Below are 101721 nucleotides of genomic sequence, written 5' to 3' on the forward strand. Positions count from 1 at the left end.
CAATTTATATGTACAAGGTGCCAGGCATTGTTCTTGTAATTTAGACCACAAATCAAATAAATATGACACACAAAAAACTCAAGACAATGATAATATATTCACAACAGAGACATTAATAAGTTGTATTTTTAATGTGAATGTTGTGCCAGGCATGGTCATACATACCTGTAATCCCAGCACTCAGGAAACTGAAGCAAGAGGGCATATCAAGACTCTGTCTCAGAAAAACAGAGAGAAAGAAAAAAATGTAAGTACTATGCATAAGAGAAGAACAGAGTTTTGTATCTTATATTCCTCAAAATCTTCAACATCGTAATACCAGGCACCACTAAAAGACTAAGTGGTATTTCCAGAAAACAGTAAAGAAAGCGATAGAGAAGAAAGGAATGAGGGACATGTCCATCCGTGGCTTCTCTACAGCAGCTTTCCTTAAATACTTTGCTATCAAGGACCAAAATCACAGTGGCTCCGAACCACCAAACTCATCTCTTCCCCTGCCATTAATTTAAGCAATTCTATCATTCTTTCACCTCTTGGCTTAGAAATCCTGGGTTTATCCTTGACTTGTCCTTCTCCTGTGATCTTTCAATAAAGTTATGAAATCTCAGTCTGTTCATTCATATTTCAGTTACTGTCTAGTCTGTGTTCTGAGTAGGGTTCCAGAAATGGAAAAGATCATCTATAACTGAAGTGCTCACAGAATTTGTTATGGGAGTCAGAAAATCATTGGTATGTGTTTAGATACAGTCTGGGTTTTGGCCTAACCACCTACTACCTGTGACCTTGGGAAAATCTCTGGCTGTCTCTGCCACTGTGCAAAAAAGTTATCAACAAAAGATATTCACCTGCAATCCTAGCTACTCACAGGATTGTGATCCAGAGTAATGTAGTTTGAAGCCAGACTAGGCAGAAAACTGTGACACTCTATCTCCAAAATCACTATACATAAAGCAGAGCTGGGGTCATAGAGCAAGTGGTAGAGAACCAGCCAAGCAACAAGCTGAGCAAGCATGACAACCTGAGTTCAAACCGTATACTACAAAGAAGGAAGGGAGGGAGGGAGGGAGAGAAAGAAAGAAAGAAAAGAGATAAAGAAAGATAATGATATAATTTCATCAACTTATACAAGTAGTAAATGAAACACAAACAAATGGTTTTGAACTCACCATGGAATAGTGTGGGATATGAACATATAGTGAAAGAGCATGGTTTAACCAAAATAGAGAAGCCTCTTGATGGAGAGTTGAATCATGCCCTTGGGTCAAGGTCCAGGATTGGTGAGAAGCAATGGGAAAGAAGGCTAGAAAAAACAGGTTGGTTTGGGTCCCTTCTTAAAGAACTAAAATATCATTTTCAGGGATGTTGGGATGAATTTGATGGGAACAACTGAACTTTCAAGGTTTCTACAGTAGGGAGAAAAATTATATTTTCTCTGCTATGTTAGATTAGAGTGACAAAGGAGAGGGAGGACACAAGGTTGACTGGTTTCCAGACTCAGAAAACACTTAAGCCATCAGCTGAGAGGAGATGGGAGATGGTGGGATGATCATACATACAAAAGGGAAAGTATTCAGCAACCACATGGGGCTAGTGGCTTCCAGTAGGGGAAACATGCTGGGCTGTCAGAGAACCTTAGAAGAAAGACTTGCACGGAAAAAAAATTAATAGTTAAAAAGCAATAGTTTGGGGGCCAGGAGTTTGGCCTAGTGGTAAGAGTGTTTGCCTACCTTGCAAAAAGATCCAGGTTCGATTCCTGGGTACCACACATGTAGAAAAAAAGCTGGAAATGGTGCTGTGGCTCCAGTGGTACAGCTCTAGCCTTGAGAAAGCCCAAGGACAGTGCTCGGGCCCCATGTTCAAGGTCCAGGACTGGCCAAAAGAAATCAATACTTTGATAAGTGCCACGAAGGGATATAGGCAGGAGAGGGGAGACCCTTAGTAAATGCTACTTTACAGTATAGAGAAAGCAGGAGTCACCTAAAAAGCTATGATGAGAATAAGAGTGTGAAGCTTCATAGGATTAAGGAGAAGAAAGAGTATCTAATACTACAGACAGAATTTGAATGAGGCAGAGGCAGGTACAGGATAGCTGAGGAAACAAGGCATTCTTTAATATAGCACCCAGAGCTTACCATAATACAACCTAGTAAATGTTAGCTATTTGAAGCAGCTATCCATCTTGGGTCCTGAGTCTACTGGACTAGCCTAGTCTATGCTGAGTTTTGCCTATTCTGGAAGATAAATTAGTTACTCCCTGAATTGGTGGTCATCAGAGTTCCCAACCAAAAAGAACTGCATCTAATCTGACAGTACAAGAGCGAGGACTCAGTATTTGCATACCCAATACTATAGACATGATATTGGAAATATAAACACAATTACATAGACATAAGAATCTATGACTCTATAGACATAATGTTTTGTTACATATATATATATATGACATACAAGCCCTCAGCCTAATTTTAATTATGTTCTAAAATCTAAGTGCCAGTGATTGTATATAGAGATTCCCTTCTTGAATACTTTTTAATACATCATTTGAAATATGATGTAAAAATCAATGTTAATAAATTCTTTAATAAAAAAGAACTGCATCCTTCATTTTACATTCTTGGAACTTGAGGATTCATTTAACCTCTTGCCTACATGTAGGCCATCTGTGTTAAGAGAGAAATGCCTCTGTATTTTTAATGATGTCAGAGGGAATTCCTCAACTTTTGGTAGTTTGTTCTGAAGTTTCTGACAATCTTTGCCAAGGTCAACAAGAAAATAGGCCCTTCTGACCCAGACATTCTAAAAGGCACACTTGACAAATCGAGTAATGAGTCAATTGGAAAAATAAAGTCAGAGATGACCCTCTTCTGAAAGGACAGAGTGCAGGGTCATGGCAGCTGAGGGAACAGATTGAAATGGAGGCACAGAGGCCAATATCCTAGTGAGTGTGCTGGAGGGCCGACGCTTGGAGAACTGAGGAGCTCTGTCCTGCTCAAGAACATCAAAATCATAAAGTACAAAGAAGCATTTGTGCTGTGCCCCAGCAATGAAGTTATTATAACTCCAGTGAAGTTAGTCTGAAGGAATGACTATCGTCAAGGTCTTGCCATTGGAGGTTTTCCAGTTCTTGGTGATGAACTGATGATCCTCAAGGCTGTACTGAGTGCTCCAAGACACAGGACACTCCATACCATCAGGGAGGCACGCTGAGAAAACAAAGCAATAGGTACAGTGAAGAGTGGGTAAGACAACTTGGAAGGCTCATGGGAAAGGCATGGGAAATAAGGTTTTAACCAATTTTCAAGAATACTTTTAATCAAAAAATTCACTGAACAGTAACTTGATGCCAAGTACTAGAGTGGGCAACAGGACATGATGGCATGTCCCACGGAGGGGACAGCCTACTGGGGGAGATAAGTATGACTGAACAACTGTGAATAGTTGAAGAGAAACTTAGAAGGCCTTTGGGTATAACTCAAGTGCTTGCTTACTATGTTTGACATCCTGGTTTTGATCTCTGATACTAAAAGGCAAGGAAGGGGAGAGAAGAAGGAAAGGATAGGGAGGGAAGGAGAAGTGAAAGGGAGAAGCAGGGTGGCATTTGTAGACTAAAGATTCAGGAATGGGAATGATCTCCAATGAATGACCTGAAAGGCTCGTGGCAGGAGGTAATCTGCTGACACACAAATCTGAATTGACTAATAGAAGGCCAGGGACTAATCAGCCACATAATTAGTGTGTGGGCCTCACTCAACACCTAGTATTTGTGTCCCAGTACAGCTTGTTTCTTCTCATGGACAGCAGTAAGTTATTGTTTTTTGCTATAAGTTAATTTTTTTCTTTGCAGTCAGTGGAAAATGAAATAACAAGATAGATGAAGCAAGTTTATTTTAATGGTAAAATTTATTTAAATACTTTTATAAATTATCTTGGTCCCGTACTTATAGAATGATTAAAAGTGTAATTTTCCAATTACACTTCATTGAATTTTATGGGGGAACTTATATGTCATGGTGACATTTATGATTTTAGAGATTCACCAAGGTCATGGATAAACTCTTCGACAAAGTCAAGAGTCCAAACCTGTGGAGAATGTATGAATTATGTTTTATTGATACCCTACTGCATATAAGAAGGCCTATTTTAAGTCTGAAAAAATAAGATTTATTGTCCTTTATATAATTTTCCTATAACTTGGGGAAAATATCATTCCCTTTCCATACAGGAAGGCTCACCATGGGCTACCAGAAGACAAAGGAGGTATTTATCCACAAACTACCTCCTGAAAAGTAACTCAAATTAGAGAGATCACCTAATTATCCAGCTGAATGATTTCCTTTTGGTCTCTTTCCTGAAATCTAACAGCCACTGCAACCCAAACACTGACCCTTGTTCAAAATACCCTCAAACTTAATATGATTTGCCCAAACCTTGTTTCTTTTATATCCTTTTGACCACAAATATTTCATCAGTGAAAACTGGACCAGATCTTCCTCAGAGTTACTAAGTAAATCAAATTTACCTCCTAAAAGCTCACAAATACAGCTAGGCACATGCAATTCCACAGCATGACCCTCACTTAAGACCAAGTCATCTGAAATCACGACAATCTGAAATCTTGCCTTTCCCATTGTCCACATTGCTTCCATTGTGACACGTATTATGCAGCGTTGTTTCTGTTGGCATTCTGTGAAGTGCAGGCTCTGTTCTTATCAATAACTGGTTCTTGATATCAATAACTGGCTCTTGGACAGTGATATGATGCCTCTGGTCTACACATAGCATTGCAGGGCAAGGAGGGGTCTGAATGAAGGTGTGTGCAGGTTGCAGGTATTAGGACTTGAACTCTAACCCTTGAGTCCTTCTTAGATTTTTTTGGCTCAAAGCTTGCTCTCTACCACTTAAGCCCCATCTCCACTTCTGGTTTTTTGCTAGTTCATCAGAGATAAAGTTGTTTCACAGATTTTTCTGCCCAGGAGAGCACTGAACGGCAATTCTCGGTTCTCAACCGACTGAGCATGTAGGATTACAGAGGTGAGTCACAAGTGCCCTACTCCACAGATAATAATGTGAGAAGTGTTCTGACTATGAGCTGTTCTGCCTCTGAGCATCCTGGATTCTTGGGTACCTCAATACATTTTGTATTTGCCAGACTCTCATATTATCTCACACTTCCACCATCATGATCTTGGCAAGCCTCTATCTGTCCTCCTGACCCATGTATAAGTCCCAGTGGCTCTCCTGTCTAGTCTTCCATGTCACTGGATTGAATACCCAGTCCTATTAAAGCCTGTGTCACCGATGACTGTAGCAACTTGTTAACAGATTTATCTTCTCAGGTGGTCCATGGGCTTTTGTTCAACTTTGAAACCTTACTACTTTGCAGTCAGGAACCTGGTCTGTGGCTACATGATAAAATGAAAGGCACACCATCAAAGAGGAAAATTGTCTTTTTTGCTAACTATAAAGTGAACTAAGGTGTCAGAAAAGTTAAAACAAAGATAAAGAGTGCTTTTAGATCTCAACCAATTTTTAAATTACTCATCACATCTCTTCTAGCTAAAGACTAACTCTGGTAGCCTCCTGCAGCCTGATAGGAGTATTTCACACTTGGGTAGCAGGCAGGTCCACCAAATACTCAATGCTCACGGAAGACATAACTAAAAAGCAGCTACCGACTTTGAACTATACATGCAAGAAAATGCCCAGTAGAAGCATCTGCTAGATGTTCTTTCTATTTGGCATAGTAAGCCAGAATTACAGACACATGAATAACAGTAGCCTTACTGTAAACACAGCATCCAATCAATATATGTGGCAGCATTTCCCACCGGTCAATAGCACCAGCCTGCTCTTCCTTCCATCATTCATTCATTCATTCAGTCAGTCAGTCAGTCAGTGACAACTGCTGGGCAGTCTCTACATACCAGTCATTCTGCAACCGTCTGCGAGATAAGATACAAATGGATAAAAAGTCCCTGCGAGCGCAGGCTTTCTAGATGAGTTACTACAGATGGGTCTGGCAACGTGGTCTGATGAAGCAGTTACTATCTAATCCTGCTGGGTTCCAAAACGTTCTCGAGTTCCCTCTCGTATCTAGCAGGCCTTGGATAACCTCCAGAAAGCCGCTCAACATTCTAATCCAGCTGAATGGCTACAGGAGGCCCGTGTCAAGATGCAAAGATATTCAGACCGCAGGATTTTTCCAAGAAGGGCAAATTCAATACTGCCCCAACTCTCCAATGTGTGTTTTTCTTATAGGCGCTCCTCCCAAAGATCTAAAAAGACAACTGAGAGCCGGTAATGAGGAAACGCTGGGCTGGTGCCTCACCCAGCACCCAGGCATTTCCGTGGAGTTAGGGTACAGAGGGATTCCTTGGGTGTTCTCGCTCTACACAGTGTGGGGAAAAGAAAAGCTTCCAGTGCAGAGCCAGTCATGGAGCCTGGCTGGAGTCCACACTTGAGCCTTGTGGAACGCAGGTCCCACCGAACTCTACCCTAACGAGCTGGGTTATGTGCATTATGTACATAGCGACCCATCGAAGGCAAACTGCTCCCGACCCCTCAAACATACACTATTATTGTAGCATACCACCCGCCCCCGCCCGCTCCACCGCAGCTCTACCCACGGAACTCTGGACAGCGCCGCGCCCTCCCGGCCCCTCCCCACTCCCCCCCACCCGCCCCGGCCACCCCCGCACCCCCCGCCCGGACCCGGCGTGCGGGGGCCCACCGGGGCGCTGGCGGCCCTTTAAACACCCCCACCCTTACACACCAACCCCCCCCACCCCGCCCGGAAGGCAGCCGGAGAGGGACAAAACTCATGGCGTACAACCAGTGTCTTCCGCGGAACACGTCCGGGGCAGCCCCAACCCCGTGGGGTTCTCCACCCTGGGGGGGGGGTGACAGCCCCCGCCCCCCCCCGGGCGCCCCCCGCCAGGCCCGGGAGGCCGGGCCGTGGAGTGTCCGCGCGGCCAGGCTCCGGGGCGGGGCCGGCGGGAGCGCGGTCTCCGCCGCCGCCGCTGCCTCCGCCTGCCGCTCGGGCCGCCCGCTCGCCCGCCGCTGGGTGCGCTGCGCGCGGGGAGCAGCCGCGGTGCAGAGGTTCATGCAGCGGCGGCGGCGGCGGCGGCTGCTACTGCTGCCGCCGCGGAGGCAGACCGACCGGGCGCTGCCGCCGCCGCCCTCCCCCGGCTCCATGCCGCCGCCGCCGCCGCCGCCTCCTCCTCCTCCTCCTCCTCCACCTCCTCCTCTCCGGCGAGGGGCGGGGGGCTCCGGCCCGGGCTGGGCAACGCTCCTCGCAGCGCCGCTCCCCTCCCTGCCCTCCGCCCGGGCACCGGAGCCGGCGAGGGCACCCGCGGCTTCCTAGGAGCGCACGCTCCTCCGCGCGCCCCGCCGGACGGAGCGAGGGGGCGGGCGTGGGCGGGCGGCGGGGCAGCGGCGCCCGGCGCGGCTACAAGAGGAGGGGTCTTCCCTGGAGGATGCCCGGCGGCGGCGGCGGCGGCGGCGGCTCCTCACTCCTCAGCGTGAGCTGAAGCGGACCGGGAGCGAGCAGCGCGTCGCCATGCCAGCGTGACGGGCGCCCCCCGGCTGCCCGCGCGGGCCCCCGCGCTGCCCCACGCCGCGCCGCGCCGGCGCCGGGGTGCACGATGGGCTGTATCCAAAGCATCACCTGCAAGGCGCGGATCCGGCGCGAGAACATCGTGGTGTACGATGTGTGCGCCACCATCGACCAGTGCCCCACGCGCATCGAGGAGACCTCGCCCATCGTCCTGCGCTACAAGACCCCCTACTTCAAAGCGTCTGCCCGCGTGGTCATGCCCCCCATCCCCCGCCACGAGACCTGGGTGGTGGGCTGGATCCAGGCGTGCAACCAGATGGAGTTCTTCAACACCTACAGCGACCTGGGCATGTAAGCGACCCGGCGCGCGGCGCCAGAGAGGGGTCCCGGCCCCCGGCTCTACTCTCCACCCCGGACCCCCTCCCCTGCCCCCGCTGGCCGCGGCCCCTCGCTCCCCTCTAAACCTTCCTCCCGCCTCCCCAGCCACCTCCCTCCTCCCTGCGCTTTTGTTTCAGTGACAGGGCGGGTGACGGGAGGCTCCTCGCGAAGGCATTTTCTCGTGGTTTGCTTCTGACTCCCCGGAGAGGCGAGGAGAATCGTGTGGGGCTGGCAGAACGCGATCGGGAGGGTGTGAGGGGTAAAAGCCATGCGGGGGAGGCGGGGGGTGTGCTAGCGAGTGGTTTTGAAGTTGCTGGGCGTCTGTGTTTGTGGGGTTCCCCCAGGGAAGAGTTTGGAGGAAACCGTGGAGAGAGAGAATGGATGGAGTCCCGGGGGCGCATGGGCTGTGCCGCGCGCGTCCTTTGGAGACAATCAGGCTTAGAAGAGAAGGTCCGGGGTGGTTAAGCGAGGAGTTAGTGGAGCTGCCCTGGCCCCTTTGCGATTGTGGACTTTGAGCCTTTGTGCCCCGGGCTGGAAAGGCCGGGGGCATTTCCTTCTGGAACAGCAATTGCTACAGAGCCAACTCTGGCTGCGCGCGCCCAGAGCCTGATTTCTGGGGCGGTGGGGATCTGGGAAGGCACTGGGCGCGTCCTGACCAAGCGGGGCCGGGTGGCCTTGTGTCTGCAGCGGGGCTAGTGAAGCGCGGGGTGTTTCTTATGCTGGAAGGAAACGGGGAGTCTCTTGATCTGACTTGTAGGGTCTTTTCAAAACTTTTCCTAATTGCTGGAAGGGATCCCCCAGCGCCCACCGGCGGATCCTGGCGTCAGGCTGGGAGCTCTCCAACTTCTTTCAGCAGCGCTGGTTGGTGCGCACTGGGTTTGGCGGCTGGGGTGGAGATCCCGGATCGCGGAGGCTCCGCCGCCGCCGCCGCCAGGGGCCGCCAGCCTGCCCGGGGAGCAGCCAGCAGCAATGGTCAGGTCCAAGGCTTTATTTACTAAATTTTTATAACTCCTCGCTTTCTTGCAAAACTAGAGTCAGAGCGTCTGGCATCTCAGATAGCTAGAAGCTTTGGGGCCTGGATTGTGCTTGCTGTGACAATGTAGGGCTACAACATCCTAATTAGCCTCTAGCCTACTGGGAAAGGCTTTTTCTGGAAACACAACCTCATTTCATTCCTTCGTCTGAAACTCCAGAGCTCCCAATTTTTTACCTATTTAATATGGAAATGGGGTGGGGGAGTTCTCATTTTTCAAAGGTCAAACCATCTTTAGCAGCAGTTTGCAGGCTTTTTCTTTGCACTCTGGGTGCATGTAAGTTAACACTACTCATAGGCGCTAAAAGAAATTTTGACAGATCATTTTGTTTTCTCCAGACTTTGCACTTTTCTCTTTTAAGCATGAAAGCTCAGCGATAGGGAAAGCTCATTCCTGGTGAAGAACTGTAGATCTCAGTTTGCAATATGCCTCTGCACACTATGTTCTTGTCTTTCTGGAAGACAATCCGTTGTGAGAAATGGGGCGCATAACTATTCGGGGTGAATCATACAATTTGAAAAGACACACCCTCAAAAGAATGCGTCTATCTTAACACATGTGTCTGGAAACCACTTGTTTTTGTTTCTCTTTCTTGAAACTCATTCTTTCCAGCCCAGTTAGAGAAAACCACAGACAGGACAAGGGCCTGCATCATCTCATTCCCTTGCTAGCAGTGGGTAACCATGGCTGGGAAGAGTAACCACTTTCCCTGGCAGCCAAAAGCCCTGGGGTAGAGAAGCCAGGAAGGACTGACCGGAAGCAGCCTCATTTTCCAAAGACTGCACAAGTGAGGCTCTGTTGGCTTCACAGCTCTTAAACTGTCCTTTTCATGAACTAGAAAAGATGTTCTGCTCCCAGGGAAGTCAAGTGGAGATAGAAACAGTCATGAACAGTAGAACTTCTTAACTCTAGAAGAGGAGGCGTTATCCATATTGGAACCATGTTTCAACCACATGAATCAGCTACAACATATTCCCTGACCTCCCCTATTGAATTCTTGCATTGGGAGTCTGGAAAGAGGATTTCTGTTTCTTTTTAATTGCCACTCCTGATATTTCAAGATGTTAGATGCTTGTGGTTTTAGTTCAGGAGAGCAAAAAATAGACCCTAGAAAATTATAAAAAGGTATTATTATAGATCTGTGTCCAGAATCTACCTGTCTCTTCATGGCTGTAATAATTACTGTGTTTTTAAGACCACTTTGAAGCCCAGATTTTATTGTACCAATTTCCACAAGATGTTTACACTCTGAAAACTTTGCCAACATCAACTTTTTAATGAGTACTCCTCCTGCATGCAAGTCACTGCCGTCTATTCGTCAAGTCCATCTCAGCCAGTACTTGAGTGGAAAAAACACTGCAGGCTGAATTTTCACCCTGTCCAAGCTTCTGTTATGTGAAGTGTGATATGATGAAGGGGTTTGGGATAGAAAGGTGACTTTTCAACATATTGAAAAAGCATTGCGCCAGAGGAAATCCACAGCTTAAGATGGCAAGAAACCTCTATTTACAGTGTTAAAAGAAAACATGAGGTTTTTGTGGTGGAAATGTTGCACATTTCCAAGAAGACCTAAAAGAACAGTTGAAATAGCTGATGGCATGATGGCTTCATTTGAACTGGAGCTCCAGTGACTTGGCATTTCCTCAAAGGACTCTATAGAAGCCAGGCTGGTGAATACTTGTAGCACTTACTTACTTATTTGGGCCTAGCGGATCCTGTTAATTCAGCCATCAAACAGCCATCCACAAGATTTCACCCTTCAGTGAAGAAGGGGCCTTGCTTTTTCTTAGTCAACCTGCAATAAACAAATGTTTACCAAGTACCTCTGATGTCCAAGCCCTGCAAAGAAAGCAATGAAATATGCAGGTAGCCTCACTGAGGTGCGCGTGCTTGCGCTCTCTCCCCCCCCCTCTCTCTCTCTCCCTCTCTCTCTCTCTCTCTCTCTCTCTCTCTCTCTCTCTCTCTCTCTCTCTCTCTCTCTCCCTCTCCCTCTCCCTCTCCCTCTCCCTCTCCCTCTCCCTCTCCCTCTCCCTCTCCCTCTCCCTCTCTCTCCCTCTCTTCCTCTCTCCCTCTCTCCCTCCCTCTTTCCCTCTCTCTCCCTCTCTCTTTCTCTCTCTCTCTTTCCCTCTCTCCCTGTCTTCCCCACTCCCCCTCCCTCTCTCTCCCCCACTTCCTGTCTCCCTTTCTCCCTCCCCAACCCCATGCAGAGAAAACCAGCCTCTACAATGACGTGGGAGAAAGGGCTGAGAGAGGCAGGGGACTCACCAGGGTTTTGTCAAAAGGAAAAGACTGAAGCTGGACTCAAGGGAGAGAAAACATGCAGCTAGGCAAAGAAGAGGGATTAAGTTCAAAGGAGAAAAAAAAAATGGAAGATGTTAGGAAAATAGGCTGCTGTAGAATGTTTAAGGAGAATAATAGGTGAAGTTTGAAGAGTACAGCTTGTTGTTGAAGAGGGCCTAGATGATCTTGACCAGACAGTGGGTATCAGGGAGGCTCTGTGTACCTTCTTTACGCTTCCCACCAGAGGCAGAAGAATTTTATGTTGAGCACTTCCAAATACTGGAGGACAACATTCAAGAAGTTTCCTGAATGCTGTTCTAGGCAAGGAATGGGGCTCTCTAAATGACGTGAAGCTGAAGTCTAGGGAAACCTGTAAAAGACCTTCTATTTGCATTGTCTTCTTCAGCTAAAAGGGAATCTTCAAGATCTGCTGAGGGCAGGTGGTCCTCAAATTCTCTCAGATGCTCATTTGAATAACCCATCTTTTAGCTTCTATGCTATTTTGCTAGGTGTTCTTCTATCTTCCTTTAAAATCGAGGTGCTCTCTGCAGAATGCAGCCATTGCTAGTCCATCACCAAACCTACTGATTCCATCTCTGTAACATACAACTGTAACTCCACCACCACTCTTTATTGTCACTGCTACAATCATTAAGACTTGTCACTATTAGCTACCATCAACTAGTTCCTGTGAGCTTTTTTTTTTTTAACTGAACTTGCCACTTCTGTTCTTTTCCTCTCTTGGCCTGTCTTATTGTCCTGCTGTTTTCCTACAGCAGGGAGAGAGGTGGAGTAAAAACATAGATGTCATAGCTTTCCTGCTTCAAGTTTTTAGTAACTTTCCATCACAATGGAAATTGGAAAAACTCGTCTCACTCTGAATATCTGTTCTAAAGCTAGATCAACTTTCTCCAGTTCTTCAAAGGAATCAGCTTTGCGCCAATTCAGTTTTCCATGTGTTCTCAGGCTGAGATGCTTTTTTCCTACTTACCCTGACCTCACTAATTCTTGTCCCTCATTCCCATCTCTGCGACCCTTAGAAAGACCGCCCCTGATCTCACAGTTTCAGTCAAGGTCCTCTTGTTCTTCTACATCATAATGCCTTGTTACTGCTAGTGAGAATATAATGGGTTATTTAACTTCTGACTTGCTGCTAGAAAATAAGTGCCATAAAGTAGATAATGTATTCATTTTGTTTTCTGTGGACAGTGTCTAGACCATAGCATATGTTCAATAAACGTGTGACACGACTAAATAAATGGGACATTTTTATAACTCAAAGAGTCAGTATTCTTTCCAACAAATCATGCAAAATTAACTCATCCTGTCAACCTTAAGTCTTCCTCACAAAGCTCTTAAACATGTGACACTCCAGCACTGACATACAATACAGTTGAACTCTCTCCACTGGCCTTTCATGTCCATTTTGTTCTGTATCACCCTGTTGTAGGATCTGCTTCTCACCATGGAGTGTGTGTATCTGTCACATGTTCTGTCTCCTTGCTGTGTTCTGTATTCCAGGAATGGTAGTCAGCAAACACTGAAGCTCCTTTCATATCACTTACCTACTATACAGTGACATTTAGTATCTGCCTAAAGAAACACAATGTAGAAACTTCTGTTTCACCCATATTATTAATTGTGACTCCCAGAATTTGTGGGGATTTCTTAAAGGCCCTTCCTGGATGAATCATGCTCTCCTAAGCTAGAGCTTATGTGCTGTTACATGTCTGGCATGGCTTAGAGAGTAACCCTCATTGATCATAAAAATCATCCTTTGGGCATTTTGCTCTTGAAGTCCAAATCAGCCCATCTGTCCATGGAGCCTCATGAGCAATACCCATTCCCGTTACTTTCTAGTCAGGAAGCTCATGACCTACAACTCACCAGAAACATGGGGGACCCTGGTCCAGAAGAGCATCAAGTGGGAACACAGGATCTAATTCCTTGCTGCATGTCCTGAGTACCCTTGAGGGGAAGATGGACTAACCCTTTGCCTCTAATCTCCTCCATCTCCACAAAAGAGGAGCAGCAGAGGATTAACTGGTTTTATCAGTAAAGCATTAAGCTCACTGGAGATAAAGCTCAACTCCAGAATTTGGGGGAGGGTGGAGAAAGGCTGAAAGGATAAAGGAGTAGGGGAGGAGACAAATGGTTAGGGAAAAAGTAGAAGGAAAGGAAGTGTGGCTTGTGGAGCCTAGGATGCCAGTCTGCAGCTTCAGGGCCCCTGGATAGGTTAGGGAAAGCAAGATGCGAAGTCAAGCCTCAAAGGCACCAGTGACCTTCTTCAGGGAAGCAGGGGAAAATGCTGTCTTTGGGGATAGGTCTGCTGGGTCATCAGGTTCCAGGTTCATAATGAAGCTGGCAAAGGATTAGGAAATTAAACTTGTGGTATAGCATACAATGTCCCAAATACCTCCTTTACCTTTTTCTTGGGTGTACTCTGAGCCATCCCAGCCTCCTGGGTGCAGGAATTATCATCATCTTTGTTGATAAAGCCCAGTGTGTGAAGTAACTTGCCTGAGGCCAGATAGCTCGTCCTTGGCAGAGTTGGCATATTAAGCCATGTGTTCTGATCCAGTGTCCTGACATTCTGTACATAGCCATAGATGACCTGAAATGAGGTCACATTGTTCCTCCATTCATAGAAAACCTCGTACATGTTGAGAATCCTTTATCCAAAATGCTTGGCATCAGAAGTGCTTTAGATTGGGGATTTTTTAAAATTTTGGAATATGTGCATATACATAACAAGATATCTTGTAAATGAGACCCAAGTCTGAACACAAAATTAACTTATTCCTGATGGAAATGTTAGACAATATTTTTTCGTGTGCCTGTGTTTTGACTAGAACCCATAAGATGACATCAGGTGTAGAGTTTTTATTTGTGGCACCATGTCAGAGCTCAAAAAGTTTTAGATTTAGGAGCATTTCTAATTTTAGTTTTTCAGTGGGGGCTTCTCAACTGTAGCTGCTACTGCTGTATCAATTGCCATAGCCTATTAACACAGAGCTTCTTGTGGGAAAGTCAGCATTGCTTAAAGGCCTCAGGTAAATGCTTTTCCATTCCCCACACCAGTTTACAATACTGGAACTTGACAATACTGAGCCTCATGCTTACTCTCTCCTTTGAACTATGTTCTCTGTCCTATAGCTTTCTTCCTATCAAACTCCTTCCTTTGTCTATCATGGTCCCCTGAGAAGAAAAGTTATCATGGGTGACAGAGACCATTGTTCTTGTGAGGTTAATACTTATGGATTACCTTGAGAAGAGAAGTAACTGGAAATTAGCAGTAATGAAGCATTCTAGTAAGCACTTACAAAGAGGCAGGGCCTATGTGGTACTCACAGTCCCTAGCAAGGCCTGGAGCCTGCATTCCACCAATAGAAATACCCTTAGTGTGGGTTTGTTCCCCATGAAGACAGCCTGCAGAAAGTGGCCTCTTGTTCTCATCAGACCAAATCAATGAGGTATTTAAGGATTGTTCTGGAGTTGTTATTAATTTTAGTAAAAAGAGGGTAAGAGCGTGTGTGTGTGTGTGTGTGTGTGTGTGTGTGTGTGCGCGCGCGCGCGTGCATGTGTGTACTGGACAGTTGTCTACATCAAGGAATGCCTAGGAATCTAGGAAATGCTGCTTGAAAAGGAAAAGGAAGAGAAAGATAACACACAAATAAAGTTCTGTATGTCTGCCACTATGCTGATATCCTGCAAACATGGCTTTATGGAAAATTTGCCCTGTGAAGGAGGTTTTCCTGTTGCCAGGTTCAGGGAGTCTTGATAATACTCTAAGGCATCACAGCCAAAAAGCCCCCAGACCAGGAGACAAACCTACATCCTCTGACTACTCTATTTCTAGTGGACTGCCTTGCCTCACAGGAAAGAGGCTCTGTGAAGTTGTTCTGCAAGATAAAAATATTGAATTTAGCCTTATTGTTTTTATCTGACATGTGCCTTTCCTCACTCCTTTGAAACCGAGCTTTGAGGCCGTGAATGTAGACCTCTGAATTCCCGTAGAAGTGATGAATACTAAGTGATGAATGCTAAGAGTTTATGGAAGGATAGGAACAAAGACAGCAGGAGCTCTCATCTGTACTGAGGCGCTCACTGGAGCGCTCTGTCCTCTGTTCCCAGGTGCCCGGCACTGGCCCCTCTGAACTGTCCATTCTAGCTCTGTACCAGCATCTCCAGAGCTTCCCCGTGGTCACACATCAACCATGAAAGGCAGCACTGGGTCCCAGCAGACAGTAGCTCACACCACTCAGAGTCTGGATTTGGAGCTCAGTTCAGTACTCAAACTCTGGTGGGTGACTGTAAAGAAAAAGAGGATTCCATTCTGGTGGTAGAAGACACATTTGGCTCTACCATTGCCCTTTGGATGATCGGACTTCTTCTAACATCCTATGTATCAAGCTCTATGAAGGCCTCTCAGCCTACTATGTCAGCTGTGTGGACGCTGCTTCTGAACATAGATGGGCAATAGTAGTCAAGTGTGTCCTGTCTCTTAGTAGATTAAAAATCAAATGAGATAAAAAGTGAAAATGCAGGGCCGGGAGTTTGGCCTAGTGGTAGAGTGCTTGTCTAGCATGCACGAAGACCCAGGTTTGATTCCTCGGTACCACATACATAGCAAAAAGCCAGAAGTGGTGCTGAGGCTCAAGTGGCAGAGCTCTAGCCTTGAGAAAGTCCAAGGACAGTGCTCAGGCGCTGAGCCCAAGCCCAGGACTGGCAAAAAAACAAAAAACAAAAAACAAAAAACAACAACAACAAAAAAGTGAAAATGCTCTCCAAACCATAGCATACTATATGCATGTCTTTTAAAAATACTTTCGTCAGGGCCGGGAGTTTGGCCTAGTGGTAGAGTGCTTGCCTAGCATACACGAAGACCCGGCTTCGATTCCTTGGTACCACATACATAGAAAAAAAAAAGCCAGAAGTGGTGCTGAGGCTCAAATGGTAGAGTTCTAGCCTTGAGAAAAATCCAAGGACAGTGCTCAGGCCCTGAGCTAAGGCCCAGGATTAGAAAAAAAAAAATTTGTCTGTTATGGGACTTGAACTCAGGGCTTGGGCTGAGCTTCTTTGTACTCAAGGCTAGAACTCTACCACTTGAACCACGGCACCATTTCCAGTTCTTGAGTGAGATAAGAGTTTCATGGAGTTTTCTGCCTGGGCTGGCTTTGAACCACAGTCTTCAGATCTTGGCCTCCTAAGTAGCTAGGATTATAAGCGTGAGGCACCAGTGCCGTTTTACATATCTTTATTATTGCAAAGCTTAGCCTGGTGCTGTGGCGTACGCCTGTAATCCTAGCTACTTTCAGAGACCTTGGTTCAAAGCCAACCTAGGCACTAAAAAGTCTGTGAAATTCTTATTTCCAATTAACCAGCAGAAAACCAGAAGTGGCCTTGTGGGTAGGACGGTAGCCTTGAGCTGAAGAGCTCAGGCCCAGGGATCAGTCCCATGACCGACAGTCCCCCCAAAAAACTTGTTATTATAGAGGGTGACTCTGGATCAGCTTTAAAGAATAATAGAGTGATTTTGATCAAAGTACATTATATACATATATGGAAAATCACTGTGATGCTCCTATACAGTTACAATATACTAATTTTTAAAATTAAAAGAATGACAAGAAAACCTAAAAGAAAAAAATAGAATGTGATAGAAGTCTAAAAAAGTGACATTATGGGGTTCAGTATGGAAAACTCACCAAAATATTAAGTGAAATACAAAATGTGCAAGACAATACATTAAAGGGAAAAAAATGAACAGCAAGGTCCTGGTTGTATCCATAACCTCCAGGCAGACTAGGCTTTACTTTAGAGCTGTCATGTCAGCTTCCCTGAACCCCACTCAGAGCAGGGGGGGAAGTGAAAGACTTTCTGTGTAACTGTGGAGCCAGGGCTCTTGATCTCTACTAAACCAGGAACATAGTTTCTCTGAATGATATCTGTGGCCTAGGGGAATCTTCATGGGGACAGCCTGTCCCATCCCAGCCCTCCTTTGGTGATAGTATCAATTGAGCTTGAGTAAGGAGCTACAATGTACCCAAGGCCAGGACTTGGAGAGGGAGCCTTAACTACAGCCTGAAAGCCTCATTGTTTATGCCCAGGACAGTTGTGGATGAGACTAACACTTGAAAACATTTATGTCCAAAGCTAGTTTTTGTTGTTGCTGTTGGTTGTGGAGCTTGAACTTGAGGCTTATGTGCTGTCCCTGAGCTCTTTTGCTCAAAGTTAGCACTCTACCACTTCGAGCTACAGAGCCACTTCCAGTTTTCTGGTGGTTCATAGGAGATAAGACTCTCAAGGATTTTACTGATAGGCTGGCTTTGAACCACGATCCTCAGATCTCAGCCTCCTGAGTAGCTAGGATTACAGGCATGAGGCTACAAGTACCCACTCCAAAGCGATTTTTATTCTTCCTCTTTCATAATTTTGTCTCTTTGTTAGAGGACCTCATGATAATCGTGAGACATTTTTAAGGGCAATGAATATTCCCTGTGTTAGGCAAGTTGAGACCTAAAGAGATTAACTAATACGTTCAAGGTCATCCTGACAAGTGCTGGTAGAATTGGGCCTGGTGCTGAGCCTCTTGCGCCAATGTCCTTTCCCATGCCATAGTCGTCCGCCAGCCAGTGATGGAGGTTGGTGACAGGTCACTCTCAGAGATATGTTCAAACCCCTCAGTCAGCCCGCATGTAGGTATCTTTAAGGGTGTCATTTATGGCCTCTGCATACCAACAGGAAGACAGGAACTAAATACATTCCACAACACAAAAGGGAATTTTTTTCAGGCTGTCTGATTAATCCAGAATAATTAAGGCCATGTGCCCATGGATGGTCCATCAGCAGGGTGATTGTGTCAGTCCTGTCTGAGAAACCTCCTCTGGTTCATGCTCCCAGAATCTGACCTTTCCCCAGCTGGCTTGTGGGCCTGTGTCAGGCTGATGCACTCAGAGGCTGTCAGAGGTCTGGCTAATGGGAAGCACTAAATCGACATCCTCAGTAAGCAGCCTTTGTAACGTCCTGAAGGGGCAGATGGGCCAGGGCTGCCAGGGATAAGTGGTAGCAGGGACAGGCTTTGGCAACACTAAAAGCTGCCAGAAACAGGCAAATTAGATGTTACTTTGCCCTTCTCCTGGTGTGATAGGGTGTCAGGAGCTGGGAGGGAGCATCTGAATCTGAGAAGCTGCTTCTGGGAGAATAAGATCTTATCTGCTCATTCTTTTTTCCTGATAGCCATTTCAAAATGGCAGCCTCTTTCCACATCGAAGTTGAGGGAATCATCTCAGATACTCAACTATGAGTATCTGTTTCAAACTTCCTTAACCCATTTTTACACATTCTTTAGAGAGGGTGAGATGTTTGTACTACCAAGCTAAACCTCAGACTACAGTAGAAAATATTTTCTTGACCTTTAGAACTTTGTGTCAGGCATACCTGTATGCTCTGAGTAATGAGTGCATATTACTATGTCTTCCTCTGAAACGACAATCTACTTACTCAATGATAACAAAACTATTTTTGGACATTTTGCTAGTGCTAGATGCTTCATATGCTTTGCCTACAAGGTAGTTACCATCATTATTTCCTTTGGATTAAGATAATGAAACCGAGGCTGAGAGAGGTTGGATGGCATGCCCAGCAGTACCCAACTAATTAGTTACAGACAGATTTAGAAAGTAAATTAAACTAACTAATGATTGTGATGGTTTCTTGTCTTCTAAGAGTTGAATGGGGGGGAAAGTGAGCATTGAGTAAATGAATGTATAAATAGGGAGCTGAAGACATTGCTTTCATCCCTGCTGAGGAGATCTGGGAAACAGAATTTAAATCAAATCGGAAATGTCTAGCCCACTCACCTCTGTCTGGTTCGCTCACTAAGATCAAGGTCTTAGAATCAGAGCACCTGACTCAGTATTCTTTGCCCTTTCAGCCTGCTTTGCCAGCAACTGCTACCACCTTCATTCACACTTTCTATTCTTCAGACTGAAGAGTAGAAAAATATCTAGGAAAATGCAAATAGTGGGTCAGCAGAATCCTTCTGAACTCACAGGACATTAGCATAGGAGATCATCTTTTCAGCCCTCTACTTTTCAGATGTGGCAGCTAAAACACAGGGGGAGGCAACATGAGAATGTGGGGGCTCAAGACCAGCACTCGGACCAATAGCCAATGGTTTTTCATCTCTGGGCCTTTCCCACTGTCTCACTCCATGGGTTATGGCTAAAGTCACCCCTGGTCCCCCAATCTGAAACAGTCATCAGAAGTCAGCACCTCCTAATTCTTTTAATCACTCCTCCTTCCCTGTTTGCTGAGAGTTCAGGTCTTCAGGTACAGATGGCTACCTGCCCACAAGAGAAAACAGATGGAGTACAGGAAGAGCCATCCCTTGGCAGTACAAAGAGGAACTCAAATCAGCCCAAGGGATATCTCTGCAGTTGCCAGGAGCAGTGAGACCAGCCTATTCCCAGCGTCCATATGCAGTGATTAGCAAGTTAGAGAGGAGAGGGTCTCCCTAGAGACATGCTTCACAGATGGCAGGAAATTGGAGGGCCTGTCAATCAAGGGAGGAAGGGTGTATGGAGAAATTGTGATTCAGCTGGGATGCCCCCAACCCCTGACCCCTGTTCTCTACTCTTGTTACTCTCACTCCTACCATCCCAGTTGCCCATAGCAGGCAGGCATGGACCTTCTGGCTCCCTACCTACAGACGTAAGCAAGATATCCTCATGGCCCCTGGCAGCTCCAGAAGAAACAAGATCCAAGTAGTGTCAAAGATGACAGATTGTGAGGGGGCCAGAGGCCCACCCCTGACAGCAGGGCTCAGCTGGGGAGGGCCTGGAGAGAAGAAACAGATGGAGGGAACTCTGAGAGGGATATCCTAGCAGCCTGGGGACTGTCTCTGTTGTGGCTTTTTAGTTGGGTTTCAGTCAGTTTTCTCATTTCTTTTTTTTTTTGTGTGTGTGTGTGGGGGAAGATTGGTTGGTTTATTTTGTTAAAGAGGCATTTTAGCATAAGGTCATGATCTGATTGTGCTGTGTCTGTTTACTCTACAAGAGGTAGGATGGGGAAGAGAAAAAAAAAAAAGAACAAATTCAGCTGGCTACATTTTGCTTTGCTCTGGTGAGGATCTGAGGTGGATATAGAAGGCCTGCAGAGGGGGCAAGTGTAGACTTCCCAGCAGTGGGCTGGCTGCCTCCAAAGCTGTCCCTGGTACCAGTCCAGGCTGCCTCTTATGTAGAGGACTTTAAAAATCCAGGATGGTGTCAGGGATTCACTTCTCCATGCCTCATCCTGTTTCAGCCTTGTCGTGCTCCTCCTCTAGAGCCTAGTTCCTGCCCTTGGAGAACAACACATCCCAGGTCTTCTAGCCAATTCAGATCCACTATGGTGTGTCTACTACCTGGCACCGTCTCTGTAAGACCTGTTCACTTGCAGAGCTCTGGATGCCTGTTTAATCAGTCCTGCTGCCTTGATTCTCTGGTATTTGTAGTCAGGCTCACGATTGCCTTTGTCGAGATCAACTGCTTGTCCTGTCTTTATGCCCATTTGAACTTAACTTTCTGAAGAATTATTATTATTATTATTATTCTCATTATTTTGTCATGGAGTTTGAACTCTGAGCCTGAGTTCTTTCCCTGAGCTCTTCAGCTCAAAGCTGAGCCACAGCCCCACTTCTGGTTTTCTGGTGGTTAATTGGAGATAAGAGTATCAGAGACTTTTGTGCCTGGGCTGCCCAGCTCTCTGAATGTTTTCACACCATCCTTCAGGTGAAAAAGTCATTGAAAAATATTCTGTCAGAAATGCCTGTGGTGGAATAAGAGAGTAAATGGAGGGGATGAATTTGCCCAATGTACAGTATACATGTATGAGGATAGCACAATGAAATTCATTTGTATAATTTATCTATGCTAATACAAAAGGACAGGGAAAGTATGAAACATGCCTCTGATTAAGCTAAAGTAGAATAATCGAAGAGAGGAAAGGGTGTGGTTCAATCAGGGATATAGCCAAAGTTGAAAGGGCACAGACCAATTTACAGATATTCCTGAGCATTTCTACACACAATAATGCCCAGCTTCTCTGATGCTGTGTCACTGTCACACAATACTGAATGATCTCCCTGGCCTGCAGCCTCCAGCTTAGAACAAAATTCTCAATTCTGCATCCTTCCATCCAACTTCTATATGTTTCTGATTTGCATCTATCTATGCTTTTTTTTAAAAAAAAATCTGTATTATATGTAAAAGTTCAGGCTTATTGATTGTGTTGAGCAGATGCTCTTCATTATTCTAGTTATAATTTATTCTAAATTATCCTAGATAATTTTTTGACTTGATCTATTAGTTATTGAGGTTGGCTACAGTTTTTCTCTGTGCTCATGATTCTTCTTGAAGTTTTTGATTTTTGCTTTATACCTTTTGAGGCTGAGTCTGCTTACCTCGTAAGTTTTTGTTTTCTGATCTTGTATCCAAAGAAGAAATTTGTAATAAACATGTTTCCCAAGATATTTAGTTTATAATGATTTTCTTACAAGATCCTTCAGTCCCTCTATTATAGACAGAAATAAGCTTTTAGTGGCTACTTTTTCTAGTTTGAGTGAATGTCACTTTAGAAAAAAAGCTGTGTAGGCAAACGCTTTGATTAAATAGAACAGATTTTTGTAGCAACCCTATTAAGAATTGAGATAGGAGCCAAGGCTCCATGAGAGCTGTGGGTTTAAGGCTAAGGACAAGGGAGCTCAGCCAGTCACCTCACAGTGCATTGGGCATAACCAACTGGGGCAAATTGCTGCCTCAGCAGACCCAAGTTCTCCAAGGTGTTGTAAGGGACTCTGCTGAATGACTATGGCCTTTGTCACCCACATGTCCATGCTATTGGTAGTGCTGACTCTGTCCTGAGATACCTGAAGTTTCTTCCAGAATGAAAAGCGCACGTTCTGACGATGCTTCAGGGGTCTCCTGAGTTGAATTCTGCTGTTCATCCTCTGTGTCTCCCTACAACATCAGAGTCACAAATAGCTGGCTCCAGGTTCCCCTGCACCTGTTCCCTGGCCTTACACACACACACACACCACCCGCCCCACCCAGGGCTCATTTTGTACTGGAATTTGGCTTCTGGCTGAAAGGAGTTTGTCTGCTTCCTTTCCTTCCAGATGGTTCTGAGGAAGGCCAATAGAGGATAGGGAGGTATGGTGGGGGAGGGCACTGGGGCAGGGAGGTTAAATATCTGCCATTTGGAAGGTGTTTCCATGGGGAAAGGTGCACATGCCTAATCTCACCCTGACAATCGGCAGGCTGACTTTCTCTGTCTTTTCTTTCATCCAGCCCACTCCAGGCAGAATCAGCCAGTTCCTGAAAGTGTCCTTGTTAGGTTCTCACTTGGTCATTCACTTTGTACTCTGTTTTCAGAGACGATCTGGCTTGACCTGTTTGCAGTCAGGAGAAGAATTCATTCTTTCTCCTGCTCACTGATCCAACCTAGGAGTTACTATTACCCCAACCACACCCCTGCTTTTATCTTTTACACTATAGTATACCAATAAGAAAGGTCAGCTATTACTCTTTGACTGCCTTTAAGACTTTCTGGCCTTATTCAGGTACCAGGTAGCAGCCTTTCCTATTCTGGGGTTGAACAAATTTCCCTTCTCTGTGGCCCTGTTCGTCCCTTATACACTAGTTTCATTCCCACCACTCCTAGAGTGAAGTCCTTTCTGTCATCTCCTCCTAGACCTGAACTCCAGCCAGGCAAGGACCAGATCTAAAGCTCAAAGTCCCAGAATTAGGTTACAAGGAATCCTGATGTCTTTTATATGTATGAAGGATGTCATGGAATCATGCCAACAAAAAATCGCAGGTCATTATCAAAGTGGTAAACTGGGCCTGAGCACTGAGTACAGTGGGAGATGGAGCTGCCCAAAGGAGAAGCTTTGGATAACTCCAACCAACCAAATGAAGCAAACACTAATGCTTGAGAAGCAGTTTCTATCATCTGTTTAAAGCGTGACCAAGATGTCTTCCTAAGATTCATTTTCCATGTTGCTTGCTGGTTTCTGAATTTGAGCAGAAGTGTAATGCATACCCATGGCCCATTATGTGGCCTCATCCTCCGTTTTCTGGATTATCTAGGTCTGTTTATAGAGAGCCTCACACCACCTGGAAGAGTTCATAAATTTTATATCTTTGCCAATGGCACTGTAGACCTCTCACATTGGAGTGTTTGCAGCTCAGTTCCAGGTTACAGACTCTTCTCCTAACACTGGGAAATAAGGACAGTTTTTCCCCTTACCTTTGGGGACTGTATCATCCTAACGAGTCCATCAATGGGTCTCTAGTTATTATTTTACCAAGAATTGTTTTGTTTTTGGTGCCAGTCCTAGGGCTTTCTCAAGGCTACCACTTGAGCCACAGCACCACTTCCAGCTTTTCTATGTATGTGGTACCGAGGAATCGAACCTGGGTCTTCGTGCATGCTAGGCAAGCACTCTACCAGTAGGCCAAACTCCTAGCCCCTTTACCAAGAATTTTTTAAGCAACAACTTTATATCAACCACTGTTTTGGGCACTGGAAGGCCTGAAAAGCAGTACATTTAAGTTAGAGGTAAACATAATGCCTTGTATCCCAAGTACTAAAAAAAAAAACCCTGAATGAAAAATAAAAGTTTCTTGCATAGTCAAAAGCCTTTGTAAAAAATTGATGATGGCAGTCCACTGTGAGACATCAGTCCATCAAACTAAACATCTGAAAGCACCTTCCTGAATTGTCTTCAGGACAATTGGACCTGCTGGTAGCCAATGCTTACAGAGGGCTTTCATTCACAAAGTTTTTGTTCTGCAGTATTTGTGAAAAGAAGGCAGAAGTATGATCTCTCTTTTGCATATGAAGTAACTACAAAGACTCTAAAACATATAACTTGACCAAGGCCAAAAAGAAAAGAAAAATTTAAAAATCTCACTTGTGATTCACTGTGCACTGCTTTTCCAGGACCCAATCCTACTGCCCTTCGGGATCTGAACTGGAGCACCAGTTCAATATGCAGCCAACAACAAAAAAAGTATTAGCCACGTTTCATTTGGAAAGCTTGCATGAATGCGTGCCATTTGGTGCCAGAATTGTGTCTGAATTGAGCTTGTCTTTGATAAGGGACAAATCCAAGACCAGACATTTTGCTGACTTTTGCTAACATAATCTTTTGTGGCCTATCTTAGAGTCATAAAGCAGCTGGACAGGAATTTGGGGAAATGTGACTCATCTCTTCCTTTCTTCCACACAGCTCAGAGGCACATGAAAATCCTCCTCCTTGCAGGCTCTTCCCTGGCCTTGCTGCCCACTATGGAATTTTCTTTCCTGTTGGAAGCATGGACAAATTACCAATGCCTTATTGGTTTTGAAAATCAGTCTACAGGATGTCCAGGAAGGCAAAATGCCAGGTGTAACAATGGCAGGCTGGGGATGATGGGTGAGGTAGGCAATACATTCTCGATGTGGAATACCTTGATACCATATTTATAGGGACCCCTCCAACTTTCCAAGATAAATGTATTGGAAAAGGCACTGATGGAGGAGAGGGGAGTCTGAGAATGAGCTGTGGTTCCTACAGCTCTTGTCTTCCTAATTCTGTGTATATCAGAGGAAGGGTTCAGATGCAGTGTCTCAGGACCCTCCATGTGGTATCTTCACCATGCCATGATGAGAACAAATTCAGTCCAACTTGAGGCCATTATTTCCATGCTCTCAGTTATCTTCTTTGTCATAGCTCGAGATTCAAGGAACTTATGTAAGCCTTTAAAATAAAAGTGAAGTCTATTCTACCTCTGGGTTTCTTCAAAGAAAATAAGGGGCAAGAAGAAGAGATTGTCTTTTTTTTCCGCAAAGATGAATGCATTTGCAGAAAAGCCTCTGGATGAGGTCGGGAGATGAACACAGAGGGGTTTCTCCTGGGAAGCAATGGCAGATTTCTCCTTCCCTGTGGGCTCTGTAGCTTTGATGTACTTCTCCTCTCCTAGTCCACTGCAGCGGAGGAAAGTTAGTTTACACATTGTTACTGAAGAAAATAGCTGAGGTTTGAAAGATAAACGGCCACCCAGCCCGTGTCCGTCAGGAGCCAGCACTAGTGAAGATGAATGAGGACCTCTCTCTGCTCCCCTTTCCTCCCACCCCATTACTTCCTGATCCTTTGTGCTCCACGGAGAGGACAGCTAGTCTCCTCCTCCCTTTGACTCCCTCCCACCTGTGGAGGGAGACTGTATTGAGGTAATCCATTAAGATATGTTGAAAGTTCATATGCCTTCCTTGCATAAAATAGCTCCTATGATTCTGGATTTAACTCTGTCTCTTTCATTTCCTACAAATTTATTGCCATCTGTTGATTTCATTCCCGTGACACCCACATTAAGATCATTCATAAGGAAGATCCAACCCATTCCCAGACACCACCCCCTTCCTCACAGCTCTCTTATGTCCTAATGCCTGATCTTGGATCTGTGAAAATGTTTTCACGTACACACACACACACACACACACACACACACACATACACACACACACACACAGTATCAGGCAGGTAATTCTGTATTTTGGTGTGTAGTTCCTAAATAATTCCCTTGAGAAACCTGGTTCCTTGGAACTCGGGATTTTTTTAGTGCCTTTTGTCAGCAGTTTTGGCTGTCTCATTACTTGCTCCTTTTTCACTTTTATGAAAAGTGAGTTTTCATCTGCCCTTCAACAACTAATGATAGCCATTCCTTCCCACTCCTAGCCCTCCCCTGCCCAATACACTGAGTTTGGGTGAGAACTATACTTGATGTTCCACATACACTTTTATGTGGCACAAGGCACAGAATATGGTGAAGTAGCAATGTATTGTTGCTACTGGTGAAATTTTAGTATATATCATGCTGGTTGGTTAACCTGATCTTCTTCAGACCTGTAGTCTATACATGCAAATCTCACTGTTGCCGACATATATTACTACCTGCCTGCCTCCAACTCCCCTGTCTTCCTCTCCACCACCTGTCCCCCATATCATAGCACAGCAGAGCAGGCAGGTCCAAATATAAACTCACACACACACACTTAAGCAAGTAATGGCAAGCCTTCAGTAATCTGATGCTTTCTTGTGAAGAAACCAGGACATCGCTTGCCTGTCTTATCTTCTTGTTCTTCCATGGCACCGAGGCTAGCGCCATACCTTATGATATGTAGCTCCTACCCATGAGGTCTCTAGGTCTTTGCTTATATTGTTCCCCTGTGTGGTTTCTGACCCTTCCACTGAAGACACCTGTACTTCTCCCCAGAGAACCTTCATGGCACCTTTCCCTGGCCTGCATTTGATGCCCCATACCCCAGCTTTACAATATATTAACAGCTACCTCTGTCCTCCAAAGAGCTTATATATCCTGACTCATTCAGTCTTCACAACAATGCTAGGTGCTGGACCCAAATGGCTGGGTTCTAGAGTCTATCCATGGACTTACTCGGCGCTGTGGCACCTTATACTGTTGTTATACAGTCCACTAAAGCCCAGCTTTCTCCGGCCTGAGCTCCTGAGCTAGGAAACCATGTGTGCTATCTTAAGTCTGACTGGGTTCTGTTTCACTACTTTGCTCGGGAAAGAGGCATAGTTCCTTTTTCTTTTATAAGGTAGAATCAGTTAACTGGGAGACAGAGCAGGAAGGGATAACATTATTCAAAAAGAATTGTACCCTTTACCTGACTTACGTAACCATAACCCCTTTGTACATCCCCCTTGTAATAACAATAAAAATGTTTTTAAAAAGATAGAGTCAGCCTGGCCTTGAACTCACAGTCTTTTTGTCTCACCCTCTAAATTCAAGGATTTTGAATGTGAACCACCCTATCCAGCTTACAGTTTCTTTTTGATTGAACCCTTCCATGCTTGCATCTTCTCAGAACTTGGTACTCAGTAGCTATTAACACTAACCCACCATTTGAACAAGTTGTCCACATGTAGTTCCAAAAGCAGTGGTTTAGGGAACACCTCTGTCTGCTACGAGTGATCAGAAGTCAGTCTAGAAGAATAGACTCTACACTAAGAGAACTAATCGTTTGGTTAAGGAGATATAAAAAAATTACATAGACACCTAAAGTAATGATTTCCAAAATCACGAACAGAATGAGGGAGTTTTTTGTTGTGGTGGTTTTGTTTTCCCAGCTAAAAGGCCTGAAAAGGGAGGGAGTAGACATTAGACCTAACGGGTGCTCAGCATGCAGGAATGCCAGTATTTGTGCATCTTCCCCATAGGCTTAAGGCTCTTGCTGCTGCCCCAGGTGCCAGCACATGCTAGGCAATCTTCCCAGGCCTGACTGGTGAATAGCATCCAAAAGACCCAGGCATCTGTAAAATTCCAGGTTGCAAATAGATTTCTAAGAACAGAGTGCATGGCTGCAATAACCTGAGTATTCAAGACACTAAAACCTCCTTTAAGTATAGTGTCACCCCCCCACACACACACATACCCTAAAGATTCTCCATTGTATAATGTCACTTAGTAACCCATCCACTTATAACCCTCCACAAAGCCATTATCCTTGTCCATGCAGATGTGACCCAGGTAAGAGCGCCTCTATTCACAACTCTGCCACTCACTCTCACAACCAGTTTGATCTTTGAGGAACTTTGCTTAGAGCAAGGAAAGCCAGGACCTCTCATAGGTGGCATGCCCTGCAGACAGCACTCCAATGTTGCAGGACTAGTTAACACCTGCCAACTTGCCTTCTTCCCTTCCCAGAGTTGAATTCCTCCTCCAGGGGAAACCATGCCACACAGGGCCTGTGCAGTGCATTTTCAGCTCATGTAGGTGGAGAAAGCAATGTGAGTTGTTACAGACTAGGCATTGGGTAACCAGTAGTGGTTATAACCTGTCTTTTTCTACCATGTCCCACATGGATGCTCACCATGCATCTTCTTCATGCTGGAACACTTTCTGGTATAATGGGGATAAAACATCCGACTCTTGAAGCTCTTCTGTTTATTAGTTTGATGAATATGTGTTAAGTTTCTGCTACACACCCAGCTCCCAGCATGAAGGAAACAATTGCAATAGCTTTAAGAAAATCTGTTTTGCAGCTCCAAAATTATGAAAACACAGGAATTTCACTGTGAATATTCTGTTCTCTTCTTTCAGTTGTTTGATGAGCTGTGTGGCTAGATTGTATGCAGAGAAGAATATCTTACTCCATAACTGGAATAAAACTCACTGAGATTTTCATGTCCCCAAACCTCCAGCGTGCTTAACATCAGCACTTGTCCATGGACCATTTACTGAGATGTAATTACATGATGGTTTGTTTGTTTAGATCCCAATAGAGATCATAGAGGCAGAAATTAGATCTGTATACCTTGCACCCCAATGCCTCCAAGGTCTAGCAAAGACCTTTGTCCATTGTTGGCTTTTCATATGTTATGGCAGATGTGCCTTTTCTGAATGTTATATTTGGCCTTCAGTGGGTGGCAGGGAACAAGAAGGGGTATACCTGATGTATTAAAAGGGCTCATATTCTGTAAACCTTCAATACCTCTCTAGGTCTACTACTTTTGCTTACAGAAGCTTTATTGTCCAAAGATTGCGGTCAAAGTGTTCCGATGATCTGTTATGTGAAATCTAAGCAACTTGCCTGGTTTCTCCAAGTTACAGTCTCCACATCTAAGAAATGAATTCATTATTAAGATACCAGCCTTGAAGGGTTGTTTTTAAGAGTGAATGGAGTAACAGGAAGCCATAATTCTTTGAGGCACTTCCTTTCTATAGTACAGACAAGTGAGAAAGTAATGACCAAGCTGGATACAAAGCCCCCGAGACAGGCTTATTTGTTGTGTTTTATCATTAAGTATTTTCTTAGAAAATCTCAAACACGCCATATTGTGTTTCCTGTAATCAGCCACATCCCACCACTTCAAAGAAAGGAAACTGAGGCAAACGATGGCAACTTAATCAGCATCCATAAAGCAGAAAAGAGACCTCCTACAGAGATTAGTCTTATCCTCCCATGTAGCTGATGGCTCCTCTATCCTTTCTTTGGCTCAGTTAAGAAATGAAGTTTTAGATTTATTAGTGGCCCGCATTGCTGTTTCCGGGAGGCTTGAAACTCTGTAAGGCTGCTATCCAGTCTTCCAGAATTACAATCACCTAACCCAACCATGCAGGGAGTTTGATTTGCACATTCAACTTCCACTGTCCAATCCACATCTTCGCAGGTGTTGGCATGCTGGTGCTGATGCTCTGCTCACGCTTCCTACCAAGTCAGCCTCCTTTCTCCAAGACAATGCTACACATAGGATACGCCGGTTAGCAGTGGATCAGGCTGTAACATGTGACCTGCATATTAGAAGATGTTGCAGATGTAAGAGAAAGGCTACTGCTCCCAGAAAGTTCATGCCATGACTAGAAATCTTCTCTTTATCATTTAGATTTTAACCCTGCTAGGGGGCATCAGAAGCAAGTGTGCTCTAAACGTTCTTCCCTGCCTACTTAAAGCAGTCATCTTCGGGGATCTTCAGAAACCCACTCCATCTTCTCCCTCATCCTACATGTCCTTCCAAGGGGCCCCTAGACGTGACAACAATGGTACTTCCACCAAGCTTCACATCCAGGAGACTGCAGCCTCTTATCTCAACCCTCAAGCAGAACAACCCAACTTGACCTTCCCATGAGGAAGAGACAGAACAGGGTATCCAAGTAAAACTCTTCAACAATCTGCTTGAAGGGCTACAACAATGGTGGTAGTGTACACAGGAGGAAAAACCTTTGGGATTCATCCATTTGGCTAGAGCCAGCAGGCTAAATTCTGTGCCATTGTTCAAGTGCATGCTAGTAGCAAGACCAGCCCAAATCAGTATAATCTTTTGGGTGCCCAATTGCTGCTGAAGCTTCCTCCAGGAAGATTTATCTGTAGGATAAAACTGTAGGAACTTGGGATTCCTGGTCCTTCTCTGAAGGCTTTGACTAATGTGCTTATACCACTAGAATCATTTTCTTGTAAAATTGTACTTGTCTCTTTGGGTGTCATCACTAACTATGCTAAGTAGTGACTTTTATTTTTCAACTCTGTATTTTTTCCAAAACTAGTGCTTGACACTTATTCTCACTGCTTGTGTATGAATGAAGAATTTGACTGCAGGTTGCAGGTATAGATCCATGATAGAGCATTAGGTCCCTAGGTTCAGTCTGCAGCATTAAAAAAAATTGAAAAGGAAGAGGAGAGGAAGAGAAGGGATGGGATATAAAGGAAGGAGGAACAGAGAGATGGGGGAAAGGGAGAAGGAGAGGAAAAGAGAGAGGGGGGAGGGAGAGGGAGAGAGAGAATAAATATCTGATGGCATATAAAACTAGTTTGGTTTTGGCTATACCAGCTTTAAAATTCTAGCACTTATGTGGATAACATCAAGAAAATAGCAAATACATTGACCTGGATTTTTTTTTTTACTTAGAAAGTCTCTATATCATAGAGCTTATCTCGGCTCTTGTTGACATTGGCTTCTCTTCTAAATAACACCATCAGATGTCTCATTTTAACAAAGCTGCTATATTTTTATAGACTTCCATTTTCTTATCTGTAAAATGCGAATGCAGACTAACAAGAAAAAAGTCCCATGCTCTGTGATTCTGGAGAACATTCCAAGAATACCCCCAAGAAGGCAAAAAGTTTGGACAGTCTTCATATAACATTCATTAACTATAGATGTTTTGTCAGGGGAGGGACAAACTCAGGGAACATGACAGCTGTCTTGAATTATTTCAGGGGCTGTCATGTAAAGTACAAAAAAGATTAGATTCTTTTCAAAAGACCCCAAGGACTATAAACAAGGCAAATTATTAGCTCATTCAACAATTTTTGTTTGAGTGGCTGCCATAATTGTAGACACTATTCTAGGCAATAGAAAGTCAGTAATGATGGACAGTGCCTAAATCCTTACCCTTAAGGAGCTTATATTCTAGTGAACAGAAATCACCCAAGTTAGTAAGTCCCATGGATAGATGCTTCTGCGAATCTCTATATGAGCTAGCTGTGAGCTATTGAGTTCTCTGAGTTAGTGTCAGTCAACATTCTATTGCTGTGGTGAATTACCTGAGAAACATCAACTTAAAGGAAGATTCTTTTCGGCTTATACTTCAAACTTGGCTGGCTGCACTGCTTTGGGCCTGAGGCAGTAGCAGTGGAAGCTTGTGCTAGAGAAAGCTCTTCGTCTCACTGCAGCTGGGAAACAGAGAAAGGGAGATGAAGGAACCAGGAATAAAACAGGACCTTCAAAGGCACATGGCCAGTGACCTACTTTCTCCAACTAAGCTCCACCTCCTAGTGACCCATTCAACTAAATCCTTGATGAGGTTAGGACCCCACAATACATTCCCTCCACAACCAACCCCCAACTGAGCTGCCATGGAAATCAGGACTTCAATACATGAGACTTCAACACATGTGTCATTTCAAAACCAAAATGCATTTGCTTTGTCTCCAATAGTCCCCAAATTTTAACAGTTGCCCAAGACCAAATCTCTTCAAGCCATCTCTTAGCTGTGAGTCCTGTTAAAATAAGTAAAATAAAATAAAGTGAAATAAAATTAAAATGGCATTCTTCTAATATACAATACTGGGATAGACACAGAGGGAAACATTTCTACTCCAAAAGAAAGGAACAGGAAAATAGCAAAGAAGAAGTAGACCAAAGCAAGACCAAAACCCAGCAGAAGAGCAGAAAGAGGAGAGGAGTGGAGCAAAGAGCATAGAAAGAGAAGAGGAGAGAAGGGAAGAGTCAAGAGGACCAAAGTACTGCCCTGTTAGGAGTTTTCACCTCCACTCCCACACTCTGAAACCAGCCTGGGACGTGCTGCCTCCAGGGTACCGTGCTCTTCTTTTGCTGATAGCTTTGATTTCCTCCTAGCCTCCTGCACATAGAGATGCAGCATGGAAGCCTACAGGTATGAAGCAGATGCAACTGAAGCAGAATCCAGGGCCCCAGACTGCTGACAGCTAGTAATGCTCTGAACTTTGTAAAAACTGGGCTTTTCCATGTGTTTACATCTATTGACTACATCTTGGTCCAGGCCTGGGAGTCAAAGTTCTTGGATTCTGCTATTCCATGTGATGGTCAGCAATTCTGTAAGATATATAAAATGAGAAATAGTCCCTCTAGTCTCAAGTGAGGGAAACCAAGTCACAAAGAGTTCATGTCCCCATAACTAAGAGCTGGAACTAGTATTAGCACCAAGATAGTATGTCATAGTAAAGTTCTGGATTTGCCATCCAGAATGTGGATTCAAAGTTCAGCTCCACTGACCTCTAGCTGTGTTAATTACTATCCATCTATTTTCTGACATAGCATTATCTATAAAATAGATTTGGGCTAGAAAAAGAGTATCTATGGCGTATGTGACCATCCTTTCCATGCCTGTGGCAGCTGTGGGTCATCACATGCTGTCCCTTTGAGCCAGAAGCTCAGTACGGAGCTCCTTTAAGCCAGCAGTTCCTGCTGAAAGTCAGTTATCAAATGAACTGAAGATGCTAACTAGCTAGCTGGCTTTCCAACTTCTTTTCCAGTCTAATATTCTGGGCATCAAAAGTGATGTCCAGTTTCCCCTCTCCTTTTTAGCCACAATCTCTCCATCTACTTTTCTGTACATGATAAGAAAATAATAACCAGCTGAGAAAGAGAAGATCTGGGATCAGGCTCCACTTTTGCCATTAGCTTAGTTTCCTCGTGTTTAAGTAGAGATGGTGTTGAGAAGCAAAGGGATAAGGTAAGAAATCACTTTTCTTCTATCTGGCAAATATCATGTAACCCTTTTATTAATTACAATAAAAAATAAACATAAAAAAGAAGACAAAAAAAAGAAATCACTTTTCTAAGCTGTAATGTGCAGTCCAAAGGCACTCACCTGGCACAACTCACTGGGCCCACTCTGTGCCAGGCACTGTTAACACACAGGAACTTGAACTCTCCAGCAGGCATCTAGACCCACTTCCCTCTCAGGGACAGCAGAAACCTAGATTGTGAGCCATCAGAGAATCTGTGTTGCCAAAACTTCTTCATCAGATATACTGCCCAGCAGAGGCCAGTTCATCTGAGGCCTCAGATAGAAGTGGGAATTTTTTGTCACATGATGCTACCTTCCATGAGCTCACTGCTTTTTAATTTCAGCAGATCTTTCCATTCCCCTTTACTTGCTTATCTGTTCTGGGGCTTCTGTAATCTTTGCTGTGCTTATCAGTAAAATACTGAGAAAAGCAAAGGAGAGAGGGAGAATGTGTGTGTGCATCTGTGTCTGTGTCTGTGTGTCTTGTCCTGGTTCATAACAGAACTCGAATGAGAATTTTCAGGAATGATAGCAGCTGAGAGGGCAGAGGACCAAGGTGTCTGGAGATGGCTGTCTTGTTACACATGTCACTGAACAACTCATTGGAGCCAGAACACAGCTAGGAGTCAGCTTCCTCAACCCTTAGCTGTCCCTGTAGGCTCAGGATTTCCATTACCAGGTTCTGTGAAGATTAATGTGTCATCTTTAAAGCACTTGGTGCTTCTTAGGAAAGCCACGCTGTGAATTCAGGCATGACTAAAAGACTGAACTCTTATTAAGTCTCTGACACTCTGCATGCATCACAATTCGTACAGCCTTTCCTATTACCTCCTCAGTGTCCTATGCTAGCTCTCAGCTAGTCCTTAGACTAGCAAATTACTGGCAGCATCTGGTTAGGATACTATATTTAGCTCAATGAGAGTACTGGTGAATGATAAGTCTCCTTTAAAAAAGATTTGGAAAGAGCCTTCCCATGTGTCTGCACTTATTCTCCCCCTTCTCATTTCTTTAGGGTTTTGGAGAAGAAAAATATTAATTTTGCAAAATAAGGATTCCTGTCTGTAGAAAAAGCAGTCCTAGTTATGGTCTGAAATGAATTACTTTTTTAATTAGAAAATCCCAGCAGTATGGGTTTCCAGCTATATATATATATATATATATATATATATATATATATATATATATATATATATGCATAGCGTGTGTGTGTGTGTGTGTGTGTGTGTGTGTGTGTGTGTCTGTATCAGTACACACATTCAGGGCCTCATGATCTTGCTTGCCTTTTTCCCTTACAGCTAGCACTCTGTCACTTAAGCCATGGCTCCAATCCTGGTTTTTGGCTAGATACTTGAAGAGTCCCAGATTTATCTTACCTAGGCTGCCTTCAAACCTCAATCCTGAGATCTCAGTCTCCCAAGTAGCTGGGATTATAGGCAGAAGTGACAGGTACCCCTAGCTGTTTACTTCTTGAGAATGCTGAGAACCCCTAGGGAATTTCCTAGATCTTTCCTTACTATATCAAAAACCAACTTTGGAAATGTTTATCTATCCCAATTCTAAAACACCTCAGGTTGATAACCTTTACACTCTCTTTGCAGCATGCAATTCAGTATGACTGTTTAAGGGAGAATAAATTTACCTGGGCCTTAGCTTCTCCTCTTCACTTGACAAAGTCAGGATGTGGAATTCCAGCCACTGTTCCTGCCTATCTTGGGTAGGATAGGAAATCCAGAGACCTGTGATCATGGTGGACATTCTTCCATTGGGAATTCTCCCTAGCTTGATTTCTCCTCCAATCCTTTTCCTCCCCTGACAGCAAAAGGAGAGTTGAGAGGAGTATCATCAGTCATTTTGTAGCTCTAGAGAGATAGTCTTCACCAACATGTCCCACCCCTGCTTTTGTAGTAAACAACAACAACAAAAAAAAAAAACCATGAAATTTAAACTACTTAATGTTAGTTGAGTGAAGCACACAAGGAACAGTACATTAGAAATCCTTATCAAAAAGAATTTGGATAATGGAACATAACCCTCTCTCTTCATCTGCATAGCCATCAGCGCTACTCAGTCTGCCTACTTCGTTATTCACATTGGGTAGCCATGTGCAATGTACCTCTCGGCCAGAGAGAAATTGTTTTCAGAGTGTTGGGTATTTTTCAAGCTGCCACTGCTGTTGTATTTTATGTTTTATGTATTTCTGTCCTGGAGCTTCATATTCCTTTCATTTCTCTTATGGGTCAGATATAAACCATGTCCAGATAGGTGCCTAAAAAGCAAACCAAAAAATCCTTACTGAAATAAGTTCTGACTGGAAGTCAGCTGGAGAAGGCAAGCCCTTATAAATGTACAAAACTTTTTCAGGGAAATTGCTGGAACCTCAAAATTGGCCTAATTAATGTGTTTGCATAGTATTATGCCTGTTTTCATTGTAGACTTAATTAGCATCTTTAAAAATAATTCTTCAGATGAAAGATGTTAATGGCTCCTCATCCTAGCCTGCTGGGCAGAGCCAGAGGACTCAGTACCTTTAGACCAAATAGAAGGAAGTAGTGCTTTTCGCTGTAGGTAGTAAATATGTGAAAATGGTTACTCTCAGAAACAGTATGAGCTGAAATTATAAATAGATTCGAGGAATGAACTTTTAGAGAAAGCCATAGATGACAGGTGTAAACCAGGTTATTAAAGGGCAGTCAGGGGACATTTCCTAAATTTTTGAAGTTAACATTACGGGTCGTTCACCCATGTCCTCCATGCCCCTTGTGATGTGTTGCCAACCTCAGGGACAGAATATAAGGGAGTGACAGCTGGCCTGCTCAGTTGTGCTCTACTCTTTTGAAACCACTTTAGTCATTTTACTTTCCTTATTTTCCCTTCTGTCTTTTTTTTTAAATTTTCTGATCTCTCGAAAGGGTACTTCCACACAACTCTGAACTGATTCATAGATTCAACTTGATTCAACCATAAGATGGGAAACTTAGCTCCAGTCATGTCTCTTCCACTAACTAGCCACTTGTCTAGGACTCATTTGCCCACCGGGGCATTACTACAATCTTGTGCCTGCTTTTTTCCCTACTACAAATATAGGGGGTTCTGCTAGTGATTAAAGGCTATGAATTAATCAATCAATGTTATATGCACACTTATTCAGAAGACCCCTAGAATAAAAGAACAATGAAATGTGGAAAATATTTCTTTGTCTTCAAAATAATGACATTGCCACCTACCCCTTCTGACAAAAGAGAATGAACACTGTACAAACAGATTAAGGAGACCTGGATCAGCCTAGAGATTCTCCAGACACTTTTCTGAGAGCCTGGGGAAGGATATAGGAGAGTAAAGATATGGGAGCCAGGAAGATCTGGGTTTAGATGTGGCTTGGTCACCAGCTGAATCTATCTCCTACACATAACTTATTCTTTAAGATAAGTGTATGAGCCTAAGAGCACATTGCCAAATTTCTGGTGTGGAGCAAATGTTCAGTAAATAACAATGCTTAGAGCCAAGGGAAGTAAAAGTTAAAAGCAGGGTAATTACAATGGTAAGCTCCTGGTGATCAGGATAAGGTGAAACTAGTACAGGTGAAAGAGGTACCCAGGAAAGGTCCCGGCCTGCCAGTGAAAGCTGTGCAGACTGTTCTAGTTAAATTGGCCTTGGATTCGTGTTGAAGTACATTCTTAACCTCTAAAATCAATGTTATATCTAGGTCCATATTTTCTTAAGGTTGCTTAACACATTGACATTGTTTGAATGTTATAGTTGACTAAGTCACCATAAATGGACATTTGTGGGATTTACATGAAACAAAGGTTATCTTGAAATTCAGTTATGTATGATTGTCACCTACTAGTGGAGTGTTCAAATTGCATGTTTGTTTGAAGAAAGTGTACCTCAAAGGTGCACCTTTGGATAGTGTAACTCTAACATGGATCTCTACAGTGACAAGTGTTTCCTCTCCTAACACATCTGGAGGAAGAGCAGAAGAGGCCTTGCTAGGCCCTGAGCTGCAGAACCAGGGCCTGCAACCGGAAGGAGCTAAGCTCTTGTACCCACCCAGGAGGCTGAAAAAAGAAATAGATCCTACCTGTAGCAGAAATCTTGCTCTCAAGGAGAAAAGGAGAATAGCTGTCATCCCCAGAGTCAGCAGTCCCTTTAGTCCACCAACTTACTGCCATTCCTCCCCTCCTTAATAACTCCAGTTCCTCAATAAATTCTCCATGCTTCTCATGACTTAAGACTGGTCCCAAAAATCATTCCCACATCCCAGAAGACATGCACAGTCACAATCCTCCACACTACTCTTACCACTGCAATTGCTGTCTGTCTTGGGAGCCCACCAATATTGTGAAACCCACAGATAATGTGAAGCAATTCCTTCTTGATATTGAGCTGCTGTTGTATCTAGAGCCACATTTATCTAACAGTAATCTAGGGCAGGAAGCAGCAAAGCTGACCTTCCCGATCCACATAAGTTGATACAATCTAATTACAGTGTGGAGACCAGAACACACAGGACATGACTGATCATTGCTGTGATTCCATTACAGAAAACTAAAGACAAGTGGCTTTCAAACTTTGGGACTTCATGTAAACGTCAGAATCTTTGGATAAACAGGTAAAGGGATTTAACTAGAAAGAACAGCAGGAAGAGAGTTATCCATTGGAGGGACAGGGAAATCTTTTGGTGCACCACATGACAGCACAACGGGCAAATCTTTTGTCACTGTAGTGGACTTATTCTTGTTTTAGGCCCTTCACAAACCCCCAATTTAAGGATGATGAAACTGTAACATAAAAATTAAATGACCAGCTGGGCACCAGTGGCTCATGCTTGTAATCTTAGCTATTTGGGAGGCTGAGATCTGAGGAACAACATTCAAAACTTGCCAGGGCAGCAAAGTCCGTGAGATTTTTATCTCCAATAAACTACCCAGAAAAAACAAAAGTGGTGCTAGTAGTAGGGCACCAGCCGTGAGCACAAAGAAGCTCAGGAACAGTGCCCAGGCCTTGACTTCCAGCCCCAGAACTGCCAAGAAAGAAAGGAAAAAAAAAAGAAAAATGTAATCACCATGAACCAGGTGAACCAGGTGTAGTGTTTTACACATGTAGTCCTAATTAATTGGAAGACAAAAATCAGAAGGATTGTTGTTTGAGGCCAGCCAGGTACAAAGCATGAGACCCTATCTGAAAAATGACTACAGTGAAAAAGGGCTGAGGATATAGTATGACTCAGTGAGCACACGAAGCTTTGAGTTCAAACCTCAGTACTCTCATTAAGAAGTAAATACCGTTGGAGCCAGGAGTTTGGCCTAGCGGTAGAGTGCTTGCCTAGCTTGCACGAAGATTGGGTTCAATTCTTCACTACCACATATGTAGAAAAAAGCCGGAAATGGTGCTGTGGTTCAAAGGGTAGAGCTCAAACCTTGAGAAAGCCCAAGGACAGTGCTCAGGCCCTGAGTTCAATCCCCAAGACTGGCAAAAGCTATAAATAAATAAGTAAATAAATACCCTGTCCAAGATTACACTCTGTTCACTTTGAGCACCAGACTTTTAATTTGGGCAGTGTCAAGACTAGTTGTCCTGTTCTGCACACTGTTAAGTGTTGAGAAGTAAAGATTTGGAATCCACTCTGAGTAACAGAGAACAGAACATTCAAAATGCTTTTTCAGTTATTTATGGAATTGGCTTCATCCCCAGGTTATATGATGGTTATGATAAGGTGTCATCAAACAGGTCATATTCATCTTATAGTAGGTCTTTTTTCATGATGACAACTAATAAGTGTGCAGGCTTTGTTACTTGTCGCTCTTACTGTACAGCCATTTGCTGACAAATGGATAAATTGGAGAAAACTGCTTTAGTGAGCTGTTATGCCCTTCTTGGCTTTGGGCCTTAGATCAAAGCACAAGCCAGGCTCTGCTTGGTCCACAGCCATCACTAAGTGAAAGAAATGCCTGTATGACACTTCACTGCCGGTTAAACGTGGATCTTCATTCACCAGAATGCCTCCCACCTCAGTGGGGGGGGTACACAAGGCACACCAGACACCACAAAGAGGCTTACAGCTGGGGCCTTCAACTGCAACCTTGCACTTTGTGCATAACCTTACCTTTGCCTTCATAAAAGACACCAGAAACTTAGTAGTTCGTAATAAGGAACTTCCTCATTGCCCCAAAGAAATTGTTTAGCTTACCCAGAATTCCAATGACATGGAATTTTGTGCTATTTTAGGAATTCTTCCTCATATTGAACCCACATCTGTCATGAATCCCAGCCCTGTCCATCAAAGCCCCTGAACATAAATCTGCTACAGAACCCACGTGTACCTGTAGATACTTTGGAAAAGTATCTTCCAGCCTTCTGGTCTCTTCCTCTCCACTGCAATCCTCCCAGCTCTCCTCCAACCCCTCAGTCAAGCCCCTCCTCCTTGATGACAACAAGCTACACTCTGCTCCGCTGAGTCAATTCAATACCCAGGCTGGGTATATGATTTCTCAGGATGGCGCTCCCATCATGAGGAGATCTTCTGTCCTTGGGCAGCTTCCCAGACTCCATCACAATGCTCTGAGCAAGGAGAACTGACATTGCTGTTGTTTCATGTCAGCAAAGTCACCTCTGCCAAGGCTTAGTTACCCATTGTTAGGGGATATTTTCTTCCTCCTCAGTCAGTCTTGCTTGGACTACTGCAGAGGGTGAGGACAGTGGCTTTCGTTTTCTCTGGGCTCTGGCATTGCCAAGAACTTCTTGTTTAATTTGGAGAAGGAACTCCTCTATGAGAGGAACTCATAGACTCTGTTATTCTGCCTTGTGGCACTGTGACATCCACCAAGCTTAATAACGACAGCAGTCTTTGTCAGCTTTCTGCCATGATGTCTGACTACACAGCTGGACACCTGATCTAGGAAGAAAACACAGATCTGAGAATCAAGCTACTTGAGGTTCAGACCTATTTCTGTCACTCTGAAACTGTTCTCTTGAGAAAGAGAATGTAACTTCCTGTGTCTTTGCTTCTTCAACTTGATCATGATGTTAATAATGCCTTTTGTACATTAATTCAAGCTTTCTGAACAGCAGTTTTACTGACATTTTGGCCTGGATGAGTTCTTTGTTGTGGCAGCTGCCTTTTATGTTTTGGGATGTTTAGCAGCATCCATGGCCTCTCCCCAGTAGAGCCAAGTAGCATCTCTTGGCTGTGACTGTCAACAATATCTCTAGACTCAGCCTCGTGCCCCCTGTGGGGGGGGGTTGCCCTCAACCGACTGAATTAACTCAGGATTACCAAGATCCTTCCAGTGACTGCGTGGGGAGATGCAGGGTATGTGACTTCCTCCTTCTCCCCAGGATTTTAGTCTTTTCTGATGTATCTGTACTAATATTGAGCCAAAAGGAAGAAACAGCTTTTTTAAAATTCCATGCCCCACTACAGTCCAACAAATAACTTGATATTCGTGTAATTCAAAGAAACCTCTCCCCTTTAATGTATTTATGATCTGCTGTGTGTGAAGAGTCACAGAGGTGAGTAGCGCTGCCTATTTTCATGGATGACAAATGCTCACAGGAGGAATATTGAAGCACAAAAATGACAAGATTCAAAGTGAATGTAACCCAATGCCAGAGAGCAGTGCTCAGATCACCTAGAGAAAAGGATTCCATGGAGGAGGTACTATTTGGAATAGACCCTGAGGAGCTAAATAGGATTTCAGCAGGCAGAGGAGGCACAACATAGCCTTAATGCAGTCGAGACCGAGGGGACAGCATGCGCTATGTCAGAGAATACATAGGATTGAACAAGAAAGTAACAGGAGGTCAGACTTTATGGCTAGTACATGAAGCCTCTGAATGCTAGGTCTGAACACTGGGCAGTGGGAAGGAGAGAAAGCTGGTGGAGGGATAAGTACTGGAATAGCAGGATTTGTGGGGGTTGAAGGAAAAGGAGAAGGCAGAAAAGAATCAAATTTCAAATTTCAAATAGGGATCCCTGAGAAAATAGAGCAGAAGACAAGATGAGGAGCCAGGAGTCGGGAACTTTGAGCACTGGAGAAGGGCCAGGGAAAAGCATTAAAACGGATCATTTCCCAGATTTTTCCACAGCCATGCCTGGAAAGGTCTCGCCCACTTCCTGTGGGAAAGGCATATGAGTGTTTGCTCAGAGCTTCACTTTTTTTCCCTGTAGAGATGAGCTTCTCCACTCCATTTATAATTTTTAAGGACTACTTCCATGACCCTCAAAAAATAACGCTCAATGGCAAAGGCAGGGTCAGGGAAAAAGAAAGGAAAGAAAGGAAAGCAGCTCACTCAGGGCTTTAGTGTCTGTGAAAATTACCTTTTTATAAGCAGAAAGAATTAAGACTTTGAATTCAACTTAGTTAACAGCAGGAACAGAATTGCGTACAGAACATATGCCATATGCTGTTTTTTCCTAATATTCCACCATCAGGATGCTCTGAATCTGTATACACAGGAATGTGCCCCCAGTAGGGTTGCCATTCTGAATTGGTACAGCTGGGCTTCCTGCCCTGTTCATACAGCCATGATAGCAAGACACAGCCTAGACTTGGGAAAGGGAGCAGGATCTCATGTTTAGATTTTGGCAAAAGCTTCCCACCCTTTTCTAGGACTCCTCAGTTTCATTCCCATTTTTTTTTTCCTCCGCTGGTGACTTGACTTCAGTCCATTCTTCTCTTCTGCTCCTCCCCCAATCCTTTTTATTATTTCATTCCAACACTCTATACAATTATGATGTTGTAGTCCTTAAATGCATCTGAGAAGGGACCATCAAACTGATGGCTCCCATGACACCCATCCATCATCCACCCCACATGCGTATGTACTCATTAATGCTTATCTGCTAGGCAGCCATTGGGAAGCCCCATGCTTCAGGACATTGACTTGCAGGGAAGCAGGGCATCCTGCCTCTGCTGCTGTTGCTCATGGACCCACACCTCGTTTACCCAGTAAGGAAGTGGGAAGTGATGCCCTAGGATCTGTTTCTCCTTAGCTCTACTGATAGATATTGGCAATGTGATCCAGTTATGAAGACTTCCCTAGTTCCATGTGGTTTTTCACAGCTGGGTAGGCCGTTTCACCCCCATGCACAGTGTTGTCACAGTGGAAACTGGCACCGATATTAACTCCTTAACTTCATAGGGAATAGAGGTATGGAGAGAAAGTCAGGGACAGAGAAAGACCAAACTGCCATCTTCAGAGCTGCTCACTTGAATGCTACCTCCACCTGTGCTTCCTTCTATTTGCACAGATTCCCTCCTCCCTATTTCACTGCTCATTGTGGCCTAACGTGGGGTAAAGAATAAAGGGACAAATTGAGTGAATAAGACTAATGAATGATGAATGAGTAAAATTAATATGAGGAATACATAAAGGAATAAAGGAATAAAAGGAGGAATCATAGGAGGTGAAATGCAAAGATAGAAAGCTTAGTTTCTGTCAGTAGGTCTAATTATGTTATGAAAATTAAATTTGTGCCCTTAGCTTTCCTATTTCCACACTTCTCTCAGTTCCTGTGTCCTAGGCATTAATTTCTCCTGAGTTTTCCAGTACTCCTCAATAAAGTTCATACTACTGATGCCAGTTTCACAGGCAGTAGACCATGGTGTCTATTCCAGTGGCTCTGTGTCTTGTGCTAATTATTTCTAAAGTAATCATGGTTGTATGCCAAGCCAGTGTGTGTGAATCCATTTGCTGCCTAATGGCTAGAGTTGTTACAGGTGAGGTCTGATCTGAGAACAGTCATAGGCCTTCTGGCTGAATGCTCACTGACATCCTCATTCTCTCCCATGGTAGTCAGACAATGTTGTAACCTCCACCCCTCTTCCTCTTTCCGTCACCAAGGTTTCCTTTACTAGCAGCCATTCAAACCAGCTGTATACTTTTGGTGGTAACAAGTTCCATTTCTACTATTAGTATCAGTGACAATGTATTGAGTACCTAAATGCACCTAACACTTTAAACAGAGCTATGAGTGCATACAGACAGTAAGTCTTGACTGGTTTGAGGGGACAGGGGTGATTTGGACCTTTAATGCTAGGAGTGTCAGAACCTGAATCCATTGGGAGGGAATCAGACTGAGTACTGTGAAGACAGGAAGGGGGCGTGGTACACCCAGTCCCAGGTAAAGCCCTGTTCCCAGGGCCAAGCTTCCCGGTGGATTGGTGGTGATTTGGGATAGAGCCTCTGGGTACATTCCATCTCTGTCTGGAGCATGACTAAACTTGGATTGTCAGTGACTGCAGCTGCAAGAAGCTGGGGTAAGAGATAGGAAATGAAAGAGGAACTGTCATCAGTTTTCAGAGCCCTTGCACCTGCATCATCTTGTTTAATCTGCCCAATCCTGTAAGGTCAGTGTGATTGATTGTGTCTATTATACAGTGAGAACACTAGTATTCAGAAAGTTGATGCCATTGGTCATTCACTCACTAAAATAGGAAAACCCAAGCTCGAGCCTCAAAATCAGATCTGGACACCAGCACTCTGTTGAAGTTCAAATTTTTCTGAGTCTTGAGTAGTACCGGGGCTTGCTTGGTTGACACAGGAGAATTTCTTGGTTTCTATGTAGGGAGAGGGTATGTAGAATTAAGATGCATACATGAACTCCAGACTAGCACCACACAGATTTACTTCCAGCCCAATAAGCCACATCACCTTGGAAGGGACATTTAATCTTTCTGTGAAATTCAGTTAATTGTGATACTTCCATTATGGCCTGTGTAAGGTAAAAGTGTTAAATTTCATGACCTCACATGACATGCTCCACTCTCATTCTGTCCAGCCTCATCTGCCCCTCACCATTCTCTGAGCACCACAAACAGTGCTCCCATTTCCTTCTTTTACCAAGAATCCTCTGTCCCAAAATTTCCACGTGGCTACTGAGGCCAGTTATTAGAGTCAGCCTTATTCTGCAACTAGAGAAGCTGAGTCAGCATCTTTGAAAGCTCATTTGAGGAAAGGCAATGAGCCAGAGCCTTGCTTGCCTGCTTGTGGTCCAGCAACTGGAACATAGTAAAGCTAAATGGAGGGACTTCACAGCAGTAGGTAACTTCCAGGGGCCCAAGCGGCCTTTCCTCCTTCCTTCTTTTTTTTTTTTCTGCTCCTACCTAGTGTGAATTCTGTTCACTCCTATCAGAATGTTATGAGAGACTCAGTCGGCCCCCTAGCTATGACAGGGCTTTCTCTACTGCTCAGCTGATTAGACTGCAGCCTGTTAACTCACTCTACAGAACATAGACTCAGAACTGCAACCGCGATGCTGCTTATGAGCTGTGTGGTCCCAGGCAAAGTTACACAAGCCATCTGGCCTTATGCATATAGTGGGGCTAGTCATATAGCATCTACAGTTATGAGGAGCACCTGAGTTAAAGTATTTAAGTGCCAGCCAGGCACCTGTGGCTCTTGCCTATAATTCCAGCTACTCCAGAGCCTGAGATCTGAGGATAGTGGTTCAAAGCCACATCAGGCAGGGAAATTGGTAGCACTCTTAGCTCCAATAAACTCACAAAAAACCTGAAGTAACACCGTGGCTCAAGTAGTGCTTTGAAGCACCAAGAGGCTTGGGGACAGCACCTAAGCCCTAAGTTCAAGCCCCAGGAACAGAAAAAAATGTATCAGTGCCTAGAATTCCATCTGACATACTGAAAGTATTACATGGGTTGTATTAGTAATAGTATTCTGTGGTATTACAATAAAGGCATAAGTGTGCTATGAGCATAAAAAGACACACTCTAGGAACTCTGGGAAGGACTCCTTTTATTATTTCTTTGTTATTATGAAGGTAATGTGCAGGGGGATTACAGTTACATAAGTCTGGTGAAGAGTACATTTCTTTTAGACAGTGTTGCCCATTCCCTCACTCTTTCCCTTGAGAAGGAGATTCTTGGAAGAGATGATGGCGAGCTGAATCTCAGAAGATGGCTGGGCATTATCCTAGTAAAGAAGGTGCAGTGAGTTGTTCAGGAAATGTGTGTTGAAAACCATGAGATCCATGTGGAGACAATAGGCAGTCTAATGTGTGCTAGAAACTGGACAACACTAGCATAGCTGTGGTGTAGTACAGTTCAAAGTAGAATCACTTTGTGGCAGGCTTTTGTCTTTATCAGCTCAGCATTCATCTATTGACTGATTTGGCCAAGATCTCATTCCTCTCTCCACGTGAAGTAGGCCCAGTCATGAAGCACAGGCACTAATCCCACTCTCCCGTCTCATTGGCCACAATACTGAGCAATGGACGTCACTGTGACCCAAGCTGGAAACCTTGATGCTCCCCTGGGATTTCTGCAGGATCTAGGGCAGAAGAATGCAGCTTGCCCCAGAGACCTGAAGCTCAAGTGGGAGGTTCTGAGCCACAGAAGGTCTCTTCCTTGTCCGTGGAGAAATCTTAGCCTCTAAGTTCCCAGGAGCTGCCATGTGGTCTTCCTCTTCCAGGAAGGTCGTTGTGACCTTCTCTGCTGTGAACTTTTCCATTTTCTGCCTACAAACTCTTGTTTTGTTTTGTTTTTTATAAACTTAAGTGCCTTCACATCATATTCAAATAAAAAGACCTGACTAAGAGACTAAGGAATTTGGATTTCATCCTCTGAGGAGTGACAAACTACCAAAGGGAGTTAAATTGAGGTGAGCTGTGCTTTTTAGACAGACATATGGAAGGAAGAACCAGAGAAGTTAGGAGCCATTATCCATTATCCAGGAGAGAAGAGGTGATGCTTGCTCTGAGGTGACTGAAGTACATCAAGGCAGTCATCTGAGGACTGGAGCCAAGAGGCAGAACTGAGACCAAGTGTCAGCTGTGTCTCCATCCACAAAACCAAGAGCCAGGGTCCCCTGGGTGAGTTGCATATGGTCCAGTGTAGGGGGCCTAGCTTGGCTTGAGGATCAAGACCTAGCAGGCAGCTTCTTGAGGCAGTCAGAGATGCCTATTTTCCTCTTGCAGCTGAAGCTTGCACCTCATTATCACCTTGCCATATTGGGGTCCAGGCCCCATAATTCCACTGTCTGTGACACTGTACGATTTCTTTTAAATATGTCTTATCTAGTTCTACCTTCCTTAGTAAAGTCCTTGATCAAAGTAGCCACTCCCTCTGCATTTTGTCTACCTTCCTCCTAGGACTCTCAGCCTGATAGCAGTCTTTATACAAACAAGGGCTGCCTGCCAGTAGTTGTGAACAACCCACTCCAAGAGTTCCTGGAGATAACCTAGGGCAGAGGCTCCCAGGAAGGAGGAACTAAGAAGGGGGAAAATAACATTTTAAATGCACATTTATATGCCAGAGACTTTACATACATTATTTCATTTAATTCTTGCAATGATCCTGTTAGATACTCCTGTTTTCATTTTGCCAGTAAGCAAATGACACACACACACTACTACATAGTTGCTAGGAAAGATGGAGGGAGATCTGAGTTCAAATCCAATGTAACTAGCATATTTCTATTCTGAGGGCTACTAATGTCCTAGATATGTTGGGGGTAGCTTATACAGTATTGGATAGTGAACTTACAGATGTGCTAAATGTCAACAGAGAGTATTTTCCTTGGCATTTGCTACCTGAATCAGATAGATGGATCTGGCTTTCAGGAGGACTGAAATTAGATACAGTGGCTATTTGCTCATTGGTTTTACTTTTCCCCAGCTCAAGGGCTATTTTCATCACTGGTTGCTGCAAGTCCTGCTCAGCTGGAGTTCTCCTGCTTCAGGAAGATCAGAGCTCTAAACAAAACAGCCATCTCCAGTCAGCTATGGCATCCAAACATCCCAAACCATGGTCATCTCCTCTCCCTAAGGAGTCCATCTCTTGTCTTGGCTGAGGCAAGGGAAATAGTCCATCTCCTGACTTACCACCAACTCTCCAAATGGATGCATCCACAAATCCAATGCACAGGTCTGGAAATGAACCCGTGATTTAGTAAAGCAACCAAGATACAGAGATATAACAAAGGATTGTTCAAAAATTCATGAGCATCAGCTACAAGTATACAGTAGATACCTTTTCTTTCTTTTATTTATATTATTAAGTAAGTATAGGATGAAGTTGCAATTCCCTAAGTACAGTCAACTTTCAATAGTGCATGGCTAGGCACTATCTCTGGATGCTGCCAAAGAAACCATATATGTGTACTGGAGATGGGCTTTGCTTCGTGTCCAAGGAACATGGTATAGTCACTAGAAGTGAGGTCATGTATTCAGAAGACCTGACTCCTTCATGAGACCCCTGGGCAGTTGCATACCCACTGAATATCCTCTCCTCATCTGGAAAATGACACTAAAAATCGTTCCTACCTCACAGAGTTTATGACAAGTAGACAATTTAACACTTTAAAATTCTAACACCAGGAAACTAGTCATTGCCAGTAGTATTAGTATGTTTCTCAGTGAATATTAGCCAAGATCATTACCATTCTTTGGTCCTATCCTGAGCCCCATGCTTTAGAAGACCCTGCCCTGTCCCTTTTTTGTGATTTTGGATACAGAGCTCTGAAGAGCCAAGAAAACATGCATATAACCCCTCTTCTAAACTATTCTAACTATTAAGAGCAGTCAAGATTACAGATCCCATGGATCCCAGGATCCATGTGAACCTTCTTCCTAAGTCGCCTTTAAGGGCACACTCTTTTACCTAGTAAATTCTCTAGAGCCAAGGGGCATCTGACAGCAGGGGTTTGTGAGGAGCTTGCTCCTGGGCACTCCTTTGTTTCCACCATGAGAACATAGCCATCATAAACGATGGTGTCTACACGTTCATTCAGAGCCCCTTGTGGGTTCTGAGAATTCTGAATTTGAATCTGATCTTCCAGAGCTGGAGATATAAAGGCTGAAGAATATCACATTTTATTTAACAGTTTATAATTTTATACACAATTTTATATACATAATAAGTTGTATAAATTTTATAACTTTAGGCTAATTGTTGTAAATTGTATAAATTTTAATTTTTATAAACTTAAGCTAAGTTTTATAATTTTAAATACAGTCATATAGTAGGTGGGCATTTTTTATTCTTGCCTCAGACCCTATGAAAAGGAACATTTTTTATAATTTTTTATTGTAATTAATAAAAGGGTTACATGATATTTGCCAGATAGAAGGTGCATTAATTCACATACACTGATACCCTTTCACATGTAGAAAAGGAACATTTTTTAACTTAAAAAAAAAAAACAAGATTACTCTGAGCTGTCACTGTGAGAACTATTGCAAGGAAGTAACGAATTCACTCTATTGACTTGTGTTATCACTTTTTCCATGTGGATAGAAGAAAAGGGATTGGAACAGTTATAAAGAATAACCCAAAGGGTATTTGCCAATATTGCCAGGCTTCTGACGTCAAGAAGGCACACCTGCATAGAGCACCCACCCATTCACCCTGGTTCAGCCTGAGTCTACAGGGGAGAGCCTCACTCACTCCCCCTCCTGCTCTTGCAAGCAGCTCTTAACTCTTCTTTTCATCTATCTCATTGCAGATACTGCTGGATTTTTACGCCTGTTACCATTGGCTTTTATTGCAATGGTCCACGGGGCCACCTCTTTGGGATGCATAGTTTTCTGTATTTCTGGCATTGTTGCAAGCCATGATCAGTCACACAAATTCATACCACAAGTCTTCTACCTCCCCTCTGAAGATGATCTCCAGTTTCACCATGCTCTCTGTCCGACACAGTATGAAGGCATCTGTGCCTCCAAGCATGGCCCTGCAGCTGCCAGCCCCCTGCTGCATGCGCACAGTACAACCAGCCAGCAACCCCAGTGAAAGAAAACCTCCAGGGAGAAATAGCTTTTCCTTTCTGATAGCTGTCCCTTTCACCACTCATATTTCGCTGCAACTTCCAGTGCTACAAAATTCATGATACTTAATTTAGATAGAAATAGTCCACTAATTCTGGATTTCCAGCTTAGAAATATCAGTTAATTTTTTCTTGATTTTGTTTTGGTCAGTTGTGAGACTTAAACTATGGGCCTGGGCGCTGTCCCTGACTGAGCTCTTCAGCTCAAGGCTATCACCCTACCCCTTAAGCCACAGTGCCACTTCCAGTTTTCTGGTGATTAATTGGAGATAAGAATCTAGCTGACTTTTTACTGCCTGGGATGGCTTTGACCTGTGAGTCCCAGATCTCAGCCTCCTGAATAGCAAGGATTACAGGTATGAGCCACCATGCCTGGCTTCCTTGATTTTTATTTAATGTTTATAATATTCAAATGAAACTTAGCAAAAGGGGAAAAAAGTCTCCATACATGAGATGTGATTCATTGTGACAGAATGTCCTACCAATCACTCTTACTTCTTTGATTGTCATTGCTACGTGTATTAAACAAAAATAATATGAACCATGTGGCTGTGTAAGGAATTAAAGAAGCACTGTATGTAAAGTTTGTAGCACAGTACTAGGCACAGGTAGATTATCAATAATGTAAAAATGGAGACCTCATTTGTCTTTGATCCCCAATGCCACACACAATGCCTAAAACAATCCAGATTCATTTTCATTGCCTTTGAGCTGAGAGGAGCTGGCCATTGGGAAGGGTGAGCTGAACTCAGAGATACAAGTTACAGCAGGTCTACTGAATGAGCTTGCAGCAGAACTGCTTTTGTGGACTCTCTCTCTCTTTCTCTTTTTTCCCTCCCCTCTCCACCTCTAAGCCTTAACTTTCCTCTGTTAGCTAGAAAATGTCATCCTTGAAATGACATTGATCATCTTGTATCTGAGCTGGACATGAGCTCTGTGGTCCAGGGAGCCACTCACATGCCCAGGCTTCAGGGAGTCTCATGTGGCCACTTCTAACATGCATCCTTTCCTGACTTAGTCACATATGTTTGTAGTGCTGAGCTCTTGTATCTATCTGTCCTTGAGATATGGGTAAGAGACATAGAAATGCAGAAAATGTAAAGGCTTATAACTGGCAAAGGGAAAGTAAACAGCTCACTTGGGGGGGAGGCAGCTGGAAGAAGGGTTAAAGTGGGGGGTTGGTTTTCAATTTATGTTCTTCTGGACAAAGGTAGATCATTTTGAAGTTCTGATTGATTCTTGTCGCTCTGGGAAATCGCCCACTAATAAAACAGAGGCTCGACCAGGGCCTTAGATTGGCTGCTCGTTCCTTTCAAATATGATTGTGAGAAAATAGGGCTGCTTGGTTTTTTTCCCTTTTCATCGCCTCCTTTGGATTCTTCTTATTTCAAAAGAAGGTAAATATCGGGCACTCATATGTTTTGCTGTTTGTAGCAGATGCCACAGAAGGAATTGATGGAAGCTAGGTATGCTAAAATCACTTTAACCCATCAGGGCTGCTTGGAGTAATTTCCCTGGAAACCTATGAAAAGGGTTTTCAAGTTGAACTCAAGATAGTTGTAAATGCGTTCTTTTGTTGGACAACAGAAGGTGAATGCTAATGCTGAGAGGGAACTGGGGAGCCATGTTATTGTCTGCAAAGCTCTTAGAGGTGCCCTCTGCCTTTCAAGACCTCAGTTCCACACACTAGCAATTTGGAGCTGGATCTTGGGGGTCAGAACTTGCATGTATGAAGCATGTCCTGTGGTAGGCAGGCAGCTGAGATGAGCTTAGGTCAGCCTGTTCACATATATGTTGGGGGCCTGGTGTCTATGATATGATATGAAGAGGTATACTGATCAAGAGAGCAGCTGGGGGTTGGAAACGGTGAGAGAACATAGAGACACATAGGCCTGCCTGTTAGATTTCATGGTTCTTGTCCAAATGCAGTCACTTAAAGTGCATCAGCCTTGGCTTTCTTCATTATTTCCGAAAAATAATGAAGGTGGATAGCAGCTGGGAGCCAGTGGCTCCTACCCATAATTCTAGCCACTGGGGAGGTTGAGAGCAGAAGGATCACAGCCTAGATAAAAAAGTTCATGAGAGCCAGGCACGGTTGCTCACACCTGTAATCCTAGCTAGTCAGGGGGCTGAGATCTGAGGAACAAGGTTCAACGCTGGCCCAGGACCTGAGACTCTTATCTACAGTTAACCTCTAGAAAACGGGAAATGGGGCTGTGGCTCAAGGATAGGGAGGTAGCTTTGAGCTGAAGAGCTCAGGAACAACACCCAGGCCCGGGGGCAGGGAGGCAGCCTTGAGCTGAAGAGCTCAGGTGCCCAGGCCAAGTTCAAGCTCCATGACCCACCAAAAAAAAAAAAAAAGAAAAGTTCATGAGACTCATCTCAAAAAGCAGAGCTGAGGGGCTGGGAGTTTGGCCTAGTGGTAGAGTGCTTGCCTAGCATGAACGAAGACCCAGGTTTAATTCCTTGGTACCACATCCAAAGAAAAAAACCAGAAGTGGTGCTGTGGCTCAAGTGGTAGCATTCTTGCCTCAAGAAAGCCCACGGACAGTGCTCAGCCCTTGAGCCTAGGACTGGAAAAAAAAAAAAGCAGAGCTGAAGGTATGGCTCAAGTTATTGAGTGCTATACTAGCAAGAATGAGGCCCTATTTGGGCATAGAGGCTCACACCTGGAAATCCTAGCTACTAAGGAGGCTGAGATCTGAGGCTCTCAAGGTCAAAGCCAACATGGGCACTAAAGACCATGAGATTCTTATCTCAAATTAATCACTAGAAAAGGGGAAGTGGGGCTGTGGCTCAAGGGGTAGCAGTAGTCTTGGGCTAAACAGCTCAGAGACAGTGCCCAGGCCCAGAGTTCAAGCCCCATGACCCACAAAAAAAAAAAAAGAAAAGAGAAAAAAAATGAAGCCCTGAATTTAACCCACAGTACAGAAGGAGAAGAGAAGGGAAGGGAGGAGAGAAGATATTTTTTCTAAAGGGCTATATATTAAATAATTTCTGTTATAACTATTCTGTCACTGTCTTGTGGAAAGACTAGGCCATATATACACAAGTGGGCATGGTTTATTTATAAAAACAGACTTAGCAAGTCATAGTTCACCAACTCTTGAATTATATAATCAGCAAGATTCTAATAATGAAGTTAGTATGGTTTCCACTTGGGAAGGTATGAAATCTATCCTCCTATGGTATTGTCTGTTCTTTAATTTGCCCTATGGTTCTCTGAAAGTATACACTAAATAGGTATCTTCGCATTGACACCTAAAGAAAATCTAATAGGATTTCAGATTCTCTGAGCTCTGGATGATCAGAGAGCTTATAGTTCCACTGTCTTCTCCATTCTTAAAGCTCCTTAGCCAGGTCCTACTTCCTGACTACCTCTATCCTGCAAGGAGCTTGCCATTTCAGGAGACAGCTCACTCCATCCCAGGCTCTCCATCTGTCAGCAGGCTCTAGCAAGGACAGACTCTGCTTCCTTGTAACTTTTCCCCATGGTCCTACTTGAGTCTGCCTCTGCATCCTATCTCTGGTCTCCTATGAATAGGATCTGTCATACTCTGTTGAATCCATGTCACCTTAAAGGACCTCAACTCTGCCTATTTCCCTCTAAGCCTGAACTGGTATCCCTGGTTCCCATATCCTTTCCCTAGTTGCCTTGTGCCAGGTTTATACTCAACCTTGCCCAGCCATATGTGGGGATGGGGGAGGGGTAGTACTCTGGGACTGTTTGCTTGGCTTCTTGCTCAGCTGCACACAGGACTATCAGTCATACCCCACTTGTCCCAACCTCTATCCTCTTCCTAAATATTTGGAAGCTCTGCCTGTCCAACTCCAGGCCCCAGTTCATCCAGAAGGAAGCTTTAGGACACACAACAACCAGTTAGGTAGCTAACGTCTACTCTTTATCAGAATCAGTCTTCCAGTGCCTCCCAACTACCCATATACTCACAGTTAAATCATCCTTCAGAAGTAAAACAACAAACTGCCTTCTCAACAGAAATCTGAGCTAATGAAAGCATGCAGCCATAGAAAAATAAATACCATTAAGACTGGAATGAAATGGAGGCCCTAGGAACTGTGCTTCTCAGATGGGAGTAAATGGATACTTACTGTTATTAGCGTATCAGAGAAACAGCAGCTTGTGCTGATGAGGAAACATGATACTGGGGTGCCAAGACTGTAATGGCTGATTGTCGAAATGAAAAAAGGAAAATGCGCTATTTGGGGGCCTATTAATCTGCTGTGGTATTTATTGAGCACCAAGAGAAAACTTTGTGCTCCACAAGATACAAAATGAGAGAAGGATTCTACCCAGGAATTTATGCATTTCCTAGACTACAGAGACCACAACCACAGAAAGCAGAAGTCAAGTCAGAGTCAAGGGATGCAGGGACCACTTGATCAAACAAGATAACGGGATGTATGTTAGAAACACCGGATCTGCCAGATGGAGACGATCGTGACTATAACCCTAGTTACTTAGGAGGTGGAGAAGGAGCAGAACATGATTCAAGGACAGCCCAAGCCAAAAGTTAACAAAATCCCACCTTTAGTTATTTCTTTTCAAAAAACTTAAGGAAAGGGGTTGGAGTATAGTTCAAGTGGTAAAACACCTAACTAACAAGCACGCATAAAGCACTGGATCCAAGCCCTGCTGAAAGAAAGAAAAGAAAGGGAAGGCAAAGGAGGGGAGAAGAGGAGAGGGGAGGGAAGGAGAAGGAAGGGAAGAGAAGAAAAAGGAAGAGGGAGGGAGAGAGAAAGAAAAGAGAGAGGAAACCAGGTGCAGTGGCTCATGCCTGTAATCCTAGGTACTCAGGAAACCGAGATCTGAGGATCACAATTCAAAGCCAGCCAAGGCACTAAAGTCCGTGAGACGCTTATCTCCAATTAACCACTAGAAAACCAGAAGTGGTGCTGTGGCTTAAGGGGTAGGATGGTAGTCTTGAGCTGAAGAGCTCAGGGACAACACCCAGGCCCAGAGTTCAAGCCCCATCACTGACAAAAGGTGGGGGGAAGGGATGAGGGACAGGAAGGACGAGAGGGCTCATAAAACGCTAGGAAGTTGTAACTGAAATAAATCTAGTTCCTTTTACAGATAGTTATTAAGGGCCACAGAACATTCAAGTTCTTGAACCAAGCCAGTGTTTTTCCATAAGACAGTGACATTTCAGCCTAAGGAGGTGACTTTACTGCAGGAAAATGCTGATTGGAGAGAATATACTGGGAGGTGAGCTAGACAAGCCTTGGAGTTGGGGAAATGAGGCTGTTCGTCCTGAAGGGACTCTGGGGAAGAGCATGTGTCTTGGACCTTATTCTAATTTCATTGTTGAGAGTTGGTTGATTGGTTTTAAACTGTGATGGTCAATCTGGCTATGGAGAAAAATGTGACTCTCGGCAGAAGGAAGTCTGGCTTATGTGAAAATAGCACCCTTCCCAAATGCAGACAGATGGCAGAGGCAGGTGTCCAAGCACCTGGAGCTCTATGGTTTCCTCTTGTCTGGTTCTAGAGAGTAATGACAAGGTCCCATCTCCCAGTTCTGCTGGGAAAGATGAGAAGCCCAGAAACAACCAGTAGCTGGCAATTCCAATTAACTACTGGTGCAGAAGTCTCAAGAAGTGTCTTTCCAGCAGCTGCACTAAGAGTCTCAGATACATGGCGGTCATAGACAGTCACCAGATCCCAGACCCATAAGGAAGCCAAGAATCCTGATAGGCTGAATGTTCTGATCTGATGGATGGATGGACTAATGCAAGAAGCTCATGAACCCACCCACCTGCTCACAGTCACAGGAGTGTAGGAAGAGAAAACAGTGCAGTGAGATAGTAATAGTACTGACATCTATCTAGTGCTTTACAGTCTTCAAAGCATTCACACCTTGACCTTGCTTTTTCTCTTTAGAGAAAATAATTTTTTTATTCTTATTTTATGCACAAGGGAGCTGGATCTCAGAAATATCAAAGGATTTGACCATGAGGAAAGAGAACAAAGCAGAATGCAGGGCACAGCCAACCTAGGGTGGACATATCTCACATCTGCTCCTTCCTGTTTTCATATCATCTTCTCTGGGAGTCCTTTCCTGGGTCCTTAGCTCCCCTTCAGCTGCTTCCTCTCTCACACTTACCATGAAGTCCTGGACTCCTCTTGTCTATAATCCCTTTTTAAATCAAAAGCTGAGGCCGGGAGTTTGGCCTAGTGGTTAAAGTGCCTGCCTAGCATGCATGAAGACCCGGGTTCGATTCCTCAGTTCCATATACATAGAAAAAAGCAGGAACTGGTGCTGAGGCTCAAGTGGTAGAGCTCTAGCCTTGAGAAAGTCCAAGGACAGTGCTCAGGCCCTGAGCTCAAGCCCAGGACTGGCAAAAAAAAAATAAAAATAAATAAATCAAAAGCTGAATGACGGGAGAGGCATAACTTGGTTATCTTTGTATCCCTGGACACTATAGGACATGGTTGACACATGGAAGCCCTTTCTTTCAAAACTGTGTCCAAAGTCTGTGGGATCAGTACTACACTATGCCCATTATCTCTTAATCCACACTCCTACCCATCTTCTCCACAGACTTCAAATGTATGCAATGCTTTCCTACCTTAGGGTCTTTGCTCTCTTGTCTCATACATTCAATGTGATATCTTTCTCAAAGAGAACATGCCTAATTCTGTGGACTAGTAGCAGTCCCCCAATTCCAACCACCTTGTTTCTTGTCTGTTCCTCCTATCAGTAGGTAACCTACTCAATTCCACGATCCCGCGCTTGTGATAGTCTCCTGCACTTTGGCAAGATGAACAAGCCATGCTGTTCTATGTAGGACACGAAAGGCACCATCAGCAGCTACTTCCTCTCACATTTAGAAAGGGCAGGAGAACGTAATCTTTCCTGAATATCTCAATTTTTTTAATTTTCCCTATGCTCCAGGCATCTGAGAATCACCATTTTTTTTGCCATCAAATGAAGACTGTTGTAGGAAACTTGTTCTGCAAGACCAGATTGCATCCCTGAAGTTAAGAGCTGCACAAAAGATGTCTGTGGCCTATCTTTGCTAAAATCCTGGCTGAGATAGTCATGGTTTCTGAGTTATCGGAGAAAAAAATAAGAAGAATCTAAACTGTGTAATTTGGATTCAGTGGTATCATTATCTGTTGTACAATAGAGAATTTGTATTGGTAGACTGTCTTAGTCAGGCTCTACAGCTTCCCCTTCTGGGTCCTCTCAGGTAACTAGCACAGGTAGGGAGGGCTACATGAAAGCCACTTCCTCCCTACCCTGCCCCATGGCTCCAAAGGAGGGTAGACCACATTTTTTTCAAGTTTGGCCAGAAATCTTGCTGGAAACCTTCCCAGACCAAATTTTCTTTTCATTTTTTTTCTTTTCTTTCTTTTTTTTTTTTTTTTTGGTGGGTCATGGGGCTTGAAGTTGGCCTGGGTGATGTCCCTAACCTCTTTAGCTAAACGATATTGCCTTAGCCCTGGGCCTGGGCCTTGTCTCTGAGCTCTTCAGCTCAAGGTTATCATCCTGCCCTTGAGCCAAGCCCCACTTCCTGGGGCTTGGAGATAAGAGTCTCAAGTTCTTTTGTGCCCAGGCTGACTTTGAACCTTGATCTTCAGATCTCAGCCTCCTGAGTAGCTAGCATTATACGCATGAGCCACCAGGCCCTACCAGACACCAATTTTTTTTCATTTTATTTTTTTATCAAGGTAATGTATTAGAGGGGTTGCAGTTACATCACCAGATATTAGGTGCATTACTTTTCAGACATTGATACCCTTATGATTTTGTCTCCCTACCTCCTACCCATCTTCTTGTTTTCCCCTTCCCTTTCCTGTTTCAAATAAACAAATAAACATGTATACAATATACCAGGTAACAAAGTTAGATACAGTAACAATATGAGATTAACCAAAGGGCAACAAAGGAGAAGAGAAATAACATAGTACATTAAGAACAATCATTCAAGATAAAGCTCTTGTTTCCATATTGTACAGATCCTTTCATTTAGCTTCATCCTATATGACCTTATGTATCTAGGTTTTGCAGTATTGTAATCCTCTCCTAGGAGAGTCCTTGGTGTGTAGTAATTATTGCAAATGAAGGAAATCATGGAGTCTAGGTTCCTTTGGGTCTGGCCTACTTCACCTAATATGATTTTTTCCAAGTCTTTCCATTTCCTTACAAATGAGGCGATGTCATTCTTTCTGACAGCAGCATAGAATTCCATTGTGTATAAATACCACATCTTGTTGATCCACTCATCTGGGCATCTGGGTTGGTTCCATATCTTTGCTATGGTAAATAGTGCTGCAATGAACATCATTGTGCTAGTGGATTTAGTATGTCCTTGTTTCTGGACATTTGGGTGAATGCCAAGGAGTGGAATTATTGGGTCATAGGGGAGATCTTTGTTTAGCCTTTTAAGGAACCACCGTACTGCTTTCCATAGAGGTTTAACCTGTTTGAACACCTACCAACAGTGTAGTAGTGATCCCTACTGGCCACATCCCTGCCAGCATCTGTTGTTATTAGATGTCTTGATAATGACCATTCTAACTGAAGTAATGTAGAATCTCAAAGTTGTTTTGATTTGCATTTCTTTTATGGGCAGAGATGTCAAGCATTTCTTCATGTGTCTATAAGCCATTCTTATTTCCTCTTCAGAGAAGTCTCTCCTTAAGTCTTGGCTCATTTTTTTTTTTTTTTGCCAGTCATGGGCTTGAGCTCAGGGCCTGAGCACTGTCCTTGGACTTTCTCAAGGCTAGAGCTCTACCACTTGAGCCTCAACACCACTGCTGGCCTTTTTTTTTTTCTATGTATGTGGTACCGAGGAATCGAACCTGGGTCTTCATGCATGCTAGGCAAGCACTTTTTACCACTAGGCCAAACTCCCGGCCCCTTTGGCTCATCTTTTCATGGAATAGTTATTTTTTGCCATATATTTTTTATTGTAATTAATAGAAGGGTTACAGTACATTTGCCAGATGGAAGGTACATTACTTCACATACATTAATACCCTTTCTCATGTCTTGGTCCCCATTTCCCTCCCCCCTACTCCCACCCTCATCTTGTTTTCTTGTTTTCCCCCCTTTCCTATCCAATTTCAAGTAACCAAATACGCATATATCCAATATATCAGATAACAAAGTGAAATACTGTAACAATATGAGATAACCAAAGGACAGCAAAAGAGATAAGAGATAACATAGTACATTAAGGACAACAATCATTCATTATATGGCTTTTGTTTCTATATCCTAGAGGTCCTTTCATTTAGCATCGTGCTATATGGCCTTATGTACCTAGGTTTTGCTCTATTGCAAATCTCTGCTAGAAGAGTCCAAGGATTCTACTGATTAAGGCAAATGAGGGAAACCATTTAGCCTATGTTCCTTTGAGTCTGGCTTACTTCACTTAGTATGATTTTTTTCTAAGTCTTGGAATGATTATTTCTTTGAAGATTTGTTTTGGAGAGATTCAATTTTTTTATCTGTAGATATATTTTATATATTAGGCCTTTGTCTGTTGTACGGTTAGTGAAGATCTTCTCCCACTTTGTGGGCTTTCTATTTAGCCTGCTAGCTATGTCCTTTGCCATATAGTAGCTCTGCAGTTTAATGCAGTCCCACTTATCCAGACTTTCTCTGATTTGTTGTGTTTCTGGGTCTTTATTAAGAAAGTTTCAGGGCTGGGAGTTTGGCCTGCTGGTAGAGTGCTTGCCTAGCATGCACAAAGACCTGGGTTCGATTCCTCAGTACCACATACATAGAAAAAAGCCGGAAGTGGTGCTGAGGCTCAAGTGGTAGAGCTTTAGCCTTGAGAAAGTCCAAGGACAGTGCTCAGGCCCTGAGCTCAAGCCCATGACTGGCAAAAAAAAAAAAAGTTTCAACCTGTGCCAAGGAGACCTAGTGTATCTCCTGTTCCTTCTTGTAAATTTTCAGTGTATCTGCTTTTACCTCAAGGTCCTTGATCCATTTGGAGTTAATCCTGGTGCAGGGTAACATAAAAGGATTAGAAAACTAAAGTTTTCTGCAGGAAGACACCAAATTTTCTTGCTTGAAGTGTGCTTTCTTCTTTTCTCCTGGAAAATGACTGCAAGAGAATTTTTCTCTATTGTACTCTTCCCCTGTAGGAGGTGTACTGTGTTAAAACTCACACAGAACTTTCTAAATGCCAGTCAGCCTTTGTTAAAAGTTGATAGATCTTTACCAAAAGCATTAACATCTATTCTGGCAAAAAAAAAAAAAGATCCAAACTTGACCATAATAGGATGCACAGTGTTGGGGACCATTCACTACCTGTATGCTGAAAGACCAGCAGACAGCACAGATAAACCTAATTTATAACAATATTTCTGCATTTTGTTTGGATTTTTGAGATAGGAGCTCACTGTGTAACCCAACTTGGTTTCAAAATCTCCTCCTTTTGTCAGTCTTTTGGGTACTGACTGAGATTATAGGTGTGTACAACTATATCCAACTTTATATTTTTATTTTTTATTATAAAACATTCTTTCATAATCTAAATCTCTCATTCCTCTAACTTAGCCAGTTTAGCAGTGTACGTGTGTGTGTGTGTGTGTGTGTGTATGTGTGTGTGTGTGCTTGAACTCAAAGCCTCATACTCTCACTTGTTCCTAAAAACATAGGGTCTAATAGCTTATTCTAGCTGGATAATCACTAGTGGCATGATTTTGGCTAAATAGTACCACCTCTCTGGGCCTCACTTTGCCCATCTGGGAAATACCTGTATTCCTGGTATATATACCTCAGAAGATTGTGACAAAGTTAAAATGGGGTAGCTATTACCTGCAGAAAACTAAAGTTGGATCCTTCTTTTTCACCCTGCACCAGGATTAACTCCAAAGGGATCAAAGATCTCAAGGTAAAAGCAGATACAATGAAAATTTACAAGAAGGAATAGGAGATATGCTAGGTTTTCTTGGCACAGGTTGAAACTTTCTAAATAAGGACCAAGAAACACAACAAATTAGAGAAAGTCTGGATAAGTGGGACTGCATTAAACTGCAGAGCTTCTGTATGGCAAAACACATAGCTAACAAATTAACTAGAAAGCCTACAGAGTGGGAGAAGACCTTCACTAACCATACAACAGACAAAGGCCTCATATCTAAAATATATCAACAGCTCAAAAAATTGAATCACTTCAAAACTAATCTCCAAAGACACAACCATCCCATTAAAAGATGGGCCAAGGACTTAAAGAGAGTCTTCTCTGAAGAAGAAATAAGAATGGCCTATAGACACATGAAGAAATGCTCAACATCTCTGGTCATAAAAGAAATGCAAATCAAAATAACTTTGAGATTCTACATTACTTCAGTTAGAATGGCCATTATCAAGACATCTAATAACAACAGATGCTGGCAGGGATGTGGCCAGGAGGGATAACTACTACACTGTTGGTGGGTCATATAATGAGTGATTGTTGTCCTTAATGTACTATGTTATCTCTCATCTCTTTTGCTATCCCTTGGTTATCTCATATTGTTCCAATATTTCACCTTGTTATCTGATATATTTTATATGTGCTTAATTGGTTATTTGAAATTGGATAGGGAAGGTGGGAACACAAGATTAGGGGCGGGAGTAGGGAGAGGGAAATGGGGACCAAGACGTGAGAAAGGGTATCAATGTTTGTGAAGTAATGCACCTTCTATCCGGTGAATATAATGTAACCCTCTACTAATTACAATAAAAATATATATATATAAAGAAGAAAAATGGGTAGCTATTATATAGAGTAAGTATGTAGCACAAGGCCAGAAGTGTAGAAAATTCTTACAGAATCTTGGGTGGTCCAGGTCTTTGCTGCCATAACCCCATCTACTGTTGGCTTGAGGCAAAAGTCTAGAACAACACTGCCCCTTGGCGTGCAGACCACAAGCACATTACAGCCACTCCTTGCATAGTGCAGAAGGGAGTGGCTGCTGATGTGGGAAGGCAGTATGCGTTCTGTTTGTCATTAGTGGAGTCCACGAATAACATCTTCATGGAAGGCCTTTCTTCAGCCAATTCCACAGGAGAGCCAGGAGTTTGGTCCCAGGTGCTGGGAGGCAGAATCTGAGGGAAAGAAGTGTCCTTCTGGACTCTACTGGTTTCTCTCCTAGGCTAATGCAGATTGATTGTTGACCTGAAAAAAAAAATCTGGTTGAAGCATTTTAATAATTGGGTTGAAAAGAGGTGAAGATCAGAAGCAAAGAAAAAAGCTGGACTTCCTGCTTCATGCTTTAGGCTCACGCTCTTTCCCTTACACTTTCGTCTGTTTTGTGTCTGTCTATGGAGAGAGCAGGGTGGTGAGCACAATTATAATAGAAATGTGATAAATGACTAAGAACACTAATCCCTAGTAAATCTGCTCACTGAAAGAGAATTGCAGAACCAGTGAAGAGATTCACCCCCAAGAATTTATATGGAAGCAGTGATACCAGCGAGGCCTGGCTGCCTTAGAGGATGAAATTGCAGAATTACAGGCAGGGAGACCACAGCACTGAGTAATGTCTCCTGATGTTAATAAAGTCCTTGAGAGCCTGGATCATGCAACTTTCTGAACTTAATTTATATGCTCTTAGGCAAAAATCAGCATGACCTGGGTAGAAATTTAGCCAGAGAATAATAAAGCACAAGAAGCCACAGGTGATTAAAAAAAAAAAAAAAAAAAAAACCTCCGAGAAGCTAGGAGCCCTGGTCTATGGCTCATTCTATTTTAAATGGTATAGGAAAATGGAATAATACTAGTCATTTACTAAGTGCATATTACGAGTCAGGGACTTCTCTATGAACTTTGATGACCTACATTCATCATCAGATCCTCTGAAAAGCCCTGTACAGAGACATCCAGTGCCCCAACCACTTGATGATTTGCTGCTGTCACAAAGGTTATCTTTGACCTTGGAAGTTTGAATTTACTCTCACATCAGGTGGCCAAAAAGAAGTGATCTTCCCAATTTTCTATAGCAAGACATTTCCAAACAGACCAGAGGCACAGCAGGGATATTACATGAACTTCAGTCAATGTGTCATTGCTACAGACAACTGTTCTAGCTTTTGTAGCAAGTGTTTCTCCTTCCTCCTCCCTCCCCTCCCCATCCCCCACTCATAAATCTAGGGTCTCCTTAATGCAGGAAGCAGCAGATGTGTTAATCCTGGGACAAAGTCTAACCACATGGACCTCATGGTTGCTTAATACAGGGGAGATAAGAAAAAGAAAGGTTAAATCTGAGCCAGTGCTTCTAGATGGTTGGGAAACCCCAGCTTGTCTTTCTGTCACAGAAGCCTTACACCTTACCTCCTCCAAATTTGATAATCAAAGATGATAGTTCTGCGGGATGTCTAGGTGTTCACCTATAATCCCAGCTCTTGGGAGCCAGAGGAAAAAGGATCACAAGTCCAAGAAGAGTGTAGGATACAGAAGGAGACCCTGTCTCAAAAAACCATCACATAAGGATTCCTGATCCATATTGGTCACTTTATTCATTGTGTTATCTGGGTTCTTAGAATTGCCCCAGCAAGAGGTACAGAGGTTTCTGCTTCTTGTGCATAATATGGGACACAAAACGTTCCGAACTTTGATTGTATAGTTCCAGGATGTGCTCAGTCTTACAGCTTCTTAATTTGTAGCCTGTCCTAAGACCATTTAAACCCATTATACTGTTTGCCTAACCGATACGGATATGCTCAGCTTTCCCAGAGCTCTCTCAGATGTGCTCTCAGAACCTGAGTCTATGAAAGCTGGGGGCCCAGAAGGTCTTATCTCCAGGTTTAGCAGCTCCAGGTTTCTCTCTCTGGCTCAGTTCTGTTTCACAGCATGAAAAATCACCAGCCCAGCCACCATCCAGTGTACACATGATAGCACTGATTCAGAGGCGGGCTGGCAGGCAAGAACGCAGTGGCAAAGCCAGCCACTCTGAGCTTTAGGCAACAGTGCTTGATTTCTCCCCACTTCCATTGGCCTCGGCCCCAGGGGGAAAAGAATGATAATGAGTAATATCCAAAATGTCAGAAATAAGATAGCAGTTGCAGTCCTTTACTGTCTGACTCTTCAGAGATGCCCAGCTGTGCAGAGCAAGGATCCAAAGTTGGGATTTCATGATACTTGGGAAATAGCAGTGTGAGGACTGGTAATAAATCCCTGCTCTTTTGAAGACAACTCATCTCTAAATCCTAAGTCACCAGGCTGGTTTCCCTAGCAACTAGCTGACTTCCTAAGTTAAAAGTCATGATGTGAGGGGCAGTCCAACCCACAGGGAAGCAAGCCTACCTGTCATAGGTGGGTTTTCAGGAAGGAAAGGCAGATCGTGAGGAGAGGGGGTAACAGGAGGGGGGGGGAGAAGGTCTTTTAAAATCTTTTAGGTCAGACACACTCTTGCCTTGCTCTTCAGATGAGGAAACTGAGCTATAAGGTGCTAAGCAACTTGGCCTTTGGCAAGTTCTATAATGTCTGCCAGGAGTCTGAGCTATCATATAGAGGGCTTACCAGTGGCTTTTCCTTCTTAACAAAGAAATGTGGTTGCTCCTGGCCAGCCAGAAATTGTGCACTTAAAGCCATTTTCTTGGAAACAAAATAGGTGTGCATGTATCTAGGTAGGCCTCTGCACTTGTGATGTAAGCCGATTGTGTGCTCACAGCCCCTAGTGAAGAAGCCAGGCTATGACTCCCCCCACCAGTGGCTCCTGAGTAACAATAGAGACTTTAAGACCCAAAGGAGAGCTGAATTCTAAGTATGTGTTTGTCCCACCAGCCAGGGTAACTCTCAGGGTGGAAATTTGCTGAGAGCAGCAGCCATTCCTGGGACGACAGGCAATTTGAGTTTCTCAGAGACAGACAATATGTTGGTACCAGATGTCATTCTAAGCTAAAAACCTGTGGTTATGTTGCTTAGATTATCTTTTTTATTTACTCTAACCCATAATCCCAAAGCCATTCTAGATTGAATGTGGGCCATTGAGCATCCTGGGAGAACCACAGCTCAGTATTTTTAGGTGTTGCCATTTCCAGATGGGGAGTCACATTTCTGTCTGCAGCTTCCTGCTTTAAGTATTTAATTATCTCGGTGTTTATTCTGTCACTGGCCCATAGGAGCCAGCACCTTACTCCTCTCTACCAGGGGAGCCTCACCCCCACAATAGCTTTGCTCATCTACTCTAGGCACAGAGACCTTCTGGGAGACAGTGAGGACCCTCTCTGTCATTTGGACAATGTCGTACCCTGTTCTTCCTACTCCCTTCTTGGTAGGGCTGGGATGGCCTTAGAGCCTCTGTGGATGCACAGAACTGTGGAAGTGGCAGGAAGAGGGCATTCTGTACCAGAGCATTACTTTGCCAGTGTATGACAGAGATGACAGCTATAATGTTGGTGCTTCTCCCCATTGAGTCCCTGAGCTCCCCTACCCCTTGGAGGTCCATTCACATAAAGAATCCCTACACCTCCATGTGCACTTGAACCTCAGACTGGTACCAGACCTGATTGTTTACCCTGCATCATTATCCTGCTTGTCCCTGGTTCCTGACCCTCTGGTATACTATTTCTGCCTTCCTTTTACCTGTCCAGACTGCTCTGTATACCCTTGGTGTCACCTGGATGCCGGTGTGCTATTCCAATACCTAATTCCTCCTAGGACTGATAATCTCCTATCCTAGAAGCTCTGGCCTGTGGCCAGAATCACAGGAGGTGCTTCTGCATGGAACTGGCTATGCCAGAAAGAAAGGAAATCACTCCATACAAGGTATTTGGAAATGATCAAGGGCAGCATCGCAAGGGCGTGCACCCTGGGCACACAGTGGCTGGATCTCAGTAGACTGCTCCTGTGGGGCTCTCCACTGCACCTCAGCTGTTGATGGTGACTGTGATGAGGTAAATGCATTCTGTCAGCACAGAGACCTTCCAGTTAGGCCACTAGCTGACTTAGTTGTCTTGAATAAGTTACTTCAAGTTCTCTGAGCTGGTTTTCTTGTAGTGATGTTCCTCAACTTGCAATGGGCCTATGTCCTGATAAAGCCATTGGTACATTTAAAATAGTATATAAGCCAGGCACTGGTGGCTCACGCCTGCAATCCTAATTACTCAGGAAGCTGAGATCTGAGGATCATGGTTCAAAGACAGCCCAGGCAAGAAAGTCTATGAGATTCTTATCTCCAGTAAACCACCAGAAAACCAGAAGTGGAACTGTGGCTTAAGATAGTAGAATGCTAGCTTGAGCAAAAGTTGCTTAGGGACAGTACCTAGGCCCTGAATTCAAACCCCATGGCCCACAAAAAAAGAAAAGAAATAAATTAGCATAATTTTTGGTGCATGTAATGCTGCATACCCATAATCCTGGCACTGAGGGAACTGAGGCAGAAGAACTGTGAGTTTAAGGCCAAATTGGGATTTAAAAATCAAAGCATAAAATACTGAAGATCCAAGATGCAATTAATAGACTTGAGCTACCCCCACCACCACAGCCTAGCAGCACCTCACACTGCAGAGTGTGGACCATTTCCTAGCCCAGAATCGTGAAAGTGCTACACTGCACATCATCAGCCCTGGAGAAGATTAAAACCCGATTCCGTTCTAAGGAATGCTAGTCACATTTGTCCATCAGTAAATTAGAAAAGCATAAATAAAAACTTCTTAAGTTGGGAATTTACTTGCATAAAATAAATAACGTATTATCCATAGTGCAGGAAGATATTCTGAGGACTGAATGAAGAACCCTAAGTTCCATATCCTTTGACACTGGTAAGGGATAGAAAGGGGGAACTGTCTAGGAAAGGATCAAAGGGATGAGGAATACGAGGAGGGTCAGGCACAGTGGCTCACACTTATAATCCTAGCTACTCAGGAGGCTGAGATCTAAAGATCAATGTTCAAAGCCAGCCCAGGCACAAAGGGACCTGAGGCTTTTATCTCCAATTAACCTCTAGAAAACAAAAACAAAAACAAAACAGAAGTGGGGCATGGCTCAAGGGTAGCGTGGTAGCCTTGAACTGAAGAGCTCAGGGCCAATGTCCAGGCCCAGGGGTAGGGTGGTAACCTTGAGCTGAAGAGCTCAGGGATAGTGCTCATGCCAGTTCAAGCCCCATGACCCACAAAAACAAAACAAAACAAAAAAGAATACTGAGGAGGGTCAAAGGATGTATGTATAATATATATAATCATTTATGTATATATTCTCATAAATATATTTATATACATATATTCACACATATATTTTTCTAATATAGCCTAAGGAGATACATCAAACACTGTTTAAAAAAGAGAAGCCTGGAAAGGAAAAGCAGGGGAGGTAAAATTGTTCAAAGTACACTGTGTACATGTGTGGCAACATCACAGTGAAACCCTCTCATAAGTATATGCTAATTCAAAATTAAAATGTTTTAAAGGACTATAAACATCAGGAACTGCCACTGTGACCATCATTATGCAAGAAAGGGCATGAGAGCCTCATTTCCTCTCTGATCACACTCCTGCCCTCTCAGGCCTCCCTCTAGAATATAAGACCATTCTGATGCACAAGGCCAAAAGATGGACAAAAAGTATGGCACATTCTGTCCCCACATTTCTAGAGCACTCCTTCACTATCAGTCTTCCAAGAAAAGTGCAGATTGCGTAAAGTGGAGGGAAATCTGCCCTGACAGAACATGACAGCCTGCATTCACAGGCTCATCTAAATGCAATGCATCACAGCCAAGGGCAGCTCCGTGTCCACCTTGATTGGAAAATGCCCACTGCAGCTCTCTGCCAGAGTGCAGGGGTCAGCATCACGCACATCCTTCCTGGCAGAAAGCCCTGCCACTGCGCTGAGCACAGAACACAGCTTCCCCGTGCCACGTAGTAAGCTTCTGGCCCCTTGCTTCTGTCTCCTCTGCTGGACTGCAGCCTCCCTCTCCATTGGAGCCTTCTCATCCCTACCTCCCCTGCCTCTGCCCCTCGCTTACCACCATTTCCTCGTGACTGAGGAGAGAGGGACATTCTTAAGTGCAGATCCCTATGGAAGGCTTCTTCCCCAGGGCTCTGTTCAGCACCCATGTTAGAACTGTTCTGCCTCTCCGGGACCTGGGACTCCATAAAGCATAAACTCAACACCTCACACACATGCACACATGCATTATTCTCATTCACATGCCTGGGTGCTCTCTCCTGGCTCACCACCCCCCTCTATGCACACAATTGATTCAGGAATGGAATTACCTTCACAGCATGCTTGTCCTGGACCAACTCTGCTTATCAAGACACACTGAAGAACAATTCAGATCTTTCCCAGGGGAGGGGAGTGTGGAAATTTATGGCTGGCTTACTTTCAGTGTCCACTTTATACCTGCTAATCTTGCTGCCCTCTTTAAGACTATAATAAAGAGTGCATCCATCCCGTGTGACCTGCTTTGTCTGCCATTCACAGGCCCCTGAGAAATCTCTGCTGAGCAGGGTATTTTTTATTCTTCTAAGAATGCTTTGACATACTTCTTTTCTCATGGGATTGTCCTCCATTAATTTGGCACAGGTTCCAACTTAGAGCCTTTTCATCTGTGAGAAGGCAGAGAATTGTACATACGGGGATCTGTAGTCTCTGGACCCCAGACCCATTAGGGCTTTCTTGCAAGCATCCTAACAGACCCTTGTGTCTTGTGGAGAGTATTGGGAAAGGAAGTGACTCAGAACAGCAATCCCTTGGAAGGAGCCCCAGTCCAGAGGGCAGCACCAGGGAGGGCTGAGTGTCCAGTGCACATCAAGCTGGCCAGGCAAAGAGGCCTCACCATGTGAAGAACATTTTTCCAGCACTTTTTATTCTTCAGATCAATGTTTGCCTCCATTCATAACAGATAATTAGCATTGATGGTTGTTCATTAGCTAATTATTTCTGGCTCATGTTTCCCAAGTACATTGCAGGCAGTTTGGATAGATCTTCTCTCCATGACAAGTTCTGGGAAAAATTCTTTAGGAAAAAAATATATTTTGACACATAAAGTGCCCAGTTTTTGTGTTGGATAAAAATGATGCCTCCACTAGACAAGCCACAGAGCTTCCAGGTTCTCCTGCTGGCTTGCCTCAGTGAGGAGAAGGGCCAATTGGTGGGGCACATAATATGGGAGAGAACATAATATGAGAGAACATGATAGGGCACAGAATATGGGCAGGTGTTCAAGCCCAGTCTCCATCACCTACACACTGTTGGACCTTGGAAAACATCATGTAGTCTTTCTGAGCTTTGGTTCGTTGATCAGATGGAGGACATGATATCCACTTGGCAAGATTGTCGTGAAGACCAAATGCAGAATGTTTTGTGAAAGGTGCCAGTCAGTATCAGATTAAGAATCCTTTCCCATTCATTCAGTCACTAAATATGATAAGTGGTGGTCTCAAAGCTCTCAGCATAGAATTCCACTTCCTACTACATTCCGGGGACAGTTGTCAAGACCACCACCTCCCCAACCAGCCTGATTCTTTTCCTATGCTACCTGCTGTTGCTGTACCAACATACTGGCTGTTCTTGCTGCTTGCTCTCCTGCTTATTCTGCATGAAGGAGTCTACCCAAGAACCAGCCAGCTTGTATTCAACTCTTTCAATGCCTTAGGTTAGTTGCTTCATTTCCCCAAATCTGTCCCCACCCCAGCTCTGTGATTTAAAATGGGGGTGGGACCTCATGGGGTCACTGTACAGGCTAATCAGTGAGGCGCTAGGGAATCATAGGAATGAAGGCTGCAAACAGAAAATCATCAGTCAGCATCCATTGTCCTTGCTACCACCATCCTGCTCTTCCTCGCCATCCAGGTTTTGTTGTTGTTGTGCTTCTGGTTCTAGGGCTTACACTCAGGACCAGAGTATGCTCCCTTAGCTTTGTTGCTCAAGGCTGCGGCTCTACCCTTGAGTTGCCTCTACTTCTAGTTTATGTGAGTCTCCCAGACCTTTCTTTTTGGGATGGATTTGAACCAAGATCCTCAGACTTCAGCCTCCTTAGTAGCTACAGGCAAGAACCATCAGTGCCTAGCCAGCCAGGCTTTCTGCTGCTACTTCAGAATGAAGTTCCCACACTCAGACATTCTATATTGTATAGTTAGGATCCGGCTCTAGTACTTCCCTCCTATCTATTAGAGATTCTCCCTCAGAATGGGGATATAATCTTGTGAGTCACAGTGCTCTCTATATCCAGATCAAAGTCAAGTACCTGGTAAGTGGTTATGAAATTATTAAGCTGGTGCCCAATAGGCCCTATCTCTGCAGTGGCTTTCCTTTGTTACTGATTTTAAATGATACTGCATTACTTTCAACAGTCATAACCAAAGAGGGGTAGATTCATAATCTGTGATCTTAGATTGTTCTTACTACACTGTCACTGGAGAAGTAGCTCATCTGGCCCGTGACACCTGCTTCCCTGCTCCTTTTCAACCCAGTCCTCTGGCTGAGTAAGGATTCCTTTTTAAGAGGCATTGCTCTGCCTGTCCAGGGATGGGTGGACAGATGGTCACAATATCCCTGGTCTGGAAAATATAACCAGACCTGCGATTGCATGCACAGGAGCCTTGAAAAGTAGTACACATAGCACAAGACTTCTAAATTCCTAGTTTTTACATCAGCATCTTCCAACCTACACCAGAGCTCAGGGTTAGCAAGTGGACACTGGGAGGGAGATCTGCGGGCTGTGGGAGGGACAGGCCAGCATTGTATAACTGACCTGGGCACGAACCCTTATTTTCAAAGAGCTGCTTCTGCACAAGGCAATTTCCAGCTTCCTGTTTGGCTCTCCAGCCTCCCATGTGCCTCTGCTGTTCAACTTTGTAATTGCTGCCAGGAGGATGAAGGCTTCAAGGTAACTCAGTCAGTGGGAGCTGAGTCTTGGGATATCTTTACAGTCTTGCCAGTCAGGGGGTCTCAGACAACTGAGGAAAAAATGGCTGCACTGTGATTGTTAGCCAAATCTCCTGTTCTCAGAGCATCTGCTCTGGTACCTGTAGGAAAGGGCTGCCATATCACTTAGGAATGCAGACAGTATTGGGCCCTTCTACAGGGCCCTCTTCAGTTTCCTGGCCTTTTTCTCAGCTCCTCGGTCACTTTGGATGGCAGCCACACCAGTTTCCATCAGAAGATCACACCAGCTGCTTTTTCAAAGCCTTGCAACGTATTAGCCTTTGTGGCTGCTCCTCTGAAATCTTTAGTTGAATATTTCAACAAACTATGCTTGGATGCTTCTTCTGGGCCTGCACTGTCATCTTGCAGGCTCTGTGCCCCATCTCCCTGCCCTTCGGACTGCCACTGTTGCTTTCCCCCTAACCTCCATCTCAGCCTCTCACCGCTACCTCTGCTAGGACATTCACATTGCACCCACCTTATGAGAGCCCATAATCTGCCAGACAGGCAGGGTGAGGAATGTAGTACTCTAGCCCTCACCAAGAGACAGACACTAAGCTTTTAGTAAGTGCACACATGTAAGTTATTGCGAATGACAATATGTAATTATAAATAGTCACACGTTAAATGAATCAGGACAAGTTTCTGAAGAGAACCTTAATTCAGTTTCAGCATGGGAGATGGAGGTGTGTAGACCAAGGTGGGCATCCAAGAGGAAGTGATACTTGCAATTAGACCTAGGCATGCTTTATAGTTAGCCAATTAAGTGGTAGGAAAGAGTACTTTACACCCAGCACGTGTCAAGGCCTGAAGGCAAAGTCTACAACATTTGAGGTCTGTAAGGGAAGGTGATAGAGGTGGAGATGAAGTTGTAGGCACAGTCAGAGGCTGGATTAAGCAGGACCTAAGGAGCAAGTCATGAGGTTGGGTTATCTTCCACCTGCAATAGGGAGCCTTTCAGAACTTCTACTCTGGCTGGGCCAACAATACAACATAAGTACCAGATTAGCCCAGTGTCTGCCTCCTCCACCCCTATGCAAGGCAGCCAAGTGCTATGGGATAAAGCACATAGTCCCCTGGATATCAGACAGTCTGGAAGTTAGGAAGCCTTGCCATTGCTAGATGGCACTCGATGACACCTGGGTACTGTGACAGATAAAACCTAACATTTCACAGACCTCGTATGACCCTCAGGATGATTCTGCAAGAGGGCCGGTGTGAAGCACAGGAGACTCGGGTTCCACAGAGCTATGTTGAGTGACAGACCAGAATGGAGACCTGGGTATTCGGACTGCAGTTTACAACCCATCCAGCAAGGTCTGCAGAGGAAAGGAAATTCCCCTGGACAGACGAATCTCGATGGAGCAATGTGTCATGCAGGTGTGGCACCAGTACTTAATCTAGTCTCTGGAAGCTTCCTCAGCTTGATTGGCTCCCTGCTGAAAGAAGAATCACACAGCTCCCAATTTCACTGTAACATCTAAAGATGGGGAGGTTGCAGAGGCCTCTTTTGCAGGCCAGCTCCCCTGCTGGTTGTCAGGCTGATGCCAGGATCATCAGAGCAGAGATGATCCATGCAGACACAAAAGCCAGTGCCCAAAGTGTTTGAAGAAGATGACCAACAGCCTGAGCAAAATTGGTTCACAGAAACTGCAGGCTGGCTCCATGCTGGGAAAAGTTGGCCTTCACTGAACCCCATTCCACGATACAGAGGTAGCAACAGGCGCCAGTGCTCTTTGTCTGTATACCTGGCACACCAGAATCTTCTCTCAGCTCACCAGTCATCTCCTTCATATGCTTGGATGGCATATGCCACCCAAGAGCCAGTTAATAGGCATTTTGTGCCTATGTGCATGTATACACACACACACACACACACACACACACACACACACACACACACACTGCATAAGACCTGAAACTTACTTCTTAAATAAATATCAATCAACAAGCAAAGCAAATAAGAATAAGGGATGCAGATAAATGTCGTAGCTCATAGAAACTGAGAGCAGAGCACGTTCATTGGTTGCATTCCAAGCTCTGACATTCGGAAGCTGAATGAAGGCAGACAAGGTATTCAGTCTCCCTATGAGTGACCACATTAACTAACCATGCTTCTGTGGGGCATCAAATGAGCTCGCTGTAAGAATCAGTTAACAAGGCACCTGAAGGACAGCAGTGACCAAATCTAGTTGTTTCCTTCTTGGCAGCTTCAGTGAGGCTGGAGAAGTGACTGCTGTGGCTTCCATGACTGACTCCAACTGTCCTGTGGGGCATCTCACCAGTTCTCTGTGCCTGCTTCTCCCTCTGCAATATGGGGCTAATGTTCCAGCAGCCACCTTGTGTGCAGATCAAGGTGTGCAGACCATTCACAGCCAGGCTTGCTGACAGGGCAGCCCATCTGGATCTACTGAACGTGACCATGTTTAGGCCTCCTAAACATTCTGCGACCTCTCCGCACCTCTAGCCATGAGACGCCTTCTGTACATGTGTGTGCCGCTGTGGACTTGCCTCTGCTCACTACAGAAAGGCACTCCTTTGGTATGTCACTGAGACATTTCCCCTGACTCGCCACTGGGCACACTCAGATGCCAGCCCCTCATAGCTTCTGCCATTCATTCCTCACGTCTGCTGCCCTGCTCAGTAGGTGGCCAAATGTGGCATACCACACTGAGAACACCAAGTGGGAACTTAATGAAAACCATAAACCCTGATTTTAAGATCTCTGCCATTAGACCACTCTACCTCCATCCTTCTGTTTGTCTGTGCCTGCCTCCCTCATTGGCTCAGCTTTCAATAGCTGGCCTCCTCTCCTCTCTGGTGTTTTTTGATAGGAGCCGGAAAGCTCCTTCCATCGTCCCACCCTCAGTGCCAGCATAAGGAAAAATTCTTCCCAGCCTAGAGTGTTGGTTACAGCACTTGGAAGACTGAAGCAGAAAGATGATCAAGAGTTCCAGGCCAGCCTGGGCTACGCAGTGAATTCGAGACTAGACTAGGTATCATAGTTGAGACTCTGTCTCCTGTCTCAGAAAGAGAAGAGGGGAGAGAGGAAGAGAGGAAAGGGAATGAAGGGATAGAGGGAAGGAGAATGGAGGGAGGAAGGGAAGGAGGGAAGGAGGAAAGGGAGAGAGAAGGAATAAAGGAAAGAAGGAAGGAAGGGAGGGAGGGAGGGAGGGAGGGAGGGAGGGAGGGAGGAAAGAACGAAAGAAGGAAATAACTACTCTCAGCAGTTGGCCTATGATGCTGGCAGCATCTGTCTGCCGCCCTACCTCCCCTGAGAACATACTTCAGCTGAAGGGCCATCAGTGCTTTAGGGATTCTGGGGACAAGAGGATACTGAAATCAGTGCTGACTGGGACATCCTTTGGTTCTGACTGAAGAGTAGGCACAGGGGCTGCTGAGCATATATAAGATCTCTGCACACCCTTGCTTTGTGATATCCATGATATTTTCCCCCTTATACAAAATAACAGGAGCAACAACATGCTGCCTATGTTGAGGTTCCTTTGGGAAGCATTTAGTGGAATGCATGACACATTATAGCCTCCGGTAAATAGGCTACCGGTAATGGTAGCCTTTTATTTTTTGGAGGTCATGGGGATTGAACTCTGGTCCTGGATGCAGCTCAAGGCTACCACCCTACCCTAGGGCCTGGGCATTGTACCTGAGCTCTTCAGCTCAAGGCTACCTCCCTACCCTTCAGCCACAGCCCCACTTTCAGTTTTCTAGTGGTTAATTGGAGATGAGAGTCTCACAGTCTTTAGTACCTGGGCTGGCTTTGAACCTCGATCCTCAGATCTCAGCCTCCTGAGTAGCTAGGATTACAGGTGTGAGCCACCATGCCCAGCTGGGCAGTGCCATTAATTAATAATACCTTACTTTTGAGGTTTACACCACTGCTGTGATCAACCCAAACCTGTCCCCACAAATTCTTTGCTCTTTGGCTCCCCTGGCCTCAGTCTGGCTCCAGTAAACAAAGATCTACCTTTAACTTCATTTTTTGGTTTCCAGACCTCAGATCTTTCTAGATTACTAAAGTTAAAGATCTCATCATACACACACACACACACACACACACACACACACACACACACACACACACACACCTATCTTAATTCCCAGAACTTCAGACCCCTTTCACTTCTGAGTCCTACCCTTGGCCTTGATCCAGAATCTACCATCGTCTACCCCAGTCTCTTGGCCTTTCTACTTGTCACCTTCTCAACTATAATCACTTCCCCGCCCCCCCCACCTCCAATAGTGCCCCTTGATACAGCCTGAGCCTTGTGGACCCATCTATGTGGCTAGTTGAGGATGGAAGGGAAAGGTCACATCCACTCTAACCCATGTGAGGTGGCACCAAGAGATCAGTGAGCCCTACACAGCTGTTGTCACAGGAGATAGATTTAAACTTGATGTGAGTAGATACATCCTGATCATGGTCCCTTCTTATGAGGTCATCAGTGGATGCTTTCGTAACCAGTGAGGTAGGTAAAGGGCAAAAACAATGTCTTAGACCCGCAGTCAGGTGGACCGTTGGATGGCCACTCCCATATATGGGCCCCAGACACGTGCCAGTTCATTCATTCATTCCCCTGATAAATACCTGATGGCTCACTGCTCATCTTGGAGAAGACTTGGAAATCATGTCCAGGCTGTATTTCCTTGGCCTTGAAGATTTATTCCTACTTGTGATTCCAAAATCAGATGGGAAGAAATCACAGCAATTGGCATCTGGGCCAACAGATCTGAAGAGAACTTGAGTTCTGACCAAAGCTCCCAAAGCTAATGTAATGACTTAGGTCCAAATGTCAAGGGATAGCAAAGTGGTCCTTCTTAATCACTTATGGGCTGCCCAGGGTCCCCAGCGCAGCCATTCTCACTATTCTTTGTCTCCATTAGATACATATGGTCTCATTCAGTTCAGCCACATGGAACTCATCATGGTTTTATAAATAGTTACAACTGCAGTGTTCTACACTAAAGTCACCCATGAGACTGCAGAGCCAGACTGTGTCAGCAAACCACCATAGGGTGTATAGGAGAACCTGTGATGCCCATTTCTTTTTATAATGTGTTCCAGTACTGAGACTTGAACTCAGTAACTTCAGCTCTTGGCTTTTTTGCTCAAGGCTGGAGCTTGACCACTTGAGCTACACCTCACTTCTGGCTTTGTGCTGTTTAATTGAAGATAAAGATCTCATAGGCTTTTCTGCCTGGGCTGGTTTCAAACCACAATGTCCATATCTCAGCCTCCTAAGTAGCTGGCTTTACCAGCATGAGCCACCAGTGTCCAGCTAACAAGCTCTTTTCATAAATGGCCCACTAGGTCTCATGCTAGGAATCTCCACCTAACATAAAAACGTATTTGCTTTTAGCCATCTCACCTACCTGTCTATGACAAGACACAAATGGGGGGGTGGAAAGAAAAAGGTGAATCTTCTTGGTATCAAAGTCTTTCACAGTCACAGGAGCTGTAGGAGTCTAGACTCTGATAAGGGCTCTAGAGTGGTGCTGCCACCTTTACCACCTGGTACACAGCATGAAAACCTGACAGCTAGCAAGTCTGAGATGCCGGTCAGAGCTCAGAACTTCAGAAAGTGCCGTGTAAGAAATTCAATCAGACAAAGCTGGGAGACTGGAGAGGAAAATGGATGCCGCCCTAGCACGAGCACCAGGGATGCTATCCTGAGTACCCAGTGGCCTTAGAGCCTAGGTGGGCACCAGTTACATGGCGTTCTGTTTTCTGGTAGCAGCTCACCCATGGGACACAGCCACTATGTCTCCTCCTTCCCTTTGTGAGAGGAAACCTCACTCTCTATCAACACAAGGACCAAGGTCCTTGGGTCAAAGCATCGGGCCCTCTCCTTCTTCATGAGGTTGTTTATGGTGCCACCTTGGTTGTATAGATAAGAAAAGTGAGAATAAAAAGGTCTGCATTTGGGGACCAGGAGTTTGGCCTAGTGGTAGAGTGCTTGCCTAGCATGCACGAAGACCGGGGTTTGATTCCTTGGTATCCCACATACACAGCAAAAAGCCGGAAGTGGTGCTGAGGCTCAAGTGGTAGAGTGCTAGCCTTGAGAAAGTCCAAGTACAGTGATCAAGCCCTGAGCTCAAGGCCAGGACTGGCAAAAAGAAATGTATAAAAAAAAGGTCTGCTTTTGGAGCAAGCAGTCCAAAAGTCTCAAGTAGCTGGCCAAAACAGCTTGAACAGCAGTTTCTGACCAGGCTGGAAGCTTCCAAAGCAGGTGCTTTGTAGGGTTTTTTTTCCTATAGGACTTTTATGAAATGAGTATTTGTCTATCTTTTAGGTCTTTTGTGTTATCCACAGAGTCTAACAGTGATGACAATGTAAGGTCTCAGAAAACCCCTTTCTATACCTACATACCGTGACTGGATCATTTCTCTCCCTATTTTAGTGTCCCTACTAAGGAAATGATGTATGATCATCTGCCCTTTCTTTACTTTGTGTGCATACAGGGAAGAAAGTCCCATTTGAAGAAGTCCCATTTGACTAGTTAACAGCTAGTCAACATCTGTTTCAAAAGTACAACACTAATAGTTTCCATTTGAAGCACCTATTATGTGCTGGGTGCTGCTTCCTCTTATCCTACCCTAGACTTGGACATGAACAGTGCTTTGCTCTTGTAGGAGGGCCTCAGGCCTGCCTGACTCCAAAGTGAACTAGAAGCTGCTAGAGGACATGGGGGAAAACTCTGCTTGGGACTAGGCCCTGTGCATGCTAAGGGGTCAGAAGGCCTTGCCACTAGGCCTAGTGATCATGACCCTTGTAAGAGACAGAGGCTGGGTCTGTACAAGTGCCCTGGAGATGAGAGCAAACACACTTGAATGAGCAAGGCTGGTCAACCTTAAACACCTCTCTAGGAGAAGGAAGGACACTTTGCTCCAAGAAATTCAGAATTTGATACAGAAACAAAACATCCTCAAACATGCTCCAGAAACCTGGCTACCAAGCAAAGCCCTCGAAAAGAAACACATCAGCCCAGACCCTCAACAAAGCAGCCAGGACCTCTGTCTTCCATAGTGATGAGTCCATACATTGTAACAAAGCATTTCCAGTGCTAGAAAAACCATGGGAATGACAGGAGAGTGGGGAATGAAAGAGGCCGCCCCTTAAATATGCAGCCTCTCCCAATGCTAATGACTCTTAGAAAACACTGGATATTGTCTTTTTCTGCAAGAGGAAAAGATGTTTTCCTGTGTGCCAGAGAGAAAAGGATGTGGTGAGAGAGGAAGGCAGCGGAAGGGGGGGTGGGAGGAGAATATTTACAGGCAGGCTTCTTGGAGTCTGACATAAACAGTGCAGAATGAGAAAAATCCTAATTTTAAAACTTACTCTGTAATCATGGTGTAAACCATCTTGAGAATCAGGACATATGCCAGGGCCGGGGCTGGGAATTGGTGTCTGAGGGGCAGAGCAGCTGTCCAGAGGCAGCGGGCTTCATGACTCGTCAGATGACACACAATTTTGGCTTAGATCCCCTCCAACTTCCCCCACTTGCCATCAAGCCCTCCCCCGACCCAGGCCCCACCTGCTCAGTGTCTCTTCTCCTTTTGCCTCCCTCCAAAGATGGCTCCCAATTCCTCCCAGGAAGAAATTTGGAGAGAGAAAATGTAACAAAATTGAAAATGACAGAGTGACACTCCCCTCAGCACTAAGTGGAGAAAAGCCTGAATTCTCACAGAAAATAGTGTTCCCTTTAACTAAACTTTCCTCCTCCCTAACTGGTAATTTCCTTGGGTTCCAACCATAAAGGTTAAGAGAGAAGATAGGAGCCTCCTTCCCTCCCTCTGAGCACAGCACAGTTAACTCAGCAGCTGGCATGCCTTTAAAGAGCAGGCCTTATACAGCGGTTAGACCACAAACTCTCTGAACAGAACTGGCTCTCAGGAAGTTACAAGTCAGCGCTGATGCTGGGGTGATGGGATCAGAACTGATTGATTCTCAGCCTCAGAACTGGAGCAGAGTCTTAGAGTCTTCTGCTGAACCTTCATTAACCCTATAGTTGGTGGATTTTGGAAAGCTGGAGATGAGAGGCTGGGTTAGAACCTGGATAGGCATTGTAAGGAAAGAGAAAAGCTAATCAGCAATTTCAAAATGTTTTACTATTTTAACAACTGGTAGAGTTGTTAATAGAGGTTCTTAGGTAGATCCTAATATCATCTACAACTATTGCTGTTTGTTAGAGCTTTGGGATCATTTGGCACAATGCAGGCACCACAAGCCAGAATGTGATTTAGAGTCAGGTCTTGGGTTTGCCACAGAGATCTGCCCCCTCATTTTCTGTGTGGCCTTTCCTTTTTCTATAATGGGAGGCAGAATGGTACCACCCTTATGTAATTGATAGACAAAGTGAGTGTGATGCTGTTTGTGAGAATATTTTATAACTGTAAAGACTAAGCAAGTAGGAAAAAAAATTTTGTAACAAAACAGAAAAAAATGTGGATCGAAACAACCGAGGGTTCCAGAGCTGGCCATCCAACTGTGTCCTGTCATTGTTTGTGCCTAATGTTCATAGGCTCCCAGCTAAGAATTCAATGGGCATATTTCTAAATAGGTAAGTTTTAACACAAGGTAATAGAATGTTAAAAAAAACAAAAAACAAGTTCTATCCTCATACCAAGACAACATATCTTTATCACAAATGCAAGATGATGTTGGATGTTAGAATCTTAGACATCTTCAATGTTACAATGTGGCAGCAGAATGTAGGGGTTCTTCAACCCCACCCTATATTCGTTTAAGAAATAATCACCTGTCAGAAAGAATGACATCGCCCCATTTGTAAGGAAATGAAAAGGCTTAGAAAAAAATCATATTACGTGAAGTAAGCCAGACTCAAAAGAATATAGGCTCAATGGTTTCCCTCATTTGTCATAATCAGTAGAAACCTTGGGCTCTCCTAGCAGAGATTCACAATAGAACAAAACCTAGATACATAAGGCCATATAGGATGATGCTAAATGAAAGGACCTCCAGGATATAGAAACAAAAGCCATATAATGAGTGATTGTTGTCCTTAATGTACTATGTTACCTCTCATCTCTTTTGTTGTCCCTTGGTTATCTCATATTGTTACAATATTTCACCTTGTTATCTGATATATTGTATATATGCTTATTTGGTTATTTGAAATAGGATAGGGAAAGGGGGGAAACAAGATAGGGGGGGAAGTGGGAGCCAAGACATGAGAAAGGGTATCAATGTATGTGAAGTAATGCACCTTTCTAGCTGGTGAATATAATGTGACCCTTCTATTAATTATAATAAAAATATATGAAAAAAGGAAATAATCACCTATCAAGCATGTGACAAAACTCTTTTCAGAATCCTGACCATCCTTTAGGCCCAAAACTAAGCCCATACAATAGACTGACATTTGGGAGCTAGACTGGGAAATGATCTGCACAGTCCCTAGCCGCATGTTTAGAGTCATTGGCCTGGGAATGCTGAGATCCCAGGCACCCAGAAGATGCTCTAGGAGGTGCTCTCAGATCTACAAGCTCCTTGTCAAGCAAAGAAGAAGATATCAGAATGATTCCTTGCAAGCGTAAGGCCAGGCCAGGGCTCCTCTTACCTGGGTCTCAGTTCAGCACCAGCCTGGATCCTAGGCTCGCCTAAAACCATCCATCTTCCTTGTGTAGTTCCCTGCCTCCCATCCCACACTGCATGAGGGGATATTAGTAGTTATAAAGCCCTTGTGTACCTGTCCATGCCTGACTCCAAGCATAGTGTGGCCAGCCCCTGACCTCTCCAGGTACTTCAATGACTGCAAGGCCTCCAGGGCTACTTAGAGTGGTTGCTCTGACCCTTGGCAGGGCTGGGTAGACACGACTCATTTGAATAAAATGCTTAGCCTGAGCGTCTGTGTTTGAGATTTGCCTCTTTCTTCTAAAACTGAAATGCAGAAAGCACAAAGGTTGCAATAGTCAATGTTTTCATTATTAGGCCCATTGGTGAGTCTATTAGTTGTGAGCTTTGGGTCAATGGCTAATTGTCCAGACTGAAAACAATGTTTATCACAGTAAGGAAGAGGGTTGAGAGATAAGGCAGGGAATGAGATAATAACTAATATCACATTGTGTTATGGTTTACAAAATGTTGGCTCAAATACTATCACCAGATCCTTTCATTCATTGTGATAGGGAAAGAAGCCTCCTATTGTTTTCCTTTCCATTTTACACAGGAGGAGCCTGAGACTAGAGGAGGACCTTGCCTGAGGTTCGCCAGCTTTTAATTTGAACAAACATGCATATCTACTGAGGGAAGTTTTGGTACTTTCTAATCCTATAGTAGGCACAAGAAAGAGCTCAAAAGAGCTCTTCCACAAGTGTGGTGCTGGAATAAAAGTGTGGTGCTGGGGTTGAGGTCCAAGAGACCTGGGTTTAAATCCTACCTCAGCCCTTTCCATCTCTATAATTTGGTGTGGTTAATCTGAGCTTTTCCCTTGTCTATTAAATATAATTCCTGGCTGGTGTAGCTAGCTCCAACTGTTTGACACTAGAGCTTCCAGATTAGTTTCCTTCTTTCCCTAATCAGGTCTCCATCTCTTGCTTACTACTTCCTATCCCATTTGCTCTGTGCCCCACTCTGCTAAATATTCCCCTTTCGTTATGCTAATTTTCATACCAAGTACATCAAGTAAGATCCATTAACATCTCTGTGTTAGGAATGAGAAACTAGTTCCAAAAGAGCGAAGGTATTGTCCAGTATACACAGCCAGAAAATACAGCGCAAAGTTTAATGTCCCGGGGAATCTGGATTCAGAAGTCATTTTGTGGCCATTCTGTCAACCAGCTCTCCACCTCATCTCTCTCTTTCCCTTAATTGCCCAACCTCTTAAAGCATGGATACTTTCTTGTGCTTGTTCATTTCCTCCACAACCCCTTCCAGAACAGCCCACACTAGTCTACCCTTACTGTTGTCTTGATAATCAATAAGCCCAGTGGCCTTTACTGAATCTTACTCCGATTTCTGTGGTTTTTTGACATTGCCAGCTCCTGAAATTCTCTTCGGCTTAGAATATGTGTTATTCCTTTTCTCTGGTTACTTCTCTGGTTTGCCCTATTTAAACAAGCCTCTGAAGATCCTTCTCATTCTCAAAGATCTCACCCAGCATACTCACACCAAGAGTCCTTTCAAGCAGATGATTGACTAATGTAGATCTCTAGCTCTGACTTTCATTATTATTATTATTATTATTATTATTATTATTATTATATTTACCTGTGCAAAGGAGTTGACATTTAACAAAGCAGTTTGTGAATACAATATATCTTAATCAATGTCGTCCCTTTCAACATTCTCACCTATCCCTCTCCTACCCATCCCTTCCCTCCCTGTTCCTAATTTTCTAGGATATACATTGGATTCTTATCTGCATTTTCCCTCTCTTCTTCTCTTCATTTTTCTACCCCTTTTCTAACTCTTTCTTCTGAGCTTTAAACCAAAGTTTACAATGACCTCACAGGCAGTATTCACCTGACCAGACAACTCCACAGAAGTAGCAGTGTTCAAATTGAAACCATTATCTCCTCATATCATTCACTTCAGATCAGTTTAATCCTTACTTATTTGATACTTTTTTTCATCTCTTTCTGCATTCTAGGCACCAGAGATAGAGCAATGAAAGAATCATATGAAATATTTGCCTGTTTAGGAGTCATAATTGGGAAGTGGGATGAGGAGAAACAAACCATTAGCAATAATAATCATTTAAATCATTTAAATAATATATTAATAATGTAAATAATATATTGATATGGTATAATCATATACTTAATAGTATATTAGCATACTAAATAGTAAATTAATAATTTAAATAACATATTAAAAGGAAAGAGACTACAAAGGTAAATGGAGAAGAGTGAAGGCCAGTTAGGAGATGGAGAGAAGGTTTTTTGTTTTGTTTTGTTTTTGTTTTTGCCAGTCCTGGGGATTAAACTCAGGGCCTAAGCACTGTCCTTGGGCTTTCTCAAGGCTAGAGCCATACCACTACTTCTGGCCTTTTCTGTGTATATAGTACCAAGGAATTGAACCAGGATCTTCGTGCATGCTAGCAAACACTCTTACCACTAGGCCAAACTCCCAGCAGCAGAAGGTTTTAATGTTAAATGCGGGTACCAGGAAAAGCTGTAGTGAGAGCGGGATATTTGAACCAGGAATGATGTAAATAAGGGAGCAAGCTTTTCCTGTAAAATGAGAAATAAATGTAAAGGTCCTGAGGTAGGAGCTTGTTTGGCATGGACAATGAACAGCACAGAAGCCAGGATCTGCAAGAAGGAGGGGGGGGGGAAAGGACAGGAAGTCAGTAAGGAGATAAAGGATCAGCTCATGCAAGGGCCATGAGGGTTATTCCAAGGACCTGAGCTTTTCCTAAGTGGTAGAGAAGATCTGAGAACATTTTGAGCTGAGGAGTAAAATAATGTTATGTATGTTAAACTAAATCACTGCAGCTAGCAAGTGGAGTAAAAAAAACAACAACAGTCATCTGAATTAGAGGTCTTAGCAAAAACAAAAATGATTAGGTAAGTTAGTGAGAAAAGTTGAATCCTACATATATTTGAGAGCATCAATTGGATTTTCTGGTGGATGCTCTATGGCATGTAAGAGAAATATAAAGAGTAAGTTTAACTAGGACAGTTGAGAAGATGGGTGAATTGGGAGAGAATTATGAAAGGGGTAATATTGACAAGATGCACTGCACTCAAAAACCAACATGGTAATTTGAAACCCCTTTGTACAAGTACTTAAAGATTTTCCTTGTGTGATTTCAATGTTTTTGGCAAGTAGACAGCTGAGGGTATGGATTTGGAGGAAGCATCCCAGTCTGGATATATAAATTAAGTAAAAATTAAACCCATGGGAACAGATGAGATCACCAATAAAGTGTGAATCAATAGAAGATAAGGAAGCCAAAGGCTGATGCCCCAATGTCAAAGTGTTGAGAATTGAGGCCAAACAAGGAAAGGTCACTGAGAAAGAGCTGGTAGGCTATAGGGGAAAGGAGTGTGCTGGCATGTACTGTGTGTCTCACATCCTGTTTGTGGCTCCATCCCTACTGTCTCACAGAGAAGCCAAGGACATTTTCAGGCTGAAACACTGCTGTGGGTGAAAGGATGGGTATCAAATGCCAGGGATATAAGATCACAAACTTGCTACTTCTATGAATAATCTTATAAACACATACATCCTCCAGGACCACAACAGGATACCAAACCTCAGAGAGTCTAGCTTTATAGTATCTCTCGCCTCTGTCTCTGTCTCTGTCTGTCTGTCTGTCTGTCTGTCTCTCTCTCTCTGTCTCTCTCTCTCTCTCTCTCTCTCTCTCTCTCTGTCTCTCTCTCTCTCTCTCTCTCTCTCTCTCTCTCTCTCTCTCTCTCTCTCTCTCTCTCTCTCTCTCTCTCTCTCTCTCTCTCTCTCTCTCTCTCTCTGCCAGTCTTGGGCTTAAGCTCAGGGCCTGAGGACTGTCCTTGGATTTTTCTCAAGGCTAGAACTCTATCACTTGAGCCTTTTCTAAGTATGTGGTACCAAGAAATCGAACCCGGGTCTTCGTGCATGCTAGGCAAGCACTTTAACCACTAGGCCAAACTCCCAGCCCTATCTCTCTCTCTTTTAACAAAGAAAATACTTCCCAGTTCCTAGAGTTCATTTCCATAAATACTATTTTGTATAATTAGACACATGCACCTTTGTGTTCCTCTCCCAAGAGTCTCCTCCTTTGGTCTCACTGTGTGTGAATGCCTAGAGTCCTGTATCATTTACCATGCCCCCATGTATTTTAAGTCCAGCTTCCACATACGAGAGGAAACATTCAAGGTTTGTCTCTCTTACCTCACTTAACATTGTAGTACATCTTCACCATGCTACCTCCATCCCCTTCATCACTAGTCTAAAGACTTATTTAAAATTATCTGGAGTATTGTAAAAGCTCCTCAAGATCCTCATTCCCTTTAGTTCTAGAAATCTCCTTTGTAGATATCTTTTCTTCCTAAGATATCCTCTCCTGTACACAGTCCCACTACCTCCAAGATGAAGCCCAAGTGCTGAAGCCCGTGATTAAAGGCACTCCACAAGTGAATGCTTTGTCTCACTGGCTTAATCTCACTTTTCCCAGCACTTGCTCCCCTCTACCCCCCTACCACACACACAAAGTGTTTTATTTCTCTGTTTCCCAAACATCACCTATTTGTATTGTTGTGCTTGAACTATGATGGAACCACTCATTTTCCCCTGAAGCTTTCCCACTATTTTAGCCAGACTGGATGTGTATGTGTCTAGGATTCCTTATCATTTGCTATCTCTGCCACTTGTTTATTGGTATGTAACGATTATGAATCATTGCCAAAGTACATTGATACTCTTTCATTCAGTTTTATTTAAGTGTGTCTTACCTCTCCTTTAAGGAAAAATAACTTCCATTGCAAGTCTGAGAGCTGTCCTTATAATAGTTAAATGATAATAAATGTTAGAGTTAAAGGTGAGAAAATACATAAAGTGTGAAGGTGTGATTTAAAAAAAAGGCTTTATTGTATACAAGCTCTACTAAACTCCAGGAATATTGCATGAAATGGTTCAGATGAAATATTTAATCCTTAAATGTGTATTAAGTTTGACTGTGTACCAGCAATGTGCTAGATATTAAAGATTCAAAAATAAGTCACAGTGTCAAGGAAATCCTAATGTAATGGGAAAAAATAGACACATAAAGTAAAAGTTAGAAGCTGAACTCTGTAGATCTGAACATATCCATGGTGAGGTGGAAAGGAGGTTTCCTGAACCAGCTGATTGGTGGGATGATTTTCAGAGGGCAGTGAAATTTTATTAGGAAAAGGCATGTATAGGCACAGGACACAATATGAAAAGTAAATGAGGTGGATGTGAGAAAAAACATGATGCCTGTATGAGAGAGAGAGATCCTGGAGAGCCATGTCTGTTCAGTTAAGAAAACTGATTTTAGACTGTGGGAGATACCAATGATTTCCATGTAGAAGAGCCCTAGAAAGGTTTTTGCATATAGAAAAAAACATGAGCAAAATTGCATTTCTTTATACTTAGGCAGCTTAAGGAACCAACTGAAAAGGAATCAGGGTTAGAAATAGAGGCCAGTTATTGATTGTTTATTACAGTAGAACAGGTAAGAGAGACTTAGAGATAGACTGAATGAAGGTAATAAGACAGAGAAAAGGAGATAAATGTAAGCATTACTTATGGGATAAAAATTCACAGGATGCAGTGATGTTAGCAGGTAGCCATCTAGGTAAGGAAATAAGAAGAGTCAAAATTGGCCTTCATTTCTAGCCTGGAAAAATGGATACATTAGCAAGAGTTCTGGTTTATGTTAAGAATGGAAAGTACAATAGGGGTGAAACAGAATCTGAAGTGCCTCTGGTGCCATAGTCACAACAGTTCTCTTATGTGGTCTCTGGGAGACTCGCGGTTCTACCATTCTTGGAACTTTTCAGGGACTTCGTGGTTCTACCGTTCTTTGAAGGTTCTACCATTCTTGGAACTTTTCAGGGACTTCTAAGAAACCATTATCAAAACCATTTTATCAGCCACTTAAACTAGCCAGGCCTTTTCTTTTTTTTTTTTTTTTTCCCAGTTCTGGGCTTGAGCTCAGGGCCTGAGCACTGTCCTTGGACTTTCTCAAGGTTAGAGCTCTACCACTTGAGCCTCAGCACCACTTCTGGCTTTTTTCTATGTATGTGGTACTGAGGAATCGAACCTGGGTCTTCGTGCATGCTAGGCAAGCACTTTAACCACTAGGCCAAACTCCCGGCCCAGCCAGGCCTTTTCTTAAGCATAACTTTTCCTTTTTCTTTAGAAACTAAAATCTACTGCCTTGGGATAAACATAATTATTTCCAAAATAAATAGAAGTACTTTTCTAATAGGACGCCATTCCCTATTTGCTAAAGTCAAGTCATAATGAGTTTTGATGACTGTAAATCAGGTTATCGCTAAATAGATCCCTATATAGATCTTGGGTCCCACAGGCTGCAGAAGAGAAACTGCTTTAGAGTTCAAGCGATCCTGAAACAGTAGCCACAGAAGAGAGTAGATGAAATCAATGTGTCACCTCCCAAGGTCTCTGTACTTAAAATTTCCTTGACCAGATACCTTTATTGCATTATGATAACTACTAAGAAATAATTACTAGAGAGCCAAGCACTGGTGTATCATGCCTGTAATCCTAGATAATCAAGAGGCTGAGGTCTGATGATTGTAGTTCAAAGCCAGTCCCGGCAGGAAAGTTTTTGAGACTCTTATCTCCAATAAACTACAAAAAAAAAGCTGGAAGTGGAGACATGGCTCAAGTGGTAGAGTGCCAGCCTTGAGCGAAGAGAAGCTCATGAACAGTGACCAGGCCCTGAATTCAAGCCTCATGACTGGCCAAGGAAAAAAAGGGGGAGGGAGAGATTTAGATTTCCTATTTCAGATACTCCACAAAGCAGAGTCTCTAACTTCTATCCCAAGGCAGAAATAATAATGTGCCCTCTTTGTTGTTATCTCCAGTTTTGTTTTGTTTTGTTTTTAAGAAAACTTGAAACCAAAGACCTGGAACCAATCTTTGTGATTATTTCTTTTTCTTTTGACAGTCTTGGGGCTTAAATTAAGGACCTAAGCCCTGTCCTTGGGCTTTCTCAAAGGTAGAGCTCTACCATGTGAGGCACAGCACCATTTCCAGCTTTTTTTTTTCTATGTATGTGGTACCGAAGAATTGAACCTGGGTCTTCATGCATGCTAGGCAAGCACTCTACCACTAGGCCAATCTCCTGGCCCCTATGATTATTGTTGTTAATGTGCTATGTGAAGTTATTTCTTTTCTCTTTTTTTCCACTTATGGTTAATCTCATGTGGTTACTGTATCTGACTTAGTTACCTGGTATGATATATATATATATATATGTTTATTTGAAATAGGGAAGGGAAAGGGAAAAACAAGATGATTGGGAGGAGGTAGGGGAAAGGAAAGGGGAACAAAAATATGAGAAAGGGCATTAAGGTACAAGAAGTAATGTACGTACCCATTACTTGATGAATGTAACTGTAACCCCTCTATACATTATCCCTACAATAAAATACAATAAAAAAAAGAAAGAAAGAAAACCTGGAATCAAATCATTACATTGTCCTTCTGACCCAAGTCCCTGCTCATGGCTCTAGAAGCAAAAATATGAACTATGGTCTGGGAACGTGGCCTAGTGGTAGAGTGCTCACCTCACATGCACAAACCCTTCGGTTCAATTCCTCAGTACCACATATACATACAAAAAAGCCCAGAAGTAATGCTGTGGCCCAAGTGGTAGAGCACTATTCTTGAGAAAGCTCAAGGACAGTGCCCAGGCCCTGAGTTCAAGACCTAGGACTGGCCAAAAACAAAATGTGAACTGTAAAGTTTCTACAGAGAAAGTAAGTGAATTGGCCGGTGTTATAACAGAATAAACAGACTAAAAACCCCACTTAAAACCATATTCCCTAAGGGATATACCATGGTTAGCACAGTGTTAATGCCTGCCCTTGTCACATAGAAGAACACAAAGGCCAGCAGGGCTTTGTCCCTAACCAAAATTAAAAACAGGTTTTGGAAAACACAGAAAACAAATGTTTGATGACTGATAAATTGCCTTAGCCCTTTGGCTTGGGGCTCAAAGTGTGGCCATTCTGTGAATCAAGTAAGCCGATTGGTTTCCACAATCTCTGATGCTCATATGATAATTTTTCATTCAAATAACAAGGAGTCCCCTTTGTTCAGTAAGAAGAGGCTATGAGATGATCTGGGAGCTGCACTGCCTTGTGTATCAGACTGAGCCGTCTGGCTTGATAGCAGGTCTGTTCCCATTACTAAGTTTTTCCAACCACCACATCCTATATTCCAGCCATTATCAAGGGTATGAAGATAAGTGACGTTTCCTGCTCTTGCTGCTATGGATTCACCTCCTCCCAGGACAGTCTAGCTCACTTTTCCTGTATGACTGGGATAAGAAATGCTGAGGGTCGGGGCCGGGAGTTTGACCTAGTGGTTAAAGTGCTTGCCTAGCATGCATGAAGACCCGGGTTCGATTCCTCGGTACCACATACATAGAAAAAAGCCGGAAGTGGTGCTGAGGCTCAAGTGGTAGAGCTCTAGCCTTAAGAAAATCCAAGGACAGTACTCAGACCCTGAGCTCAAGCCCAGGACTGGCACAAAAAAAAAAAAAAGAAATGCTGAGGGACAGCCACATGCAGAGGTTGGGAACTGCACATTCCCATGGGATGGTAAGCAAGGCTGAAAGATGCTGATGTGCTATCAGCATCACCTTGCCTCTGAAACTCCCTTTTAGGCCATTTGGCTAAAGCCTTGAAAGATCTTTTATCACTTCCTAGGAGAAAAAAAAATTTCATACCAAATAAGGTCACTATGTCTCAGCTGATGAATGGAACAGTCACAGGCTTTCATTATTAAAATCTTAGACATTATTACCAAGCATCATTCCTGGTTCTAGAAGTGGAGATATGGAGAAGATCCTTACCAGGTTCCAATCCAGTTCCCTATGGCTACCCAAATTGCTATGAGCTCATTGAACAGCCTGAGTCTCCTCCACTCTGGCTTCCTCCAACACTAATGACATATAGTAGTCAAAAGCATAGCTTGTAGTCAATTCCCAGCTCTACCTCTTATAGCCTGTCAGGCACTTGACTTACAATTTAGAAGTCCATTATACTGCAGAATATTCTGAACTTGAACTGAGACAGCAAAGTACTTCTTAGCACAATGGTTCGGATAGAGTAAGCATTCCACAAGTTAGCAGAGTCACCACCATCATCATCCTTACATACAGTGGTCTATGATGGGGGAAAAGGAAAGAAACACTGGAGTAGACCACATATTCTCCTCCCTCCTTCTTCTTGTATGAAGGTAGGGGAAATCCAGGAAGAGTAGAAAGACACCCAGACTATCAAGCAATTATGATTCTAGGCTGGACTAAAAGCCAGAGCTCAATGTGTTCAAGGCCACATCTGCCAGTCTGCAGAACAAAGTTCACAGGTTAGGTAGTAGTTTCTAGAAGTCTCCCCTTCTAGGAGCTTTCTTTATCTGTTTTTTAGGAGCTGGATTCACTGTTGAGTAGAATATAAAACACACTTCCTGAGCAGAAATTCTGCTGCTGTGATTTTCTAAGAATTCAGTATATAGCCTTTCATCTTTGTCTCTTTTTGTTCTCTTCTCCCCCTGGCACCTCCTTTGAGTAGATTAAATGTCAACCACCACTTCTTCCTAAAAAGCAAACCTTACAAATACTCATACTGTGCCCCAACCCCCCCAAACTGTAATTTCTGTAATGGATTGCCTCTCCATTACTGCTTACTGTCATCCCATAACTGATAGCTCCCAGTTCTGATCACACAATGGCCTCTCTAAGCTTCCTGCCTTCAATTGGGTCAGCTAGGGTTTTATTTAACTTGTTTTGGCATTGCTTTTTTTAATTTTTATTTCTGTTTTGAATTGTTCTCATTTAATCCAGAAACATCCCAGCATAGAACTTTTTGGCCTGATTTCCCCCTCCCAAATGTCTCCTTTTGCCCAAGTTGTCTGTATTAGTGAGTGGTGGGCACATCTCCAGCTTTGGAAAAAAAATCATTCAGCCTCTTCTTTTCTTGTGCATCTCTTCTTCTTTGCCAGGTCAAGCTGGGAACTGCCTGACTTGAGGGAAGGGAGAGTAAAAGCCATCAGTGATTCAGATGGGGTGAGCTACCCTTGGTATGGAAACACCACTGAAACTGTGACCCTGGTTGGCCCTACCAACAAGATCTCCAGATTCTCCGTCAGCATGAATGACAACTTCTACCCCAGTGTGACATGGGCAGTGCCAGTGAGCGACAGCAACGTCCCACTGCTTACAAGAATCAAGAGGGACCAAAGTTTCACTACCTGGTTGGTGGCCATGAACACCACCACGAAGGAGAAGATCATTCTACAGACCATCAAGTGGAGGATGAGGGTAGACATTGAGGTAGACCCTCTTCAGTTACTGGGGCAGCGGGCCCGGCTGGTAGGCAGGACTCAGCAGGAGCAGCCTCGGATTCTGAGCCGGATGGAGCCCATCCCCCCTAATGCACTAGTGAAACCCAATGCCAACGATGCCCAGGTCCTCATGTGGAGGCCCAAACGGGGCCCACCTCTGGTTGTGATACCTCCTAAGTAGAAGCAGACTGGCCGACCATGTGCAGAGCACATGCCACCGAGACACATCATGAGGTTGCCAGGGGTGGCAAGAGCCAAACTGAGTTTCTGAGCCAAAGCAGACCTCTCGGTTTGCCAGCCTTCGCAGCTACTCGTGAAAAGTAGAGCTGCTCCTTGGGTGGGAGAACCACAATCCTTAGGAAAAGCCCCTTCCTTTTAGGAATAAAGAAATCACTGATTTGACAGACTTGCTGTGATGACCATGCAAGTAGCCATATTTCGGAGCTGACAAGGATGATTCTTTTATTTGAACTATTGACCATTTCTTTCCTGTGAGATGCAGGGGATGGAAATGAAACTATACAGTGCCTGTGGCAAATGCTGCTTCCCAACCAATTAGAAGTGGGAGTGAAAGCATCCACACCAGGTGTTCATAACACAGTCCTGTGGTCTGACTAGAGGGTGCTGGGAAAATGGGTAGAATGGAAGCCCAGTGTAAAAAGATAATGGGTGACTGGGAGAGGCAAGATTCATCATCAGATTATCAGCCACTCACTAGGATTAAAGGATCACTTAGAAAACTGAGGTAGAGGTGGTTGCTCCATCCTGAAGGAGAAAACTTCTGAGAGCTGTCCAAGGTGCTGATGTAAACTAACTGGCAGAGACTCTGTGGTTCCATTTACCCACTTTTCCCTCCAAAACAATTGCTCATCCAATGCACTTTTGGTCATATTATTTGTAGGTATCATTCCTGTGTTCTGTAGTAGCTAGGATATTTGGGTATCTCATTATGTTTTTGTGACCCAAATTGTGGTCTTTAAAACCTCTTACCCTATGCCCATCACCAGTCTTAACCTTATGAATAAGATTTAGAAGCCATAAAGTCATGAAAACATTTCAACAGATAAGAAAAATATTTTCGTTATTTTTAGTCTCTGGATAATTTGGACAATAAAATTCACACTCCTGTGCATGCACATGCCTACACACACACACACACACACACACACACACACACACACACACACACAGATTTACCAACAGTGCCTACCTCTGTGTCTGTGGCCTTTGTTCATAAAATACACATGCACCATATACTCCTATAAGTTAAGCTTAACTCTGTTTCACACAAGTTTGACTTTTAACTGTTGAGTATTCTGAAGAAGTATTTCCTAAGGCTCCAGAATTTTTCTAATGAACATCTGAACTACAAGCTTGTATATGGCTGAGATCTAGCCAATAAAAACAGGAAGCTAGGTTTTCTTGAGTCAGTCCAATATTAAGGAGTTTTCTGTTACTCCTCTTTACAGTGAGAAATTTCTAGTCCTTTGAGCTTAAATCTCTCCTTTTTAACTCTTCCAGAAAGAGGGCTTTTCCCTTTTATTCTCGATAGTGCCAGTTACTCTTTGAAAACTCCCCAGAAAAAACTATAACATTCCCATGATTTCATTGTATATTTAATGATTGATATTGCAAGCTTAATTTGAGATTATGAAAGTTCAAACCCAGAGCAATTATGTCACAGTCCTATGGCTGCCTCTAAAGATCTGTCTTCTACCAGAGTTTGGAGATGGAGAACTAACAAAACAGGAGGGCTTATTTACTTTATTTAAAGTGTAATTTAGTCTATTTTCTTTGAATCCCTAGTCCCAGGATATGGTACTTGTTTACATAAAAGTGTTATCAGGTCAACATCAAATTATATGGTATTAATCTTACACCCCAACCATCAGCTCCTCTCTATGGATTAGTAATCAATGACTGGTTATTTATAGCAACACATTAATGGCACATCAGTGACTCACAGACAATCCAAAGATATTCCACTGAAATATAATTCAGTTGTTACAGTTGGATTTGTCTGTTCCTTCCTGATCTTTTTTATGGGAAATGTAGCCAGTCACAGCACTCCACGGCTGAACTTACAAAGCTATATGTTTTCTGTAGAGATCTCCAAAACAGAAATCTCTCCTCAGACCAAATTAAATGCCATCTTTATGGCATGTTGGTGAATAAATGCCAGTCTTAGAATGTAATCCATGTTGCTCCACTTTAAGACAACCTGATATTTAAAAATCTAAACTTATAACAACAGATCAATGGGAAATGATTTACATTACAAAATCTTATGCAAGTTGTCAGTCTTCAAATTTCCCAAGCCTGTTAAAATAACATATGCCTTACACAATTATGTTTACACATAATATAACTTTTTCAAGGATGTATCTGTGTTTACAAAGCAGGTGCTGCACACTGACTTAGACTTGTTCCTCCTGAAAAAGAAAATTCACACTTTTCAGAGCTTTAAAGAAAATTACTTCAAGGCAGTTTTCTGGGAAATTATGTAACAAAATATGAGAAAAGTAGATGGAAAGGGTTTATGAAAGTTAAAATCACTATGTAAATATACATTATGGCTATTGTCATTTCATACCGTTGTAAACTTTACAAATGGGTCTCTTAGTTCAAAATAAGCTTGACAGAAAGAATACTTGATTATCCTATAACCAATTTTTTAAGTTATTATTGTTTTATAAGGAAATGACCCCTTTTCTCCCTATGAACTGTAGATCATTACTTTTTTAGCTTAGTCGGGATATTGCCAAATAAAAGGTATTCTTGTAAGAGAGAATTAACCTTGAAATCTTTTGGGGGGTTACTTGCATTCTGCTATCAGCCCTCCTTCCTCTGAAAATACTTGAGTCTGACTTACCAGCTACTATCATTTCAAAAGGACCCACACAGTGCCTTACATTTTAGTTAGGTAATCTTAAGGCTATATTTGAATTCTACACATATATGCACACACGTGCACATGCATGCATGAATGTGCACGCGCACACACACACACACACTCACACACACTCACACTCACAAACACACACACACACACATGCATTCCCATACAGGAATAGTTTCTTGTTGCCACAGCATCTTGAATTTCTGGATATATCATTTTGAATTTTTGAGAATTATGTAAGATCTTACATTCTTAAGTGAGATCCCTTTGAGATCTTTTAATATGATCTCAAAGGAAATTAAGATCCATTTAAACTAGGTTGTCTATTCAGGGGCACTTACCTAATCAGCCATAGGCCAAGAAAAGGTGCGAGATCTCCCAAATCCCATCTCACATTACTTGGGATCTGTAGTCTCTCTTTGTCTCCAGCCAAAACATCATCATCATCATCCCTGACACATTCACCCAAAAGCCAATTAACCTAAAAATTAAAGGCAACTTGAGCCATCCATTTACAAAAGAGGAGGAAAAGTCTTGTTTCTGTATGTTAAAAAAATAATATTCCTGATTTATTTAACCTGGAACAGCTTTTTTGAAGTTGAACCCTTAGTCTGGGCTCTCAGCTGCATGTATGTTATATTCCCAGGTCATTTCTGTAGCCCAGACACTGGTGGGAAGTTTGGAGGTTAACTCCTTTTCTGCCTCCTTTTGACTCCTTTGACCTCAAAGGTCAAATTCATGTTCTAAGTTGTAAAAAGGACAAAGATTTATAGTATATTTTACAACATGCTGCCCAAGGCAGTTTGCTCCTCCTCAAATAGTCTTAGAAGAATACTACTGTCTTGTTCTTCCTCACATTTTACTGAGATTGGTGAGTTAAATGACATATCCATTGGTACACAAATAGGAAAATCTCAGAAGCTAGGATTTCAGATCAAGATCCCACACCACTCTTACTCTCCACGGTGCTGGATCTAGAGAATACATACACATAAAAAGGAAAGGCAAGTCATTTTCACCTACAGTCATTTAGTCCTTACCTATGTACCAAGCAGACATTAATGATGAGAGTGTGAACACTGGTTTCTTATGCAAAGAACCTTGTCATCGCCAGGGAGGTTTGGCCCTGTCAGGAGCTGCAGCATGGGGGAACTGGCAGTTACTCAGCAGCTCTTAGCCCAGGACTTGTAATTAGAGGAATAGCAAATCTGCTCTCTTGGTCTCAGAATCCCTGAAACACCACATATACAAAACCAGGGAGGACATATGCAGGCTGCAGCTGAGATCCCAGTTGAGCGAGGCCCTGCCACCTGCCAGCCCTCAACCAGCACAGCAGGATCAGCCCAAGAGGTGGAAGCCATAGAAACAATGGCTTTCCAGGCCCTGCTTGGCACATTGAACATGCTTGTTAGATCTAAGGGCACAATTAAATATTGCTAGAGCCAGCTCCCAACTGATTTGTGAAGAAAGATGTAAACACACACACACACACACACACACACACACACACACACACACACACACACACACAGGCCCACCGCACTCACAAACTGCAAGCTGAAAAGAAAATTAATCAAAAGCCCAATGAATGCCTGAACTCTATAATTAAGCCTAAATGATCCTTAGATAGAAAGCAAGCTGAGTGAGTAAGCTCAGTGTACACAGATATTTTTACCCCAGAACCTTATTGCCATTCATTTCTTTTGAGATCTTAAGTACATCTGGCTCCCATTTCCCTGGTAGGACATCTGCCTTTCCAGAGCCAAGGTTATTTGGCCATTCCCAGGTACTTTTATTGGAATGCACCTGGAGAGATGGCATGCCACTGTTTCTCCCAGGAGAACTATGCACTCTTCCATGATAGTCATAGTGGAATCGTGTCTGAAAACACTCTTGAATATCTAAAGTACTGCCCAGTGTTAGACATTTCATATCAAGACAATCACAGGCCCTGAAACTGGTGGAGGCACAGAACCAGCCCAGAGAAACCCATTCCCCTGGTCTCTCTGTGAAAAATGTGGGGCTCTGAGTTCTTCCCAACTCCCAGCCACCTTGTTACAGAAGCCTAGACCTGGGCAGCTCTGCAGGAAGCAGCTCATGGAAGCATTGGTAGCTGCAACTCCGAGGCCTTCTGGAAAGTAAAGGAATCTGAATGTCAGGTCTGGAGCAAACATGAAATCCTAGCATGATTTGCCAAGTTTAAATGGTTAAAGAAGAAAGCCAGGAACAGCTGCAGTTTTTCTGTCATGGGTTCAGGCAAGATATTCAGAGAGAGAAAAAAAATGGAAGTGTTCAAATCCTTATATGAGTCTCCACTGGCTTGTCAAAGCCTTCAGTTTTGGCTGGTCTCCACAAATGAGCATTATAGATGTTGTCATGTGAGTACAAATAAGATGAGAAAATAATTCTTCCTAGCCATGCCCCCTCCCCACACACAACCAGTTTTAGTTATAGTCTCTTTATGCATCTGCTGCTGTGGTCCCATTCTCCTAGGCCCTACTAGGAGCAGCCACACAGCTGTCCTTGTGACTGGCCCTTGCTCCACACCCTGAATTGTGCCACTCTCCAAACTGGGCATGGGTGTGGCCCCTAAGAACACCTAACCAGCTCTTCTTAACAGTTCAAATATAAAAGCAGTCTTCTGGACAGCAGGCCACGTGGTCAAGCATAGAACCTCTTTTCTGCCTCCAAGTCCACATTTGTCCTTAACTAACCCAGAAAATATGGGATGATCCATAAAACAACTGGTGCTGGGTCAAAAATGCCCAGGAGAAGGGAAAATAGACATCAGAATGGCAGCAATGAGAGGGAAAGAGCCAAGACACAGCATGACCCAGTACCACGTGGCACCCACCAGGGACTCAAAAAAGGAGCCAGACAGTGTTGTTAAGCTTTAAGTGGTACCATGAGTGAGGCCTGATCTCAGGCTAGCTAAGACACACATTATAGGAGTAAGCAAAAGATGGAAGGCAGGCTTCATGCCAGGCCTGGGACTAGAGAACGCCAAGTAAGGAACCTCATGCACAAAAGGGAAGAAGACACTATCATCAGTGCTGTGCAAACAGCAGCCAGGCACCTGCATACCACTGAGACAGCTAGCTTTCTTGGTATTTTCCCAGGTGCCTGGCCTATCTCCTTAGTTTCTTCCCTGCTTCACATCCACCTCTGACCCACTCAGAACCTGGAGGCTATCACAGGAAGCCTTTGAATTCTCATTCCATCAGTAAGGCTTTATATTGTCCTCTGTGCCAAGCTCAATAGACTCCCTGCCCTCAGGGACACAATGCCATTCCTTCACCCCTGGATCCCACATGGCAGGCAAGTCTTTGCTAAACCTTGAAAAATACCCTTGGTCCTCTCTGTCCAGTACATCAGCCAGTCAGCCTGGGAGGGGAACAAACACAGGAAGATGAGCAAGGGGACAGAGCATCATACCCTCAGCATTTTGCACTCATCCAAGACAAAGCACTGGGAAAAATCTGCATCCCTAGCACTTGGGGTGGGAGGGATAGCTGGTTATCTCTCCATCCATTCTGATTCCTTCACCCACACACACACACACCCTTCAAACCAATTAGTATATTCCACACAGATAGAATCCAGTGGAAAAAATGCTAATTGTAAAAATACCAGGAAAGATAATACATGCACTTCAGGCTAAGAACTATTTCATTAAACTGGGCTTTGAAAGCAAGACAGCCAATTAAATTATTTTCCCCTTTTACTACTTCACATACCAGAAACTATGGAAAGCTATTACTTCTGATTAATTAGGAAAGAATAAAGACTGTACACGCATATCAGATGAGCAGAAATGGAGAGGCTACCTGACCTGCTTCATTGTGTTGCTCTCCTGGGCTGTATGCTTGTATATGCACATGCACCTGCTCTCTTCCTCTGCCTCTCCCTCCCCCACCCCACACATCAGGGGTCTCATCCACTTCTCACCTAAAAATTTTCTTGGATCTTCTAAAACATTAAGAAAATACCAGCTACTTTCAGGAGGTTGAGATCTGACTTTTTTTGAAGCTCTCCTCCAGGAAAGCCCTTAAACTCTTATCTGTAAATAATGACAAAACAACTGGAAACTGAACTGTGGCTCTAGTGGTAGAATGCTAGCCTTTAGCAGGGATGGTGTTCAGGCCCTGGATTGAGTCTTAACACAGGCATCATAAAAAAAAGAGGGGAGGGAGGGAGGGAGGGAGGGTAGGAGGAAGCGGGGAAGGGAAGAGAAGGGAAGGAGGGAAGGGAAGCAAAGACCAGTTATTAAAAGCCACTCACAAAATCAAAGGAAAATTCATCCTTTGGGCATGTGCATCAAAAGGGGAAAGGGGCATTTGTTGTAAGATAATATACAGCTTTACCCAGAGACTAGTGTCTAGTGCCTATAATTGCAGCTATCCTAGAAGCCAAATCTGAAGATCAGGGTTCAAAGCCAGTCTGAGTAGGAAAGTCCATGAGACTCTTATCTCCAGTTAACCACCAAAAAGCCAAAAGCCAGAAGTGGAGCTGTGACTCAAGTGATAGAGTACTAGCCTTGAGCAAAAAAGTTCAAGGACAGTATCCAGGCCCTGAGTTCAAGCCCCAGGGCCAGCACTAAATAGACTCAGTTGCAATCCAAACCTTCAACAAATAAAAAAATGATCTTGTTTTCCCACTTTCAAAAACTTGGACATTTCCATTTTCTATATTTCCTGTATAGATGCTTTGCACAAGATGGTCCTACAACCGCCTGCTTTTGAGTTGGCTTGATGCAGGTCTTACATACATCACCCTGGGGCCTGTCACTTTTCCATCTGTGAAATGGACAGGCCTAGTCTCAGTGCCATATTCACTGTCTCATTTTGTTTAAGCTGTGAGAACACATAGACACAGAAGTCTGAGTTTCTTGTACCTTTTCTTGGGAAAATTACTAGATAAAGTTCAGTTGTGCAGTTAAAGTATTTCCTGTACAAAAATTGTGCTAACCCAAAAGCATGCTCATTGTATAATGCATATAATAGAATTAATATAATATATATAATGGAGTAAAGAAGTAATGATAGTATAAAGCAGTTGCCCTGGTGTGACTTTTGCACACAGAAATTGCTGTACCTATACATACATACCCCTAGCATCTCTGCAGTTCTGTCCCATGCAAGGTATTGTGGTCTGGCAAAACATAGGCCACTCAGAAAATACTAATTCTGGTTAGTCTCATTACTACAAGAAGGAGAACTGACATTTAAGGACATCAAAGAACAGGACCATGATTCCAGATTCCACTGTACCAGGTGTACAGAGAACTTATTTTTTATTTTTATTTTTTGCCAGTCCTGGGGCTTGTACTCAGAGCCTGATCACTGTCCTTGAGCTTTCTCAAGGTTAGCACTCTACCACTTGAGCCACAGCACCACTTTCGATTTTTTTCTGTGTATGTGGTACCAAAGAATTGAACTCAGGGCTTTATTCATGCTAGGCAAGCACTCTATCACTAGGCCACTCTCCCAGTCTGAAACATTTTTCACATAGCTATTAGCTACATACATAGTTTGTATGTAGAATGGGCTTCTGCATTAATTTTAGACAAGTGAAACGAGTTTATTTCATTTGACTATCTACCTAAGGATCTAGGAATTCAGAAACTGAAATCATGTATGCAGTCTGAAAAGGCAAAAGTGTTGGAAGTTCATGGCCTTAAATTCAAACCTCAGTACCCCCAAAAGTGGAGGGAAGGTTAAAGGGTGCCTACTACTTGACTTTACCTCAGAGCAACTCCCTTTATGCATTCAAAAACAGTTTTGTTTTAGAAATTCCACTCACCCACTTTTTTAGGGCCACAACTGTTACATAAAGCAACACATATAAGTACTCATCAAAATAGTAGCAACATGTTTTCTTTTTAAAGAAAAATTGATTGGCTACTTTAAGGTGAACAGTATAGATGCACACTCAAAAAGGGAAATTTAGCTGAGGTGGTGTGAAATCATGACAGAATCCTTATTGGATGTTGCTGCTCTGGTCAGTTAGGTTCCTGCAAATCCCTGTGCCTGGGGTTGCTAAGGAGCCCGATCACAACGGGTCTGGAATCCCCACTCATTTCTGTAGACCTGGTACTTTGCTGAAGCCTAGAATATTATTTGTTTTTTATCTTGTTTTAAGGAATCAAATGACAGTTATAGAACCTCTTTATGAAGAAATCATGTAACAACAAATACCAAAATTTCTGCATGAAATTTTGGTTCTCGCCCCCCCCCCTTGAAGTCTATTTATGGAACCTCGATTATGATGATTGGCTTCTAAGGAATGTCACTTGTTTGGTCACTGTCTTAATGCACACTCTACTTACATGTCTCCATGTCCAGGTCTCCTAGTAGAACAAGGCAAGCCCACCAGGCAGAACCACATGGCAAAGACTAAGGAGGAGGAAGCCAGCAATGGCTTGGGGCTCCTGAAGCTGAAGCCCTGACAACTGATTGCCCATTCAAACGTGGACCATCCTACCTGTCTCCTCACCGCCCTCCATCCTGGGACCAGTACCTCCTACTCACCCCACCTTGTGACTGACCAGGCTGGCTGGTTGGCTCATGGGGTGTTGTGTTGAAGTAGGAATTGTGCCTGCTGTATCTTTTTGTGTGTGTGTAGAAAGATTGGGTTCATCTAGACCTCAAACCCATCCCCATCCTTCCACATGAAGCCTTCCCAAGGACAAAACTGGTCAACGCCACCCATGATCCAGCCCTAGTTCCCAAACTCTGATCCCCACACATGTGTGCCAGTGGGAAAAAGAGGGCATATGTATCTCCCGCTCCTCCTCCCTGCTTCCTGTGTGTGGTCAGTGTTGCTGCTGAGGTTTCTCTAAGGTCTCTGGTCCTAGAGAGCAGACCTTTCTCCTCCCACAGCCAGGCTTATTGCTTCCAGGTGATCTAGTGCAATTTATGTCATAATCAGTTGGGATGAGGGGGAAACTACCCTAAGGGCAAAAATGATGTGCATTGGTTTATTTATGGCTTTATTTATTTGCATACTTACTGATTTATTTATTTACGAAATATATATTTATCATACAACAGAAACTTTACTTCCACCTTTGAAGCAACAGCCCTAAAATGTGTGTCCTTGGTCCCATAAAGCACAGGCAATGATTTCTTCCTCAAATCCACCAGACCGAAAAAAAGGAAAAAAAAAATTCTCTCCCTGTACACAAATACCTTCACCCCAGAAATAAAATTAGGGAACCACCAGCTAGTGAGGCTATAAACCCACACAACTCAATAGAGGCTCAACTGTTGAGAAAGGCACTGTCCAATTCCTCTGGACACCCATCCTTTGTATCTTCTCCTCCACTCCACTTCTCGCAAACTTAAGTGTGGAATAGCCAGCTAGACTCCTCATTCCACTCATAATTGACCCCAGATACACATTAGGACCATGTGAGGGGCTTTGAAAAACCCATGCTCAGTTTCTATCCTGAAGCAATTCCAGCAGTTTCCAAGAGTAGAGGGTTGGGCATCCAATTTCCTTAAATTCCAGAAATTTCTAATTTGAAACTGGTGTTGAGAAATTCTTTTGATGTGTTTTTCTCCAGTCCCCACCAACAATCCCTTTCTCCTTTAGTTTCAAGTTCCCTGTAGAAATTTCTTCTCATCCCTCCAGTCCATCCTCCTCACTGGACCTCCCCCATCAGCTTCCTGGAGAGATAGCAGGTCACAGGAGTCCTAACATTGGTGCCTGCACCCAGCCTAGAGGCTGATCCTAGACAGTCTTTCTAGGAACAGAAAGTTGTCCCCTACTCAGACTCTCTCCACCTGTACCTTCCATAGTCTCCCAAATTCCAACAGTTTAAAAAGCAAATTGTTGACAATCTGGTCTTGAAATTCCAAGCCCATAAGTAAGGCCTATGTCAGTTTTCATAATCCAAGGCTTGGCTATTTCTGCAGAGCCACCTAAATTAACAGAGGTCTCCTGGTGACAGAGGAAGGGGTCACAGTCCCCTTTGCCTACAACCTGGCAACTGCTGCCAGGCAGCCAGACCCTAGATGGCTGAGAAGAGGTTTGCACATATTTCACACTTACAAGATCTGTATGGGTGAGTGTGAGTGAATGCATGAATGTATAGGTGCATATACCCATCTACTCATATACCACCTGGATCTACAGAGATGCTAAACTTTAACTTTACAGTAACTGGTTTCAATTTACACAAAAACAACTGTGTTGTCTCCACTCAGTGGAGCTCATGTTCTGTGTTGGCAGTGGGCCCAAGCGAATTTCATACTGTGGTACAGATGCAGAACGTAGTCACATATACCAACTATTAGGACGGGGACACACACACACAGCATACAGTACAGCATAGGAAATCCTGTGATGTAGAAAGAGTTCATTTTCCTTTCCCATCTTCCCTATCTAAGCAATTTCCCCAGGAAAAATATCTTTTCACATCCCCTTGGCTTCCCAGCCAGTTACATCCCCTGCATTTATGGAACCAAGCCTAGTCATAATCTCATGCCCAAGTCCCATCTCTCAGGGTCATGCTCTCTAATAGTTGACAGTTCAGTCGGTGGGTGCTAAAGGATGAGTATTACACTTCCTAGGTGACATTTACATTTTTTACTGGGGCTTTAGATAATGCCTTAATCCAGTGGAGTGGCTCTGATGGAGGAAATTTTCAGCACAGAAATAGGCCAGTACGGGAGATCATTTTTTTTATCAAGAGGGCATTTTAGAGCCCCCACTTCATTATACTTAGCTCAAAGATCAACCCTCAACCTTTCATAAGTGCATGAGCACAAACAAGCACACTTGCCAAATACATAATTTTGAGATCCCTCCCTTTCATTGGCTATATCTTTTAAAACAGGAGTAAAAACAGGAACAAGCTAAATAAATTTAAGCTTCATTGGGAAATGTAGCCTGTTTTTTTCACCAGCCACTAGCCATCTGGTCTACCCCACCCTGTTCCAGTTCCTTCTTACTCCTTCTTTTTTCTGTTACTGCCACATCAGTTAATTTGTGTCTATGTGTCCCTCTCTGCTCTCACCCTGCTCTCCCCAAATGTATTTCTTCCTTCCCCATTTATCCCTTTGGAAATGTGCTTGGTTTTGGTGTCATCAAAAAGCAGATTAAGAGCA

The 101721-nt window shown here is 43.7% G+C and overlaps 1 protein-coding gene and 2 long non-coding RNA genes across 4 annotated transcripts; 2 read left to right on the plus strand and 1 right to left on the minus strand.

The window, feature by feature from the left end:
• Positions 1–7524: 7524 nt before the first annotated feature.
• Fam78b (family with sequence similarity 78 member B) lies at positions 7525–90113 on the plus strand. The gene is made up of 2 exons (XM_090340546.1): positions 7525–7906; positions 89368–90113. The coding sequence occupies exons 1-2, from the start codon at positions 7644–7646 to the stop codon at positions 89888–89890; spliced, it is 786 nt and encodes a 261-aa protein (XP_090196672.1). The 5' UTR covers positions 7525–7643; the 3' UTR covers positions 89891–90113.
• LOC150057853 (uncharacterized) lies at positions 58718–63436 on the minus strand. 2 transcript variants are annotated; one of them, XR_016536847.1, is made up of 3 exons: positions 63336–63436; positions 60645–60992; positions 58718–58931 (listed from the first exon to the last, which is right to left on the minus strand). It is a non-coding gene; the product is annotated as an uncharacterized LOC150057853 (long non-coding RNA). The 2 variants fall into 2 exon arrangements; XR_016536848.1 differs by lacking the exon at positions 58718–58931 and having other exon boundaries at positions 60588–60992.
• Positions 63539–71979, plus strand: LOC150057854 (uncharacterized). The gene is made up of 3 exons (XR_016536849.1): positions 63539–63579; positions 64476–64583; positions 71894–71979. It is a non-coding gene; the product is annotated as an uncharacterized LOC150057854 (long non-coding RNA).
• Positions 90114–101721: the final 11608 nt, after the last annotated feature.

This window comes from Megascapheus bottae, chromosome 10, assembly GCF_031878675.1.
Source record: "Megascapheus bottae isolate mThoBot1 chromosome 10, mThoBot2.hap1, whole genome shotgun sequence".
Taxonomy (NCBI): Eukaryota; Metazoa; Chordata; class Mammalia; order Rodentia; family Geomyidae; genus Megascapheus; species Megascapheus bottae.

Bases quoted from the DNA above. Each gene is read 5' to 3' on its own strand.
- Fam78b (XM_090340546.1), top strand. From the start codon at position 7,644: ATGGGCTGTATCCAAAGCATCACCTGCAAGGCGCGGATCCGGCGCGAG. The intron at 7,907-89,367 runs GTAAGCGACCCG...CTTCTTTGCCAG, and splicing joins ACCTACAGCGACCTGGGCAT to GTCAAGCTGGGAACTGCCTG.